Consider the following 144,179-nt stretch of genomic DNA (forward strand, 5'->3'; position numbering starts at 1 on the left):
ATAATATTTCTGAAATATAAAAGAAAAATAATTTAAAAACAACTAAAGAAAGAAATATAGTCATAATCCTAAAAGAAGTGAAACAGAAAGTGTTTCACCAGAAATGATGAGCTAAAATACTCAAACAGTTCTGAAACTTTTACCACTGATGAATAAGATCAATATTGATCAGGAGAAAAAAGAGTTAATTAAAAATCTATTTTTAAACTCCCAGAAGAAGCAAAACAAGGTTTAAACTAAATCTGATCTAATTCAAATTTGTAAATTTCAAACATAGACAAATTATATGTTTTTACAAACTACAGAAAAATTGTGATCTACTGGAAAAAGAATCAACCCCATTGGATCACTAGATCAAAAGTTATGATCAAAACAAGATTGGAACTTTCTCTGTTTTGGAATTAAAACTAAAATTGGAGAAATCTAGTTTGTGAACAGGGGGTCCACGTGGCGCGTTGTGGTTGGCTCGGGGGTGTGAGCTGCTGAGGCTAACTAGCGAACGACCGCAAATTAAAGAAAATCTCTCTGGCTAAATAATATGTGAAGAAAACCCGGTCGGTTTTATTTAAAAGACCGAAGGGGTATGTTGTTCTAATCCTACGCGTTCAATTAACATCCGACGGCTACGGGGTTAGGAGAGAAGGCTCACAGGGGGCAGGAGCTCCGGCGAGGCCGAGGCGGAGGGAGGTCGGGGGCGGCACTCCGGCGGTCTCCTCCTCCGTCGGTTAGTGGCGATGGAGAGGGAGCTCGTCCTCCGTCCTACGTCGGTTAGTGGCGACGGAGAGGGAGCTGCAGGGCACCGGGGAGCTTCGGCTCAAGCCGACTCCGGCGAGGGTGGCAGGCGGAGGCGGCGGGGCTCGGGCAGGGGAAAGGCGAGGGGAAACGGGGCGAGGAGGGGGGCTCGGGGCCGACCTTTATTTGGGAGAGGAGGGGGGCTCCAGAGGGAAGGAGATCGGGGCGAGGAGGGCAACTCCGGCGATGGCGGGGTGGCCGGCTAGGGAAAGGAAAGTGGAGGGAGGCGCAGGGAGAGAGAAGGAAGGAGGGGGTGTGCGCGGGATGGGGGGGAGCTGTGTGGGTGGGGTCGGCGTGGGGCGGGACCCAGGCGTCAGCGGGTGAGGGTAGGGGGCGGCTGGGTGCAGTTGGGTGCAGGGGATCCCGGGCTAGCGGGATCGGTGGGCCGGCTATAAAGCGCTCGGGGTGTGTTTCCTTTTAAAAAAAATATCCCCGTTTTATATTTTTTTAATAAAACAGAAACTAAAAGGAATAAAAAGGAAACAAAATAAAATAATTAATTTAGGGTATTATATACCAAATCGATCAGAAGAATATTTCCTAATTGATTATCATTTTTCCAAAACCAAATAAAACTTTTTTTAAAGATGTTTTTTTTCAGAAAAAACCCCTTATGCTATATCTTCTTTTGGCAAAATATTTTCCCCATAAACTTGGGTTTTTCTTGGCTCAAATAATTTCAAAAATGCCTCACATTGTGGAGGGTCATTTTCCTCCGCTCTTTCTTGCTTGCAAGAATTTTGTTGGGGCATTTCTTGGGGAAGAAAAATATAGAAGCAAGGGAAAATATTTTCAAAGGATTCAAATGCAAACTCCATTCAAATTCTTTATAGATCAAGAAGTCATGTCATCTTCTCTCTTTGCTTTTAAAAGATTGAATTTGAATTCATCGAAGAAGGGGAGATTCATTTTTATTCCCTCTCATTCAAAAGTTTTTGAAAAGTTTCAAATTTCACTCAAGTTTCAATCACTCAAGCAAACAAACAAACAATACAATAATTATATTAACATTCCAAAATTTGGGATGTTACAGTAGAACAAGTACTTAAGGCTCAAAATGACTTTCTCAATGAGTTGAATGACAATTCTGTTAGAGTTGTCACTAGAGGTGGTAGAATGACTAAGGAACCTTTGTATCCTGAGGGCCATCCTAAGAGACTTGAACAAGATTCTCGAGGAGTTAATACTGATGCACCTAGTCATCTTGGTAATAGGAAGAAAAAGAAAGATGATAGGAACTTGCATGCTAGCAAACCTGTTGCTGTTACACCCGAGAATCCAAATGATGTCTCTATTTCTGATGCCGAAACACAATGTGGTGATGAACATGAGCCTAGTGATAATATTGATAATGGTGTTCATGTTGATACTCAACCTAGTAATGATAAGGATGTGGAGATTGAAACTGCTGTTGATCTGGATAACCCACAACCTAAGAACAAGAGATATGATAAGAACAACTTTATTGCTAGGAAGCATGGTAAAGAAAGAGAACCATGGGTTCAGAAACCCATGCCCTTTCCTCCCAAACCATCCAAGAAAAAGGATGATGAGGATTTTGAGCGCTTTGTTGAAATGATTAGACCTGTCTTTTTGCAAATGCGTTTGACTGATATGCTTAAAATGTCTCCTTATGTTAAGTACATGAAAGATATTGTGACTAACAAAAGGAAGATACCTGAGGTTGAGATTTCCACCATGCTTTCTAATTACACCTTCAAGGGTGGGACTCCTAAGAAACTAGGTGATCCCGGAGTGCCTACTATACCTTGCTCCATTAAAGGAAATTACGTTAGAACTGCTTTATGCGATCTTGGAGCAGGTGTTAGTGTTATGCCTCTCTCTTTATATCGTAGACTTGAATTGGATAAGTTGAAACCTACTGAAATGTATTTGCAAATGGCCGACAAATCAACTGCTTTTCCTATCGGCATTTGCGAGGATGTGCGTGTTGTGGTTGCTAACGTTACTAGCTTAACGGACTTTGTTATTCTTGATATTCCCGAGGATGATGCCATGGCGGTCATCCTTGGAAGACCCTTTTTAAACACTAGAGGGGTTGTTATTGATTGCAACAAAGGCAATGTAACTTTCCATGTTAATGGTAATGAGCACATGGTGCACATTCCGAAGGAACAATATCGAGTTCATTGCATCAATGCTATTGAAAAATCTTCCTCGATTATTATTGGAGGCTTTGCATGCCCTATACCTACTGTCAAGATGAAGTATGATTTACTTGTTGGGGATATGCACATCTCCGTTGAGGTAATCTAGTGATTATTCGAAAATTCTCCATGTTTATGTGATTCAAAAAAAGTTTGTCAAGGAAACTTGATCAACCTCATTGACGGATTTCTTTTGATGACCATGAGATGGATGAATCTAGGAGTCATAACCTTCTATTCCCAACTTTTACTTTCTGTTGTTTAGAAGAAAAATGATAAATTTAGCTTTATTTTCCTGTTTTTCACGTTTTCCGTTCTATAGAAAAGTGACCCAAAAATAAAAGTTCTCCAAATGCCCTGAAATTCAAGTATGATTTTTTCTGGAATATTTGAAAATTTCTGAGATAGAAAGCTAGTCAAGGGGATGCACCAGTGGGCCACAAACCCACGAGTCGCACCCCTAGGTCGCGCGTGGCAGGCTTGTGGGTCCCACGTGGCCCCCTCCACTTATTCCAGCTCCCATCTCCTTTGCCTACCTCCAGAAAAAATCATCCACAGCTCAAACCCGTGTTCTTGCTCTTTGTGCTGGATTTTTTGATCTCCTTGTGCAAAGCCCCATGCACCAAACTGTTTTGGGGAATTATTCCTTGGTATGTGACTCCTCCATTGGTCTAATTACTTTTTGTTCTAGTGCTTTATTCGTTGCATATTTTTGCTGCCTTGGTGACCTTGTTCTTGAGCTTTGCATGTTAATTTTAGTTGGTCCCAAGTAGTTTTGATGCATGTTATGGCCTCTAGACACTTGTAGGAGTAGTTTCTATGAGTTTTGTTGAGCCTTGTTCACTTTTCTTTTGAGTCACTAAAAATTTCAAAAAAAGAAGATGTTCAGGAAAAACTTTCATGGTGGTTCCTCAAGCAAAATGGGTCCCCATCTCGCGATTCGGGAGCCTGATCCTTATCAGCCGAGGAACGCACAGGTATAACCATGTGAATAGCCTTCCGATGAATTCATGATTGATGCAGGTTTCAAGGACGAGTTTGATACATTTGTTCACAACGCCGGGCTCGAAGAATTCATCTCCAATAAATGTGAACAGTATACTACACTCACTACCTCTTTTGTTCGTAGATTCAAATTTTCAGTTGGTCGTGACACATCCATACTGTTTGATCTTTATGACAAATCGTATACCATGGATTTAGAGGATTTTAATATAATTTGCAAGATACCTAATTGGGGTAGTCCCAATGACCCTCCTAAATCTTAGGTTAGAGATTTTATTTCTAGTATAACCGTTGGAGAAACTAGAGATATTACGCAGGCTACCATGGGGAGCATTCATTTTCCTGCCTTACATTATTTTGCCCTCTTCATAGGTAGATGCATTAATGGCTAACATGAGCATTGTCACCTGTGCACACCTGACCTTAGTATTCTTAAGAGCGCAGTAACGAGTAATAGAAGTTTCAACATGGGAGCTATAATTGCAAGGAGGCTAAATAATAATGCTAATGAAGGGGATTTCTTTGGTGGGATCTATGCCACTCGCATAGCAAATTTTCTTGGAATACTCATTCGCACTGGAGATCCCCCACTCCATACAACTTTCCTTGATCGCGCCGCTATGATACGTTATCAGTTCCTTGAGAGGGATAATGAATCCCTCCTATACCGGTTTATATTTAACTGACAACGTGTTTTCCATATTACCCTTCCTGCTCCTGCCTTCTTTGACTTTCAGGGAAAACGGAGATATTACATAACCAGAGGAGAGGCAGAGGAGTATGAGAGGGAGGCGAAGGTTGCTCGGCTCCGTGAGGCAGCTATTCAGGCGGTAGCTCCCGCGTTCCCGTACAACCCCCATTATGATTTTGGATATCGCCCAGACCAGCCGTGGGAGTAGACCAACTTAGGCCAAAAGCCTAAGCTTGGGGGTGTACGTGTTTCTCACCAACATTATATTCTTGCTCACACATTCACTTTGATAGTCGGTGTTCACACTTTGCCATTGTATTGTCCATGCTAGTTTATTTCTTTTTCTCGCTTTCTTCTTGTGTGTTTGTTTGAATTTGAGAAAAACAAAAAAAAATAGTTGTAAGTTTACTTTCCAGCTTGCTTAGTGGTAATTAAAAAAAACCAAAAAGATTTCCCGTTCTTCTTTTGCTTGTTGGGAGCTTTCCCGTGTAAATAGTTTTCTTTTTCTTTTGGTCAAGGTAGAAGACCATGATTAAAATGTTTAGTGGCTCTCATGTGCATTATTGTTTATCCGTCAGAGAGTCCATATTACTTTGTCTTCTCCTCTGAGTTTGCTTGCAGATTCCAGCTTAGTCCAATGCACGAACACTCTCATTATTATTCACATCATTCGGTCATGCAAGTGAAAGGCAATAATGACGATATATGATGAAGTGACTGAGCATGGAAAAGCTGGTATGAACTCGACCTATTTTGTTTTTGTAAATATGACTAGCTCATTGTTCCTAATTCAGCATTGTTATGAGAGAAATATGTTTGCAATGACAACTTAGAGATCAAAGTTTCTGATGCCATGCTTAATTAGCTATGAGTTTATAATGGTTTGTCTTCCATGCCAACATGAATTTCAAGATGATTATGATGTAGTATGATAGGATGGTATCCTCCTTTGAATGATTCAAGTGGCTTGACTTGGCACATGTTCATGCATGTAGATGAAACAAAATCAACATAGCCTCTATGATATTCATGTTTATGGTGATTTATATCCTACTCGTGCTTGCACTCAACATTGGTTAATTTCAATGCATATTAATGACTGTTGTCGCTCTCTAGTTGGTCGCTTCCCAGTCTTTTGCTAGTCTTCACTTGTACTAAGCGGGAATACTGCTTGTGCACCCACTTACATAAACCCAAAGTTGTTCCATATGAGTCCACCATACCTACCTATATGCGGTATCTACCTGTCGTTCCAAGTAAATTTGCATGTGCCACTCTCTAAATCTTCAAATAATAATCTGTTTTGTATGCCCGAACCGCTCATGTGATGACAAGGGGCGGTCAGTATCTTCCATGCTAGGCATGTTATCCTCGATACATGTTTATTCACTATCACTCATGAGGAAGGGGCCGGTAATCGGAATGCCCAGTTCCATGCTCAAATCGAAAATATAATTGCAAACAAAACTCCCCCTGGATTGTTGTTGGTATGGACGGCACTCGAGGATTCGGTTAGTCGTGAGTGTGATTGATTGGTGGTGGGGGAGTGATACGTCTCCAACGTATCTATAATTTTGATGGTTTCATGCTACTATCTTGTCAAACTTTGGATGTTTTGTATGCCTTTTATATCTTTTTTTGGGACTAACTTATTAACTCAGTGCCAAGGGCCAGTTCCTGTTTTTCCATGTTTTTGACCCTTTTTAGAGGACGATTTTAAACGGAGTCCAAACGGAACGAAACTTCCAAAAATATTTTTTCCGAAACAGAAGACAATCGGGGAACTTGAGAACCAAGGCAGAGGGTCACTTTTGATAACCCACAAGTATAGGGGATCAATTGTAGCCTTTCTCGATAAGTAAGAGTGTCGAACCCAACGAGGAGCTAAAGGTAGGACAAATATTCCCTCAAGTTCTATCGACCACCGATACAACTCTACGCACACTTTACGTTCCCTTTACCTAGAACAAGTATGAAACTAGAAGTACTTTGTAGGAGTGATAGGATAGGCTTGCAAGAAAGTAAAGAACACGTAAATAAAACTAGGGGCTGGTTAGATAAAGAAAAAACTACGAATGTCTAACAAGTGTGGAAAAGTGGTGGTAGGAGTTGCGGAATTGTCCCTAAGCAATTGACTACGTTACTAGATCGATAGCAAGTATCATGTGGGAGAGGCCTCTGCTAGCATGTCATCCCTTACTTGGAATTCTATGCACTTATGATTTGAACTATTAGCAAGCGTTCGCAACTACTAACGTTCATTAAGGTAAAACCCAACCATAGAAACAAGATATATTGGTCCCCCTTGAATCCCATATGCATCAATTTCTATGCTAGGTTTGAAGCTTCTGTCACTCTAGCCTGCCGATACATAGTCCTATCAACATACAACAAACCCTATAGTGTGATCCACGCGCGCGATCATATGATGGGCACCAAAGGACAACAACATAACCACAAGCAAATTAAACCAATCATAGCAATTCATCAATCACCGATAGGACAACGATAATCTACTCAGACATCATAGGATAGCAACACATCATTGGATAATAATATGTAGCATAAAGCACCATGTTCAAGTAGAGGGTATAGCGGGTTGCGGAAGAGTGAACCGCTGAATATAGATGGGGGAAGATGAAGGATATGTTGGTGAAGATGACGTAGGTGTTGGTGTAGATTGCTGTCACACGATGATGTCCCGGGCGGCGTTCCGGCGTCGCCGGGAGAGAGGGAGAGAGAGCCCCCCTCCTTCTTCTTCTTCCTTGACCTCCTCCCTAGATGGGAGAAGGGTTTCCCTCTGTTCCATGGTCTCCATGGCGGCGGAGGGGTGAGAGCCCCTCCGAAATTGGATCTCTCTCTCTGTCCTTCTGTTTCTGCGCTCCCAGATTCTGCGTTTCACCGTTTCTTAAATTCACGGAGATCCGTAACTCCGATTGGGCTGAAATTTTAACACGATTTTCTTCCGGATATTATCTTTCTTGCGGAGAAAGAAGGGCTCCAACCGACTTAAGGAGTGGCCACAAGCCCCCTGCCGTGGGCCCACCCCCTCGCCGCGGCGACAGGGCTTGTGGGCACTCCGTGCATCGCCTCGCGTTGATTCTTCTTCCCAAAAATTATAAATATTCCAAAAAAAATCCCCGTAAGTTTTTATTATGTTTGGACTTCGTTTGGTATGGATATTCGACGAAACAAAAAACATGCAACAAACAGGAACTGGCACTGGCACTGGGCACTGGATCAATATGTTAGTCCCAAAAATAGTATAAAAAGTTGCCAAAAGTATATGAAAGTTGTAGAATATTGGCATGAAACAATCAAAAATTATAGATACGACGGAGACGTATCAGTCACCAGGGACCCCACAAGCCCCCTAGCCGCGGCTAGGGGGGCCAGCGCCTCCCAGGCTTGTGGGCTCCCTGGGCCTCCTCTGCCCTAGGTATTTCGCCTATATATTCCCTAAAATCCCAGAAAAAATCAGGAGATCATCGAAAGTACTTTTCCGTCGCCCCAAGCTTCTGTCTCCGCAAGATCCCAACTGGGGCACGTTCGGGTGCCCTGTCGGAGGGGGGATTCGGATACGGAGGGCTTCTTCATCAACACCATGACCTCTCCGATGATGCGTGAGTAGTTCACCATAGACCTACGGGTCCATAGCTAGTAGCTAGATGGCTTCTTCTCTCTCTTGGATCTTCAATACAAATTCTCCATGATCTTCATGGAGATCTATCCGATGTAATCTTCTTTGCGCTGTTTTGTAGAGATCCGATGAATTGTGGATTTATGATCGGATTATATATGAATCTTATTTGAGTTTCTTCTGATCTCTTATATGCATGATTTCATATCCTTGTAATTCTCTTCCAGCTTGATCTATGATTCTGGCAATGGGAGAAGTGCTTAGTTTTGGGTTTATACCGCGCGGTGACCTCACCCAGTGATAGAAGGGGTAGCGAGGCATGCATCATTTTGTTGCCATCAAGGGTAAAAAGATGGGGTTTTCATCATTGGTTTGATTTTATCCCTCTACATCATGTCATCTTGCTTAAGGCGTTACTCTGTTCGTCATGAACTCATTACACTAGATGCATGCTGGAAAGCGGTAGGTGTGTGGAGTAATAGTAGTAGATGTAGAAAATATCGGTCTACTTGTCTCGGACATGATGCCTATATGTATGATCATTGCCTTAGATATCGTCATGACTTTTCGGAGTTCTATCAATTGCTCAACATTAATTTTTTCACACACTGTAATATTTGCTATTTTGAGAGAAGCCTCTAGTGAACACTATGGCCCCCGGGTCTACTTCACACCATATTTTCAGCCTTGCTCTTTTACTTCGTTGCACTTTCCGCCTTCACATATCACTTTGCAATCAATCTTGAAGGGATTGACAACCCCTTTATAGCGTTGGGTGCAAGCTGTTTTGTGTTTGTGCAGGTACTCTGGACATGACGCGATTCTCCTACTGAATTGATACCTTGGTTTTCAAACTGAGGGAAATATTTACTGCTCCTGTGCTGCATCGCCCGTTCCTCTTCAAGGGAAAAACCAATGCAAGCTCAAGAGACGACAGAAAGTTTCTGTCGCCGTAGCAGGGAGTCAAAACTTTAATTTTCTGTTTGGGAACTGCCTATAATATGTGCAGCATGGAAGATGGTGAAAACTCTTGGTTATCGCATTGACAATGAAAGCATGCCACCCAAAATTATTTATCTCTGTTTTAAAAAGCTTGAGCTCTGGCACCTCTACGAATCAATGCTTCCCTCTGCGAAGGGCCTATGTATTTACGTTTCTGTTGAGTCATCCTCTTCTTATTAAAAGGCGCCAGTTAGAGAGCACCTCCGTCATTTTTATTCTTTGCTATTAATTGATATTGAGTATGACTGTGATTGGATCTTCTTTGCCATGAATTACAATGTTCAGTCAGCCCTTGGTCTTTGAAGGTGCTCTGCATTTATGTTTTGCGGTCTCAGAAAGAGCTAGCGGGATACCCTCTGTTCATATTGTATCATGATTGTTTTGATTGAAGTGTTGACGTTTGAAACTTATTATTATTGCTTGCTAGTTGATTATGCCATTGATATGAGTACACCATGAGACCTAAATGTCATTGCTTATGTGTGGTTAGCTTATGATCTTGGTGAAAATCCGAGAATGAGTTAGACATAATTACAACAACAAGATCAAACAGAGTTCGTAAAAGTTTTTCTTTTCTCTCTTTTAGTTTGTCAACTGAATTGCTTGAGGACAAGCAAGGCTTTAAGCTTGGGGGAGTTGATACGCCTCCATCGTATCTACTTTTGCAAACTCTTTTGCCCTTGTTTTGGACTCCAATTTGCATGATTTGAATGGAACTAACCCGGACTAACACTGTTTTCAGCAGAATTGCCATGGTATTGTTTTTGCGCAGAAATAAAAGTTCTCGGAATGACCTGGAAACTTACGAGGATTTTTTGTGGAATATATAAAAAATACTAGCACAAGAATTACCTGAAGACACGGAGCCAGGCGCCCTCAAGCCCAGGATGCGCCCCCCAGGGCGCCCCTCGCAGGCTTGTGGAGCCCACGTAGCTCCACAGCCTCCAATTCCAACTCTATAAAGTCTCGCTCGCCCAAGAAAAATTAAAGGAGAAGATTTCATCGCGTTTCATGACACGGAGCCGCCGCCAGCACCCGTTCTTCCTCGGGAGGGCAGATCTGGAGTCCGTTCTGGGCTCCGGAGAGGGGATATCGACGCCGTCGTCATCACCAACCATCCTTCATCACCAATTCTATGATGCTCTTCATCGTTCGTGAGTAATCTCATCGTAGGCTTGCTGGACGGTGATGGGTTGGATGAGATCTATCATGTAATCGAATTAGTTTTGATGGGGTTTGATCCCTAGTATCCACTACGTTCTAAGATTGATGTTGCTACTACTTTGCTATGATCAATGCTTGCCACTAGGGCCCGAGTGCCATGATTTCAGATCTGAACCTATTATGTTTTCGTCAATATATGTGTGTTCTTGATCCTATCTTGCAAGTTGTAGTCACCTATTATGTGTTATGACCCGGCAACCTCGGAGTGACAATAGCCGGAACCACTCCCGGAGATGACCATAGTATGAGGAGTTCATGTATTCACTCTGTGCTAATGCTTTGTTCCGGTTCTCTATTAAAAGGAGACCTTAATATCCCTTAGTTTCCATTAGGACCCCGCTGCCACGGGAGGGCTGGACAAGAGATGTCATGCAAGTTCTTTTCCATAAGCACGTATGAGTAAATACGGAATACATGCCTACATTACATTGACGAACTGGAGCTACTTACATATCACCCTATGTTATAACTATTACATGATGAATGTCATCCGACATAATTATCCATCACCAATCCAATTCCTACGATCTTTTCCTATACTGGTCCTTGCTAAGTTACTTTACCGCTACTGCTATCACTACTGCTACTGTTACTGCTGCTACCGTTACTATCAGACTAATTTGCTACTAAAACTTTGCTGCAGATACTAAGTCTTTGACGTGTGGTTGAATTGACAACTCAACTGCTAATACTCTAGAATATTCTTTGGCTCCCCTTGTGTCGAAGCAATAAATTTGGGTTGAGTACTCTACCCTCGAAAACTGTTGCGATCCCCTATACTTGTGGGTTATCAGTATGTGTTGTGTGAAAGTCCTATTAGGCGTCTCGATCTATCCCTATAGATCTTAATGCCTAATATGTAAGCAACCCCCTAGGTCCTTCATTGAATAATATTTGTTCAAGTAATCTTTTATGCTCTCTAAAAACTCCACATTGTTTCCAATCAGCAATATGTCATCCACATATAATATTAGAAACGCTACAGAGCTCCCACTCACTTTCTTGTTAATACAAGATTCTACAACAACTTGTATAAACGAAAATGCTTTTATTACCTCATCAAAGCTCTTATTCCAACTCCAAGATGCTTGCACGAGTCCATAAATGTATCATTGGAGCTTGCACACTTTGTTAGCATTATTCGGATCGACAAAACCTTCGGGTTGCATCATATACAACTCTTCCTTAAGAAAACCGTTAAGGAACGCCGTTCTGACATCCATATGCCAGATTTCATAATCGAAAAATGCAGCTATTGCTAACATGATTCAGACGGACTTAAGCATCGCTACCGGTGAGAACGTCTGATCGTAGTCAACTCCTTGAACTTGTGAAAAACCCTTTGCCACAAGTCGAGCTTTATAAACGGTCACATTACCGTCTGCGTCCGTCTTCTTCTTCAAGATCCATTTGTTCTGAATAGCCTTGCGACCTTCAGGTAATACTTACAAAGTACACATTTTATTTTCATACATAGATCCTATCTCGGACTTCATGGCCTCCAACCATTTGTTGGAATCTGGGCCCACCATTGCTTCTTCATAATTTGCAGGTTCATTGTTTTCTAACAACATGATAGATAAGACATGATTACCATACCACTCAGGAGTAGTACGTGATCTTGTCGACCTGCGAGGTCCGATAGTAACTTGATCCGAAGTTTCATGATCATCAACATTAGCTTCCTCCTCAACCGGTGTCGCCTCGATAGAGGTTTCCCCCTACCCCGCGCAACCATCTAGAGGGAGTAGAGGTTCTACAACCTCATCAATTTCTATCTTCCACCCACTCAATTCTTTCGAGAGAAACTCCTTCGCAAGAAAAGCTCCATTCTTAGCAACAAACACTTTGCCCTCAGATCTGAGATAGAAGGTGTACCCAACTGTCTCCTTTGGGTAACCTATGAAGACGCACTTTTCCGCTTTGGGTTCCAGCTTTTCAGGTTGAAGCTTTTTGACATAAGCATCGCATCCCCAAACTTTAAGAAACAACAACTTTGGCCTCTTGCCATACCATAGATCATATGGTGTCGTCTCAACGGATTTTGACGGTGACCTATTGTAGCGACCCGACTCAAGACGAGTCAAGCCTCTGGTGTTTCCGTACCATCCCAAGATCATGCTGGTACACACTCAGTACATAATGTATATACTCAAGAGTTCAATCACACAGCTTTATTAATCGAAATCTCATAAAGAGTACTTTATTACAATAAAGGATTACAATAAAGTGGTTGAAGGCCATCTCAAGAGATATCTAACGAAGACTAGCGGAAGCATCAGGTAGACGAGTCCATTCGACTCCAAGGGCATGTCGCTGAGCGTAGATCGTAGCCTCACTCCTGGTCGGAAAAGTACTCTACAACATGATACGTTGCAGCCGTGTAGGTCAGCATATTGAATATGCCGGCAATTCATGAAAGAGAGGAGTAAAATAATAATCAACTATCTCTACATGCATATTTGGCCGGTGGGGCTAAGTTTTGCATAAAGCCAGTTTTATCCTACAAACAGAGGGGTTGGAAGCAAAATATTACTACATTGTTTGTTGTTAACGAGATGGTTCCGCCAACCAATTCTCGTACCCGAATAGTTGTTAACACCCACATCGTTATTAAGTTGTGTCGAGAGTTCAGGGGAAATTCAATGCCTTCGGCTCAAGTTGTCCATGACCGTGGACACGGCTAATCGATTAGGTTTGAGTACTCTGCAGAGTTTTGCACACGTTCCCCACAAGATTTGATCGCCTCCGGGTTTGTCCTCGCACTTCAGGGTGTTTGAAGACCGGATGATCAAAACATGGTCTTTCAACGGGTCCCTCTGAATCCCTGCCGGTGCCCATCCAATCCTACCGTTCTTCTACATCTGCTAGCACCGCCTGTCCAGAGTCGCCCCGTTGTCCAACCAAGCCAGAGCCCATAATGACTTGTAGCTGTGCAGGTAAGCCTTGAGTCTTGAAGTCTCCGTCCGTCTCTTCGAGCCTGGGTGAAGCTTTCCGCAGGATGACATGGTCGTCCCCAGCATCCCGGGCATCCACTAGGTTCTCCAGGGAGCCGATCAACCGTCCTTCACCCAGTGTTGCTTGCGTCCGAGGTCTTGAAAATCTTGTCTTAGCCGGTCTTGATTATTTAATCAACCTCGCATCACTCGTGATATACACTCAACCAAAAACCCGTCTACTCAAGCATAGCATTAACAAATTGTCGTCTCGGGGCCAAGTATCGGGGTTGTTGTGTGCCTACCACATGATACTACAATTTATACTAAAGTTTCCAAGTACCTAGGCAGCATGCAATTGGGCAAAGAAGGTGATCTACCATGCATCGAAAACATAGGAAAATAACATGATCAAAATGACTTGCCTTGATGATAGTTGTCTTGCTCGAGCGCTTCTAAGTAACACGCTTCGCACTCCGGATGATCTACCGATACAAACACAAAGCACACCATAAGCACTTCAATCAAGCAACAAGTAAAAAAAATACATCACAAGTAAGGATTTGCGAAAGCCTAAGTAAAAGATTTCAACACGCGTTACTAAGGCAGAAACTTGTTTCTGTTGAAAACACCAGTAAAAATACTTTAAAAATTTTGAAACTTCTACCACAGTAATATTTAATCACTAAGAAGCAGTAGCAAAAATAATCAACTCAAAATCATTTTTTAAACTCCTGGAATAGGCAAAACAAGGTTTAAACTAAATCTGATCTAACTTATATTTGAAATTTCAAACATAGACAAATTATATGTTTTTAAAAACTAAAGAAAAATTGGAGTCTACTGGAACAATAATCAATGTCATTGGACTTCGGGATCAAAAGTTGTGGCCAAAACAAAACATAAACTTTCTGTTTTTGCAATTTAGGCAGAAAAACTGAAGTTAACTAGTAAACTAGCAGGGGGTACACGTGGCATGTTGCTATAAGCCGAGGGGGGGTGTTTGTTGCAAGGTTTGGAGCAAACGGCCGAGGGCTAGTAAAACTTGCTGGTTAAATGAATAAGTGAATTATAAAACCGCCGGTTTTCTACTCTAAACCGAAGGGTTATTCTAGGATCTAATCTAAACCACACATCTAAGATCTAACAGCTACAAAAGAAAAAAAGAAAGAACAGAGAGGGGAGAGAACTACCATGGCTGGGGGAGACTACTCCGGCGAGGTGGCGTCGCCGGCGAGGGTGAGGAGCTCTAGGGCGATGGAGGAGACGGGGCGGTGGCGGTGGCAGTCCTTCGGCGAGGGGAGGGGCTCGGGCGGCGGTCCGTCGAGGAAGGGGTGGGAACGGGGTCGGCCGGGGTGGGGGGGGTACTTATAGGCCTGGGGAGGGGAGAGGAAAGGAAGGGAGAGAGGGAAATCGGCAGGGGATCCCGAGTCCTAGGGGGCTCGGTTTCGGTCTCGGGCAACAGCTTTGGAAGGAGGAAGAAGAAGGTGGCCGCGGGGTGGGAACGGCTCGAGCAGTGGACCCATCGGTCATAGAGAGAGAGAGGGGGCGGGGTAGGGAAAGGTCGGCCGAGATCTAAGGCCTTCGGGATCCCGGGTGCCAGGGGATTCGGCCCACGACTATAGTGCGCCCGGCAGCGGTTTCTAAAAAAAATACTTTCCTAATTTTAACCTTTTTCCGAAACAGAAAACAAAAGCGAATAAAGAGGAAGTAAATCAAAATAGTAATATAGGGTATTATATACCAAAAAATCATAAAAATATCCTCTACCCGAATAACATTTTTCCAAAGCAAAAATAAAAACTTTAAAAAAATGTTTTTTTTCAGAAATTCCTCAAAATGCTTTATTTTCTTTTTGTAAATATTTTTGCAATAAACTTTGTATTTTCTTGGCTCAAATATTTCAGAAATTTCCCGCACTTTGGAGGGTCATTTTCCTCCTCTCTCTCTCTTGCGTGCAAGAGAGTATTTCTCCGGGCATTTCTCGTGCGAGGAAAAATGGAAATGCAAATCAAAAAGACGAAGGAATTCACGTGCTAAATTTTATTTCAATCAATATGCATAGATGCTTAGCTACAATGTAAAACATTCCCAATTAGGAAAATTGGGATGTTACAAACCTACCCACCTTAAGATGAATCTCGCCCTCGAGATTCGGGTTGGCTAGAAAACATGTGTGGGTGGTCTCGACGAAGATCCTCTTCTCGTTCCCAGGTGGCTTCTTCCTCGGTGTGGTGGCTCCACAACACCTTGCAGAACTTGATGATCTTGCTGCGGGTAACTCTGTTGGCAGTCTCGAGAATCCTGATGGGTTTCTCCTCATACGTCAGATCACTGTCAAGCTGTATGGCCTCTAGGGGCACTGTATCTCTCAACGGAACATCGACCATCTCAGCGTGGCATTTCTTCAACTGGGAAACATGGAAGACATCATGAACTCCGGACAATCCTTCCGGCAGTTCGAGTTTGTATGCTACTTCGCCTCTACGTTCAAGAATTTTGTAGGGGCCAATGAAACGAGGTGCTAATTTTCCTTTCACACCGAATCTCTTGATTCCTCGAAGTGGAGACACCCGAAGATATGCTCGGTCTCCCACTTCGTACGTTACTTCCTTGCGTTTGTTGTCAGCATAACTCTTCTGCCTGGACTGAGCTATCTTGAGTCGGTCACGAATTAGCTTGACCTTCTCTTCAGAATCTCGGATAAGGTCGGGACCAAAAAGTTGTCGGTCTCCAACTCCATCCCACATCAACGGTGTTCTGCACCTCCTTCCGTATAGAGCTTCGAAAGGGGCCATCTTCAAACTGGTCTGGTAGCTGTTGTTGTATGAGAACTCGGCATAAGGTAAATTTTCATCCCAACTAGACCCATAGTATAGTGCGCAAGCTCTCAACATGTCCTCCAGAATTTGATTGACTCTCTCGGTCTGTCCATCTATCTGCGGGTGAAAAGTTGTACTGAACTCCAATCTCGTTCCCAAGGTTTCATGCAGTTGGTGCCAAAACTTTGATGTGAACTGAGTCCCTCTATCTGACACAGTGCTCTTCGGTACTTCGTGCAGACATACGATCCTAGTCATATATATCTTGGCCAGCTTGGCACTCGTGTAAGTAGTCTTCACCGGAATGAAGTGAGCTACCTTGGTCAAACGATCGACCACAACCCAAATAGAATCATAGCCAGAAAGGGTCCGAGGTAATCCTGTGATGAAGTCCATACCAAGCTTTTCCCATTTCCACTCGGGTATCGGCAGAGGTTGGAGAAAACCTGCTGGCTTCTGATGCTCGGCTTTTACTCGCTGACAAACATCGCATATTGCTACGAACTCGGCAATGTCTTTCTTCAATCCTGTCCACCAGAAACTTTCTTTCAGATCCAGATACATCTTGGTGTTGCCGGGGTGTATCGAGTACGGGGAATCATGGGCCTCCTGAAGTATCAACTTCCTGAGTTCGGGATCATTGGGCACATAGATGCGATCCTCAAACCATAAAGTTCCGTGTCCATCCTCACGAAAACCTTTAGCCTTCCCTTCTTCCATTTTCTGCTTAATCTCAGCTATCTCCTTGTCTGATTTCTGTGCTTCGCGGATCCTTTCGGTCAAGGTGGACTGAATTTCCAGTGTGGCAACAAATCCTCTTGGAATTATTTCCAATTTGAGCTCTCCGAGGTCATCGACTAACTCCTTGGGTAATCCTCCAGCTGTGAGCGTGTTCACATAACTCTTGCGGCTCAACGCATCGGCTACAACATTTGCCTTGCCTGGGTGATAATGCAATCTCATGTCATAGTCCTTGATCAACTCTAGCCATCGCCTCTGTCTGAGGTTCAACTCCTTCTGCGTGAAGATATATTTCAGGCTCTTGTGATCAGTGTAAACATCACAACTATTTCCGATCAGGAAATGTCTCCAGGTCTTGAGAGCGTGCACTACGGCTGCTAGTGCCAAGTCATGTGTGGCATAATTCAACTCATGAGGTCTGAGCTGTCTGGATGCATAGGCTACAACTTTGCCTTCTTGCATGAGCACTCCTCCGAGTCCTTGACGAGAAGCGTCACAGTAAACCTGAAAATCCTTCCGAATGTTCGGCAATATCAGCACTGGGGCTGTAACAAGACGTTTCTTCAGCTCTTGAAAACTGGTTTCACATTCCTCAGTCCAAATATACTTGGATTCCTTCTTCAACAACTCTGTCATGGGCTTGGTAATCTTTGAGAAATTCTCAATGAAGCTCCGGTAATATCCGGCAAGTCCGAGGAAACTACGGATCTCCTTGACTGAAGTGGGTGCTACCCATTCGGTGACTGCTGCGACCTTGGCAGGGTCCATTGCTATTCCTTCTCCTGAGATGACGTGTCCGAGGAATCCGACTTCCTTCAACCAAAACTCACATTTGCTAAACTTTGCGTATAGCTTATGCTCTCGAAGCTTCTCCAGAACTAGGCGCAGATGTTCCTTGTGTTCCTCTTCGTTCTTGGAGAATACCAGTATGTCATCGATGAACACCACGACAAACTTATCCAAGTATTCCATATATACCTTGTTCATTAGATTCATAAAATATGCCGGAGCATTAGTCAGTCCAAATGACATGACCGTGTACTCATACAAGCCGTACCGAGTGGTGAAGGCTGTCTTGGGTATATCCTGTTCACGAATTTTCAACTGATGATACCCGGATCGAAGATCGATCTTTGAGAATACGCGAGCTCCCACTAACTGATCAAAAGATCATTGATCATCGGCAAGGGGTACTTGTTCTTGATGGTCACATCGTTCAATGCACGATAATCGACAACCATTCTCAAGGACTTGTCCTTCTTTTCAACCAAGAGCACTGGGGCTCCCCAAGGTGAAGAACTTGGGCGAATATACCCTTTGTCCAATAACTCCTTAATTTGCTTCTTGATTTCTATCAAGTCATTTGCGGGCATCCGATAGGGTCTCTTGGATATCGGGGCTGTTCCGGGTAATAGCTCAATCAAGAACTCAATCTCTCTATCGGGTGGCATGCCCGGCAATTCCTCCGGAAATACATCTGGGTACTCCTGTACAATCGGTACTTCCTCCTGGACTACTCCCGTGAGAGAGTTTACTCGCTTACTCTGTGTCGGGCGCTGAGACACGTACTTAATCCGCTTCTCCTCGGGGGTGGTGAGCAAAATAGACTTAAGGGCACAATCGATATTCCCTTCATACTTGGCCAACCAATCCATGCCTAGGATTACATCCAATCCCTCGGACTCTAATACGATGAGGTCGGTGGGAAAATTATGGTTCCCGATGTTGAGACTCAAAGCATGGCATCCTATCCCGGCTGTCATCATGCCTCCTGGGGAACTGACCTTAATAGGCTGGCTGAGGGTTTTAGTTGGCAAACTATACTTTTCCACAACTACCCTTGATATGAATGAATGTGTTGCACCAGAATCAAAAAGTACCAATACTGGATGTGAATTTAGCAAAAACTTACCAACCACAGTATCGGGGTGATCATAGACCTCTTCAACATCAATGTGGTTCACCTGAGCTCGAGGAAAAGGATTGGGCTTCTTTGCTGCAGAGTTGCCGGTGCCGTTTCCATTTCCTTGCTTGTTCTGGGGACATTCAGTGGCATAGTGTCCCGTCTTCTGACACTTGAAGCAAGTGATATGAGTCAGATCCTTCTGAGCTGGAGCTGAATGCTGCTGAGTGCCAGTACCGCCATTCTTGAAGTTGCTGTTGTTGCGGTGGTTCCCATTTCCTCCATGGTTGTGCACCGGGTGGTTATGCTGAACGTGTCCTCCAAACTTACCGGATCCAATCCCGGTATTCCCTGGATAGGGGGTGTAGCGAGGCTTCTGCTGAGTGCTGGAGTTGAACTTTCCAACCCCATACTTTCACTTGCGGTTCTCCATCTGCTGGTGTTTCCCCTCCAAGAAGAGGGCCTTATCAACCAGCTCCTGGTAGTTGTTGAAGGTGGCTACCATCAAGTGAATGCTTAGCTCATCATTGAGTCCTTCCAAGAACTTTTCCTGCTTGGCCGCATCATCGGCCACATCTCCAGGTGCATAACGGGCGAGCATGCTGAATTCATCAACGTACTGGGCCACAGAGCGATTCCCCTGGCGTAAGTTGCGAAACTCACGCTTCTTCAGACTCATTGCACCAGCTGAGACATGTGCGGTGCGGAAGGCTTGCTTGAATTGCTCCCAAGTGACTCCAGCAATGGGGTAAGTGGTGGTGTAGTTCTCCCACCAAGCAGCTGCGGGGCCTTCAAGTTGATGCGCGGCAAAACGCACCTTCTCAGCTTCAGAACAACGAGCAGGATAAGTTCACGCTCCATCTTGCGGAGCCAATCATCTGCCACAATGGGCTCAATGCTGCTGGAGAAAGTTGGAGGGTTCAACCTCAAGAAACGGGTGAGATTGTCGGCCTGGGGTGGGTGACGGTTGTTGTTATTGTTCTGGTTCTGGATGATCAGCTGCATCAGGGTGTTTTGTTGCTGGATCAACTGGGTGAGTTCCGGCGGGAAGTTGGACTCGGGGGCGCGTCTCGGAGGCATCTGATGTTTGTAGAGGGGTGAGATTAGCATAGAGCGATGGTCTAAGAGTAATTACACTGCCCATATGAATGCAACACACAAGTATCACACCACACATTTTATTCAATACCATCACAAAGGTTCACACGGGGATACAAATTCGATAATCCTAAACATCGGCCTAAAACGTATAACGATAAAGTAAATTTGGTGGTCTAGTCTAAGTGTCCTCCTCAAAAAAGCATGGTGCTGGGTCCTTCGGTGGAGCTTTCTTCATAGTCCTCGTCGTTGCTGCTCAAGGGGGCTACGTCTCCTTCGGGATGAAGGTTCTCACCCATGTCCAGTTCCTCCTCCAGGTATGCAACTCGAGTCTTCAGTTTCTCGATCCGCTCCAGAAAGTCCTTCGCCTCCAGTTCATGTTCATAGTGGGCTTCCCGGGCTGCTTCTTCGAGTTCAAGCTTGCGGAGTGACAGTTGCTTGATCTTCCTAGCGTCCTTGATCACACGATGCTCCAGAGTCCCGTTGTGCTTCTCCAAGGTCTGGGCATAAGACAAGAGAGCGTCCTTGGTCTTGCTTGAGATGATTTCTCCGTCTTCGCTTCTCCGGGATACGGTGAGTAGGTCTGGAGAAATAGGGCAGCCTTTGTATTCTTCCTTGATACGTTCGAGTGCATAATGGATCGCCATGTCCCTTCCGAGAATCCAGTTGGGTGCGATGAACTTGAAATCCATCGGCTCAGTGCGCGGCTGGAATGTCCTTCCGGGAATGTGCACCTCGATCCTGTAGCGTGAATCCTCCGGGTAAGACGAAGTTGGCTTCCCTGTGATAGTCGGCAGAGCAATCCTCAAATCCTTGGTGATATGCACCAGCTCCTTTCCGAACGGCATAGTGGCATCGGGCTGGCAAAACTCCGTGAACTTAACAAGGATGAAGGTGGCCATCTAAACATTGGAAAATCGGAGAGAAATCAGAAATGATCAGAAGAGGAAATAGGAGATTTATAAACATAAGAGAAAATAGTTTTCTTCCTAAGGCTTTTCCATTCCTAGAGGTTACGTCCTAAGGTCAGCGTGTGCTCTGAATACCATTTCTGTAGCGACCCGACTCAAGACGAGTCAAGCCTCTGGTGTTTCCGTACCATCCCAAGATCATGCTGGTACACACTCAGTACATAATGTATATATTCAAGAGTTCAATCACACAGCTTTATTAATCGAAATCTCATAAAGAGTACTTTATTACGATAAAGTATTACAATAAAGTGGCTGGAGGCCATCTCATGAGATATCTAACGAAGACTAGCGGAAGCATCAGGTAGAAGAGTCCATCCGACTCCAAGGGCATGTCGCTGAGCGTAGATCGTAGCCTCACTCCTGGTCGGAAAAGTACTCTGCAACATGATACGTTGCAGCCGTGTAGGTCAGCATATTGAATATGCCGGCAAGTCATGAAAGAGAGGAGTAAAATAATAATCAACTATCTCTACATGCATATTTGGCCGGTGGGGCTAATTTTGCATAAAGCCAGTTTTATCCTACAACAAGAGGGGTTGGAAGCAAAATATTACTACATTGTTTGTTGTTAACGAGATGGTTCCGCCAACCAATTCTCGTACCCGAATAGTTGTTAACACCCACATCATTATTAAGTTGTGTCGAGAGTTCAGGGGAAATTCAATGCCTTCGGCTCAAGTTGTCCATGACCGTGGACACGGCTAATCGATTAGGTTTGAGTACTCTGCAGAGTTTTGCACACGTTCCCCACAAGATTTGATCGCCTCCGGGTTTGTCCTCGCACTTCAGGGTGTTTGAAGACTGGATGATCAAAACATGGTCTTTCAACGGGTCCCTTTGAATCCCTGTCGGTGCCCATCCAATCCTACCGTTCTTCTACATCTGCTAGCACCGCCTGTCCAGAGTCGCCGCGTTGTCCAACCAAGCCAGAGCCCATAATGACTTGTGGCTGTGCAGGTAAGCCTTGAGTCTTGAAGTCTCCGCCCATCTCTTCGAACCTGGGTGAAGCTTTCCGCAGGATGACATGGCCGTCCTCAGCATCCCGAGCATCCACTGGGTTCTCCAGGGAGCCGATCAACCGTCCTTCACCCAAAGTTGCATTGCGTCCGAGGTCTTGAAGATCTTGTCTTAGCCGGTCTTGATTATTTAATCAACCTCGCATCACTCGTGATATACACTCAACCGAAAACCCGTCTACTCAAGCATAGCATTAACAAATTGTCGTCCCGGGGCCAAGTATCGGGGTTGTTGTGTGCCTACCACATGATACTACAGTTTATACTAAATTTTCCAAGTACCTAGGCAGCATGCAATTCGGCAAAGAAGGTGATCTACCATGCATCAAAAACATAGGAAAATAATATGATCAAAATGACTTGCCTTGATGATAGTTGTCTTGCTCGAGCGCTTCTAAGTAACACGCTTCGCACTCCGGATGATCTACCGGTACAAACACAAAGCACACCATAAGCACTTCAATCAACCAACAAGTAAAAAAATACATCACAAGTAAGGATTTGCTAAAGCCTAAGTAAAAGAGTTCAACATGCGTTACTAAGGCAGAAACTTGTTTCTGTTGAAAACACCAGTAAAAGTTCTTTAAATTTTTTTGAAACTTCTACCACAGTAAGATTTAATCACTAAGAAGCAGTATAAAAAAGAATCAACTTAAAATCATTTTTTAAACTCCTGGAATAGGCAAAACAAGGTTTAAACTAAATCTGATCTAACTTATATTTGCAAATTTCAAACATAGACAAATTATATGTTTTTAAAAACTACAGAAAAATTGGAGTCTACTGGAACAAGAATCAATGTCATTGGACTTCGGGATCCAAAGTTGTGGCCAAAACAAAGGAGAAACTTTCTGTTTTTGCAATTTAGACAGAAAAACTGAAGTTAACTAGTAAACTAGCAGGGGGTACACGTGGCATGTTGCTATGGGCCGAGGGGGGTGTTTGTTGCAAGGTTTGGAGCAAACGGCCGAGGGCTAGTAAATCTTGCTGGTTAAATGAATAAGTGAATTATAAAACCGCCGGTTTTCTACTCTAAACCGAAGGGTTATTCTAGGATCTAATCTAAACCACACATCTAAGATCTAACGGTTACAAAAGAAAAAAAGAAAGAACAGAGAGGGGAGAGAACTACCGTGGCTGGGGGAGACTACTCCGGCGACGTGGCGTCGCCGGCGAGGGTGAGGAACTCCGGGGCGGTGGAGGAGACGGGGCGGCGGCGGTGGCAGTCCTCCGGCGAGGGGAGGGGCTCGGGGGGGGCGGAGAGGGGCGCTGCTCCAGAAGGGGCCGAAGTGTGCAGGAGCTTCGGCAGCTCCGGCGGGCTGCGGCAGGGGGCGGCTCGGGCGGCGGTCCGTCGAGGAAGGGGTGGGAACGGGGTCCGCCGGCGTGGGGGGTACTTATAGGCCTGGGAGGGGAGAGGAAAGGAAGGGAGAGAGGGAAATCGGCAGGGGATCCCGAGTCCTGGGGGGCTTGGTTTCGGTCTCGGGCAGCAGCTTTGGAAGGAGGAAGAAGAAGGTGGCCGCGGGGTGGGAATGGCTCGGCCAGTGGGCCCATCGGTCATAGAGAGAGAGGGGGCGGGGAAGGGAAAGGTCGGCCGAGATCTAAGGCCTTCGGGATCCCGGGTTCCACGGGATTCGGCCCACGACTATAGTGCGCCCGACAGCGGTTTCTAAAAAAAATACTTTCCTAATTTTAACCTTTTTCCGAAACAGAAAACAAAAGCGAATAAAGAGGAAGTAAATCAAAATAGTAATATAGGGTATTATATACCAACAAATCAGAAAAATATCCTCTACCCGAATAACATTTTTCCAAAGCAAAAATAAAAACTTAAAAAAATGTTTTTTTCAGAAATTCCCCAAAATGCTTTATTTTCTTTTTGTAAATATTTTTGAAATAAACTTTGTATTTTCTTGGCTCAAATATTTCAGAAATTTCCCGCACTTTGGAGGGTCATTTTCCTCCGCTCTCTCTCTCTTGCGTGCAAGAGAGTATTTCTCCGGGCATTTCTCGTGCGAGGAAAAATGGAAATGCAAATCAAAAAGACGAACGAATTCACGTGCTAAATTTTATTTCAATCAATATGCATAGATGCTTAGCTACTATGTAAAACATTCCCAATTAGGAAAATTGGGATGTTACACCTATTTAAAGTGAATGCAGCTGTCTCTAATGCATAACCCCAAAACGATAACAACAAATCAGTAAGAGACATCATAGATCGCACCATATCTAACAAAGTACGATTACGACGTTCGGACACACCATTACGCTGTGGTGTTCCAGGCGGTGTTAACTGTGAAATGATTCCACATTGTCTTAAGTGAGCACCAAACTCGAAAGTCAGATATTCGCCCCCTCGATCAGAACGTAGGAACTTGATTTTCTTGTTACGATGATTTTCAACTTCACTCTGAAATTGCTTGAACTTCTCAAACGTTTCAAACTTGTGCTTCATCAAGTAGATATATCCATACCTACTCAAATCATTAGTGAAGGTGAGAAAATAACAATATCTGCCGCGCGCCTCCACACTCGTTGGACCGCACACATCAGTATGTATGATCTCCAACAAGTCACTTGCACGCTCCATTGTTCTGGAGAACGGAGTCTTCGTCATCTTGCCCATGAGGCATGGTTCGCATGTGTCAAGCGATTCAGAATCAAGTGACTCTAAAAGCCCATCAGTATGGAGTTCCTTCATGTGCTTTACTCCAATATGACCTAAGCGGCAGTGCCACAAAAAGCGGCGCTATCACTGTTAACTCTACATCTTTTGGTCTCAATGTTATGTATATGTGTGTCATCACAATCAAGATTCAACATAAACAAACCTCTCACATTGGGTGCATGACCATAAAAGATATTACTCATAAAAATAGAACAACCATTATTCTCTAACTTAAATGAGAACTGTCTCGCAATAAACAAGATCCAGATATAATGTTCATGCTTAACGCAGGCACTAAATAACAATTATTTAAGTTCATGACTAATCCTGATGGTAACTGAAGTGAGACTGTGCCGACGGCGATTGCATCAACCTTGGAATCATTTCCCACAAGCATCTTCACTTCATCCTTTGCCAGCCTTCGTTTATTCCGCAGTTCCTCCTTCCAGTTGCAAATATGAGCAATAGAATCGGTATCAAATACACAGGCACTACTACGAGAGTTGGTTAAGTACACATCAGTAACATGTATATCACATATACCTGGTTTTACGTTGGTCGTCTTCTTATCAGCCAAATACTTGGGGCAGTTGCGCTTCCAGTGACCCATCCCCTTGCAATAATAGCACTTTGTTTCCGCCTTAGGTCCAACCTTGGGTTTCTTCGTCGGATTGGCAACAGTTTTGCCGCTCTTCTTGGAGTTACCCTTCTTGCCTTTGCCGTTTCTCTTGAAACCAGTGGTCTTATTGACCATCAACACTTGATGCTCTTTCTCGAGTTGTGACTCTACGACTTTCAGCATCGCGAATAACTCACCGGGTGACTTGTTCATCCCTTGCATGTTATAGTTCAACACAAAGCTCTTATAGCTAGGTGGCAGTGATTAAAGAATTCTGTCAGTGATAGCCTCTTGCGGGAGTTCAATCCCCAGCTCAGCTAGACGGTTTGAGTACCCACACATTTTGAGCACATGTTCACTCACACACGAATTCTCGTCCATCTTGCAAGCATAGAATTTATCAGAGGTTTCATACCTCTCGATCCGGGAATTCTTCTGAAAGATAAACTTCAACTCCTGGAACATCTCATATGCTCCATGACGCTCAAAGCGCCGTTGAAGTCCCGGTTCCAAGCCATACGAGAGTGCACATTGAACTATTGAGTAGTCCTCCTTATGTGATTGCCAAGTGTTCAGAACATCTTGGTCAGACGTAGCGGGTGGTTCATCTCCTAGCGCAGCATCAAGGACATAATTCTTTTTGCCAGCTTGTAGGATGAGCCTAAGATTACATGCCCAGTCTACAAAGTTGCTTCCATCATCTTTCAACTTCGCTTTCTCTAGGAACATATTGAGATTCAGGGTTGCTACTGCGTGAGCCATTGATCTACAACATAAAATATTGCAAAGTGTACTTAGACTATGTTCAAGATAATTAGAGTTTAACTAATCAAATTACTAATAAACTCCCACTCAAATAGATATCCCTCTAGTTACTTGAGTGTGACATGATCCAAATTCACTAACTCAAGTCCGATCATCACGTGAGTTGAGTATAGTTTTAGTGGTAAACATCTCTATGTTAATCATATCAACTATACGATTCAAGCTTGACCTTTCGGTCTCTTGTGTTCCGAGGCCATGTCTGCACATGCTAGTCTCGTCAGGTTTAACCCGAGTGTTCCGCCTGTGCAACTGTTTTGCACCCGTTTTACGTGAACATTGAGTCTATCACACCCGATCATCACGTGGTGTCTCAAAACGACAAACTATCGCAACGGTGCACAGTCAAGGAGAACACAATTTTATCTTCAAATTTTAGTGAGGGGTCACCTTATAATGCTACCGTCGTTCTAAGCAAGATAAGGCGCATAAAAGGATTAACATCACATGCAATTCATAAGTGACATGATATGGCCATGATCTAGTGCTTCTTGATATCCATCACCAAAGCACCGGCATGATCTTCTTGTCACCGGCGACACACCATGATCTCCATCATCGTGCCGGCATCGAGGTTGTCGTGCTATCTATGCTATTACTACTAAAGCTACAACCTAGCAATATAGTACACGCATCTGCAAACACAAATGTTAGTTTAAAGACAACCCTATGGCTCCTACCGGTTGCCGTAGCATCGACGTGCAAGTTGATATTAACTATTACAACATGATCATCTCATACATCCAATATATGACATCATGTCTTTGGCCATATCACATCACAAGCATACCCTGCAAAAACAAGTTAGACGTCCTCTAATTTGTTATTGCATGTTTTTACATGGCTGCTATGGGTATCTAGTATGATCGCATCTTACTTACGCAAAAACCACAATGGAGATGTGCAAATTGCTATTTAACCTCTCTCCAAGGACCGCCTCGGTCAAATCCAATTCAACTAAAGTTGAAGAAACAGTCACCCGCCAGTCATCTTTATGCAACGAGTTGCATGTTGGTTGATCAAACCAGTCTCTCGTAAGCATACGAGTAATGTCGGTCCAGGCCCCTTCAATCCAACAATACCACCAAATCGAGAAAAGACTAAGGAGGGCAGCAAATCGAACATCAACACCCAGAAAAACTTTTGTGTTCTACTCGAGATTACATCTATGCATGAACCTAGCTCATGATACCACTGTTGGGGAACATTGCATGGGAAACAAAAAATTTCCTACGCACACGAAGACCTATCATGATGAGGTTCATCTACTAGAGGGAGATCGGATCCAGATACCCTTGTAGATTACTAAGCAGGAAGCGTTAAGAAACGCGGTTGATGTAGTTCTACAGCTCCGTGATTCAAATCACTATCATCTCACGATTCGTCCCAATCTAGCACCAAACGGACGTCACCTCCGTGTTCAGCACACATACCGCTCGATGACGATCTCCGCCTTCTTGATCCAGCAAGAGATACGGTGAATTAGATGAGTTCTCCAGCAGCGTGATGACGCGCTGGTGATGGTGATGATCTATTCCTGCAGGGCTCCGCCTGAGCTCCGCAGAAATCCGATCTAGAGGAAGAACTACGAGGTATAGGTTTGAGTTGCACGTGGCAAAGTTGTGTCTCAGAAACCCTAAAACCACCAGTATATATAGGAGGAGGGGAGGTGCTAGCATTGGATCTCAAGAGAGCCCCAAGGGCGCCGGCTGAAGAGAGGATGAGGACTCCCACTCCAATTTGGTTTGGGAAGGAGGAGTCCTCCTCTTCCTTCCCACCTATATCTCCCTTTTTTTGTTTTTCATTGGTTTTCATCTTGTGGCGCCATAGTCCACTTGCGCTGGCCTCTCCAGCCCACTAAGGGCTGGTGCGCCACCCTAGGATTATTGGGATCACTACCGGGAGGGTGGCCCCTCCCGGTAAAAACCCGGAACCCATTCATCACTCCCGGTACACTCCCGGTAATGCCCGAAATCTTTCCGGTGACCAAATGAAAGCATCCTATATATCAATCTTCATTTACGGACTATTCCGGAAACACTCATGGCGTCCATGATCTCATCCAGGACTCCAAACAACCTTTTGTCACCAACACCTATAATTCAACTATACAAAAACGTCATCGAACCTTAAGCATGCAGATCCTGCGGGTTCGAGAACTATGCAGAGATGACCTGAGACACTCCTCGGTAAATATCCAATAGCGGGACCTGGATGTCCATATTGGATCCTACGTATTCTACGAAGATCTTATCGGTTGAATCTCTGTGCCAAGGATTCATAGAATCCCGTATAACATTCCCTTTGTCCTTCTGTATGTTACTTGCCCGATATTTGATCGTCGGTATCTCTATGCCTATTTCAATCTCATTACCGACAAGTCTCTTTACTCATTCCATAATACAAGATCCCTTGACTTACACTTGAGTCACATTGCTTGCAAGGCTTATATGTGATGTTGTATTACCAAGTGGGCCCCGAGATACCTCTCCGTCACACGGAGTGACAAATCCGAGTCTTGATCCATGCTAACTCAACGGACACCTTCGGAGATACCTATAGAGCATATTTATAGTCACCCAGTAACGTTGTGACGTTTGATACACACAAGGTATTCCTCCTGTGTCAGTGAGTTACATGATCTCATAGTCATAGGAATGAATACTTGACTCGTAGAAAACAATAGCAACAAAATGACACGATCACATGCTACGTTCATAGTTTGGGTCTCGTCCATCACATAATTCTCCTAATTATGTGTTCCATTTATCAAGTGAAGACACTTGCATATGGTCAGAAAACCTTAACCATCCTTGATCAACTGGCTAACCAACTAGAGACTTACTAGGGACATTGTTTTGTCTATATATCCACACATGTATCGATGCTTTCATTCAATACAATTATAGCATGGATAATAAACGATAATCTTGAAACAAGAAATATAATAATAACTATTTTATCATTGCCTTGATGGCATATTTCCAACAGTTACTTGCTCGAGATTCGATCGTTGGCATCTCCGTATTTCCAACAGCTCTTGTGAACAATGGTGGTCTTTAGAGTCTGCCGATGTATGGGTTTTTAACGTAGATATAGGTCCTTGATGGTACCTATATATGTCCAAAGACTATATTGGCCATGGTTCTGTTTATCCGAACAATAAGCTATATTTGTTGGTCCCTGCAGCTGCCCATGGTATCTTGAGCGAAAAGTTGTGTTTTTGAGGTACATACTTTGGTGAAGGTAAGGTGTTGCTGTGAGTACCGTATCCGTATTTAGTTGCCGTGTTATGTGATTGCGATGGGGCACGAGCGCGTTTATGCTCCTTGATGGATAACTTTGGCCTGAGATTCATATCACCGGCCTGCACTTCGGCTGCTAAAGCTGTAGTGTGTTCCTTAGTCCGAAGAGATCGTTCAGTGTTACCATTGACTGTAATAACACAGTTAGGTCCCGACATCTTCAGCTTGAGGTAGGCATAATGGGGGGCGACATTAAAGCGAGCGAATTTCATATGACCGAGGAGTGCATGGTACCCGCTGCTAAAGGGGACAATGTCGAAGATCAAATCTTTGCTACAAAGGTTTTTGGGTGAGATGAACACTACTTCTAGGGTTATCGTGCCCAAACAGCGAGCCTCGACACCAGGAATTACTCCTTTGAATGTGGTTTTGTTGGGTTTGTTTCTTGATGGATAAATGCCCATTTTCCGCACTCTATCCTCGTAAATGGGATTAATGCTACTGCCTCCATCCATGAGGACTCATGTGAGATGGACCCGTCAATGATGGGATCGAGTATCAAAGCCGTTGACCCCCCATGCCGAATACTGGTAGGGTGGCCTGAGCGATCATAGGTGATCGGGCATGCCCACCATGGATTCTACTTTAGGGCTACTTGCTCTGTAGAATATACGTCCCGAAGTGCACGCTTCCTCTCCTTCTTGGGAAAGTGGGTGACGTAGATCATGTCACCGTTTTTACTTTAGGGGGAGACTACTTTTGGTCCCCGTTGTTCGAGCGACGAGGTTCTTCATCATACTCGCTGCATGGGCTTTTGGTCTGGCCTTCGTCCATGCTTTTTCTAGATCCCTTGATCACCCAACAGTTACGGTTGGTGTGAGTAGCGGGCTTGTTTTGAGTGTCGTGTATCTGACAAGGCCCCTCGAGTATTTTTTTCCAACGCGGTCGGCCCATCCCGGTTTCCTTTGAAAGGTTTCTTCTTGGGTCCAGGCATCGAGTTGCTGAATGTGGCATTGAATGTTGTCTCATCGGCCTCACCACTATTGTGTCGACGCTTATTCTTTTTGCGTCATGGAATTCCTATACTATCCTGGACCATAGAAGTGTCGGGGTTTGAGGGCGGGTTACTCCATCAAGCCAACCAAGTATCCTCACCTATGCAATGGCGGGTCATGAGGGAAGTGAGGGCGGCTATTGTCCTCGGTCTTTCCTGTCCAAGCGGAATGAATTCTTCTTGGGTCCATGCTACCTCTTGAGCTTGCGTTGGTTTTTCCCTTGAAGAGGAAAGGGTGATGCAGCACAGTAGCAGTAAGTATTTCCCTCAGTTTGAGAACCAAGGTATCAATCTAGTAGGAGTATCAAGGAAAGTCTCCAAAGTACCTGCGCAAAAACAAACAAACTTGCACCCAACGCTATAAAGGGGTTGTCAATACCTTCACGATTAATTGCAAGGTGAGATGTGAAGGCGGAAAGTGCAACAAAGTGAAAGTGTAGAGCTGAAATATGATGTGAAGTAGACGCGGGGGCCATAATGTTCAGTAGAGGCTTCTCTCATGATAGCAAATATTACGGTGGGTGAACGAATTACTGTCAAGCAATTGATAGAACCGCGCAAAGTCGTGACGATATCTAAGGCAATGATCATACATATAGGCATCACGTCCGAGATAAGTAGACCGATACTTTCTACATCTACTACTATTACTTCACACATCGACCGCTATGCACCATGCATCTAGTGTATTGAGTTCGTAACAAACAGAGTAACGCCTTAAGCAAGATGACATGATGTAGAGGGATAAATTCATGCAATAGATATAAACCCCATCTTTTTACACTTGATGGGAACAACACGATGCGTGCCTCGCTACCCCTTCTGTCACTGGGTGAGGACACCGCACGGTATGAACCCAAAACCAAGCACTTCTCCCATTGCAAGAATTATAGATCAAGTTGGTCAAACGAAACCCACAACTCGAAGAGAATTACAAGGATACGAAACCATGCATATAAGAGATCAAAGGAAACTCAAATAACATTCATAGATAATCTGATCAGAAATCCACAATTCATCGGATCTCGACAAACACACCGCAAAATAAGATTGTCGGATAGATCTCCATGAAGATCATGGAGAACTTTGTATTGAAGATCCAGGAGAGAGAAGAAGTCATCTAGTTGCTTGCTATGGACCCGAAGGTCTGTGGTGAACTACTCACGCATCATCGGAGAGGCAATGGTGTTGATGAAGAAGCCCTCCGTGTCCGAATCCCCCCTCCGGCAGGGCACAAGAACGTGCCCCAGATGGGATCTTGCGGAGACAGAGGCTTGCGGCGGCGGAAAAGTATTTATGTGGCTCTCTCCTGTGGTTTCAGATTTTTAGGGAATTTATAGGCGGAAGAAATAGGGCAGGGGAGCCACAGGGGGCCCACAAGCCTGCTACCCCCCCCCCCAGGTCGGGCCTGGGTGGCTTGTGACCTCCTCCGAGGTCCCCTGCCTTGTTTCTCAAGTTTCCTGCGTGTCTTCTGTTATGGAAAAAATCATTCCGCGGGTTTTATTCCGTTTGGACTCCGTTTAATATTCTCCTCTAAAAAAGGTCAAAAACACCGAAAAAACAAGAACTGGCACTTGGCACTGAGTTAATAGGTTAGTCCCAAAAAAGATATAAAATAGCATATTCATGCATACAAATCATCCAAAGATGACAAGATAATAGCAAGGAACCATCAAAAATTATAGATACGTTGGAGACGTATCAGTCCACACGTGGAGTTGCTGAATCCGACATTGACCATCGTGTCATTGGCCTTACCATTGTTGTGCTGACGCTTATTATTGTTGCATCGTGGATTTCCTTTACTATCCCGAACCATAGAAGTGTGAGGGTTTGAGGGAGGGTTACTCCATGGAGCCAACCAAGTATGCTCTCCCGTGCAATGGCGGGTCATGAGGGAAGTGAGGGCGGAAATAGTCCTTGGTATTTCCTGTCCAAGCGGAAGGAAGCTAATGCCTCATCATCCGAACAATCTATAATCTAGTTTTTCTTGGTGAGGACTATGTTCTAGAATCGCCGAGATGACTCATCGGGCTGCTGGATTATGTGTCTTAAGTCATAGGACCCGGGTGGCCGAACAGAAGTACCTTGAAAGTTGTCTCAAAAGGCATATTCAAGATCCTCCCAATTCCCAATGGAGTTTTCCAGGAGGTTGTTTAACGTGTTCCTAACCGACCCTTTGAGGTTAAGTGGTAAGTATTTGATGCCATTGAGATCATCTCCGCGGGCCATGTGAATGTGGAGGAGGAAATATTCGATCCATATGGTCGGATCTGTTGTCCCGTCGTACTGCTGGATATTTACAGGTTTAAACCCTTCGGGGAACTGATGCCGCATCACTTCATTTGTGAATCACATTGGGTGATAGGCTTCCCTTATCCGAGTTGTGTCATGCTGGAGATCGGATGAGGTCCTACCGTGCTGCTTATCCCAAACTCCATCATTCTGATTAGGTCAAGCTTGGTATCTGTCTTGTCTCACGAGAGTGCGATTTCTCGATCCGTAAATGGATCTAGTTTGTTGTGCTTGAGACCTGATAATCTGCCTCAGGTCATATCAGTCTTTGGGTTGAACCGCTTCCTTTTTCTTGTCTCGTCCTCGAGGAGGATAGTCTGGTTGATCGCCTTGTGTGGGTCTAGGGGGTGCGGGCTCCAAGGCCTCGTCTTTGAACTATGAAAACAAGCGTCGACGCGGGTAACTTCTGGTTTTCCTGTGTAGCTCCTATATGTACCCTTCTTCGGCGGCCAAGACTTTAGTCCACCTTTCATAATTGTTGTCTTCGGAATCACCGAGATTTTCAGGTTGGTCCGTATCCATGTATCCTGGTAGGCCGGGGTCGTATTAGAGGTCGTCAGGTTTTGGGGATTTGGCTGGATTTTTCGTATCCTTTGGGTTTGAATTATCCTCGATGCCTGCGTTGCTCTCCTTGCCCTTACGAGCTTTAGGCTTTTTGTGCTGGCGACGGCGCTTAACGGGCTCGTTGCCGCTATTTTTACCGGGGTGTCATTGTCACTTTTCCCTGGGGTGCCCTCGTCCCTAGGGGTGTCCACCATGTACACGTCATACGTGGAGGTAGCTGTCCACCGTCCCCTTATGGGAGTAGTAGGCTCTGGCATAATCGTGTCCATATCTTCGGTTCTTGAGAAGAGAAGTCTAACAGATCGGTTAGATCTTTGATAGTGGCAACGAAGTGGGTGGTGGGTGGGGAATAAAGTTCCGTGCACCTAGTTCCGGGGCTGAAAGGATCTTAGATCGACTCGTCTGAATCGTAAGCGACTTGGACTTGGGCCATTGTCTCATTTGACCACGAGAGATTTGCTCGACTAATCCTCTGAGCCCCGGCAGAGACGCACTCCAGAGCTTCAACGCAGGAACTATGTTCGAGCGGGATTACCCTCGGGCCCCCGAACACCATGGCCAGATCTTGCCTCGAGTCCAGATCAAGGTTAGAATCAATTTCGGACTCAAGGTTGGGAAGAGGGCCCTAAGTAAAGGCTTCAAAATTTTCGAGCTCTTTGGCCAAGGCTGAAAATTCAGAGAGGACCATGTCACCCTAGGTGTTGGCAATGAATTCAAACTCACCGAACTTAGATTCCTGACCCGGGGTGAGCACGCCAATATAGTGATGAACCGCCTTGACGTGCAGGTGGCACTGCTAAAAGCAGGAGATTGGTCGGAGATGAATATATCCACGGCCTTGACGTTGTTGCTGGTGACCAAGCGAGCCATCGATCCTTTTTACGATCTCACAGTGGATCTCTCAATGAAACACCAATGTTTGTGTCAAAACCGGCTGATCTCGAGTAGGGGGTCCGAACTGTGGATCTAGGATCGATGGGTAACAAGATACGAAGGAGATGATGTTTTACCCAGGTTCAGGTCCTCATGATGGAGGTAAAATCCTACGTCCTGCTCTTGTTGTTATTGGTGCAATAGTACAGAGTACAGAGTTGATCTACTGCGAGATTGAATGTTGTGGTCTAAACCCTAATCGTAATAACTTTAATGTGTCCTACGAACTATGGCCCTCTTGCTTATATAGATGTCAAGGGTACTAGGGTTACAAAATGTTTGAAATATGCCTTAGAGGCAATAATAAAGTAGTTATTATTATATTTCCTAGTTCATGATAATTGTCTATTATTGATTGTAATCTCTGGCGATGGCTAGACGAATGCTGATGACAACAAACCTTCCCCTGCAACGGCACCAGAAGAATGCTGCTATCACTCCCCGGCAACAAAACTAGAAGAATGTTGTTGATGGCCCACCAGTGCGTGGGTTCGCAACAGTTTTCGAGGGTAGAGTATTCGACCCAAATTTGTTGATTCGCCTATAGGAGGTGAGAGGATACTCTCAAGTATTAGCAGCTGAATATGTCAGATTCAACCACACCTGAAAGATTAGTATCTGCAAGCAAAGTATTAGTAGCAAAGTAGTATGATAACAACGGCGTCACAAACGATCTGTTGACGGTAGACTATTCCTAACGATTGTATCAATGGCGCCAAGTTGTCTCCTTGACGAAAATTGTCAGTTCCCGTCAACGATCAGCGGATCAAGATTGTAGCAGGTAGCAGCAGTGTAACGAGCAATAGCAGCAGCAAGGAACAGCAGTAGTGACAGCAGTAGCAAGTAGCAACAGTAGCAAGCGACAGTAATAGCAACAGTAGCAGCAGCAGCAGCAGCAGAGCAAAACAAGTAAGAGCAGTAGCAACAGTAGTAGCAGCAGCAGCAGAGCAAGACAAGTAACAGCAGTAGGACAAACTCGTAGGCAATGGGTCGGTGATTTGTTTGGATGATATTCATCATGCAACAGCTATAACACGGAGAGATATGTGGCTAGCTCCCGTTTGTCAATGTGATGTAGGCATGCATTCCGTGTGTCGTCATACGTGCTTAGGGAAAAGAACTTGCATGACATCTATTGTCCATCCCTCCCGTGGCAGCGGGGTCCAAAAGGAAACTACGGGATATTAAGGTTGTCCTTTTAATAAAGAACCAACCCACGCATTAGCACTTGGTGAACACATGAACTCCTCAAACTATGGTCATCACCGGGAGTGGTTCCGGTTATTGTCACTCCGGGGTTGCCGGATCATAACACATAGTAGGTAACTACAACTTGCAAGATCGGATCTAAAAACACATATATTGGTGACAACATAATAATTTCAGATTAGAAATCATGACACTCGGGCCCTAGTGACATGCATTAAGCATGGCAAAGTAGTAGCAACATCAATCTCAGAACATAGTGGATACTAGGGATCAATCCTCATCAAAACTAACTCGATTACATGATAGACCTCATCCTACTCATCACCGCCCAGCGTGCCTACGAATAGATTACTCACGAAAGACGAAGAGCTTCATGGAATTGGAGAGGGAAGAAGCTTGATGATGACGATGGCGACGATTTCTCGTCTCCGGAGCCCAAGACGGACTCCAGATGAAGAACAGGTGGTGGCGGCGCCTCCGTATCGAAAAGGCGACGAAAACTTCTATTTTTTATTTTTTCTGGGACGAAAGGGATCTTATAGACCTGAGATTGGGGGCGGCAGAGCCGTGTGGGCCCCACAAGCCAGCCCACCGCCACCAGGGGGTGGTGGCGGAGCCAGGGCTTGCGGCCCACTGGCCCAACCCCTGAGGTGGAACTTGGCGCAGATATTTTCCTTATTTTCCAAAACTGCTCCTCGTAAATTTTCAGGACGTTTGGAGAACTTTGATTTCTGCACAAAAATAACACCAAGGCAATTCTACTAAAAATAGCGTCAGTCCAATTTAGTTCCATTCAAATCATGCAAATTAGAGTCCAAAACAAGGGCAAAAGAGTTTGGAAGAGTAGATACGATGGAGATGTATCAACTCCCCCAAGCTTAAAACCTTGCTTGTCCTCAAGCAACTCAGTTGACAAAGTGAGAGATAAAAAAAAACTTTGACAAACTCTATTTGATCTTGTTGTTGCAACTATGTCTAACTCATAACCAGAATTTCAGCAAGATCACAAGTTAACCACATAAGCAAATGACACAAAGGTCTCACGGTAAACTAATATCAATGGCATAATCAGCTAATGAGCAAATAATAATGAGTTTCAAATACCAACACTTCAATCAAAACGAGCATGAAGCAATATGAATAGGTGGTATCTCGCTAGATCTTTTTGAGACCGCAAAACATAAATGCAGAGCACTTTCAAAGATCAAGGGCTGACTAAACATTGTAATTCATAGCAATGAAGATCCAGTCATAGTCATACTCAATATCAATCAAAAGCAAAGCATAAAAATGATAGAGGTGCTCTCTAATTGGTGCTTATTTAAGAGGAGGATGACTCGACAGGAAAATAAATAGACATGCCCTTCGCAGAGGGAAGCATTGATTTGCAGAGGTACCAGAGCTCAAGCTTTGAAAACAGAGATAATAATTTGGGGTGGCATGCTTTCATTGTCAACGCAATGACCAAGAGTTCTCAATATCTTCCATGCTACTCATGCTATAGGCGGTTCCCAAACAGAAAAGTAAAGTTTTAACTCCCCCACCACCAATCAATCACACTCCACGGCTAGCCGAATCCTCGGGTACCGTCCATACTAACATCAATCTGGGGGGAGTCTTGTTTTACAGTTATGATTTCGATTTAAGCGTGGAACTGGGCATTCCAATTACCGGCCCCTTTCTCATGAATGACTGTGAATAAACACATGTCGAGGATAACACTCCTAGCATGGAAGATACCAATAGCCCTCTGTCATCGCATGAGCGGTTCGGGCATGCAAAACAGATTATTTCTTGAAGGTTTAGAGAATGGCACATGCAAATTTACTTGGAACGGCAGGTAGATACCGCAAATAGGTAGGTATGGTGGACTCTCATGGAAAAACTTTTGGGTTTATGGAAGTGGATGCACAAGCAGTATTCCGCTTAGTACAAGTGAAGGCTAGCAAAAGACTGGGAAGCGACCAACTAGAGAGCGACAACAGCCATCAAGATGCAATGAGTTTGACTAACATTGAATGCAAGCATGAACACGAACATCATAGAGGCTATGTTGATTTTGTTTCAACTACATGCATGAACATGCGCCAAGTAAAGCAAGTTGAAACATTCAAAGGAGAATACCATCCTATCATACTACATCATAGTCATCTCAAAATCTATGTCGGCATTCAAGACAAACCATTATCAGCTCTCAGCTAAATAAGCATGGCATCAGAAACTATGATCTCTAAGTTGTCATTGCAAACATGGTTCTCTCACAACAAAGCTAAATCTGGGTCGACAAGCTAGTCATATTTACAAAAACAAAATAGATAGAGTTCATACCAGCTTTTCAGTCTCAGTTACTTCATCATATATCATCATTGTTGCCTTTCATTTGCATGATCGAACGATGAAAACGATAATAAGCGCATTGGACTAAGCTGAATCTGCAGGCAAACACAAAGGAGAAGAAAAAATAATATGTCTCTTTGAAAGCTAACCAGGTAAGCATGCAAGAACCAATAAACATTGTAACCAATATCTTCTACCTTGACACAAAGAAAAAGAAAACTATTTACATGGGAAAACTCCCAACAAGCAAAAGAAGAAAGAAAAATCTTTTTGGGTTTTCTCAAAAGGACACAAAACAAGAAAACAAGAAAACGAAAATAAACTAGCATGGATAATACAGTGGCAAAGTGTAAACACCGGCTAACAAAGTGAAAGCATAAGCATGAATGTAAAGTCGGTGAGAACACGTACTCCCCCAAGCTTAGGCTTTTGGCCTAGCTTGGTCTACTCCTAAGGTGGGAAATAACCAGCTCCGGGATACTCCGGAGCAGATGGTGGATGCCACTGCTGTGTGAGCTCCTTTGGCTCCCACTAATAAAATGGCGCCTGGTACTCGACTGGCGGCTCGGGCACGGGCGCCTGTGGTTGGGCCAAGCCCCAATATGCGTAGATGTCTGCGGGGATAATAGTGTACCTTCCTGCATGAAGATCAAACAAAGAAGGAGCAGGAGAAGTAATAGTCTCTCGAGTACCCTGACTAAACACCAAGTTATAAATCATCCGTCTACTAGCATCTCTATCCAGAAACTCATGGCGAACCATGATGTCATAATCCAGATATCTCTCATGGAGAAGCATCTCTCCTTCCCCTCCCAGTCTAATGGGTATCTCAAAGTGTCTGGCAAGACGGGTAGCATAGATACCTCCATAGACAACACCTTTAGAACAGTTCAGGTTCAACCGTTGAGCTACTATAGCGCCCAGGCTATAAGTCTTATCGTTATAAAGGCCTTCGCGCAAAACCGCAAGGTCTGGAGAACTAAGTGATCCAGCCTCCCCACGGCCAATCAAATATTTTCCCACAAATAGTGAGAAGTACCGAAGCACAGGAAAATGTATGCTAGCAATTCTAGCGCGAGACACTCCTCTCTCCTCTCCAACAGCAATAGAACCAATGAAATCCTCCAAGTCCCGTGGACGAGGGTCACGGATATCCCCAACATAAGGTAATTTGCATACATTGCAAAAGTCCTGCAGCGTCATGCACTGGGGGACATCGTAAATCATGAACTCAACCATGGGAGGATTCTTCCTCGGATAAAAGTCGAAGCTTTGAATGAAAATATTAGTGAGGAGGAGGTATTGTGGGCACTTATCTTGAATGAACGCAGTAAGACCTGTGTTCTCCACCAAGTAATAAAAGTCTTCATAAAGTCCGGCGGCGCGCAAAAATTCATCACTTGGCCACTCGCACGCTCGAACTTTTGTGACTCGAGGGACTACGTACTTGGGGTGGTTCTTCTCATCCCCCTTGGAGTCACAGCTTGAAGAGCCTCTCAAAAACCTCCTCATCTATTCCTTTTTCTAGCTCTGAAAAATTCTGAATTTTTTAGAGACTTTGAAAGAAAAGTTAATGAAGATTAACCCAACTTGTAGCAACTACTCCTACTAGTGCCTAGAGACTGTATCACGCGCTAAAACTACTAGGGACCGGCTAAAACCAACCTTTCTAGCTCAAGAACAAGGTCACCAAGGTAGCAAGAATTTGCGAAGGACAAAGCACTAGAGCAAAAACTAATTGGACCAATGGAGGAGTCACTTACCAAGGAGTAATTTCCCCAAAACAGTTCAGAGAATGGTGCTTTGAGCAAGGAGATCGAAAATCACAGCCAAATGAGCAAGAACACGGGTTTGAGCTGCGAAACAAATTTTTTTGGAGGTGGAAGAAGAGGCTGGCAGCTGGAATGAGTGGAGGGGGTGCCTGTGGGCCCCACAAGCTTGCACCCCGCCACCAGGGGGGTAGGTAGCGGTGGCAGGGCTTGTGGCCCACTGGTCAGGTCCCCAGGCCAGCTCTCACGCCTAGAAATTTTCAAAAATTCCAGAAAAAATCATACTAAATTTTCAGGACCGTCGGAGAACTTTTATTTTCGAGGTATTTTTCTCAGGGACGGTAAAACAGAAAACAGGAAAAACTAAACTAATTCTATCATTTTTCTTTTAAGCAAAAGAAAAGGAAAATTTAAAACAGAGGTATGTGACTCTTTGATTCATCCGTTTCATGGTCTTCGAAAGAAATCCGTCAATGGGATTGATCAAGTCCTTATGACAAAACTTTCTCGAATCGCAAGAGAGAACGGAGAATTTTCGAATAGCCACTAAGTCACCTCAATGGGGATATGTATCTCCCCAACAAGCAAATCATACTTCATCTTGACACGACGAATAGGGCATTCAAAGCTCCCAATGAGAATCGATGAAGTCTTTTCGATAGCATTGATTCAATGTACTGGATATCGTTTCTTCGAAAAGTGCACTGTGTGCTCACTACCGTTGACATGGAAAGTGACATTGCCTTGGTTGCAATCTATAACAGCCCCTGCCGTGTTTAAAATGGGTCTTCCGAGGGTGACAGCCATGGCATCGTCCTCGGGAATATCCAAGATAACAAAGTTTGTTAAGATAGTGGTGTTAGCAACCACAACAGGCACATCCTCGCAAATGCCGATAGGGAAAGCAGTTGATTTGTCGGCCATTTGCAGAGAAATTTCAGTGGGTGTCAACTTATTCAATTCAAGTCTACGATAAAGAGAAAGCGGCATCACACTAACACCGGCTCCAAGGTCACATAAGGCAGATCTTACATAGTTTCCTTTAATTGAGCAAGGTATAGTGGGCACTCCGGGATCACCAAGTTTCTTAGGAGTTCCACCTTTAAAAGTGTAGTTGGCAAGCATGGTGGAGATCTCAAGATCTGGTATCCTCCGTTTATTAGTCACGATATCTTTCATGTACTTGGCATACGGAGACATCTTGAGCATATCAGTTAACCGCATCTGCAGAAAGACGGGTCTTATCATCTCAACGAAGCGCTCAAAATCCTCATCATCCTTTTTCGTGGATGGCTTAGGAGGAAAGGGCATAGGTCTCTGAACCCATGGCTCTCTTTCTTTACCATGCTTCCTAGCAGTGAAGTCATTCTTGTCGTATCTCTTAGGTTGTGGATTATCGGGATTAACCGTAGGTTCAATCTCCACATCCTCGTCATGGCTAGGTTGAGCATTATTATGAACATCACTATCCATATTGTCACCATGTTCATGTTCATCACCTGATTGTGTTTCTGCATCAGACGCAGAAATATCATTAGGTTCTTCAGGTGTGACAGTATTTGGTGAACTGGCGTGCAGGTTTCTATCATCCTTCTTTTTCTCCTTAGCATGACTGGGTGTATCAGCATTGATTCCTTGAGAATCTTGATCAATTCTCTTAGGATGACCTTCAGGATACAAAGGTTCCTGAGTCATTTTGCCTCCTCTAGTAATGACTCTGACAGAGTTGTTATTTAATTCATTGAGCAGGTCATTCTGAGCTTTAAGTACTTGTTCTACCTAAGTAGTAATCATAGAGGCATGTTTACTCAGAAGCTTCAGATCATTGACATTTCTGTCTACACAAGCACTTAAATGGCTAAGCATACGAGTACTTTGTTCCAAATGTCTGCTAACGTAATCATTGAAACTCTGTTGTTTGGCAACAAAGTTGTCAAATTCATCAAAGCATAGGCTAGCAGGTTTATCAAAAGGAATATCACTCTCATCAAACCTACGCAGAGAATTCACTTCCTCTACCTGTATCGGGTTATCGAGACATTGGATCTCTTCGATAGGTGGTAGATTTTTGACATCTTCGGATCTAATGCCTTTCTCTTGCATAGATTTCTTGGCTTCTTGCATATCTTCGGGACTGAGGAATAGAGTACCTCTTTTCTTAGGAGTTGGCTTAGGAGGTGGTTTGGGAATAGTCCAAGCATTATCGTTGATCAAGAGGTTATTTAGTAGGATCTCAGCTTGTTCTACAGTTCGTTCCCTAAAAACACAACCAACACAACTATCTAGGTGGTCTCTAGAGGCATCGGTAAGTCCGTTATAGAGGATATCAAGTATCTCGTTCTTCTTAAGAGGGTGATCAGGCAAAGCATTTTGTAGCTGGGCGAGCCTCCCCCAAGCTTGTGGAAGACTCTCTTCTTGGAGTTGAGCAAAGTTGTATATTTCCTGCAAGGCGGCTTGCTTCTTATGGGCAGGGAAATATTTCTCACAGAAGTAATAGACCATCTCCTGGGGACTACTCACACATCTAGGAGCAAGAGAGGTGAACCAGGCTTTAGCGTCATCCTTTAGAGAGAAAGGAAACAGCTTAAGGATATAGTAGTGGCGGATCTTCTCCTCATTAGTGAAAAGGTTGGCTATTTCGGATAGTTTGGCAAGATGGGCTATGACCGTCTCAGACTCATAACCGTCAAAAGGATCAGATTCGACTAGAGAGATTATCTCAGGGTCGACAGAGAATTCATAATCCTTATCGGTGACAAAGATAGGCGAAGTGGCAAACTTCGGGTCATTTTTCATCCTAGCTTCCCGAGATTTTTCCTTCCACTTGAGAAGTAATTTCTCAGCGTCATAGGCATCCTTACACGCAAGAAAATCCTCAGCTATCTCTCCCTCCATAACGTAACCCTCAGATATATCGGGCAATTCATATCTAGGAGAGCTAGATCTAGCAGGAGCAAAAGCAGGTTCTATCTCAATAGTATCGACAGTTTCAGAAGCATCACGAGCATTGGCAGTAACTCTTGCAATATGAGCATCAAGGAACACTCCTAGTGGAACATCAGGCAAAGGAGTATCTCTAGCAGTATCAAGCATAGCATCATCAGGCAAAATAGCATCTCTAGCATCATCAGGCAAAGCAGTATCAAGCATAGCATCTCTAGCAGTATCAATATCATCAAGCATAGTATCAAGCATAGCATCTCTAGCAGTAGCATCATAAGCATCATCAAGCACAGGCGACATATCAAGATTTCTAGCAGGAGGTGATGTCGCAAACTTACTCATAACTGAAGGTGAATCAAGTACAGAGCTAGATGGCAATTCCTTACCTCCCCTCGTAGTTGAGGGCAAGACTTTGGTCTTCGTATCCTTCAGATTCTTCATAGTGATCAGCAGATATAAATCCCAAGTAACTCAGAGAATATAGCAATACCTCCCCGGCAACGGCGCAAGAAAAATGCTGATTGCAATCTCTGGCGATGGCTAGACGAATGCTGATGACAACAAACCTTCCCCTGCAACGGCACCAGAAGAATGCTGCTAGCACTCCCCGACAAAGAAACTAGAAGAATGTTGTTGATGGCCCACCAGCGCGTGGGTTCGCAGCAGTTTTCGAGGGTAGAGTATTCGACCCAAATTTGTTGATTCGCCTATAGGAGGTGAGAGGATACTCTCAAGTATTAGCAGTTGAATATGTCAGATTCAACCACACCTGAAAGATTAGTATCTGCAAGCAAAGTATCAGTAGCAAAGTAGTATGATAACAACAATGTCAGAAACGATCTGTTGACGGCAGACTATTCCTAACGATTATATCAATGGCGCCAAGTTGCTTCGTTGACGGAAATTGTCAGTTCCCGTCAACGATCAGCGAATCTAGATTGTAGCAGGTAGTAGCAATGTAATGAGCAATAGTAGCGGCAAGGAACAACAGTAGTGACAGTAGTAGCAAGCAGCAACAGTACCAAGTGATAGTAATAGCAACAGTAGTAGCAGCAGGAGAGCAAAACAAGTAACAGCAGTAGCAATAGTAGTAGCAGCAGCAGCAGAGCAAGACAAGTAACAACAGTAGGACAAACTCGTAGGCAATGGGTCGGTGATTTGTTTGGATGATATTCATCATGCAACAACTATAACACGGAGAGATATGTGGCTAGCTCCCGTTCGTCAATGTGATGTAGGCATGCATTCCGTGTGTCGTCATACGTGCTTAGGGAAAAGAACTTGCATGACATCTATTGTCCATCCCTCCCGTGGCAGCGGGGTCCAAAAGGAAACTATGGGATATTAAGGTTCTCCTTTTAATAAAGAACCGTACCAACGCATTAGCACTTGGTGAACACATAAACTCCTCAAACTATGGTCATCACCGAGAGTGGTTCCGGTTATTGTCACTCCGGGGTTGCCAGATCATAACACAAAGTAGGTAACTACAACTTTCAAGATCGCATCTAAAACACACATATATTGGTGACAACATACTAATTTCAGATCTCACATCATGGCACTCGGGCCCTAGTGACAAGCATTAAGCATGGCAAAGTAGTAGCAACATCAATCTCAGAACATAGTGGATACTAGGGATTAATCCCCATCAAAACTAACTCGATTACATGATAGATCTCTGATGTCTACTACGCAACCTTCGCCTTGTAGACGTTGTTGGGCCTCCAAGCGCAGAGGTTTGTAGGACAATAGCAATTTTCCCTCAAGTGGGTGACCTAAGTTTATCAATCCGCGGGAGGCGTAGGATGAAGATGGTCTCTCTCAAGCAACCCTGCAACCAAATAACAAAGAGTCTCTTGTGTCCCCAACACACCCAATACAATGGTAAGTTGTATAGGTGCACTAGTTCGGCGAACAGATGGTGAAACAAGTGCAATATGGATGGTAGATATAGGTTTTTGTAATCTGAAATAACAAAAACAGAAAGTCAACAAATGGTAAAAGTGAGCACGGAGGGTATTGCAATGCGTGGAAACAAGGCCTAGGGTTCATACTTTCACTAGCGAAGTTCTCTCAACAATGATAACACAATTCGATCATATAAGTAGCCCTCAACATGCAACAAAGAGTCACTCCAAAGTCACTAATAGCGGGGAACAAACGAAGAGATTATTGTCGGGTACGAAACCACCACAAAGTTATTCTTTCTGATCGATCCATTCAAGAGTCTGTAGTAAAATAACATGAAGCTATTCTTTCCGTTCGATCCATCATAGAGTTCGTACTAGAATAACACCTTAAGATACATATCAACCAAGACCCTAATGTCACCTAGATACTCCATTGTCACCTCAAGTATCCGTGGGCATGATTATACGATATGCATCACATAATCTCAGAATCATCTATTCAACCAACACATAGAACTCCAAAGAGTGCCCCAAAGTTTCTACCAGAGAGTCAAAACGTGTGCCAACCCCTGTGCATAGGTTCCCAATGTCACGAACCTGCAAGTTGATCACCAAAACATACATCAAGTACTCACATGAATCCACGTGTGCCAACCCATATGCATAGGTTCCCAATTGTCACAAACCCAAAGTTGATCACTGCAGATAGACACGTGCAAGACATACATCAAGTGTTCTCAAAGACTCAATCCGATAAGATAACTCCAAAGGGGAAACTCAACTCATTACAAGAGGGAGACGGGGAAGAACATCATAAGATCCAACTATAGTAGCAAAGCCCATGGTACATCGAGATCAAGACATCTCAAGAACATGAGAGAGAGAGAGAGATCAAACACATAGCTACTGGTACATACCCTCAGCCCCGAGGGAGAACTACCCCCTCCTCGTCATGGAGATCGCCGGGATGATGAAGATGGCCACCGGAGATGGATTCCCCCTCCGGCAGGGTGCCAGAACGTGCTCCAGATTGGTTTTTGGTGGCTATAGAGGCTTGCGGCGGCGGAACTCCCGATCTAGGTTTCTTTCTGGGGGTTCTGAATTTATAGAAATTTATGGCGGTGGAATTGCGTCAGTTAGGCCCACGAGGAGGTCACAAGCCTGTGCGCCACCACCGGGGTTGGTGGTGGCGTGAGGGCTTGTGACTCCCTCGTGGCCAATCTGGCCTTCTCCCAAAGCTTCGGGGGTCTCTTTTGGTCCCAAACAAATCATCGTAAAGTTTCATTCCATTTGGACTCCGTCTAAAAATGGGCCAAAAACACGGAAAAAACAGAAACTGGCACTTGGCACTGAGTTAATAGGTTAGTCCCAAAAAAGATATAAAATAGCATATTCATGCATATAAAACATCCAAAGTTGACAAGATAATAGCATGGAACCATCAAAAATTATAGATACGTTGGAGACGTATCAAGCATCCCCAAGCTTAACTCATGCTCGTCCTCGAGTAGGGAAGTGATAAAGAATGAATTTTTGATGTTGCATGCTACCTAGCATAGTTGTACTTTGTAACTTCTCTCACGTGACATGAATGTTCAGATCCGTTAGATTCAAAACAATAGTTTGCTATTGATGTGGAGATAATAATACTTCAAGCAAACTAGCAAGGTAATCATGAACTTTCAAAATAACAAGGCCAAAAGAAAGTTACCCCTACAAAAGCATATAGTCTGGCTATGCTCTATCATCATTGCACAACGAATTTAGATCATGCACAACCCCGGTATTGGCCAAGTAATTGTTTCACAACTTTTACTTTCTCAAACCTTTTCAACTCTCACGCAATACATGAGCGTGAGCCATGGTTTTAGCACTATAAGTGGTGTGGAGTGTGGTGGAGGTTGCAAGACAAAAAAGGAGAAGATGGTCACATTGACTAGGCATATCAATGAGCTATGGAGATGCTCATCAATAGATATCAACGTGAATGAGTAGGGATTGCCATACAAATGATGCACTAGAGCTAAGAGTATGTGAAAGCTCTTAAAGAAAACTAGTGGGTGTGCATCCAACTTGCTTGCTCACGAAGACCTAACGCAATTTTGAGGAAGCCCATCATTGGAATATGCAAGCCAAGTTATATAATGAAAATTTCCCACTAGCTATATGATGGTGACAAAACGAGAGACTCTCAATCATGAAGATCATGGTGCTTAATATGCACAAGTGCGGAAAAGTGGTAGCATTGTCCCTTCTCTCTTTTTCTCTCAATTTTTTGTGGGCTATTTGGTCTCTCTTTTTTTGGTGGGCATCTTTGGCCTCTTTTATTTCCTCACATGGGACAATGCTCCTTTAATGATGATCATCACACTTACAACTCAAAACTTAGAGCAACGATGACTCTATATGGAATGCCTTCGGTAGCGTACCGTGACAATGATCTAGCATGGCATAGACATTAATGGAAACATCATGCTAGCTATCTTATGATGATGCAATGGCGATGTAGACATGGTGGCACATGTCATGGTGGTAGTTGCATGGAAATATATCTTGGAATGACTTTGAAAAAACCATAGTAGGTAGGTATGGTGGCTGTTTTGAGGGAGGCTAATGGTGGGTTTTGTGCACCGGTGAAAGTTGCACGACACTAAGAAGATAGTGATGGTGGAAGGTGAAAGTGCATCTAAACCATGGACTCAACATTAGTCATGAAGAACTCATATACTTGTTGCAAAAGTTTTATTAGTAATCGAAACAAAGCATTTAACGCATACTCCTAGGAGAAGGGTTGGTAGGTATAAACCATCGCGCGATCCCGACCGCCACGCAAAGGATGACAATCAATAGGCTAATCATGCTCAGACTTCATCACATAGCGGTTCACCATACGTGCATGCTACGGGAATCACTAACTTCAACACAAGTATTTCTAGATCCACAACACCTTAGTAGCATGACTTCAATATTACCAAAACCACAACTCAAAACTAATTGAGATGAATCAAACTTCTCCTAACTATTCAATGCACATGAAGGTGGAAGTTTTCGTATCCCTTTGGATAACTACCCCTTTTGAGACCACTTTCAAAGCATAGATCAACTACCAAGCTAAGCACCGCTGTGCTCTAAAAGATATAAGTGAAGCGCATAGAGCAAAAGTATCTAGCTCAAAAGATATAAGTGAAGCACATGTGTCGGGGATATACCCCGCAGTGTAACCCGACTTGGAGTATGACCCCCCAAAGGACTTGGCAATGCACCGGAGACTCAGCAGTGACCTGGCAGGCGACTCATACTTGTCCCCACAGGCGACTTAGATAAATGACGAAGGCCCAAGGCCCAGCGTGCACCCTGGCATAAGGCGACTCATAGACAGGCCAGGAGGGCCGACTCACAAGAGAAGGCCTAAGAAGAGGAAAGACTCCCACAAGAAGAAAACAAGACCCTGATTAGGATTCAAGAGAGACTAGTCCTATTCCTACTTCTAGTAGAACTCTACATGTAAACCTACCCCTTCCACCTATATAAGGAGGGATAAGGCGCAACAAGAGGGACAGAAGACATAGCCTAGGTCTAGACAAGACAGATCATGAGATAGACAGATTAGACACCCACGAGATTAGAGGTGGTGAATCTGCACCCTTGTAATCAAGATCATCATCTCTATCAATGAAACACAAGCAGGACGTAGGCTTTTACCTCCATCGGAGAGGCCGAACCTGGGTAAACTCGCGTCTCTTGATTCCGACCAACCCCTTCAAGCCGCCACATGGTTGCGATGGCCTCACACCTAAGTTCTCTCACGAGGACATCTACCGTGAAAAAACCACGACAATTGGCACCCACCGTGGGGCCGATCGTACGATAGTATTGTGTTCTTGGAAGGAACTTTTTCAAGGATCGAGGAGGTGTGAGATACAAGATCTAGTTTGAGAAAAAAAATAGGATCGCGTGCGACGGCGCGCGTCTCTCGATAACTCATCGAATCCGACCGAAGCAATGGATATTGATCCGATCCGACGCAATTGTGCAACATGATCCAAACCGAGTAAACAGTTCTTCTACAGCATCAAGTCCCGAGACATATCAGCGTCGCTCTAGCTACTTTGAGATAAAAGGGTCGTGTGTGATCCGGCTACCGGACGCGTTGTGATGATCCGTCGAGTCCAAGACTAAAGCTTTGGTGGCGACAGTTTATGTTGATCTGCAAGTTACAGTCTTACACAAAGACGGACAGAAAAATCCTGTTGCTGTCGTTTCTGTCGAGGGATCCGCTAGCGGGCTGCAGAGTCTCAATATGAAGGCCAAATCAGTCACGGACAACCTAGCGTGTCAAACACATCAAAAATTATATGGACTAGAGCTTGCTAAAGATCAAAGTCCCGGTGTTTTACATCTAGCATTAAGAAAGATATTATGGGGAGATAAAAAGGAGCAGAGGTCCCCCACATGGCCCTGTCGGCCATCACATGGAATAAACAAAATTCCTAAATAGATAGATGGAGCAGCGAAAATTGCTTTTGGAGGCCGAGCTTCATGAAGCCCTTTAAATTTAAAACTCAAATTTTATGAAAATTCATATTTTTATATTTCAAAAAATTCTGAAAAAAAATACAGGGATAAGTGAAGGTGTAACACACATGTGTGTAAATTTTCAGAAAAAAATACATTAAAATGAGGGCTGTGCAAAAAAGACAAATCTGAGGCTTTTTTACACATGACACTATCATCATTTCATGTCATGAATTTGTCTTTTTTGTGTAGATCGTATTTTAAGGTATTTCATCCTAAATTTTTGCACACATACGCATAACATCCTTCTTTACTTCCATATTTTTTTCAGATTTTTTTGAAACCGAAAAGTTTGAATTTTGAATTATTCAAAAATTTCGGCCTCAATGGAGGCCGAGCTCCAAACGTCCGCTCTCGATGGAGCAGCATCTACATCGGTCCAAGCTACACCCTGAATAATTGATTGTGTGAGCACTTACGGGGAGGAAGGAGCGAGCCAGCAAATCTCCAACTTCGCACGCAATCACCGTCAAGACATAGGAAGATATATTCTCACAACAAAAATTATGGCAGCAGGCGTATATCAACAAGTATGTGTTTTCTGAGGTGACCAACACGGGTCAGATACAGCCATCGTGTGAAGGAGAAGATCACCAGTGTTGACTCAGAGAAGAGATTATATCCAAAGAAAAATAAAAGACACGGAGGTAGATTCGCCTTGAGTTGGTCACGGCTGCCTCACCCGCCCCGGCATCTCCTTGCCATCGCCGCGGTTCACCTCGACCCGGCCAGCTTCGCCTTGCCGCGCGTGCTCCAGCTCCGACCCGCGCGCGCTTCAACCCGCCGGACCAGCCTGTGTCATGGCCTCGCGTTCGAGCCGCCGCACTCCGTGGCCTAGTCGTCCACACACCACATCCGTCCACCACGAAAGAACCAGCCAGAGACCCATCACGCATCAGGAGGAGAAAAAGATCCATCAGCCAGTCTTTCAACGCAGCTCCGTCAAGCCGGCGGCACAGTGGAATGCATTGTTCTTGTTTTTGTCGACAGCGTCCTCGGCGGCGCCGGCCTCGAGCAGTGCCTACGCGCACTTGAGCTTGCCATAGCGGTACGCGAAGTGCAGGTCCGGCCCAATCCCGATGCTTTCTGGAGAGACAGCGTTACACGGAGGCAGAGTTGAATCTTGAAACAATCCGTGAAGACCGCGTCAAATACAAGGGATCATCGTGTAGTACTCCACTAGTGCTACTTCAAGGGAAGCCTAATTCCTACGCAAATACGAGGAGGCTATCAAGAGATTACTTCAAGAATAAAGGAAGGAGAAGTTACGAAGCAAGCTGCGAGCCGGAAAGATATGTGACAACGAATTAAGTCGCCGCCGTCGCGGCCCTGCGTGAAGCCGACTCACCTGACCCGCCGCCTGCCGCCGCCATGACTCGCCTCGCCCGCGTCGCCTCACCTTGAGCCGGCTCGCCCCGTCGCGCCTGCCGCGGCTGTTGTAACTCACGTCATCATGCTCTGCCGCCGCCGTCATGACTCGCCTCGTCACGCCTACCGCCATCGCCGTGGCTCGTCATGCCACCGTTGCATTGCCTTGAGCCGGCTCACCCCGTCGCGCTTGCCGCCGCTGTCGTGGCTCGCCTTGCCTTGAGCCGGCTGCGCACATAGTACTACACCAGACTGCGAAGGGTTGTTGTTGCTATGTTACATAGTACTCCTCCTAGTACTACTTCTCATGTGAAGGTGGAGCTCAAGAGTTTCTTCATCACATCAAGACAAAAGGAAGATAGAAAAAGTACGACTCGTACATTTTATTCCGTCTACCACCGGAAGCCATTCAGGAAATACACAACGTCCCCTAATCCAGGTGATATCCATCCTGTCTATTTTTCATACATGTTAATTCATTCAAAACAATTACTTTTGGCTTGTAATATTTTATTGTGCAGGACAATTGTTCATTAAAAAAACGGCGTCACATCACGAGTACGAAGCTCGTGTCAATCAACACCCTGGGCGACTCAGTACTCGCGTTGTCCTACAACGTCATGGGCGACTCACCAGCTGTGTCGATTTACAATGACGCGGCCAACTCTCATGTGTGCGCGATCAAAGGCGATTTACAATGACGCGGTCAACTCTCACGTCCGCGCAAACAAAGCCGGCTTACAATGACGTGGCCAACTCTCACGTCCGCGTGAACCAAGACGGCTTATAAATGACGCGGCCAACTCTCATGTTCGCACGACCAAGGCGGCTTACAATGCCGCGACCGATTCTCGAGTCCGTGCCAAATCACTTGACAGCTCTCACATTCAACTCAACTTGTCGGTGCAATGCTGGCCTATGCAAGGCGCCCAGTAGATGTGCGCAAGCCACCATCCCCGTGGTCCAGACGACATCAACCTGCCGGTGCAATGCTCGCCTGTACGAGCCGCCTAACAGAAGGACGCAAGTCGCCACCCTCACGGCCCGGACAACATCAACTTGCCGGTGCAGTGGCTTTATATCTCGGAGATGGAGCAAGTACCAGTATCTTTTCTCTGCCGGTTTATGCCACAATAAAGTATGGAGACTCTCAAGCCGCCTCCTTGAGTGGACTTAAGACTCGGGGGCTACATGGACATGGCTCGACAGGCTCAACTGGGATGAATAATTCAAGAGCCCCGGGTCATTACAGAAAAATTGAGCCGACGAAATCATTATCTTGGGTGGCGCTTGAGCTTTCTGACTCGCCCTATCCTCTCGCGACCGTATGAGCCGACGAAATCATTATCTTGGGTGGCGCTTGAGCTTTCTGACTCGCCCTATCCTGTCGCGACCGTATGAGCCGACGAAATCATTATCTTGGGTGGCGCTTGAGCTTTCTGACTCGCCCTATCCTGTCGCGACCTTATGAGCCGACGAAATCATTATCTTGGGTGGCGCTTGAATTTTCTGACTCGCCCTATCCTGTCGCGACCGTATGAGCCGACGAAATCATTATCTTGGGTGGCGCTTGAGCTTTCTGACTCGCCCCATCCTGTCGCGATCGTATGAGCTGACGAAATCTTGGGTGGCGCTTGAGCTTTCTGACTCGCCCCATCCTGTCGCGACCTTATGAGCCGACGAAACCATCATTTAGGGTGCGCGCTTGAGCTTTCTGACTCGCCCCATCCTGTCGCGACTTTATGAGCCGACGAAACCATCATTTAGGGTGCGCGCTTGAGCTTTCTAACTCGCCCCATCCTGTCGCGACCTTATGAGCCGACGAAACCATCATTTAGGGTGCGCGCTTGAGCTTTCGGACTCGCCCCATCCTGTCGCGACCTTATGAGCCGACGAAACCATCATCTAGGGTGCGCGCTTGAGCTATTCTGACTCGTCCCATCCTGTCGCGACCTTATGAGCCGACGAAATCATTCTTGGGTGGCGTTTGAGGTTTCTGACTCGCCCCATCCTGTCGCGACCTGATGAGCCGACGAAATTACTATTTTTTACCTTCGTGGCACTGCCACAAGGTTTTTCAGGCTTTTTTCAGTCTCGCTTCAAAATATCTTGGGCTGATTGCTATTTATTATCACCCATTACTCACTGAGGTGCTAGCCACCGCGACTCACTGAGCCGGCTTATTTAAAATAGCTTGATGCCATACTTATCATATCATATACATGCATCATATTGCATTACATCATACATCATAGATACATATCATGTCGGTCTTCAAACCGGGTCAAAGCATAAATTCTTGCAGGTGCAAATAAATCTTTGAATAGCCAATTTGGCTGGATTTTTATCATGGTTTATCATAACCAGTGTTAAATGATTGGGGTTTTTTAAAGCCAGCTTGGAAGAATTGACTATTGTCAAAGAGCCGCCCTATCACATATAATGCCGAGTCATCTAATTGACCGGCCCTTGGATTTCTTCAACTTGTGTTCTGTAGTAAACTACAACACTTATGGATTTCTCCGATATATGGATTTCTCAAGGATATATTTGCCGGGTTACATTGCAACCACGATCAAGGATTTATTTTATCACAAAGGCAACATCAGCTCACAGAGTGGATATGATTTTATTCTACAATGGAAGGAATAGCCCCGAGTCGCTGCAGGCACGCAACCCGACACTTGGGGGCTACATTATTCAGATCAAGATTACATCAAAGTATGCAAGTCCCATGTCGCTGCAAGCATGCACCATGACACTTGGGGGCTAATGCAATCCGCTTTTCAAATCATCACATTATCAACAGACCCGGCTACCTCAAGGAGATAAGCCGGCCTTGGAAGGCTACATACCGCTCTTTATTCCAGAGAAGAACATGGAAGTCCCGAGTCGCCGCAAGCAATCGACCCGTCACTTGGGGGTTACACTATTCAGATCATAATTTCTAAAGTCCCAAGTTACTGCAGGCCCATCACACACTGATGACCTGGCCCTTGGGGGCTACAGGTAATATGGATATATCAAAAAATTGAAGAGCACATTTCATTCTGTCATGGAGGTGAAGTATTGGGAGACCGGTTCAGCATATTTTTATCTAGTTGAAGCACTGAAAGACCGGCTCAACATCACACGGATTTGTCAATTGGAGTTCAGTTGTTTGACGGGGCACTACTAATAATGATGACCCGCCATTGTCAATCATGACCCGCCATTGTCAATCATAACCCGCCGAAGCAACAGAAGCTAGTTCAACATTGTGTGGATTTCTTATTTCCCAAATTTTCATCAAGCCAAAGCATTGGAGGCCGACTCAATGGCATATGTATTTTATTACAAAGGACACGTACCAACAAGATGATTGTGAAGACGGCTCGAAGAAACCCGGATTTTTCAAGGAACCACTTCAGTAAATCAAGCCGGCCAGAGGAGCAAGCCGGTCCCTTAACTTATTTATTATTCTTATTTCAGGAGCTTACCATGAATAAATTCAAGCTAACCTTGGGGGCTAATGTCGGGGATATACCCCGCAGTATAACCCGACTTGGAGTATGTCCCGCCAAAGGACTTGGCAATTCACCGGAGACTTGACAGTGACCTGGCAGGCGACTCATACTTGTCCCCACAGGCGACTTAGATAAATGACGAAGGCCCAAGGCCCAGCGTGCACCCTGGCATAAGGAGACTCATGGACAGGCCAGGAGGGCCGACTCACAAGAGAAGGCCCAAGAAGAGGAAATACTCCCACAAGAAGGAAACAAGACCCGGATTATGATTCAAGAGAGACTAGTCCTATTCCTACTCCTAGTAGGACTCTACATGTAAACCTACCCCTTCCACCTATATAAGGAGGGGTAAGGCGCCCCAAGAGGGACAGGAGACACAGCTTAGGTCTAGACAAGACCGATCATGAGATAGACAGATTAGACACCCACGAGATTAGAAGTGGCGAATCTGCACCCTTGTAATGAAGATCATCATCTCCATCAATGGAGAACAAGCAGGACATAGGCTTTTACCTCCATCGGAGGGGCCGAACCTGGGTAAACTCGCGTCTCTCGATTCCGACCAACCCCTTCAAGCCGCCACATGGTTGCGATGGCCTCACACCTAAGTTCTCTCACGAGGACATCTGCCGTGAAAAAACCACGACAGTTGGCGCCCACCGTGGGGCCGATCGTACGATAGTATTGTGTTCTTGGAAGGAACTTTTTCAAGGATCGTATATCTCGGTTACTTCAAAAATTCTGAAAAATTACGAAAGTCTGACGAAATTCCATAGCAATCAGCAGCAAATAAATCAACTCAAAAGCTCTTACAGAATAAAAGAGAAAATTCTTTTCGTGAGCAGAAAGTTTCTGTCTTTTTCCAGCATGATCAAACAATGATCACCAAGACTAATCATAACGGTTTTGCTTGGCACAAACACAAAAGACACAATCATAAAAGAATTATGATGGTGTGGAGAAAACAAAACAGGAAGCAAAAAAGCAAAGAAAATTTTATTCATTGGGTTGCCTCCCAACAAGCGCTATCGTTTAACGCCCTTAGGTAGGCCTTGATTTCAATGAAGCTCACATAAAAGGTAAGGATTGAAACACAACGAGAGCATCATGGAGCAAATGGCTAGCACATTTAAGTCTAACCCACTTCCTATGCATAGGGATTTTGTGATCAAACAATTTATTGGAGCAAGAATCAACTAGCATAGGAAGGAAAAACAAGAATAGCTTCAAAAATTTCAACATATGGAGAGGAAGCTTGATACTATTGCAATAAGTAGAAGCATATGATCCTCTCTCATAGTAATTTTCCGTAGCTTCATGAATGAATTCAACAATATAACCAGCACCTACAAGCATAAGAATTTTAGTACTCTCCACATAAGGAAATCTATTCTCAAGAATACTAGTGGGAGTATCGTAAAAGACTTGAGCACTACAAGTTGTGTCCACAATTAAAAAGCAAGGTTTAGAAAAGGGGTTCTCAAGAGTATGACAAGTTTTATCATCCCTATTCTTTAAAGCATAAGTATCCTCACAATAATCATCATAGATAGGGGGCATGCTTTCATCAAAATAATTTTGATCATTCAAAGTGGAAGAACTAAAAAGATCATCTTCATCAAATATAGCATCCCCAAGCTTGTGGCTTTGCGCATCATTAGCACCATGGGTATTCATAGAATTCATGCTAACAACATTGCAATCATGCTCATCATTCACATATTCTATGCCAAGCATTCTATGTAATTCTTCTTTCAACACTTGAGCACAATTTTCCTTCCCATCATGCTCACAAAAGACATTGAAAAGATGGAGAATATAAGGCATCCTCAATTCCATTTTTTTGTAATTACAAGAAACAAAAAGATTTGATTGCAAGATCTAAAGATATACCTTCAAGCGCTAACATCCCCGGCAACGGCGCTAGAAAAGAGCTTGATGTCTACTATGCAACCTTCTCCTTGTAGATGTTGTTGGGCCTCCAAGCACACAGGTTTGTAGGACAGTAGCAATTTTCCCTCAAGTGGGTGACCTAAGGTTTATCAATCCGCAGGAGGCGTAGGATGAAGATGGTCTCTCTCACGCAACCCTGCAACCAAATAACAAAGAGTCTCTTGTGTCCCCAACACACCCAATGTAATGGTAAGTTGTATAGGTGCACTAGTTCGGCGAAGAGATGGTGAAACAAGTGCAATATGGATGGTAGATATAGGTTTTTGTAATCTGAAATTACAAAAACAGCAAGGTAAAAAATGGTAAAAGTGAGCACAAACGGTATTGCAATGCGTGGAAACAAGGCCTAGGGTTCATACTTTCACTAGCGAAGTTCTCTCAAGAATGATAACATAATTGGATCATATAAGTAGCCCTCAGCATGCACCAAAGAGTCACTCCAAAGTCACTAATAGCGGGGAAAAAACGAACAGATTATTGTCGGGTACGAAACCACCACAAAGTTATTCTTTCAGATCGATCTATTCAAGAGTTCGTAGTAAAATAACACGAAGCTATTCTTTCCGTTCGATCCATCAGAGAGTTCGTACTAGAATAACACCTTAAGATACATATCAACCAAGACCCTAATGTCACCTAGATACTCCATTCTCACCTCAAGTATCTGTGGGCATGATTATACGATATGCATCTCATAATCTCAGAATCATCTATTCAACCTACACATAGAACTTCAAAGAGTGCCCCAAAGTTTCTACCAGAGAGTCAAAACATGTGCCAACCCATGTGCATAAGTTCCCAATGTCACGAACCCGCAAGTTGATCACCAAAACATACATCAAGTACTCACATTAATCCACGTATGCCAACCCATATGCATAGGTTCCCAATTTTCACAAACCCGCAAGTTGATCACAGCAGATACACATGTGCAAGATATACATCAAGTGTTCTCAAAGACTCAATCCGATAAGATATCTCCAAAGGGGAACTCAATTCATTACAAGAGGGAGAGGGGGAAGAACATCATAAGATCTAACTATAGTTGCAAAGCCCATGGTACATCGAGATCAAGACATCTCAAGAACACGAGAGAGAGAGATCAAACACATAGCTACTGGTACATACCCTCAGCCCCGAGGGAGAACTACTCCCTCCTCGTCATGGAGATCGTCGGGATGATGAAGATGGCCACTGGAGATGGATTCCCCCTCCGACAGGGTGCCAGAACGGGCTCCAGATTGGTTTTTGGTGGCTACAGAGGCTTGCGACGGTGGAACTCCCAATCTAGGTTTCTTTCTGGGGGTTTCTGAATTTATAGGAATTTATGGCGGTGGAATTGCGTCAGTTGGGCCCACGAGGAGGTCACAAGCCTGTGCGCCACCACCGGGGGGGTGGTGGCGGCGTGAGGGCTTGTGACTCCCTCGTGGCCCATCTGGCATTCTCCCAAAGCTTTGGTGGTCTCTTTTGGTCCAAAAAAATCATAGTAAAGTTTCATTCCATTTGGACTCCGTCTGAAAATGGGCCAAAACACGGAAAAAATAGAAACTGGCACTTGGCACTCAGTTAATAGGTTAGTCCCAAAAAAATATAAAATAGCATATTCATGCATATAAAACATCCAAAGTTGACAAAGATAATAGCATGGAACCATCAAAAATTACAGATACGTTGGAGACGTATCAATCTCATCCTACTCATCACCGCCCAGCGAGCCTATGAATAGATTACTCACGAACGACGAAGAGCTTCATGGAATTGGAGAGGGACGAAGTTTGATGATGACGATGGCGATGATTTACCCTCTCCGGAGCCCAAGACGGACTCCAGATCTGCCCTCCAGATGAAGAACAGGTGGTGGCAGCGCCTCCGTATCAAAAACGCGACGAAAACTTCTCTTTTTTATTTTTTCTAGGATGAAAGGGATCTTATAGACCTGAGACTGGGGGCGGCAGAGCCGTGTGGGCCCCACAAGCCTGCCCACCGCCACCAGGGGGTGGTGGCGGAGCCAGGGCTTGTGGCCCACTGGCCCACCCCCTGAGGTGGAACTTGGCGCAGATATTTTTCTTATTTTCCAAAACTGCTCCCCGTAAATTTTCAGGACGTTTGGAGAACTTTGATTTCTGCACAAAAATAACACCAAGGCAATTCTGCTGAAAACAGCGTCAGTCCAGGTTAGTTCCATTCAAATCATGCAAATTAGAGTCCAAAACAAGGGCAAAAAAGTTTGGAAAAGTAGATATGATGGAGACGTATCAATTATTCATGCTATAATTGTATTAATCGGAAACTATAATACATGTGTGAATATATAGATCACAATGTATTCCTAGTGAGCCTCTAGTTGGCTAGCTCATTGATCAATAGATGATCATGGTTTCCTGATCATGGACATTGGATGTCATTGATAATGGGATCACTTCATTGGGGAATGATGTGATGGACAAGACCCAATCCTAAGCATAGCACTAGATCGTCTTGTTCGTTTGCTAAAGCTTACCTAATGTCAAGTATCATTTCCTTAGACCATGAGATTGTGCAACTGTCGGATACGGTAGGAGTGCTTTGGGTGTATCTAACGTCACAACATAACTGGGTGATTATAAAGGTGCACTACATGTATATCCGAAAGTGTGTGTTGGGTTGTATGGATCGAGACTGGGATTTGTCACTCCGTGTGACGGAGAGGTATCTCTGGGCCCACTCGGTAATCCATCATCATATTGAGCTCAGTCTGACTAACGAGTTAGTCATAGGATGATGTGTTACGGAACGAGTAAAGAGACTTGCCGGTAACGAGATTGAACAAGGTAATAGGGATACCACCAATCGAATCTCGGACAAGTATCATACCGGCAGACAAACGGAATTGCATACGGGATTGATTGAATCCCCGACATAGTGGTTCATCCGATGAGATCATCGTAGAACATGCGAGAACTCATAGATATCCAGACCCCGCTGTTGGTTATTGACTGGAGAGGTGCCTCGGTGATGTCTGCATGTGTACCGAACCCGTAGGGTCTACACACTTAAGGTTCGATGATGCTAGGGTTATAGGGAAATAGTGTACGTGGTTACCGAAGGTTGTTCGGAGTCCCGGATGAGCCCGGACGTCGCGAGGAGTTCCGGAATGGTCCGGAGGTAAAGACTGATATATAGGAAGCGAGGATTTGGTCACCGGAAATGTTTTGGGCAACATCGGCAATGCATCGGGACCACCGGAAGGGTTCCGGGGGTCCACTGGCAAGGGCCACCAGCCCCAAGTTGCTACATGGGCTAAGAGTGGGTGGGAACCAGCCCATATATGGGTTGGTGCGCCTCCACAACCATCCCAAGGCACACAAGGGATGGTGAGAGGGGAAACCCTAGGTGTGGGAGGCCACCTTGCGCCTCAAAGGCCCACCCTAGGGCCCTCCACCCTTGGCCGCTGCCCTCCTTGGCCTCTAGGGCTGTCGCACCCTTTAGAGTGGGAAACCCTAAAGGGTGGGCATGTCCTCCCTCTCCTCCTATATATAGTGGTAGTTTAGGGCAGATTTGAACAACAATTGCCTCTCTCTTGGCACAGCCCTACAACTCCTCCTCCTCGTCCTCCATAGTGCTTAGCGAAGCCCTGCCAGAGTACCATGTAGCTCCATTGTCATCACGATGTTGTGCTGCCGGAGCTCTCCCTCAACCTCTCCTCCTCATTGCTGGATCAAGGCGTTGCAGACATCACTGGGCTGCACATGTGTTGAACGCGGAGGCACCGACGTTCGGTTCATAGATCGGAATCCACCGCGATCTGAATCGCTGCGAGTGCTACTCCATCAACCGCGTGCTAGCAACGCTTCCGCTTAGTGATCTTCAAAGGTATGAAGATGCTCTGCCCCTTTTCTCTTTGCTGGTTTCTCCATAGATAGATCCTTGCATGACGTAGGAATTTTTTAGAAATTACTACGTTCCCCAACAGTGGCATCCGAGCCAAGGTTTTGTGCATAGATTCTATGCACGAGTAGAACACAAAAGTTGTGGACTATGATTTTGTCAATTGCTTGTCGTTACTAGTCTTATCTTGATTCGGCGGCATCGTGGGATGAAGTTGTCCGAACCGACTTTACACGTACTCTTAGTGAGACTGGTTCCACCGACCGACATGCACTTGTTGCATAAGGTGGCTAGCGGGTGTCTGTCTCTCCCACTTTAGTCGGATCGGATTCGATGAAGACGATCCTTATGAAGGGTAAATAGCATTGGCATATCAATTTTGTGGCAGTCACGTAGGTAAGAAGCGTTCTTGCTAGAAACCCTAATCAGCCACGTAAAACTTGCAGCAACAATTAGAGGACGTCTAACTTGTTTTTGCAGGGTGTGCTATGTGATGTGATATGGCCAAAATGATGTGATGTTACATATGTGATGTATGAGATTGGTCATGTTCTTGTAATAGGATTCACGACTTGCATGTCGATGAGTATGACAACCGGCAGGAGCCATAGGAGTTGTCTTAATTTATTGTATGAGATGCAATGACATGTTGATTATTTTGCTTTATCGCTAACGGTTAGCTGTAGTAGTAGAAGTAATAGTTGGCGTGACGACTTCACGGATACACAATGATGGAGATGGTGTCATGCCGGTGACGATGATGATCATGGTGCCCCGAAGATGGTGATCAAAGGAGCAAGATGATATTGGCCATATCATGTCACTATATGATTGCATGTGATGTTTATCATGTTTTACATCTTATTGGTTAGAACGACGGTAGCAAAGATAAGATGATCCCTCATTAAAATTTCGAGATATGTATTCCCCTAAGTGTGCACCGTTGCGAAGGATCGTTGTCTCAAAGCACCACGTGATGATCGGGTGTGATAGATTCTAATGTTCGCATACAACGGGTGTAAGCCAGTTTACACATGCAAAACACTTAGGTTGACTCGACGAGCCTAGCATGTACAGACATGGCCTCGAATACGGGAGACCGAAAGGTCGAACATGAGTCGTATGGTTGATACGATCAACATGGATATGATCACCATTGATGACTAGGCCATCTCACGTGTTGATCGGACACGGGCTAGTCGACGTGGATCATGTAACACTTGGATGACTAGAGGGATGTCGATCTAAGTGGGATTTCATTAGTAATTTGATTAGATGAACTTAATTATCATGAACTTAGTTTAAAATTGTCTTTACAAATATTGTAGAACCAATGGCCAATGCAAATGGCCCATTCAACTTCAATGCGTTCCTAGAGAAAACCAAGCTGAAAGACGATGGGAGCAACTATGCGGACTGGGCTCGTAACTTAAAGCTCATCCTCATGGCTTCCAACAAGGCATATGTCCTTAATGCACCTCTAGGTGATCCTCCTGTTACTGTGGCGACCCAGGATGTTAGGAACACATGGCAGCCGAGGAGTGATGACTACTCTCTGGTTCAGTGCGGCATGCTTTATAGTTTAGAACTGGGGCTCCAAAGGCGTTTTGAGCATCACAGAGCATATGAGATGTTCGAGGAGCTGAAACTTGTTTTTCAAGCTCATGCCCGGGTCGAGAAATATGAAGTCTCTGACAAGTTCTTTAGCTGTAAGATGGAGGAGAATAGTTATGTCAGTGAGCACATACTCAGAATGTCTGGGTTGCTCAACCGCTTGACTCAGCTGGGAGTTGAACTTTCGGATGATGCGGTCATTGACAGAATCCTCGAGTCGCTTCCACCTAGATATAAAGGCTTTGTGATGAATTACAACATGCAAGGGATCGAAAAGACTATTCCCGAGTTGTATTCAATGCTGAAATCTGCGGAGGTAGAAATCAAGAAAGAACATCAAGTGTTGATGGTCAATAAGACCACCAGTTTCAAGAAGGGCAAGGGCAACAAAAGCTTCAAGAAAGACGGCAAAGCAGTTGTCGCGCCCGGTAAGCCAATTGTCGGGAAGAAGTCAAAGAAAGGACCCAGTCCTGAGACTGAGTACTATTACTGCAAGGGAATCGGTCACTGGAAGCGGAATTTCCCCAAGTACTTAGCGGACAAGAAGGTTGGCAACGTCAAAGGTATATGTGATATACTTGTTATTGATGTGTATCTTACTAGCGCTCGTAGTAGCTCCTAGGTATTTGATACTATTGTTGTTGCTCACATTTGCAACTCTAAGCAGGAACTACGGAACAAGCGTAGGCTGGCTAAGGACGAGGTGACGATGCGCGTCAGGAATGGTTCCAAGGTCGATGTGATCGCCCTCGGCACACTACCTCTACATCGACCTTCGAGATTAGTTATAAACCGTAATAATTGTTACTTAGTAGAAGCCTTAAGCATGAACATTGTATCGGGATCTCGCTTGATGCAATATGGCTACTCATTTAAATATGATAATAATGGTTGTTCTATTTATATGAGTGGTATGTTTTATGGTCATGCCCCTCTTGTAAATGGTTTATTCCTAATGAATCTCAATTGTGATGATACACATATTCATAGTGTGAGTACCAAAAGATGAAAGGTTGATAATGATAGTACCACATACTTGTGGAACTGTCGCCTTGGTCATATCGTTGTTAAGCGCATGAAGAAACTCCATACAGATGGACTTTTGGAGTCACTTGATTTTGAATCATTTGACACATGCGAATCGTGCCTCATGGGAAAGATGACCAAGATTCTGTTCTCTAGAACAATGGAGCGAGCAACCAACTTATTGGAAATAATACATACTGATGTATGCGGTCCAATGAGCGTTAAACTCGTGGTGGCTATCATTATGTTCTCACCCTCACTGGTGATTTGAGTAGATATGCGTATGTCTACTTAATGAAGCACAAGTCTGAAACTTCCGAAAAGTTCAAGGAATTTCAGAGTGAGGTGGGGAATCAACGTGACAAGAAAATAAAGTTTGTACGATCTGATCATGGAGGAGAATATTTGAGTCATGAGTTTGGCACACACCTAAGGAAATGTGGAATTGTTTCACAACTCACGTCGCCTGGCACACCACAACGTAATGGTGTGTCTGAACACCGAAATCACACTTTATTGGATATGGTGCGATCTATGATGTCTCTTTCCAATTTACCGCTATCATTTTGGGGATATGCATTGGAAACCTCCGCATTCACTTTAAATAGGGCACCGTTTAAATCCGTTGAGACGACACCGTATGAATTATGGTTTGGCAAGAAACCTAAGCTGTTGTTTCTTAAAGTTTGGGGCTGTGATGCTTATGTGAATAAACTTCAACCAGAGAAGCTTGAACCCAAAGAGGAAAAATGCGTCTTCATAGGATACCCTAAAGAAACTATTGGGTACACATTCTATCTTAGATCCGAAGGCAAAATATTTGTAGCCAAGAACGGATCCTTTCTAGAAAAAGAGTTTATCTCGAAAGAAGTAAGTGGGAGGAAAATAGAACTTGATGAGGTAATTGTACCTCCTCTCGAACCAGAGAGTAGCGCGACGCAAGAAAATGTTTCTGAGGTGCCTGCACCTGCTAGAGATGAAGTTAATGATGATGATCATGACACTTCACATCAATATGTTATTGAACCTCGAAGGTCAACAAGGGTGCGTTCCGCACCAGATTGGTACGGTAACCCTGTCATGGAAATCATGTTGTTGGACAATAGTGAACCTTCAAACTATGAAGAAGTGATGGCCGGCCCAGATTCCAGCAAATGGCTTGAGGCCATGAAATCCGAGATAGAATCCATGTATGAGAACAAAGTATGGACATTGGTGGACTTGCTCGTTGATCGGCGATCCATAGAAAATAAATGGATTTTTAAGAAGAAGACTGGCGTGGATGGTAATGTGGACATCTATAAGGCTCGACTTGTGATGACCCACAAGTATAGGGGATCAATCGTAGTCCTTTCTGTTGGAATTATGCCCTAGAGGCAATAATAAATATAGTTATTATTATAATTCCTGTATCAAGATAATTGTTTATTATCCGTGCTATAATTGTATTGAATGAAGACTCATTTACATGTGTGGATACATAGACAAAACACTGTCCCTAGCAAGCCTCTAGTTGGCTAGCCAGTTGATATAAGATAGTCAGTGTCTTCTGATTATGAACAAGGTGTTGTTGCTTGATAACTCGATCACGTCATTAGGAGAATCACGTGATGGACTAGACCCAAACTAATAGACGTAGCATGTTGATCGTGTCATTTTGTTGCTACTGTTTTCTGCGTGCCAAGTATTTGTTCCTATGACCATGAGATCATATAACTCACTAGCACGAGAGGAATACTTTGTGTGTATCAAACGTCGCAACGTAACTGGGTGACTATAAATATGCTCTACAGGTATCTCCGAAGGTGTTCGTTGAGTTAGTATGGATCAAGACTGGGATTTGTCACTCCGTCTGACGGAGAGGTATCTCGGGGCCCACTCGGTAATACAACATCACACAAAAGCCTTGCAAGCAATGTGACTTAGTGTAAGTTGCGGGATCTTGTATTACGGAACGAGTAAAGAGACTTGCCAGTAAACGAGATTGAAATAGGTATGCGGATACTGACGATCGAATCTCGGGCAAGTAACATACCGAAGGACAAAGGGAATGACATACGGGATTATATGAATCCTTGGCACTGAGGTTCAAACGATAAGATCTTCGTAGAATATGTAGGATCCAATATGGGCATCCAGGTCCCGCTATTGGATATTGACCGAGGTGTCTCTCGGGTCATGTCTACATAGTTCTCGAACCCGCAGGGTCTGCACACTTAAGGTTCGACGTTGTTTTATGCGTATTTGAGTTATATGGTTGGTTACCGAATGTTGTTCGGAGTCCCGGATAAGATCACGGTCATCACGAGGGTTTCCGGAATGGTCCGGAAACGAAGATTGATATATAGAATGACCTCATTTGATTACCGGAAGGTTTTCGGAGTTACCGGGAATGTACCGGGAATGACGAATGGGTTCCGGGAGTTCACCGAGGGGGGCAACCCACCCCGGGGAAGCCCATAGGCCTTGAGGGTGGCGCACCAGCCCTTAGTGGGATGGTGGGACAGCCCAAAAGGGCCCTATGTGCATTGGAAGAAAAATCAAAGAAAAAAGAAAAAAAAAGGAGGAGGTGGGAAAGGAAAGAAGGACTCCACCCACCAAACCAAGTAGGACTCGGTTTGGGGGGAGTCCTTCCCCCTTTGGCTCGTCCGACCCCCTTGGGGCTCCTTGAGCCCCAAGGCAAGGTCCCCCCTCTCCCACCTATATATACGGAGGTTTTAGGGCTGATTTTAGACGACTTTTCCACGGCAGCCCGACCACATACCTCCACGTTTTTTCCTCTAGATCGCGTTTCTGCGGAGTTCGGGCGGAGCCCTGCTAAGACAAGGTCATCACCAACCTCCGGAGCGTCTTCACGCTGCCGGAGAACTCTTCTACCTCTCCGTCTCTCTTGCTGGATCAAGAAGGCCGAGATCATCGTCGAGCTGTACGTGTGCTGAACGCGGAGGTGCCGTCCTTTCGGCACTAGATCGTGGGACTGATCGCGGGATAGTTCGCGGGGCGGATCGAGGGACGTGAGGACGTTCCACTACATCAACCGCGTTCACTAACGCTTCTGATGTACGGTCTACAAGGGTACGTAGATCACTCATCCCCTCTCGTAGATGGACATCACCATGATAGGTTTTCGTGCGCGTAGGAAAATTTTTCTTTCCCATGCGACGTTCCCCAACAGTGGTATCAGAGCCAGGTTCATGCGTAGATGTCTTCTCGAGTAGAACACAAAAGTTTTTGTGGGTGGTGATGTGCGTTTTGCTGCCCTCCTTAGTCTTTTCTTGATTCCACGGTATTGTTGGATTGAAGCGGCTTGGACCGACATTACTCGTACGCTTACGAGAGACTGGTTTCATCGCTACGAGTAACCCCGTTGCTCAAAGATGACTGGCAAGTGCCAGTTTCTCCAACTTTAGTTGAATCGGATTTGACCGAGGAGGTCCTTGGATGAGGTTAAATAGCAACTCTTATATCTCCATTGTGGTGTTTGCGTAAGTAAGATGCGATCCTACTACATACCCATGGTCACCACGTAAAACATGCAACAACAAAATTAGAGGACGTCTAACTTGTTTTTGCAAGGTATGCTTGTGATGTGATATGGCCAACGATGTGATGTGATATATTGGATGTATGAGATGATCATGTTGAAATAGATAATATCGACTTGCACGTCGATGGTACGGCAACCGGCAGGAGCCATAGGGTTGTCTTCATACTAATGTTTGTGCTTGCAGATGCGTTTACTATTTTTGCTAGGATGTAGCTTTAGTAGTAATAGCATGAGTAGCACGACAACCCCGATGGCGACACGTTGATGGAGATCATGGTGTGGCCCCGGTGACAAGAAGATCGTGTCGGTGCTTTGGTAATGGAGATCAAGGAGCATGTGATGATGGCAATATCATGTCACTTATGAATTGCATGTGATGTTAATCCTTTTATGCACCTTATTTTGCTTAGAACGACGGTAGCATTATGAGGTGATCTCTCACTAAAATTTCAAGACGAAATTGTGTTCTCCCCGACTGTGCACCGTTGCTACAGTTCGTCGTTTCGAGACACTACGTGATGATCAGGTGTGATAGACTCAACGTTCACATGCAACGGGTGCAAAACAGTTGCGCATGCGGAACACTCGGGTTAAGCTTGACGAGCCTAGCATGTGCAGACATGGCCTTGGAACACATGAGACCGAAAGGTCGATCATGAATCATATAGATGATATGATTAGCATAGGGATGCTTACCACTGAAACTATGCTCAACTCACGTGATGATCGGACTTGAGCTAGTGTAAGTGGATCATGAACCACTCAAATGACTAGAGAGATGTACTTTTTGAGTGGGAGTTTAGCGAATAATTTGATTAAGTTAAACTCTAATTATCTTGAACATAGTCTAAGTCCACTTTGAATATATTTGTGTTGTAGATCATGGCTCACGCGACAGTCACCCCGAATTTTAATACGTTCCTAGAGAAAGCTAAGTTGAAAGATGATGGAAGCAACTTTGTAGACTGGGCTCGTAATCTTAAGCTAATATTACAAGCTGGGAAGAAGGATTATGTCCTTAATGCTGCGCTAGGAGATGAACCACCCGCTACGGCTGATCAGGATGTTAAGAACGCTTGGTTAGCACGTAAGGAGGACTACTCAGTAGTTCAATGTGCAGTCTTGTATGGCTTAGAACCGGGACTTCAACGTCGCTTTGAGCGTCATGGAGCATTTGAGATGTTCCAGGAGTTGAAGTTTATCTTTCAGAAGAATGCCCGGATCGAGAGGTATGAGACCTCCGATAAATTCTATGCTTGCAAGATGGAGGAGAACTCGTCTGTCAGTGAACATGTGCTCAAAATGTCTGGGTACTCAAACCGTCTAGCTGAGCTGGGGATTGAACTCCCGCAAGAGGCTATCACTGATAGAATCCTTCAATCACTTCCGCCAAGCTATAAAGGCTTTGTGTTGAACTACAACATGCAAGGGATGAACAAGTCACCCGGCGAGTTGTTTGCGATGCTGAAAGTCGCAGACTCTGAACTCCGTAAAGAACATCAAGTGTTGATGGTGAATAAGACCACTAGTTTCAAGAGAAACGGCAAAGGCAAGAAGGGTAATTCAAAGAAGAGCGGAAAGCCTGTTGCCAATCCGACGAAGAAACCCAAAGCTGGACCTAAGCCTGAAACAGAGTGTTACTATTGCAAGGGTATGGGTCACTGGAAGCGCAATTGCCCCAAGTATCTGGCAGATAAGAAGGCGGCCAAAGAAAAATCAGGTATATTTGATATACATGTTATTGATGTGTACTTAACCGGCTCTCGTAGTAGTGCCTGGGTATTCGATACCGGTTCTGTTGCTCATATTTGCAACTCGAAACAGGAACTGCGGAATAGACGAAGGCTGGCGAAAGATGAAGTGACGATGCGCGTAGGAAATAGTTCCAAGGTTGATGCAATCGCCGTCAGCACAGTTTCACTTCAGTTACCATGAGGATTAGTTATGAACTTGAATCATTGTTATTTAGTGTCTGCGTTGAGCATGAACATTATATCTGGATCTTGTTTATGGCGAGACGGTTACTCTTTTAAGTCAGAGAATAATGGTTGTTCTATTTCTATGAGTAACATCTTTTATGGTCATGCACCCAATGTGAGAGGATTGTTCATATTGAATCTTGATAGCGATACACACATACATAACATTGAGACCAAAAGAGTAAGAGCTAACAATGATAGCGCCATATTTTTGTGGCACTGCCGCTTAGGTCATATTGGTGTAAAGCGCATGAAGAAACTCCATGCCGATGGACTTTTGGAGTCACTTGACTTTGATTCACTTGACGCGTGCGAACCATGCCTCATGGGCAAGATGACTAAAACTCCGTTCTCCGGAACAATGGAGCGTGCAAGTGACTTGTTGGAAATCATACATACCTATGTGTGTGGTCCGATGAGCGTAGAGGCACGCGGCGGATATCGTTATTTTCTCACCTTCACTGACAATTTGAGTAGATATGGTTATGTCTACTTAATGAAGCACAAGTGTGAAACATTTGACAAGTTCAAGAAATTTTAGAGTGAGGTTGAAAATCATCGTAACAAGAAGATCAAGTTCCTACGGTCTGATCGTGGGGGTGAATATCTGAGTTTCGAGTTTGGTGCTCACTTAAGACAATGTGGAATTGTTTCACAGTTAACACCGCCTGGAACACCACAGCGTAATGGTGTGTCTGAACGTCGTAATCTTACTTTATTAGAGATGGTGCGATCTATGATGTCTCTTACCGATTTGCCGTTATCGTTTTGGGGTTATGCATTAGAAACAGTTGCATTCACTTTAAATAGGGCACCATCAAAATCCGTTGAGACGACACCATATGAACTGTGGTATGGCAAAAGGCCAAAGTTGTCGTTTCTTAAAGTTCGGGGATGTGATGCTTATGTCAAAAAGCTTCAGCCTGAAAAGCTGGAACCCAAAGCGGAAAAGTGCGTCTTCATAGGTTACCCAAAAGAGACAGTTGGGTACACCTTCTATCTCAAATCCGAGGGCAAAGTGTTTGTTGCTAAAAACGGTGCGTTTCTCGAGAAGGAGTTTCTCTCGAGAGAATTGAGTGGGAGGAAGATAGAACTTGATGAGGTTGTCGAACCTCCCATCCCTCTGGATGGTGGCGCAGGGCAAGGGGAAACCTCTGTCGTTGCGACACCGGTTGAGGAGGAAGTTAATGATGAAATCATGAAACTCCGGTTCAAGTTTCTATCGAACCACGCAGGTCGACGAGACCACGTGCTGCTCCAGAGTGGTACGGTAATCCCGTCTTATCAATCATGTTGTTGGACAACAATGAACCTGCAAATTATGAAGAAGCAATGGTGGGCCCAGATTCCAACAAATGGCTAGAAGCCATGAAGTCCGAGATAGGATCCATGTATGAGAACAAAGTGTGGACTTTGGAGGTACTGCCTGAGGGCCGCATGGCCATTCAGAACAAATGGATCTTTAAGAGGAAGACGGACGCTGACGGCAATGTGACCGTTTATAAAGCTCGACTTGTGGCAAAGGGTTTTTCACAAGTTCAAGGAGTTAACTACGATGAGACATTCTCGCCCGTAGCGATGCTTAAGTCCATCAGAATCATGTTAGCAATAGCTGCATTTTTCGATTATGAAATCCTTAAGGAAGAATTGTATATGATGCAACCCAAAGGTTTTGTCGATCCTAAGAATGCTAACAAGGTGTGCAAGCTCCAGCGATCCATTTATGGACTGGTGCAAGCATCTCGGAGTTGGAACAAACGCTTTGATGAGGTGATCAAAGCATTTGGGTTTATACAAGTGGTTGGAGAATCCTGTATTTACAAGAAAGTGAGTGGGAGCTCTGTGGCGTTTCTAATATTATATGTGGATGACATATTGTTGATTGGAAACAACGTAGAGTTTTTCGAGAGCATAAAGGATTACTTGAATAAAAGTTTCTCTATGAAGGACCTAGGAGAAGCTGCTTACATTCTAGGCATTAAGATCTATAGGGATAGATCGAAACGCCTGATAGGACTTTCACAAAGCACATACCTTGATAAAGTTTTGAAGAGGTTCAAAATGGAACAGTCCAAGAAGGGGTTCTTGCCAGTTTTACAACGTACGAGATTGAGTAAGACTCAGTGCCCAGCAACTGATGAGGATAGAGAGCATATGCGCTCCGTCCCCTATGCTTCAGCCATAGGCTCTATCATGTATGCAATGTTGTGCACTATACCGGACGTTAGCCTGGCCATAAGTATGGCAGGTAGGTTCCAGAGTAATCCAGGAGTGGATCACTGGACGGCGGTCAAGAATATCCTAAAGTTCCTGAAAAGGACTAAGGAGATGTTTCTCGTGTATGGAGGTGACGAAGAGCTCGCCGTAAAAGGTTACGTCGATGCAAGCTTTGACACAGATCCGGACGACTCTAAGTCGCAAACCGGATACGTATTTATTCTTAATGGGGGTGCGGTAAGCTGGTGCAGTTCCAAGCAAAGTGTCGTAGCAGATTCTACATGTGAAGCGGAGTACATGGCTGCCTCGGAGGCGGCTAAGGAGGGTGTCTGGATGAAGCAGTTCATGACGGATCTTGGAGTGGTGCCAAGCGCACTGAATCCAATAACCTTGTTCTGTGACAACACAGGTGCCATTGCCTTAGCAAAGGAACCACGGTTTCACAAGAAGTCCAGACACATCAAACGACGCTTCAACCTCATCCGCGACTACGTCGAAGGAGAGGACGTAAATATATGCAAAGTGCACACGGATCTGAATGTAGCAGACCCGCTGACTAAACCTCTTCCACGGCCAAAGCATGATCAACACCAGAACTGTATGGGTGTTAGATTTATTACAATGTAATTCGCATAATGATGTGAGGGCTAGATTATTGACTCTAGTGCAAGTGGGAGACTGTTGGAATTATGCCCTAGAGGCAATAATAAATATAGTTATTATTATAATTCCAATATCAAGATAATTGTTTATTATCCATGCTATAATTGTATTGAATGAAGACTCATTTACATGTGTGGATACATAGACAAAACACTGTCCCTAGCAAGCCTCTAGTTGGCTAGCCAGTTGATCAAAGATAGTCAGTGCCTTCTGATTATGAACAAGGTGTTGTTGCTTGATAACTGGATCACGTCATTAGGAGAATCACGTGATGGACTAGACCCAAACTAATAGACGTAGCATGTTGATCGTGTCATTTTGTTGCTACTGTTTTCTGTGTGTCAAGTATTTGTTCCTATGACCATGAGATCATATAACTCACTAACACCGGAGGAATACTTTGTGTGTATCAAACGTCGCAACGTAACTGGGTGACTATAAAGATGCTCTACAGGTATCTCCGAAGGTGTTCGTTGAGTTAGTATGGATCAAGACTGGGATTTGTCACTCCGTGTGACGGAGAGGTATCTCGGGGCCCACTTGGTAATACAACATCACACACAAGCCTTGCAAGCAATGTGACTTAGTGTAAGTTGCGGGATCTTGTATTACGGAACGAGTAAAGAGACTTGCCGGTAAATGAGATTGAAATAGGTATGCGGATACTGACGATCGAATCTCGGGCAAGTAACATACCGAAGGACAAAGGGAATGACATACGGGATTATATGAATCCTTGGCACTGAGGTTCAAACGATAAGATCTTCGTAGAATATGTAGGATCCAATATGGGCATCCAGGTCCCGCTATTGGATATTGACCGAGGAGTCTCTCGGGTCATGTCTACATAGTTCTCGAACCCGCAGGGTCTGCACACTTAAGGTTCGACGTTGTTTTATGCGTATTTGAGTTATATGGTTGGTTACCGAATGTTGTTCGGAGTCCCGGATGAGATCACGGACAGCCCAAAAGGGCCCTATGCGCATTGGAAGAAAAATCAAAGAGAAAATAAAAAAAGGAGGAGGTGGGAAAGGGAAGAAGGACTCCACCCACCAAACTAAGTAGGACTCAGTTTGGGGGGGGGAGTCCTTCCCCCCTTTGGCTCGGCCGACCCCCTTGGGGCTCCTTGAGCCCCAAGGCAAGGTCCCCCCCTCTCCCAACTATATATACGGAGGTTTTAGGCCTGATTTGAGACGACTTTTCCACGGCAGCCCGACCACATACCTCCACGGTTTTTCCTCTAGATCGTGTTTCTGCGGAGCTCGGGCGGAGCCCTACTGAGACAAGGCCATCACCAACCTCCGGAGCGCCGTCACGCTGCCGGGGAACTCTTCTACCTCTCTGTCTCTCTTGCTGGATCAAGAAGGCCGAGATCATTGTCGAGCTGTACATGTGCTGAACGCGGAGGTGCCGTCCGTTCGGCACTAGATTGTGGGACTGATCGCGGGATAGTTCGCGGGGCGGATCGAGGGATGTGAGGACGTTCCACTACATCAACCGCGTTCACTAACGCTTCTGCTGTACGGTCTACAAGGGTATGTAGATCACTCATCCCCTCTCGTAGATGGACATCACCATGATAGGTTTTCGTGCGCGTAGGATATTTTTTTCTTTCCCATGCGACGTTCCCCAACACTTTCGGTAAGTAAGAGTGTCGAACCCAACGAGGAGCGGAAGGCTCTGATAAACGGTTTTCAGCAAGGTAATAACTGCAAGCACTGAAAGTAGCGGTAACAAGTGATGATGTAGCGAGGTGAAACGTAGCAAGCGAAAAGTAACAACTAAGAAGTAGTAGCAGCGGTGCAGCAAGTGGCCTAATCCCTTTTGTAGCAAGGGACAAGCCTGAACAAAGTCTTATAGGAGAAAAAACGCTCCCGAAGACACACGGGAATTTCTGTCATGCTAGTTTCATCATGTTCATGTGATTCGCGTTCGTTACTTTGATAGTTTGATATGTGGGTGGACCGGCACTTGGGTACTGCCCTTACTTGGACAAGCATCCAACTTATGATTAACCCCTCTCGCAAGCATCTGTAACTATGAAAGAAGAATTAAGACAACGTCTAACCATAGCATTAAACTAGTGGATCCGAATCAGCCCCTTACGAAGCAACGCATAGACTGGGGTTTAAGCTTCTGTCACTCCAGCAACCCATCATCTACTTACTACTCCCCAATGCCTTCCTCTAGGCCCAAGTATGGTGAAGTGTTATGTAGTCGACGTTCACATAACACCACTAGAGGAAAAGACAACATACAGCATATCAAAATACCGAACGAATACCAAATTCACATGACTATCATTAGCATGACTTATCCCATGTCCTCAAGAACAAAAGTAACTACTCACAAAGCATAATCATAGTCATGATCAGAGGTGTAATGAATAGCATCAAGGATCTGAACATAAACTCTTCCACCAAGTAATCCAACTAGCATCAACTACAAAGAGTAATCAACACTACTAGCAACCTTACAAGTACCAATCGGAGTTGCGAGATGGAGATTGGTTACAAGAGATGAACTAGGGATTGGAGAGGAGATGGTGTTGACGAAGATGTTGATGAAGATGCCTCCCCTCCGACGAGAGGAGTGTTGGTGATGACGATGGCAACAATTTCCCCCTCCGGGAGGGAAGTTTCCCCAGCAGGATCGTCCTGCCGGAGCTCTAGATTGGATCTGCTCAAGTTCCGCCTCGTGGCGGCGGCGAAACCACAAAAAAGCTCCCTCTTGATTTTCTCTGTAACGAAACCCTTCATATAGCAAAAGAGGGGGGCCAGTGGGCCGTCAGGGAGCCCACAAGCCCTGTAGCCGCCACCAGGGGGTGGCGGTTACTAGGCTTGTGGGGCCCTGGTAGCTCCCTCTGGTACTTATTTTGCCCAGTATTTTTTATATATTCCCAAAAAAATCCACGTAAATTTTCAGCGCATTTGGAGTTGTGGAGAATAGAGGACTCAGATTTGCTCCTTTTCCAGTCTAGAATTCCAGCTGCGTGAATTCTCCCTCTTCAAATAAACCTTGCAAAATAAGAGAGAAAGGCAAAAATATGGTACCACAAAGTAATATAACAGCCCATAAAGCGATAAATATCAACATGAAAGCATGATGCAAAATGGACGTATCAACTCCCCCAAGCTTAGACCTTGCTTGTCCTCAAGCGAAAACCAAGTTCCATAAACATGTCCACATGTTTAGGGACGAAGGTGTCGATAAAACATAATACGGACATGAGAACATCATGATCACACATAGAACAACAATACATCATAAAGATTCTTATGGGAAAGTAACAATTCCTTCACAAAGCAAAGTATGAAGCAAAAAACCTTACCGAGAAGTAACTAACAACATGTTGGGGAACGTCGCATGGGAAACAAAAAAAATTCCTACGCGCACGAAGACCTATCATGGTGATGTCCATCTACGAGAGGGGATGAGTGATCTACGTACCCTTGTAGACCGTACAGCAGAAGCGTTTAGAGAACGCGGTTGATGTAGTGGAACGTCCTCACGTCCCTCGATCCGCCCCACGAACAATCCCGCGATCAGTCCCACGATCTAGTACCGAACGGACGGCACCTCCGCGTTCAGCACACGTACAGCTCGACGATGATCTCGGCCTTCTTGATCCAGCAAGAGAGACGGAGAGGTAGAAGAGTTCTCCGGCAGCGTGACGGCGCTCCGGAGGTTGGTGATGACCTTGTCTCAGCAGGGCTCCGCCCGAGCTCGGCAGAAACGCGATCTAGAGGAAAAACCGTGGAGGTATGTGGTCGGGCTGCCGTGGAAAAGTCGTCTCAAATCATCCCTAAAACCTCCGTATATATAGGTGGGAGGGAGGGGGCTTGCCTTGGGGCTCAAGGAGCCCCAAGGGGGTCGGCCGAGTCCAAGGGGGAGGACTCACCCCCCCCCCCCCCAAACCGAGTTGGACTAGGTTTGGTGGGAGGGAGTCCCCCTTCCTTCCCACCTCCTCCTTTTTTTTTCTTTCTCTCTTGATTTTCTTCTCCTTGGCGCATAGGGCACTTGTGGGCTGTCCCACCAGCCCACTAAGGGCTGGTATGTCTCCCCCAAGGCCTATGGGCTTCCCCGGGGTGGGTTGCCCCCCCCCCCCGGTGAACTCCCGGAACCCATTCGTCATTCCCGGTACATTCCCGGTAACTCCGAAAACCATCCGGTAATCAAATGAGGTCATCCTATATAACAATCTTCGTTTCCGGACCATTCCGGAAACCCTCGTGACGTCCGTGATCTCATCCGGGACTCCGAACAACATTCGGTAACCAACCATATAACTCAAATACGCATAAAACAACGTCGAACCTTAAGTGTGCAGACCCTGCGGGTTCGAGAACTATGTAGACATGTCCCGAGAGACTCCTCGGTCAATATCCAATAGCGGGACCTGGATGCCCATATTGGATCCTACATATTCTACGAAGATCTTATCGTTTGAACCTCAGTGCCAAGGATTCGTATAATCCCGTATGTCATTCCCTTTGTCCTTCGGTATGTTACTTGCCCGAGATTCGATCGTCAGTATCCGCATACCTATTTCAATCTCGTTTACCGGCAAGTCTCTTTACTCGTTCCGTAATACAAGATCCCGCAACTTACACTAAGTTACATTGCTTGCAAGGCTTGTGTGTGATGTTGTATTACCGAGTGGGCCCCGAGATACCTCTCCGTCACACGGAGTGACAAATCCCAGTCTTGATCCATACTAACTCAACTAACACCTTCGGAGATACCTGTAGAGCATCTTTATAGTCACCCAGTTACGTTGCAATGTTTGATACACACAAAGCATTCCTCCGGTGTCAGTGAGTTATATGATCTCATGGTCATAGGAATAAATACTTGACACGCAGAAAACAGTAGCAACAAAATGACACGATCAACATGCTACGTCTATTAGTTTGGGTCTAGTCCATCACGTGATTCTCCCAATGACGTGATCCAGTTATCAAGCAACAACACCTTGTTCATACTCAGAAGACACTGACTATCATCGATCAACTGGCTAGCCAACTAGAGGCATGCTAGGGACGGTGTTTTGTCTATGTATCCACACATGTAAATGAGTCTTCATTCAATACAATTATAGCATGGATAATAAACTATTATCTTGATATAGGAATTATAATAATAACTATATTTATTATTGCCTCTAGGGCATAATTCCAACACAACAGTCCAAAGTCATTGAAGCAATTGCAATTTATCATAACATCAGAAAGAGTCAAATAAGAGCTTGTAAGGCAAACCCACATACTCAGTCATCTCTTTTATTTTCCACAATTGTTACAACTCACGTGGTACTCATGGTACCAAAGTTTGAGCTGGACACAGAGGAAGATAGGGGCTTATAGTTTTGCCTCCTAACTATTTACCTCAAGGGTAAAGTCAACAATAATAAAGCATAAGTACTCAACTCCAAGTTGATATATGAATATAGATCTTTCCCAAGCATGTGACGGTAGCCAAGACAAAGGCAAAAATAGGGAGTTGGTGAAGATCACCATGACTCTTATAAGGGCAAAAAGTAAAGGTGCAAGATAGGCCCTTCGCAGAGGGAAGCAGAGGTTGTCATGCGCTTTTGAGGTTTGGATGCGTGTCCTCTTAGTGCGGAGGAACGTCACTTTATATTGCCTCCTGTGATACAGAACTTTATTATGCAGTCTGTCGCTTTTATGTCTTCCTCATCACAGGTTTGTACAAAGCTTATTTTCCACACACTAATAGATCATACATATTAGAGAGCAATTTTTATTGCTTGCACCGATGACAACTTACTTGAGGGATCTTTTTCAATCCATAGGTAGGTATGGTGGACTCTTATGGCAAAACTGGGTTGAAGGTTTATGGATGCACAAGTAGTATCTCTACTTGGTGCGGGAGTTTTGTCTATATGAGGTGGAAGCAATCGTCACATGCTAAGGGATCTCTAATCATATAACATTGTTTGGAACCAAGCAAACACAATTCATTATGTTGTCTTCCTTGTCCAACATCTACTCCTAAGCATGTAATAGTTTGGTGAGTGCTAACAATTGTAAAAAGTGTCTAAGATGATATATTTATATGTGAACCTCTCTTTCCTTATTACTTCTTATTAATTGCAACAATGACTGAGGTCTATGTTGATTTATTCTCAACAAGTTTCAATCATCATACGTGTCATATGTGAAGCTATCACTTTCCATAAGATCATCTCATGATCTTTCATGCTATCATTCTTTTCATACTTTTGATCATGACACAAAGCAAAGCCCTTGACTAAGATACTCCTTATTATACAGCTCGCAATCTCGAATACATCGGGGGAGACACAAGGCAAAAGACTCAAACTAAACTCTAAAGACTTATTCCACTAGGAGAAGAAATAAAAACAGAAAAAGAAAGAACTAAAACAAAGGTAAAAGCAGAATATATAAAGGTGATACGATACCAGGGCAACTCCCCCAAGCTTGGCAGAAGCCAAGGGGATTGCCCATACCAATGCTTAGTTGTCTTCCTTTGGTGGTGATGGTGGTGGAGTTGTTGAAGCAGTCTTGAGCTTTTCTAATTTCCACTTGAGCAAAAAGTTCTGCTCCCTCAGATCGTCATTTTCCTCCTCAAGCTTCAACACTCTATGGCAAAGTTCCTGCTTACTCTCCTGCAAGAAACGAGAAGGGATAAACAAGGTCTTAGGCTTCTTCCTTTGGTCAGGGAGGCTTGACTTCTTGAACTCCACATGAGTGCGTCCAGGTTGAGGTAGAGGAGCCTCCCCTTCATCGGAACTCGTTTGTTCCTTCCCCTTGGGCTCATAGTCCTCTTCCTCGTCAGTGGTCCAGCCATATGGTTCCAAGTCCCCATTAATCCTGGAGTTAGCACGATCATCGGCCACATAGATCTCTTCTCCTAAATCTTCAGAAGACATCTTGACCAAAATCTGCAGCAGACAACAGGCTCGAAACAAAAACAGAGGAAAACTGCGCGATACGGAGATCAAAACCCTCGGGCTTATATATAATGATTTTTTTCTGGACCAGAAGGAGTGCTCCGCAAGAAAACAGAGTCTGGGAGGCACACGAGGTGCCCACAAGCCCTGTAGCCGCCGCTAGGGGGGTAGGTGGCGGCTACCAAGCTTGTGGCCGCCTCGTGCGCTCTCCGGTCTGCTTTTTATTTTTATAATTTTCCAAAAATTCCAAAACGGAGGAAATTTCCTATTGGAAAAGCTTCGGAGTCCAATTACTTACCGAAACAGATACCTCTTCGTTTTCAGGGCCTGAAACAGGCTGATAAACATCCCTTATGTACTCCTATGGAGTTATGATATTGATTATATTGGTCTCAACATTTATGGGAGTACCGGAGATATAATGCTTGATTCTTTGCCCATTTACCACTCTAGGAAAATTTCCTTCCGTGTTATTGATTTTGATGGCACCGGAACGATATACTTCCTCGATAACGTAAGGACCTTCCCATTTAGAGAGAAGCTTGCCTGCGAAGAATTTTAAGCGAGAATTGTACACCAGGACATAATCACCTACATTGAACTCTCGTTTCTGTATTCGTTTATCGTGCCATCTCTTAACCTTTTCCGTGAACAACTTGGCATTCTCATATGCATGGGCCCTCCATTCATCTAATGAGCTGATATCAAACAACCGCTTCTCACCGGCAAGTTTGAAATGGAAGTTGAGCGCTTTGATTGCCCAATAAGCTTTGTGTTCCAGCTCAAGAGGTAAATGACAGGCCTTACCATAAACCATTTTTTACGGCGACATGCCCATGGGATTCTTATAAGCAGTCCTATAAGCCCATAGTGCATCGTCAAGTTTGCTAGACCAATTCTTTCGAGATCTATTGACAGTCTTTTGTAGGATCAATTTGATCTCCCTATTACTCAACTCCAATTGACCACTAGACTGAGGATGATAAGGAGATGCAACTCTATGGTTGACATCATACTTAGCGAGCATCTTGCGGAAAACACCATGAATGAAGTGTGAACCGCCATCAGTCATCAAATATCTAGGGACTCCAAATCTTGGGAAAATGACTTCTTTAAGCATCTTAATAGAGGTGTGGTGATCAGCATTTTTAGTGGGGATAGCTTCTACCCACTTAGTGATGTAATCCACAGCAACTAAGATGTGAGTGTACCCATTGGAACTCGGGAAGGGTCCCATGTAATCAAAGCCCCAGACATCGAACGGTTCAATGACAAGTGAATAGTTCATAGGCATTTCCTGACGCTTGTTGATGTTCCCTATTCTTTGGCATTCATCACAAGACAAGACAAACTTACAGTCATCCTTGAAGAGAGTGGGCCAATAGAAACCTGATTGCAATACCTTATGAGCAGTTCTATCTGCAGCATGGTGTCCTCCGTAGGCTTCGGAATGACACTTCTGCAGGATCTGCCCCTGTTCATATTCAGGCACACAACGTCTAATAACACCATCTACTCCTTCCTTATAAAGGTGAGGATCATCCCAAAAGTAGTGTCTCAAATCAAAGAAGAATTTCTTCTTTTGCTGATAGGTGAAACTGGGTGGTATGTATTTGGCTACGATATAATTTGCGTAATCAGCATACCACGGTGCACTATGTGAAGTACGGATGACATTTAATTGCTCATCAGGAAAGCTGTCATCAATAGGTCGTGGGTCATCAAGGACACTCTCTAGCCTGGACAAGTTATCTGCTACAGGGTTATCAGCACCCTTTCGGTCAACGACGTGCAAATCAAATTCCTGTAGCAGGAGAACCCATCTGATCAGCCTATGCTTAGTGTCCTTCTCCATAAGGTACTTAATAGCAACATGATCAGAGTGAATAGTGACTTTGGAGTCAACTATATAATAGATCTGAACTTTTCACATGCAAACACGACTGCTAAAAACTCCTTTTCCGTAGTGGCATAGTTTCTTTGGGCACTGTCTAGAGTTTTACTAGCGTAGTGAATAACATTCAACTTCTTGTCAACTCTTTGTCCTAAAACAGCACCAACAGCATAATCACTAGCGTCGCACATGATTTCAAAGGGCAAGTTCCAGTCAGGTGGTTGAACAATAGGTGCGGTTATCAAGGCCTTCTCAAGTATTTCGAAAGCTTCCGCACAATCCTCATCAAAAACAAAAGGAACATCCTTCTGCAAGAGGTTGGTAAGAGGCCTAGAAATCTTAGAGAAGTCTTTAATGAACCTTCTATAGAAACCAGCATGACCTAGGAAACTCCATATACCTATGATATCTGTGGGGCAAGGCATTTTCTCAATTGCATCAACCTTAGCCTTATCAACTTCAATGCCTCTTTCAGAAATTTTATGTCCTAAGACGATGCCTTCATTAACCATAAAGTGCACTTCTCCCAATTCAAGACGAGGTTGGTATCTTTGCATCTCTGTAAGACTCGATCAAGGTTGTTGAGGCAATCATCAAAGGAAGACCCGTAAACGGAGAAGTCATCCATGAAAACCTCGACAATCTTTTCACAAAAGTCAGAGAATATAGCCATCATACATCTTTGAAAGGTGGCAGGTGCATTGCATAAGCCAAAAGGCATACGTCTATAAGCAAAGGTACCGAAGGGGCAGGTGAAAGTGGTTTTCTCCTGATCAGATTGTGCAACAGGTATTTGCGAGAAACCTGAATAACCGTCTAGAAAACAGAAGTGTGTGTGTTTGGATAGCCTTTCTAGGATTTGATCAATAAACGACAAAGGATAATGGTCTTTCCTGGTTGCCTCGTTCAGTTTCTGAAAGTCTATTACCATCCTATAGCCAGTAATAATCCTTTGTGGGATTAATTCATTCTTATCATTAGGAACGAGGGTGATACCTCCCTTCTTAGGTACGCAATGTACTGGACTTACCCAATCACTATGAGCAACAGGATAAATGATTCCTGCTTCCAGAAGCTTTAATATTTCTTTTCTAACGACCTCTTTCATCTTAGGATTTAATCTCCTTTGATGATCAGCAACTGGTTTAGAATCAGGATCGGTTTTAATCTTGTGCTGACATAGAGTGGGACTAATACCCTTAAGATCATCAAGAGTATATCCAATAGCCGCACGGTGCTTCCTCAAAGTTTTTAGTAACTTGTTATCTCCGTGATTCGAGAGGAGAGCACTAATAATAACAGGATATATCTCCTTCTCATCAAGATAGGCATACTTGAGAGTATCAGGCAACTGTTTAAGCTCGAACACAGGATCACCCTTCAGTGGGGGAGGATCCCCAAGCAGTTCAACAGGCAGATTATTCTTGAGAATAGGATATTGTTGTAAGACAATTTTATGTATCTCATCTCTTTCCTCCATATGCATATCATTTTCATGCTAAGCAGATATTTCTCTAAAGGATTTGTAGGAGGTACGGCAATAGAGGCAAGAGCAATGATTTCATCCCTACCAGACGACTCTTTTTCATGGGGTTGTCTTCCAAACTTGGAGAAGTTAAATTCATGATACACACCTTTAAAACTAACTCTGACAGTCTGCTTAATGCAATCAATGTGAGCATTGATAGTGTTGAGAAAGGGTCTACCGAATATGATGGGACAAAAGCTATCTTGTGCAGTACCAAGGACGAGGAAATCAGTAGGATACTTCGTCTTACCACACAGGACTTCTACGTCTCTCACAATTCCCAGAGGGCAGATAGTGTCTCTATTAGCTAGCGTAATAGTGACATCAATGGGTTCTAGCTTAGCAGGTGCAATCTCATCTTTGATTTCATCATATAGGGAACGGGGTATTGCACTAACACTAGCTCCCATATCACATAAACCATGGTAACAGTGATCTCCTATCTTGACAGAAACAACGGGCAGGCCAACTACAGGTCCGTATTTGTCTTTCGCGTGAGGTTTAGCAATTCTAGCGGAGTCCTCACAGAATTTGATAACATGCCCATCTATGTTTTCAGCTAAGAGATCTTTGATAATAGCAACACTAGGTTCAACTCTAATATCCTCAAGGGGTGCAAGTGGTCTAATGTAACCCCTACGTATCATAGTTGGAGCTTTAGAATAATCCTTTTTCCTAGCTGGGTGAGGTGGTTTCTCAGCGTAGGCACAAGGAACAACAGGATCACTAAAAGCAGTGACTTTCTTCTCAACTAGATTGGTTTTGACTATGTTGCTTTCTACAGGAGGATGATACTTAAACCACTTCTCTTTGGCAAGATCAACATGAGCAGCAAAAGATTCACATAGAGAAGCTACTATCTCAGAGTCAAGTCCATACTTAGCGCTAAAATATCTACAAGGGTTTGTCTCAACAAAAGATTTAACGCAATCAAACTCGAAATTCATACCTGACTCCTTACCTTCTTCCAGCTCCCAATCTTTAGAGTTACGTTTGATTCTTTCCAATAAATTCCACTTGTGGTCAATATCCTTCTTCATAAAAGAACCGGTACAAGAAGTGTCAAGCATGGTACGATCTTCATGAGAAAGCCGAGCATAAAAGTTTTGAGTGATAATTTCTCTCGAGATCTCATGATTGGGGCATGAATATAGCATTGATTTAAGCCTCCCCCAAGCTTGAGCTATGCTTTCCCTGTCACGAGGCCAAAAGTTCTAAATATAATTCCGATCACGATGTGCTAAATGCATAGGACAGAACTTTTGATGAAATTCCAATTTCAACCGATTGTAGTCCCATGATCCAGTATCATCACATAGCCTATACCATGTCAACGCCTTATCCTTCAAAGATAAAGGAAAGACTTTCTTCTTTACCTCATCCTCAGGCAAACCTGCAAGCTTAAATAAACCACAAACTTCATCTACATAGATCAGATGCAAGTCTGGATGTGAAGATCCATCTCCTGTAAAAGGATTAGCCAGCAGTTTCTCAAGCATACCTGAAGGAATTTAATAAAAGATATTTTCAGTAGGTACCTCAGGTTGAGGAACAACTCCTCGTGCTTCCGTTCATGGTGAAGATACCCCGAACAAACTCCTCAAAGGAACAGTTTCCATAGTGACAAGTGACAATAAATTTCAGCACAGTATATAAATGTTTCCTTACCAAATTCCACTTACCAAAGGCACTTCACTCCCCGGCAACGGCGCCAGAAAAGAGTCTTGATGACCCACAAGTATACGGGATCAATCGTAGTCCTTTCGATAAGTAAGAGTGTCGAACCCAACGAGGAGCGGAAGGCTCTAATAAACGGTTTTCAGCAAGGTAATAACTGCAAGCACTGAAAGTAGCGGTAACAAGTGATGATGTAGCGAGGTGAAACGTAGCAAGCGAAAAGTAACAAGTAACAAGTAGTAGCAACGGTGCAGAAAGTGGCCCAATCCCTTTTGTAGCAAGGGACAAGCTTGAACAAAGTCTTATAGGAGGAAAAACGCTCCCGAGGACACACGGGAATTTCTGTCATGCTAGTTTCATCATGTTCATGTGATTCGCGTTCGTTACTTTGATAGTTTGATATGTGGGTGGACCGGCGCTTGGGTACTGCCCTTACTTGGACAAGCATCCCACTTATGATTAACCCATCTCGCAAGCATCTGCAACTATGAAAGAAGAATTAAGACAACGTCTAACCATAGCATTAAACTAGTGGATCCAAATCAGCCCCTTACGAAGCAACGCATAGACTAGGGTTTAAGCTTCTGTCACTCCAGCAACACATCATCTACTTACTACTCCCCAATGCCTTCCTCTAGGCCCAAGTTTGGTGAAGTGTTATGTAGTCAACGTTCACATAACACCACTAGAGGAAAAGACAACATACAACATATCAAAATACCGAATGAATACCGAATTCACATGACTATTATTAGCATGACTTATCCCATGTCCTTAGGAACAAAAGTAACTACTCACAAAGCATAATCATAATCATGATCAGAGGTGTAATGAATAGCATCAAGGATCTGAAAACTCTTCCACCAAGTAATCCAACTAGCATCAACTACAAAGAGTAATCAACACTACTAGCAACCTTACAAGTACCAATCGGAGCCGCGAGACGGAGATTGGTTACAAGAGATGAACTAGGGATTGGAGAGGAGATGGTGCTGATGAAGATGTTGATTAAGATGCCTCCCCTCCGATGAGAGGAGTGTTGGTGATGACGATGGCGACGATTTCCCCCTCTGGGAGGGAAGTTTCCCCAGCAGGATCGTCCTGCCGGAGCTCTAGATTGGATCTGCTCAAGTTCCGCCTCGTGGCGGCGGCGAAACCACGAAAAGGCTCCCTCTTGATTTTTTTTCTGGAACGAAACCCTTCATATAGCAAAAGAGGGGGGGCAGTGGGCCGTCAGGGAGCCCACAAGCCCTGTAGCCGCCACCAGGGGGTGGCGGCTACCAGGCTTGTGGGGCCCTGGTAGCTCCCCTCTGGTACTTCTTTCGCCCAGTATTTTTTTATATTCCCAAAAAATTCCACGTAAATTTTCAGGGCATTTGGAGTTGTGGAGAATAGAGGACTCAGATTTTCTCCTTTTCCTGTCCAGAATTCCAGCTGGCTGAATTCTCCCTCTTCAAATAAACCTTGCAAAATAAGAGAGAAAAGGCATAAATATGGTACCACAAAGTAATATAACAGCCCATAAAGCGATAAATATAAACATGAAAGCATGATGCAAAATGGACGTATCAACTTGTCACTAATGGTTATCGACAAGTTCAAGGGATTGACGATGATGCGACCTTCTCACCCGTAGCGATGCTAAAGTCGGTCCGAATCATGTTAGCAATTGCCGCGTTTTATGATTACGAAATCTGGCAAATGGACGTCAAAATGGCATTCCTAAACGGCTTTCTTAAGGAGGAATTGTGTATGATACAGCCAGAAGGTTTTGTCGATCCTAGCAATGCTAACAAGGTATGCAAGCTCCAGTGCTCCATCTATGGGATGGTGCAAGCATCTCAGAGTTGGAACATTCGCTTTGATGAGGTGATCAAAGCGTTTGGGTTTGTATAGACTTATGGAGAAGCCTCTATTTACAAGAAAGTGAGTGGGAGCTCTGTAGCATTTCTCATATTATATGTGGATGACATATTGTTGATGGGAAATGATATAGAACTACTGGAAAGCATCAAGGCCTATTTGAATAACAGTTTTTCAATGAAGGACCTTGGAGAAGCTGCTTACATATTAGGCATCAAGATCTATAGAGATAGATCGAGACGCCTCATAGGTCTTTCACAAAGCACATACCTTGACAAGATATTGAAGAAGTTCAATATGGATAAGGCTAAGAAGGGGTTCTTGCCAGTATTACAAGGTGTGAGGTTGAGTACGACTCAATGACCGACCACGGCAGAAGATATAGAGAAGATGAGTACCGTCCCCTATGCTTCAGCCATAGGCTCTATTATGTATGCCATGTTGTGTACCAGACCTGATGTGAACCTTGCCATAAGTTTGGTAGATAGCTACCAGAGTGATCCAGGAGTGGATCACTGGACAGCGGTCAAGAACATCCTGAAGTACCTGAAAAGGACTAAATATATGTTTTTCGTTTATGGAGGTGCCGAAGAGCTCGTCGTAAAGGGTTACGTCGATGCTAGCTTCGACACATATCCAGATGACTCAAAGTCACAAACCGGATACGTGCCATTTTGAATAATGGGGCAGTTAGCTGGTGCAGTTGCAAGCAAAGCGTCGTTGTGGCATCTACATGTGAAGTGGAGTACATAGCTTCTTCGGAAGCAGCACATGAAGGAGTTCATCACCGACCTAGGAGTGATTCCATATGCGTCGGGCCTGATGACTCTGTTCTGTGACAACACTGGAGCTATTGCCATTGCAAAGGAGCCCAGGTTTCACAAGAAGACCAAGCACATAAAGCGCCGCTTCAACTCCATTCGTGGATACATCCAGGATGGAGATATAGATATTTGTAAAGTACACACGGATCTGAATGTCGTAGACCCGTTGACTAAACCTCTTCCACGAGCGAAACATGATCAGCACCAGAACTCTATGGGTGTTCGATTCATCACAACGTAACTAGATTATTGACTCTAGTGCAAAACATGCCCTAGAGGCAATAATAAAGTAGTTATTATTATATTTCCTAGTTCATGATAATTGTCTATTATTCATGCTATAATTGTATTAACTGGAAACCGTAATACATATGTGAATATATAGATCACAATGTGTCCCTAGTGAGCCTCTAGTTGGCTAGCTCGTTGATCAATAGATGATCATGGTTTCCTGATCATGGACATTAGATATCATTGATAACGGGATCACATCATTGGGGAATGATGTGATGGACAAGACCCAATCCTAAGCATAGCACTAGATCGTGTTATTCGTTTGCTAAATCTTTTCTAATGTCAAGTATCATTTCCTTAGACCATGAGATTGTGTAAGTCCCGGATACCGTAGGAGTTCTTTGGGTGTATCAAACGTCACAACATAACTGGGTGATTATAAAGGTGCACTACATGTATCTCCGAAAGTGTGTGTTGGGTTGTATGGATCGAGACTGGGATTTGTCACTCCGTGTGACGGAGAGGTATCTCTGGGCCCACTAGGTAATCCATCATCATATTGAGCTTGGTGTGACTAAAGAGTTAGTCACAGGATGATGTGTTACGGAACGAGTAAACAGACTTGCCAGTAACGAGATTGAACAAAGTATAGTGATACCGACGATCGAATCTCGGGCAAGTATCATACTGGTAGACAAAGGGAATTACATACGGGATTGATTTAATCCCCGACATCGTGGTTCATCCAATGAGATCATCGTGGAACATGCGGGAACCAACATGGATATTCAGACCCCGCCGTTTGGTATTGACCGGAGAGGTGTCACGGTCATGTCTGCATGTGTCCCGAACCCATAGGGTCTACATACTTAAGGTTCGATGATGCTAGGGTTATAGGGAAATAGTGTAAGTGGTTACCGAAGGTTGTTTGGAGTCCCAAATGAGATCCCGGATGTCACGAGGAGTTCTGGAATGGTCCGGAGGTAATGATTGCTATACAGGAAGTGAGGATTTGGTCACCGGAAATGTTTCGGGCGACACCGGCAATGTACCGGGACCAGCGGAAGGGTTCCGGGGGTCCACCAAGAAGGGCCACCAGCCCCAAGTTGCTACATGGGCTAAGAGTGTGTGGGAACCAGCCCATATATGGGATGGTGCGCCTCCACAATCAGCCCAAGGCGCACAAGGGGTGGAGAGAGGGGAAACCCTAGGCGTGGGAGGCCACCTTGGGCCTGAAAGGACCACCCTAGGGCCCTCCACCCTTGGTCGCCGCCCTCCTTGGCCTCTAGGGATGTGGCACCCTTTAGGGTGTGAAACCCTAAAGGGTGGGAACCTCCTCCCTCTCCTCCTATATATAGTGGTGGTTTTGCCCATATTTGAGACAACAATTGCCTCTCTCTCGGCGCAGCCCTGCACCTCCTCCTCCTCGTCCTCCATAGTGCTTAGAGAAACCCTGCCGGAGTACCACGTACCTCCATCATCACCATGCCGTGGTGCTGCTGGAGCTCTCACTCAACCTCTCCTCCCTCCTTGTTGGATCAAGGCATTGGAGACGTCACCGAGTTGCAAGTGTGTTGAACGCGGAGGCATCGACATTCGGTGCATAGAACGGAATCCACCTGGATCTGAATCGTTGCGAGTACGACTCCATCAACCGCGTTCTAGCAACGCTTCTGCTTAGCGATCTTCAAAGGTATGAAGATGCTCTACCCCTTTGCTCATTGTTGGTTTCTCCATAGATAGATCCTTGCATGGCGTAGGAATTTTTTTGAAATTACTACGTTCCCCAACACAAAAGGTCGGTTACAATAGAGAAGGAATATATCGATTATTACATGGCCTTGGATCGTGCGCCAAGTCTTCGGAAGAGTCCAGCTAGAGTCTGATACTTCTATTGACGGTCGAACAGGCCCGGGAGTACCGCCCATGGGAATAGGGTGACAGCCCAACGAATCCCTCACTTGGCTCGGTAGCTTCGTAGTCACCCTCATTGGCAACCATTCCTTTGCCTGGAGCACAAACCTTTTTGTTCATGTCCTAGAGTCATTTTCAGTCTAACTCGGATTTCTCGACTAAAACTTCAGTCTGATCTTGTTTTGCCTCTCCAGGTTGCATATGACCATGAATTGAGAAAATATATGTATCAAAATCGATTGGCTCTACGAGACGAAACTTTTTAATGTTGTAAGTTTTTCCATTAGAGACCGTATTGAGGGTCGAACAACTCGCGCAACCCATCACACAGTTGTGAGATCCCTCACGCCACATTTCGCCTTGTGCTAGGGCCGGATTTAGATGACTACAACTTTTGCAGACGACCTCAGATTGAGACGATTTTTATATCATAATCGATCGTTTCGACGAGACAAAGACAATCCTTAGGAACACTTTCTCATCTGAGGTCGTCTTGGGGCCTCAATCGGCCGAATATCACTCGGGAAGCAAAATTCTCGCATTTTGAATACAATTTCGCCCTTAAGATGAGATTGGACAACGATAACCTAGTCATCAAAATTGTTCCGTTCAGCATTTCAAAACTTCTTCCTTTTGAACACCTTTTTGTTTGAATCCATCTCAATAATGTTTTCTTCCATGTCAAAATTTGGTGTCAACACACACCCCCTGGTTTATCGGCGAAGCTTGTGTGCCAAAAATCTACTTGTTTAGAGTTTGTTCTAAGGGCGATGTCAACACTCTATCGAACATTTTGCATATGATTAGGGCGATAACTATATATCAGCCAATTATATGTGCTTAGGACGATACTTATATATCAGACGTGTTCACTCTTAGGGCGATAATACTAACATATGCCATCTTATTTCTTAGGGCGACAATTGTGTATCGGCCCTTTAGATTAGCAACAAGAGTGTAGCTAATCGAACGTATGATGTTTGGTAATACCCTTTCATGATGTATGAAATTATATTACCTTCATGGATTAAAATAAGCCCATGAAGGGTAGTCAACCATACCTGATGACGAATTCCATGGCATAGGCATTAATGGCATAGTTGAGGAATATGGATATTGTTTGAACCGAAGATTTTGACGCGCAAACCTTCGCCTTGGTTGTTTGGAGCTTTCACTCTTCTCCTTCTTCACCTTGGTTGCACTTTCGGCAATGGAAGCTTTCACATAATTCTTATTTTGAATACTCCCTTTGGGAACCCATGCCATGTTCCTATTTTCAAGTTCTTGTGCGCTAACAATTTGTAATTTATTATTTTGCCAATATGATAAGCCGAGTGGGCACACCCACTGTGATTTTGTTTGAAGCAATGACAATCCTGTTTCATCTTGTGCACTCTCAAATTCTTCTTTTTAGATTTGGCACTTGGTTCACTTGCCTCATTTCCTTTATTAGCTAATGTCAACATTTTAATTGGCTCCTTTTTCATTTGAGATCAGATCTGAAATAGAACTCTATGACCATCTCTTTTAACGCGGTACACTTGCTTGACCACCTCTTTCTTCTTCCTTGTGCTCTCGACTGATTCTTTATAATTGAAATGGTCTTTGACATGTGATTGTTCATCAAATGTTGATCTTTTTAAAGTTGCATAATGTTGGAGAGATGGTTTAACATAAGATGGAGAACATGCCCTTGCATCATACATGTCCCATGATAGATATTGATCGGCATGAGCATAGGGAGGTATCCATGGAATTGTCACTGGCGGCCAAAAATATAGATATGAATATGATGCATTGAAATTTGTCCTTTGCCAATACGAGTCCTCACATTTTTGCCTTGGGGTGATCTTGATGCTTTTGAATTACTTGGTCGTTAAGTACTCTTTCCCTCACTTATCTTCTTATATTTTTTCAATAGCTGCATGAAAGTGACTTTCCGCCTTTTATCTTTGTGCTTGTCTCGTCCTTTGCTTTCTTTGGTTGTGCTCGCATTGATCTTTGGATTATCTTGTTGCCCCCAGTACTTGATGTCTTGGTCGTAACTTTCATGCAATTTTCACCCTCAAGAATATTATCATTGTGCACTTGAACAACTTCCTTACTTGAAAGCTTGATCCCACTATCCATAGTTTTTACCTTCTCTTGTTTAAATGGATCAACTTGAAGCTGCCGATGCAAAAATCATTTGCCATCAGGACCAATCAGAATAGATTGGTCATCCCTTGGTGTTTCGACAAATTTTAAACATCCTTTATCAATGGCCGATTTAACTATTTGTTGAAAGATGTTGCGATTCTCAAAGTTATGCTTGGACGAATCATGCAACTTACAATACATTCGTCCTTGGATTGATTGCTTCACATGGTGATCAAAAATTCTAATGTAATTTTTTTCAATAACAAATCAAATATTCGATCACACATGCTTGAATTTAAGGTATACTTTTTGTTTTCCAGCCGATCTTGGTGTGCAAACAGCTTTGGAGGTAAGCAAACGAATGGTTCAGACTTGGAATCTCCTCATTCATCTATGCATTGATTTCTGCACTCTATCTTCGATGTCTTTGGAGAATATATTATGTTAGCATCGATTTTCTCAAGAGAATTCAATCTTGGTATTAAATTTCTGAAATAAAATAGTTAGAACATACATGTCTCAATTGAGACCATGTGTAAGCAAAGTATGAAACAAACAAAGCTACCCACTTGGATATAAGTTTCAAGTAAAGAAATCTAGAAAGCTTTGGCTCAATAATAAGTTACTATCGATCTCCTTAAATAGCACAATGTGTTGATAGATATGATTTGCAACGGTTTTATTGCTAACATATAAACTACCCTTCTTAATTGGTCTTTCGAGATTTCTTATGAGAATGTTTCTAATAGATGTATCAACAATAAAGTTGCGACCAAATCGGAAAATAGGTAAATCACTTGCTAGAAATACCTCTTCAAATATGTCACGAGAGCATGATGGTTGTGTGATATGAACAATAGCTTACTCCACTTTTGGATAAGTCTCGAGCGCATTATCGTCTTCCTTTAACATAATAAATTTGGCATATGTATTTGATTCGGATTTTTCAATAAAGGAATTATGTTTTGTTTAATTGATTCGGTACATGTAATGTTTGATTCGGCCTTTTCAAGAACCGAATTAATTTTGTTATCTGAATGACCACTCTTTCGTTCTTTTATTCGCAAGGCTGCTTTTTCTTGTCTAACCTTAGCAAACATTGCAGCTAGACTATCTTTAAGTTTTTTTGTGCAATTTCAGCCTAGTCTTTATCGGATTGCCCCCCAATACTTTAGAATCTTTCGGCAATGATAAGTTACCGAAATTCTGAAATTACGGAGGGTCAACATTATATGCTACGGTATTAGGTGAAGACACATCTGCTCTAGTGGAATTTTAACTTATTCACCCATTAGCATGAAGGTGCAGAGCCGAATTATGAATATCTACAATTGCGTATGGCGCCAAAGAATAAGTAGCACGGGGTGTAGCATATGATGTGTGAGGGTAATTGGCCAAGTAACTAGTAGTACCATGGCCAGTACCCCTATCCACCAGCATGTTTGCATCAACATATTGCAAGTTAGTTGCCGATGAATAAAAAGGTGAAACACTTTGTTGCATGCTATTGAAAGTTCCTACATGGGGTGTTTCAACTTGATTAACCAAACTCATCATGTTGTTCACCGGCATATAGATTTGTGGGGTTGCCGACGCATGGTAGTTGGGATACATATGTTGCATGCTACTAATATTACATGAAGTTGAAGCATGGAGATTATTTTGAATCAGCTGTTGCACATAATTAGATGCATGATGGATAAAACTAGGGCCGGCCAATACATTATGCTCATTAAACAATCTAGCAACAACATATGCATTATTTGCATCCACATAAGTAAATTGGGTATTCATATTACCATTGTAAATTGCAAACCCTAGATGACGACCTCCTCGTGGCAAGAACGTGTTGAAGACCGTTCAAAGCTTCGTCCCTACACTACGGGAATTAGTAAGTTTGACGTCGGGCAATAACACACGGCAAAGGCATGTATACAAATGGCAAATATTTTGCCGTCTACCAGCAGACGGCAAAGCATGACGACATCCTATGAATGGGGAAAGGCGATCTTTTCCGTCAGCTTTGCGTCGGGCAGACGGCAAAGGCTTTGCCGTCAGCCAGTATATGTCTTTGTCGTCATCCTCATGTACTCCAAATGGCAAAGAAAAGCATCTTTGCCGTCAGGAAAACTCATGCTTTGTCGTCTCACGATTACATTATAGACGGCAAAGAAACGCAACCTTTGCTGTCAGCTTACTAATTTACAGATGACAATGTTTTTTTAATTAAAAAATCACAGGACACCTGAAGAACAAAACATTTTCCATAACAACTTATATAGATCGATTTATGCAAAATTTGGTACAATCGATTTGTAGGACACTTGACCATCAAATATTTGCTGCTACAACTTTCTTTGTAAATCAATTTACAAAACAGATCTGAACATCAACATTTTTCAGAATCGTTTACAAATTTCAGGTACACAGAAAGAGGCAGTCAGGGGCATTGAATCATTTGCGTTGGGCTCAGGGGCTGCTCCCTGCGACGGTCGGTGGTGAGAGATGCGATGTCGGACAGTGGTGCGGGTAGAGCCGGGCTCTGACAGGTGGACATGGGCACAGACGGCTGGCGGGCCACGGACGGCCGCGTGAGGGTTGCTCCAGCTGATGGGGGGTCGGGGCCTCCGGCCGCACGACCGGCTGCTCGGGGCGACGGTTGAGGGCCGAGGCCGGCAGCGCCATGGCCGGCCACGTGAGGGTGCTCGGGGCGACGGGGGAGGGCCAGGGCCGGCGGTGCCATGGCTTGCCGTGTGTCGCTACTTGGGGCAACGGGGAAGGGCCGGGCCGGCGGCGCCATGGCCGGCCGCGCAAGGTGCTCGGGGATACGGGGATGGCCAGTGGCATAGCGGTGGTCGGGGCGGCGAGTGGAGGAGCGAGAGCGGCAGCTGGTGGGGCGAACGACGGCGACAGACAGTGGCGGCGGGAGACAGTCGGTCGTGCAGCTACACGAGAAAGAGAGAAAGGTAGGCACGAGAGAGAGAGAGAGAGAGAGAGAGAGAGAGAGATAGAGAGAGAGAGAGAGATGAGGGGATAAGATGTACATGGTGAGGAAGGATCTGGTGAGTGGTGGGGACGAGCTTCGCGCTGGGTGAATCCATCTGTGCGATGGGCGTCTCAAATGTTTCCAAGTCATCAATCCATGTGTTCGATTCACATAGTGTGCTTTCTCTTTGCCGTGTGTGAAACAAAATACAGACGGCAAAGAGCTTATTTTGCCATGTGCAGAAAAAACACTCACGGGAAAGATTCTTTGTCGTATCTGAAAACAAACACTGACGGAAAAGATTGTTTGCCGTGTGTCATTTTTTATTGCAGACGACAAAGTGATCTCTTTGCCGTGTGTTTTCATTTTTGCAGACAACAAAGTTTATTTTACCTTCACTTTTTCTTTGTCGTGTGCTGATGACGGCAAACCCTTTCTTTGCCGTCTGCCCGACCAAAAGGTGACGGCAAAGACGCTCCCTGACGGCTAATTAGTTATTTCCCATAGTGCTAGCGGAGTCGCCAAAAGGTGTGCTGACACACAAACACGTCATCGTGTTCCCCCGATGTCAGGGCTGGTGCACCACATATCACGTCGAAGGAGACACATCCGAAAGCGCGGTACGCAAGAAATTCAGCGGATGCTTTTGAGGACGTGAAACCCCACACGCCCAGGAGGGACCCTGTTAGGGCGCGCGGCGGCTATGGGCTGCACTAGGTCGGCCTGACCACCCCTAGGAGCTCGTGGATTCGCCGCCCTCCAATCTTGAAGAAATACGAAGAATGGGAAGAAGATACAAGGGAGAGGGATAGAAAGTAGATGAACACGAAAAAGTAGTAGATTGATTTGTTTAATTGTTTGTTGTTCCAATCGGCCGTCACCTCCATTATATATAAGAGGCGGCTGGACTTCCCGTACAAGTAAAGGATTCATCTAGGCTTTCCTCACAAGAAAATTACATTAGTTCACGTCCTAGAGTCCTAATTTCAGTCTAACTTGGATTTCCTGACTGAAACTTCATCATGATCTTGTTTTGCCTCTCCAGGTTGCATATGACCTCGGATTCAGACAATATATGTATCAGAATTGAACGGCTCAACGAGATGAAACTTTTTCGTGTTGTAAGTTTTTCCATTAGATGTTGTCTTGAGGGACGAACAGCTCGTGCGACCCATCACACAATTATGTGATCCCTCGCGCCACATTTCACCTTGTGGTAGGGCCGGATCCAGATGACTACAAATTGTGCATGCGACCCCGGATTGAGACAATTTTTCTATCAGAATCAATTATTTCGATGAGAGGAAGACAATTCGTGAAGGACACTTTCTCATATGAGGTCGTCTTGGGGCTCAATCGGCCGAATATCACTTGGAAAACAAAATTCTGACATTTTGAATACAATTTCGGTCCTTTAGATGAGATCGGACAACGATAACCTAGTCATCAAAATTGTTCCATTCAACATTGTAGAACTTCTTTCTTTTGAATACCTTTTCATTTGAATCCATCTCAATAATGTTTTCTTTCATGTCAAAATCTGATGTCAACAGCTGAAGGAGCTACATACCCACCTCTACTGTTACTTTTTTTGTAAGGAAAGGCACACATTGTTGCCGTGTACCTCATCTCTTGGAGGTACTCCGGCAACTTACAGTCGCGTTGTCCATGCCCTAGGAAACCACAGTACCCACAAAAGTGTGTCACTCTCTCATACTTCACCTCTAAAAAGAAGAACTCATTTTTTGGTTTATCCTCAGATTTGATCCTAAAGCGAAGGGGCTCATCCACATCATGGTTGACACGTACTCTAATGGATTCCTTTTCCATACTAGTAAGCTTGCACGTGCAACGCACGTTTCGATTTCCATCAAATAATTTTCAGAATAATTGTGTAACATTTACATATGTTTTCATCCTACATACTTCATTACCAATCATATTGCCCAGCTGGAAAATAACTATGTCCATGGATAAATGGAATATATGCAAAAATATTTAAGATGAATGAATTCATATACCCTAGACATGAAGTTAATGTCCTATGTAACTATGAACTTTTTAAATAATAACATCGTTATGACATTACCGCCCAAAAAAAGTTATGACATTAATTGATCATGTAAATATATAAAAATTCTGAAGTATACGAAATATTTATAAGTATATATATATGATATATTACTAATCAAACTTGATATATGTAACAATAATTTGCAAAAAAATATAATCAAAAATTTGCAATGTTTTTTCGAACAAAGGAACCAAATTTGCAAAAAAGATGGTGAGTGCTTGCCATGTCGATGAAGTCCCACAACCCCAATGAAAGACTGAAGATATATACTAAGTAAAATATCTACAAATCACTATGTAAATTAATATTCCAAGTTTTCACTTAATCCAAATGAACATTGTATTTATGTAATGATGGGGTTATAGTCCCAGGATAGGGTCATAGGCCTGCCCTATAGGTCCTACCCAAGGACTATCCTTCATAGAGGACGAGGCCCTTGGACACTTCCGACTGAACTAAGGACTCCCCCATCATCCAGTCAGTGACGAGCACTCAGAGCATATTTAACGTACCGACTGGATTCCACTGTGTACATCGTAACCTCCCAGGAGGGCAACGGTTATACGTTTTCATACACCATTATTAACATTTAAGGCTTACGTTACCTGTAACGTAGGCATTTGTTCGCCACTATTCCACCCCTGTCCACCGGGCCAGTATGAAGGGCAGATCACTCTATATAAGCTGCCCTTCCCCACTGGTGCGGGGGTTGGCTTTTACTGTAATCCTATATTCCACTCGACACTAAGCTCCCAAGAGCACTGAGACGTAGGGCTTTTACCTCCACCGTAGAGGGGGCTGAACTCATACATCCTCGCCGTAGCTAAGGCTCTGCCCATCCTTTCGTAACCTACACTTCTACTGTCAGACTTATACCTACGACAGTTGGCGCCCACCGTGGGGCAGGCGTCTAAGCGACTTCCGGCGAGTTTGCGATTTCATCTTTTCATCATGTCGTCCATTTGATATCTGTGCATGGGTCACGAGATCCTCTTTGGCGCACTCTCCTTCATCATCGACGATTCGGCATGGCTTCGGAATACGCCCCTCGACGTCGAGGCGCTCCCCAGTCACGGGGCTACGCACTTCCGTGCCGGTTCCCGCGGCATCCTTCTTCTCCAGCCACCAGCCACGGTGTCGATCCTCGCCCCCGTCACGCGTCGCAACAAGCGATCCTGTCGCCCCTGGCTGAAGCGTTGGGTGCGACACGCCCAGGCGCGACAGAGCGCGTCCTCTCAAGTGGCGGTGCTCGAATCGGTTGTGGTCGCGCCACCATCCGAGTGCTTGGACTCAGTTTCGACTAAGCTACCTTCTGAGTACCTGGGTCACGGGCCTGCAGCCGAAGTTCTCATGGCCAATTCCCATGAAAGTCCCCTCCGGACTGGTCGGAACGAGCATGAGGTTGGAGAATCATCCGACGCTCTTCATCAACACCATCGTTCTGTAAGTCGACGCACTCGCCAGAGAGACATCGAGGTGTTCCACACACCCGTCCTCAACCTGGCTGCGGCTGCCAGGATAGCCGATTCTCTCCAGCCGGCTGATTTGGAGGCTGGCAGAGGGATCGAGCAGATCCGTGCCCTGTTGCATACGGCGCAGCAGCAAAATTCGGCGGTCTATCAGTCGCACAACAGGATCCACAACAGTTTTGTTCACGTGAACACGCATCGGTCGGTTTTCAGCCCCGACTCTCATCAGCGCCGCAGAGGGGGCAGCCGTTCCAGGAATCCCGAAGATCGTCGCCGTTCACGCACCCCTCCGCGGGGTGGGCCCTATGGACCTCGGCATCACGATGATCGTCGTTCAGTCCGCGACGCGCATAATCCGAGGCCCGACGCAAGAGGGTACATCGCCCAGAAGAAGGTCGACACGAGTCGAGCCCACCGTGATAGTCACTATAGAGACCGTCCAAGTGGAAGCAAGATCGTCGTCTCGGGCCCCGAGTGCTTCAGTCGGGCCATCCGTTCAGGTGACATCCCTCCCAACTTCCGATGGGCGACGGGAATCAGCAAGTTCACGGGAGAGTCCAAGCCAGAAACGTGGTTGGACGACTACAGAGTGGCGGTCCAGATCGGTGGCGGAGATGACCAGGTCGCCATGAAACATCTCCCCCTGATGCTCGACGACTCGGCGCGAGCTTGGCTGAACCAGTTGGCTCCGTCAAGCATCTACAGCTGGGAAGATCTGTCACGAGTCTTCATCAGGACCTTCGAGGGCACGTGCAAACGCCCTGCTAGTCTTGTGGAGCTCCAGCACTGTGTCCAAAAGCAGAACGAGCCCTTGCGCGATTTCATCTAGCGCTGGACGACCCTCTACCACACGGTGGAGAACGTCACAGAGCATCAAGCAGTCTGCGCCTTCAAGGCAGGCGTGCGGTACAGGGATCTGTACCTGAAATTCGGTCGGACAGGCGACATCTCCATGAGCAGGATGATGGAGATAGCCGCACGCTATGCAAATGGCGAAGAGGAGGACCGCATACGTAGCGGCAAGCATAAGTCAGTCGCCGATGGAGATGGGAACAGCAGTCGGAAGCAGAAGCAGAAGGCTCAATCCACTCCGCAGGCAGAGGCAGCAGCCGTTACAAATGCCAAGTTCAAAGGCAAGGGGGACGGCTCAGTACACCTCCAAGAAGAGGCAGTCAGGAAATTCCATCCTGGATCAGCCGTGTCCAATCCACACGAAGATGGACGAGGAAGGCAACGCCATATTCCCGAAGCATACCACTCGGCAGTGTCGTCTCCTGATCCAAGGATTCGGTGAAGGGCAACCGAGTGAAAAGGACACCGAGCAGGATGATGAGGACAAGGAGGATCCGTTCCCCCAAGTCCATGCAATGTTGATGATTTTTGCTGATGTGGAAAGCAAAAGTCGACTGAAGCTAGTGAACAGCGAGGTGAACATGGCAACCCCAGCCACCCCACGTTCCTCAGATGGTCACAGACTGTGATCACCTTTGATCAGTCGGACCATCCAGCACACGTGCCCACCCCAGGGAGGCAAGCTCTGGTCATTGACCCGGTGGTGGAAGGAGTCCGACTGCGCAAGGTCGTCATGGACGGTGGCAGCGGTTTGAACATCATGTACACCGACACTCTCAAGGGAATGGGCATTCTGATGTCCAAGCTTAGCGAGAGCAGTATGCAGTTCCACGGAGTCGTCCCGGGACGAAAGGCCAAGTCACTCGGCCAGATCGCGTTGGATGTCGTCTTCGGCTCTGACAAGAACTTCCGCAAGGAGAAGCTGACATTCGAGGTGGTGGATTTCCAGAGTGCATACCATGCGAATCTGGGTCGTCCGGCGTATGCGCGTTTCATGGCCCGTCCATGTTACGTGTATTTGAAGACGAAGATGCCAGGCCCCAAAGGTGTGATCACGGTTACAGGCAATCGGCAGCGAGCCGAGGAGTGTTTGCAGCAGGGGTCGAGGATTGCCGATCAGCAGATGGCTATTCTCGAGCTGGATGAGTACAAGAATACCGTCGACACCGCTGACCTGATGCGTTCAAAGAAGCCAGCTTCCGAGTCCGTGTTCCAGTCAGCGGGCGACACGAAGAAAGTCAGCATCCACCCGGCAGACGACACCGGCGCCCCGACGAACATCTCCACCACCCTTGATCCAAAACAGGAAGCCGAGCTCATCCAATTCCTCCGAGAGGACTGGGACATTTTCGCATGGAAGCCCGCTAACATGCCAGGTGTACCTAGGGAGTTGGCTGAGCACCGACTGCATGTGGATCCTGCTTCTCGGCCCGTCCGAGAACGCCTGCGTCGGTCCGCCGCGCACAAGAGGAAGGTAATCGCAGACGAAGTGGCTAAACTTTTGGCAGCCAACTTCATTCGCGAGGTGCACCACTCCGAGTGGCTCGCTAATGTGGTCATGGTGCCCAAGAAGGACAAGTCTCTCCATATGTGCATCGATTTCAAGCATCTCAATAAGGTCTGTCCGAAAGATCACTTCCCGCTCCCCCGCATCGATCAAATTGTCGATTCGACTGCGGGTTGTGAGTGTTTATCCTTCCTTGATGCCTATTCGGGCTATCATCAGATCCGTCTGTATGGTTCGGATGAATTAAAAACAGCCTTCATCACCCCATTCGGGTGTTTCTGCTACATCACTATGCCATTCGGTTTGAACAACGTAGGAGCAACTTTTATGCGCATGATCCAAAAATGCCTCCTTGACCAGATCGGTCGAAATGTGGAGGCATATATGGACGATACCGTAGTCAAGTCACGCAAAGGTTCCGACCTGCTGACTGACTTGGCAGAAACATTCGCCAACCTACGTAGGTACGATATCAAGCTCAACCCAGCCAAGTGTTCATTCGGTGTTCCCAACGGGAAGTTACTCGGTTTCTTCATTTCCGAACGAGGGATCGATGTCAACCCCGAAAAGATCGGGACTATTGTCTGAATGGAACGGCCGGTAAGAATACATGATGTTCAAAGGCTCACAGGTTGCCTAGTGGCTCTGAGCAGGTTTATCGCTCAACTCGGAGAGAAGGCGTTACCTCTGTACCGACTTATAAAGAAATCAGATACCTTCGAGTGGACAGACGAAGCCCAAATTGCATTCGACGACCTCAAAGCCCTACTTTCCACCCAGCCGATTCTTACTGCCCCGCTCAGTAAAGAACCCCTTCTTCTGTACATCGCGGCTACAAATCAAGTCGTCAGCACCGTTCTGACAGTCGAACGCGAAGAAGAAGGCAAAGCGTACAAGGTTCAGCGGCCAGTATATTATGTCTCCGAAGTCCTGACTCCTTCCAAGCAGAGGTATCCCCATTATCAGAAGCTTATTTATGGGATCTACATGACTACAAAGAAGGTGGCTCATTACTTCCAAGACCACTCGGTGTCTGTCATATCTGATGCTCCGTTGTTGGAAATTCTTCACAATCGGGATGCATCGGGCCGAGTGGCAAAGTGGGCAGTGGAGATGCTATACCGCGACATCAAGTTCGAAGCCAAGAAAGCTATAAAGTCTGAAGCTCTGGCTGACTTCATAGCAGAATGGGTAGAACAACAGCAACCGACTCACATCTACTCGGCTCATTGGACTATGTTCTTCGATGGGTCCAAGATGTTGAATGGCTCCGGCGCTGGCGTAGTGATCATATCCCCAAAGGGGGATAAACTCAAGTATGTGTTGCAGATACATTTCGATTCCTCCAACAACGAAGCAGAGTACGAACCTCTCCTTTACGGGTTGCGCATGGCCATCACACTCGGCGTCCGTCGCCTGATGATCTATGGCGACTCAGATCTGGTGGTTAATCAAGTAATGAAGGAGTGGGATGTAAGGAACACCACCATGACTGCATACTGCAACGTAGTAAGGAAGCTCGAGAAGAAGTTTGAAGGTCTGGAACTTCACCATGTTCCCCGACTGAAAAACCAAGCAGCAGATGAATTGGCAAAACTTGGATCCACTCGGAGACCAGTCTCGAGTGATGTCTGCCTCGAGCACCTACATCTCCCCTCGGTGAAGGAAGAATCCTTTACAGAGGAGCCAGTACAACCAAAGAGGTCGATAGATCCGACTGAAGTCGAGGTCCCCGCTGTGGCTGATTTGATCATGGAGATTCTTGTTGTCATCCCTGAGTGGACTGTGTCGTTCATTGCGTACAACATGAGGCAAGAGTTATCAGAAGACGAAGTCCAAGCTAGGCAGATCGTCCGCAGATCGAAGTCCTTCACCGTCATTGATGGCCAGTTGTACAGAGAAAGTGTTTCGGGCGTCCTTCAGCGGTGTATCTCCCCTGAGGAGGGACAGTTAATCTTGGAAGAAATTCACTCGGGAACCTGCGGTCATCATGCCTCCTCAAGGGCAATCGTCGCCAAAGCATTCAGAGCTGGTTTCTTCTAGTTGCACGCGAATGAAATGACAAAAGATATGGTCAACCGTTGCGAAGGCTGCCAGTTCTATTCCAACAAGTCCCACAAGCCAACGTCTATGCTGAAGACAATTCCTCTTGTTTGGCCATTCGCCATGTGGGGATTAGATACAGTCGGACCATTCAGAACAGCCCAAGGAGGATTCACTCATCTGCTGGTAGCAGTCGACAAGTTTACCAAGTGGATCGAAGCCAAGCCCATCAAGAAGCTCGACGCCCTTATGGCCATCAAGTTTATCAGAGACATCATCGCCAGATTCGGGGTTCCGCACAGCATAATCACCGACAATGGCACGAACTTTGACTCGGACAGATTCAAAGGTTTTTGCAAAGGCCAAGGTATCTGAGTGGATTTTGCATCCGTGGCGCACCCCCAAACAAACGGGCAAGCAGAGCGGGCGAATGGACTTATTCTTCAAGGGTTGAAGGCTCGACTCCTGCGAGAATTTGGACATGCCGCCGGCGCGTGGGTCACCGAGCTGCCTTCGGTGTTGTGGGGTCTCCGCACAACTCCGAATAGATCTACAGGGCGATCCCCGTTCTTCCTCGTTTATGGAGCAGAGGCAGTCCTTCCGAGTGATTTGCTTCACAACTCTCCACGAGTCGAACTCTTCTCCGAAGCCGAAGTAGAGCAAGCCAGGCAAGACGGAGTGGATCTTCTAGAAGAAGAGCGCAAGATGGCACTGACTCGCTCAACAATTTATCAACAAGATCTGCGGCGATTTCATGCGCGGCACGTCAGGAGTCGCACATTCCAAGCAGGCGACCTGGTGCTTCGAGTGGAACAGCAGAGACCACACAAGTTGGCTCCCGCCTGGGAAGGACCCTTCATCGTCTCTAAGGTGCTGAGCAACGGAGCATATTGACTCTACAACCTCGACAGGGAAACGGACAAGACGCGAGCATGGAATGGAGATCTCCTAAAGCGCTTCTACACATAACCGCCGACAGGAGCAATGTAAAGAGCAAGTATCATTGAAGTAATACAAAGCAGATTGATTTCTTGCCGATTCAAAATTCTTCCGCGTTTGGAGACTCCGGTCTAAAAGAAAAAAATTCGCTCCGAGTGTGCACTAAAAGTTGCACTCGGGGACTTAGCTGCGACCCAGAATCTCCTAAGTACAAACTCGCTCCGAGTATGCACTAAAAGTCGCACTCGGGGACTTAGTTGCAACCCAGAATCACCTAAGTAAAAAACTCGCTCCGAGTGTGCACTAAAAGTCGCACTCGAGGACTTAGCTGCGACCCAGAATCACCGAAGTAAAAAACTCACTCTGAGTGTGCACTAAAAGTCGCACTCGGGGACTTAGCTCCGACACAGAATCGCCTAAGTACAAACTCACTCTGAGTGTGCACTAAAAGTCGCACTCGGAGACTTAGCTTCGTCCCAGAGTCGCCTAAGTACAAACTCGCTCCGAGTGTGCACTAAAAGTCGCACTCGGGGACTTAGCTGCGACCCAGAATCGCCTAAGTACAAACTCACTCCGAGTGTGCACTAAAAGTCGCACTCGGAGACTTAGCTGCGACCCAGAGTCACCTAAGTACAAACTCGCACTGAGTGTGCACTAAAAGTCGCACTCAAGGACTTAGCTGCGACCCAGAATCGCCTAAGTACAAACTCGCTCCGAGTGTGCACTAAAAGTCGCACTCGGGGACTGAGCTGCGACCCAGAATCACCTAAGTACAAACTCGCTCCGAGTGTGCACTAAAAGTCGCACTCGGGGACTTAGTTGCGACCCAGAATCGCCTAAGTACAAACTCGCTCCGAGTGTGCACTAAAAGTTGCACTCGGGGACTTAGCTACGACCCCGAATTTCCTTAGTACAAACTCGCTCCGAGTGTGCACTAAAAGTCGCACTCGGGGACTTAGCTGCGACCCAGAATCGCCTAAGTACAAACTCGCTCCGAGTGTGCACTAAAAGTCGCACTCGGGGACTTAGCTGCGACCCAGAATCGCCTAAGTACAAACTCGCTCCGAGTGTGCACTAAAAGTCGCACTCGGGGACTTAGCTGCGACCCAGAATCGCCTAAGTACAAACTCGCTCCGAGTGTGCACTAAAAGTCGCACTCGGGGACTTAGTTGCGAGCCAGAGTCGCCTAAGTACAAACTCGCTCCGAGTGCGCGCTAAAAGACATGCTCGGGGACTTAGCCGCGATCCAGAGTCGCCTAAGTAAAAAAGCTTCCTCCAAGTGTATACTCGAGATCCACTTGGAGGCTTAGCAGACCCTCATTGAGGCTCATGTGGATGTGAAGACAACTGACAACTACATGAGTAACAACTCACTCCGAGTGCGCACGAAAAGTCACACTCGGGGACTTAGCTGCGACTCAGAGTCGCCTAAGTAAAAAAGCTTCCTCATGTTTGCCATTGGCTTCACCAAGAAACGCCAAACAAAAACCACGAGCCAAAATCGTGTCAAAAAAAACTTGGCAAAAGAAGAGCAAAATATTCGATTCGAATTCAAAGTTGGATTTACGAATAGTCGGCTCGGTGTGAATCAAGCTTATCCACACCGAACCACAAATGTGACGGCCAACAGCAGTGGCCAAAGTTTGATACAGATACCACTCGGCATACCGAGGTAAATGTGCGTTCACCATCAAGTTTTTTTCAAGCGTCACCGGGACTTGCAGGCTACACAAAGGTGTCAAGGTTGACTCCGTCTGCAATGTGAGTAGCTGTGTCCAGGAAGGTCTCCATGAAATCTTCGAATCGAAGCTTCTTGGTGTTGGAAACCTGCAACGTCTTCAGATTTTCTTCGCGAGCTTCCTTGCAGTGCACTCGGACCAGAGATAGCGCCACGTCCGCACCACAACGAGTGGCAGACTTCTTCCAGCCGAGTCATCAACCCATCTATTTCTTGCCGAGAATCGTATTCACGCCACAGCTCCTTGTCGATCCGGCCGATGACTTCTCTCAGGCGGCCAATGAAAGGTCCCACCCTGCTAAGGCGAATATGCGCTCGGAGCAAGTCCCGGTTGGCTTCGTCGCCGAGTGGAACGTTCGGAACAACCGACAGTTCAATGTCGGCTGCTTCAGCCTCAACATCCAGACAGAAGTCTGCAAAGGACAAGCAGAAAGTAAGCGCAGAGTGGACTCCAAAGTCAAGAAGCGCTCGGCAAAAACTTACCACCAAGCAGTGCAACTATCTTCCTTGCCCAGTCGCTGACGTACTTCTCCTGCGCCATGCACCGAGTGTTCATGAACTTCAGCTCGCCCATCCATTCGGATCTTTGACTCTTCAATTTTTCAACTTCGGCTAGCAATGCCTTGTTGGTCTCCAGAGACTCCTCCAAAGACTTCTCTCGGTCAGCAAGAGCCCCTTTCACACCAGCCAGGTCATTCACAGCTGCCTCCAAGTCCGCAGCAAGTTGAATCTTCTCAGCCTTCAGAGCATTGTACGGACACCCCATTTCGCAAGTCTTCTGCCAAATAAGCACAAAGGGAAGATCAGACACATTCAACCAGGAAAACAATGAAAGCTCAAAGTTCTTCAGACCCCTGCCGATGCAAGCAATCGACAGCGGTCTCGGGGACTACACCCAGTGGGTTCACTAAGAGTGACCCCACTGGCATGAAGCTCGAACAGGTCGGCCCTATTGAGCTACATGACAAACAGACAAATCTATGAGACTACTATTACCCGACCTGAGTAACACTACTCTTGGGGACTACACCCAGTGGGTGCACTCGGAGTGCCCCCACTGGTACCATTCGGGCAGATCAGCTCTAATCTATTCAGGTCACGGAAAATACATATAAAGACAACTGCCGGTGCAAGCACTCGACAGAAGTCTCGGGGACTACACCCACTGGGTTCACTCGGAGTGAACCCACTGCAAAATCATCCTACTGTATCCGAGTATATCACTGAAACCCCCAGTGGGTGACAAGAGGAAAGTAAACACTTACTAGCGCACTTACTCGGATATCGTCCCGGACCTCCAAGTTTTTCTTGTACAAAGACGCGATGGAGTCATACGCCCCCTTGGCATCACCCACCATCAGCTCCACCTGCACCATGGCGTCCTTGGCGGCCCCCACCTGGTCTTCCGGGAGATGTCGGGCATCATATTGAACGGTTGACGGACCCGGCGCAACAGAAGACTCCCTGGGCATCCCGAGCTCAGCTCCAATCGGTCCCGCCGTGAGGGGCACCGTCTCAGTCGGCGCCACCGTCTCGGTCGGTGGCACGGTCATGTTGGGAGCAGCAGTAGATGGGACAACCTCAAGGACAGGCACCAAAGATAGCTCCGACCCCCTTTGGTCGTCGTCCTCCAGATGGATCACCTCCGAAGGAAGCTCGACTGAACAAAATGAAATTACAGAAAAAGGTCAAGATCAAAGACAGCACTCGCGAATCAATAATACAAACTCTCGGAGTCGTGACAACGTACCTTGTTGGGACGTGGCGGCGTTATCCGTGTCCATGGGGTCATCGTCCTGGCGCGGCAGAGAGGTGGCGGAGGTAGCGGCTCTGTTGAGTGAAATCCACTCGACAAGTAAGCATGAGTTCAATCAGATACTGAAGGAAGATAGAAGACCAAGACACTTACGCTGAGGCAACTCGAACAACGATCCTCATCCGAGGCAAAGCTTTCCGAGGCTTAGGCCCACTGGGTTTGGCCACCTTAGACGGCTGGTCCATGGGCTCGGCAGCCGCGTCCCTGGTCCTCTTCACACTCCGAGCACTCAGAGCCACGGGAGGGGCTGGCGGAGCACTCGCGGCCGCCGGAGGAGCCGGCGGAGCAGTAGGATCTTGACGGCGCTTAGTTCGGTGCTCTGGCGGTGGAGGTGGCGAGCTCTGCTCCCCTTCCTCCTCCTCCTCCTCCTCTTCCGACTCCTCCTCTGTCTCCCCACTGTCGGAGACGTACTCGTCGCTATCCGCGCTGCTCTCCTCTTCCTCGGCTAGATTCCCGCTCGAGACAGCAGAATACCAGTTAGTGCACTCGTGCACAAAACACAGTCGGCAACGTCAGTCAGCAGGACAAGAAAAGTAATAAATCTAAGAAGATTAAAAGCACTCGACAAGATGCGCTTACCTCATTCGGAGGAGGATTGTCGGCGCGGAAGGGCTTCACCCGCCGGGCTCCTTCGGGGTTATCACACGCGCATGTGATGCCGCGGACCCACGCCCTCACACTCTCCTCGGTCACGCACACTGGATGAGACCGAGTGGAGTCCGAAGGCCCCGCGTAGTGCCACATGGCGTGGTGTCGGCCTGCAGCGGCTGGATGCGCCGACCCAGAAAAGTCTCCAGCAGGTCCGTGCCGGTGACTCCCTTGCGGACAACGGCTATGAGCGCGTCAACCAAAGGATGAATCTGGATCCTTTCCCCCTTAGAGAGCGCAAGCTTCCTAGGAGGGCCCGGACGGTCTAGGCTAAAAGGTGGCAACCCGCTCGAGGCATTTGGACAAGCAATGTCATGGCAATAGAACCAGGTCGATTGCCAGTTCCTAACTGACTCGGACAACTGGAGGGGGGGTAGCTACTCTTTGTTTTCTTCTGGAAACCTAAACCCCCGCAGAGCTGGAGGAGATGGGTCTTATCGTCCGACTGGCTAAGCTTTTTGACGGTTTGGGATCTAGCGGAGAAGACGTACTTAAAGAGCCCCAGTGAGGGGGACATCCAATAAAGCACTCGCAAAGGGTGACAAATGCAGCAAGGTGGGCTATTGCGTTTGGAGGAAAATGATGGAGCTGCGCCCGAAGTAGGTCATGATACCTCGGAAGAAGGGGTGGGGAGGCAAGGAGAAGCCCCTGAACGCATGGTTGAGCAGCAGAACGCGCTCCCCCTCCTTCGGCGCCGGCTCCGTCTCGCCTTCCGGCAGCCGCCAGGACTTGTTGACGATCATGCCATGCTCCACCAACTCCAGCAAGTCGTCCTCCGTCACCGAGGTGGGGAGGAAATCCCCCTGGATCCAACCCGCCGGCAGCGCCCGCTGCCGCCGCTGGGTAGGAGCCGCCCCCTTCTTCTTCTTCTTCTGCGACTCAAGTTTGCTGGTCCGCCCCTTCATCATGGAGAAGGTGATGGATCCGCGGAGGAGGAGTGGAAGGAGGAAGCTTGGGGCGTGCAGGGAGCTGCGGGAGAAGCGGGATTAATGCGAGGAAGATGAGCAGCGCAACAGAGAATCCCGCCGGAGAGGCTTCAATAAGCTTCCGACTGGGTCACTAATAGGTGGACCCGAAATCTTATCCCCCCAACCGGCTGCTGCGATGTTAGTGGAGAAGATAAAGGCGCAGTAATCGAGGCGGCGAAACCTACTCGATGGCAATGTCGTCATCCCCGCTGAGCGTGCGGCAAGCGAAATTTGAGGATCTCGGAAAATACGGCGCTGTCAGTTTGACCAGTCACATCGAAAGATTCCGCGGAAGCACTCGGTCTCTGGCGGTTCGTTTCACCAATACCTTCACTCGGATCATAGGTTGAAAGGACAAAATGGATCGAGGCAAACAACGCCAAAGTCACCTGCCAAAGTCACCTCCATACCAGTCGGATCCATACTCCGGACATCACTTCATCGTTCCAACCCCGATCCATTCGGGGACTAATGATGGGGTTATAGTCCCAGGATAGGGTCATAGGCCTGCCCTATAGGTCCTACCCAAGGACTACCCTTCATAGAGGACGAGGCGCTTGGACACTTCCGACTGAACTAAGGACTCCCCCATCATCCAGTCGGTGACGAGCACTCAGAGCATATTTAACGTACCGACTGGATTCCACTGTGTACATCATAACCTCCCAGGAGGGCAACGGTTATACGTTTTCATACACCATTATTAACATTTAAGGCTTACGTTATCTGTAACGTAGGCATTTGTTCGCCACTATTCCACCCCTGTCCACCGGGCCATTGTGAAGGGCGGCACACTCTGTATAAGCTGCCCTTCCCCATTGGTACGGGGGTTGGCTTTTACTGTAATCCTATATTCCACTCAACACTAAGCTCCCAAGAGCACTGAGACGTAGGGCTTTTACCTCCACCGTAGAGGGGCCTGAACTCATACATTCTTGCCGTAGCTAAGGCTCTGCCTATCCTTTCGTACCCTACACTTCTACTGTCAGACTTATACCCATGACATGTAACTCTTAGATTAAATTTGCGCATGCATGCAAGTATAACTAATGAATGAGAACTTCACTCTACAAACTGGACATAAGAGATGATATGTTGATTAATACAATCAGCAATGACATTGCAAACAAGGTGCCACATTCATTTAGCTTACAAGGTTTTCACGCATGTTAGGCAAAAGTCCGTGCTCCCAAATATGTTCATGATTTTTCAAAATTATTCTCGGTTTCAAAATTTATTCACAAGATTTAAAAATGATTGTGCTTTAAAACTTTATCTCCGTTTTGAAAATTATTCCAAATTGTTCGCGCTTCTAAATTTGTTCGAGGCTTTTCAAAATATTTTTTTGTTTCAAAATTTTACTCTTAAGATTCAAAAAAAATTCGTATTTTAAAAAATTGTTTGCGCTTCCAAATTTGCTCAGGATTTTTAAAACTTGTTCTGGATTTAAAAAAACATTCTTAAGATTCAAAAAATGATTGTGATTTTAAAAAACGTGCTTTCAAATTTGTTCGGGTTTTTTCCAAATTGTTCTCCTTTCCAAATTTTTGTTCTCGAGACTCAAAAAATGCTCTTCCTTTTAAAAATTGTCCAGGCTTCCAAATTTGCTCACGATTTTTCAAAATTGTTCTCAGTTTTAAAATTTGTTCTCAAGTTTCAAAAACATTTCATGCTTTAAAAATTTCTTCGTGCTTTAAAATTTGTTCTCCGTTTTAAAAATTGTTTAGAATTGTTCGTGCTTCCAAATTTGTTTGGGGTTTTTCAAAATTGTTCTCCATTTTAAAATTTTATTCTCAAAATTCAAAAAAAATCATGCTTTAAAAAACAGTTTGCGATTCCAAATTTGTGCAGAATTTTTCAAAATTGATCTTGATTTAAAATTTGTTCTCAAGATTCAAAAAATGTCGGTGCTTTAAAAAATTGTTCATGTTTTTTCCAAATTGTTCTCTATACAAAATTTTGTTCTCAAGATTCAAAAAATGTTCATGCTTTCAAAAATTGTTGTGCTTCCCAATTTGTTCATGAATTTTCAAAATTGATCTCTGTTTCAAAATTGGTTCTCAAGATTCAAAAAATGTTCGTCCTTTAAAAATTTGTTCGTGCTTACAAATTTGTTCTCCGTTTTAAAACCAAATTATTCTCGCTTCTAAATTTGTTCGGGGCTTTTCAAAATTCTTCTCCATTCAAAAAAAATATTCTTAAGATTCACAAACTGTTCGTTCTTTAAAAACTGTTCGCGCTTCCAAATTTGTTAAGAATTTTTCAAAAAATTTCTCTATTTAAAAAGATTCTCAAGATTCAAAAAATGTTTGTGCTTTAAAAAATATCGTGCTTGCAAATTTGTTCAGGGTTTTTTCTAAATCGTTCTCCTTTTCAAAATTTTGTCTCAAGATTCAAAAAATGACCGTGCTTTAAAAAATTGTCAGTGCTTCAAAATTTGTTCACATATTTTTTTTTAAATCTTGATTTCAAAATTTGTTCTCAAGATTCAAAAATGCTTGTGCTTTCAAATTTGTTCCCTATTTCAAAAATGGTTCACGCTTCCAAATTTGTTTAGGGTTTTTCAAAATTGTTCTCTGTTTCAAAATTTTATTCTCAAGATCCAAAAAATGCATGTGCTTTAAAAAACTCTCCGCGCTTCCAAATTTGTTCACGATTTTCAAAATTGTTCTTGGTTTTAAAATTTCTTCTCAAGATTCAAAAAATGTTTGTGCTTTAAAAAATTATTTGCGCTTCCAAATTTGTTCGGGTTTTTCAAAATTGTTAATTTGGTTCTCATGATTAAAAAAATGTTTGTGCTTTAAATGATCATGTGCATGTGCGCTAGCCCAAACCTTTGAATGACCGACCTCGAGAACCGTAGAGTGAAGGGGCACTTGGCAAAGAGCTGAATGCCCGTCTCGTGCTCTCCCGTCTCTTGCTCTCTCTTGCAAAGTGGACAGAGTGCACAGTTCGACCAGTTTCAAGTTCAACAAATATGCCAATTCCTCCTATTGTTTCTACTAACAAGGAGTTAGTCGCTCCATTCTGCGAGTAAGTTGCATGAAGATTCAGAAATCCCGACCTGACTCCACTTTGACTCCTTTCTTTGATATAGCTTGTGGCGGTTCCAGCACTTACTCCATGTGCCCTTAAATATTTGAGGCTAGTGTTGACTCTGAAGATCTGAACAATGAAGAACTAGTTTACTACTGTATAACTTCCAGTATCTTAAAATGACAACGCGTTACACTTTTGTCATACTTTTATTGATGCTCAGATGGTGTCTGTTAGCATTCGTCCTAAATATTCTCTAAAAAATTGTAGTTCTAGATATAGCACTAAAGGAACGGGAGTTTTGCTACTGTTTATATAGTTAAAAGAATGGTGTGCTGTATTTTCTCAAATGTATTTCTGAATGAATATGTCCTATATTTTCTCAAATGTATTTCTGAATGAATACGTCCTATATTTTCTCAAATGTATTTCGTGGCCAGTATTCAAAAGTCCATCTCCCCTTAAAGTCAACAGAATCATAGAATCATATCTCTAGGAAAAAATCAATGATTTGACCGCAGACATCCACATGAGTATATATGTGCTTAAGTATATTCTTGAGACGTCTTGGCGTGATCCTCCAATTTACCATATGACCTTTGTGTTTGCAGCTTTCCTATTTCTTCTGGCGTCAGCCAGTATAACTCACTATTTTTTTGCTAAGAATTCAGCAGGATTGGAAAGAACCAGATCATATTCACATTAACATCACCTGAAATTTGGATTTTTTGTTGTGCAGATTGCCAGGATGATACAACCAAATCTTGAGAAGCTAATCCCGTAACTGAAATTTGGTAAGTTCAAGTCCTACTGTATGAGAATTAACGATGGCCAATATTACAGAACAGAGAACAGTTATCTACAAGAAGAGGCAAGCATATTCTTTGTTTGATCTCAAATTCAGATATGAAGCAGAGAGAGTAGTTGAGCACCTTTAACAGAAATTTCTAACGACACAATCCCACCCAATAGCTTATATGCTAGAGAATGTAGACATATATGAGATGGTTTAGGCTTTTGCAATAAATTTGAACCTATCGCATCGAGCTGGATGATCCCGACAATTTCCTTGTTTTGCACTTCTGAAGAACACGCCTTGCATATAAAGCTTCTCCCCATTTCCCAGCAGCAGCATAAACGTCTGATATCAAGACATGGCAGCTGATAACCCACAAGTATAGGGGATCACAACAGTTTTCGAGGGTAGAGTATTCAACCCAAATTTGTTGATTCGACACAATGGGAAGCAAAAGAATATTCTCGAGTATTAGTAGTTGAGTTGTCAATTCAACCACACCTGAAAGACTTAGTATCTGCAGCAAAGTTTCAGTAGCAAAGTAGTGTGATAGCAACAGTAGCAACGGTAACAGTAGCAGTAGTGACAGCAGTAGCGGTAACAGTAGCAGCAGTGACAGCAGTAGCGGTAACAGTAGCAGCAGTGACAACAGTAGTGGCAAAGTAACGTAGCAAGACCAGTAGGAAAAACTCATAGGCATTGGATCGGTGATGGATAATTATGTCGGATGACATTCATCATGCAATAGTTATAACATGGGGAGATATGTAACTAGCTCCAGTTCGTCAATGTAATGTAGGCATGCATTCCGTATATAGTCATACGTGCTGATGGAAAAGAACTTGCATGACATATATTGTCCATCCCTCCCGTGGCAGCGGGGTCCTAATGGAAACTACGGAATATTAAGGTTCTCCTTTTAATAGAGAGCCGGAACAAAGCATTAGCACTTAGTGAATACATGAACTCCTCATACTATGGTCATCTCCGGAAGTGGTTCCAGCTATTGTCACTCCGGGGTTGCCGGGTCATAACACATAGTAGGTGACTACAACTTGCAAGATAGGATCAAGAACACACAAATATTGATGAAAACTTAATAGGTTCAGATCTGAAATCATGGCACTCGGGCCCTAGTGACAAGCATTAAGCATAGCAAAGTAGTAGCAACATCAATCTCAGAACATAGTGGATACAAGGGATCAATCCCCATCAAAACTAACTCGATTACATGATAGATCTCATCCAACCCATCACCGTCCAGCAAGCCTACGATGAGATTACTCACGAACGACGAAGAGCATCATGGAATTGGCGATGAAGGAAGGTTGGTGATGACGACGGCGACGATCTCCCCTCTCCGGAACCCAGAACAGACTCCAGATCTGCCCTCTAGAGGAAGAACAGGTGGTGGTGGCGCCTCAGTATCGTAAAACGCGATGAACTCTCTTCCCTGATTTTTTTTCCTGTGCAAAAGGGACTAAATAGAGCTGGAGTTGGAGGCGGCGGATCCCCGAGAGCCCCACAAGCCTGCCACGCGCGGCCAGGGGGGGCGCGCCTCCTGGGCTTGTGGGCTCCTCGCTCCACGTCTCTGGTTGATTCTTGCGCTAGTATTTTTTATATATTCCACACAAAATCCTCGTAAATTTCCAGGTCATTCCGAGAACTTTTATTTCTGTGCAAAAACAACACCATGGCAATTTTGCTGAAAACAGCATTAGTCCGGGTTAGTTCCATTCAAATCATGCAAATTAGAGTCCAAAACAAGGGCAAACGAGTTTGGAAAAGTAGATACGATGGAGACGTATCAACTCCCCCAAGCTTAAAGCCTTGCTTGTCCTCAAGCAAGTCAGTTGACAAAATGAGAGAGATAAAAGAAAAACTTTTACAAACTCTGTTTGATCTTGTTGTTGTAATTATGTCTAACTCATATTCAGATTTTCAGCAAGATCATAAGCTAACCACATAAGCAATGACATTTAGGTCTCATGGTAAACTCATATCAATGGCATAATCAACTAGCGAGCAATAATAATAAGTTTCAAATGTCAACACTTCAATCAAAACAATCATGAAGCAATATGAACAGATGGTGTATCGCTAGCTCTTTCTGGGACTGCAAAACATAAATGCAGAGCACCTTCAAAGACCAAGGGCTGACTAAACATTGTAATTCATGGCAAAGAAGATCCAGTCACAGTCATAATCAATATCAATTAATAGCAAAGCATAGAAATGACGGAGGTGCTCTCTAATTGGTGCCTTTAAAAGAAGAGGATGACTCAACAGAAACATAAATAGATAGGCCCTTCGCAGAGGGAAGCATTGATTTGCACAGGTGCTAGAGCTCAAGCTTTTAAAACAGAGACAAATAATTTTGGGTGGCATGCTTTCATTGTCAACGCGATGACCAAGAGTTTTCACCATCTTCCATGCTACACATACTATAGGCGGTTCCCAAACAGAAAAGTAAAGTTTTGACTCCCCCACCACCGATCAATCGCACTCCACGACTAGCCGAATACTCGGGTGCCGTCCATACCAACAACAATCCAGGGGGGTTTGTTTGCAATTATCTTTTCGATTTGAGCATGGAACTGGGCATTCCAATTACCGGCCCCTTTCTCGTGAGGGATAGTGAATAAACATGTATCGAGGATAACACGCCTAGCATGGAAGATAATGATCGCCCCTAGCATACAAAAGAGATTATTACTTGAAGATTTAGAGAGTGGCACATGCAAATTTACTTGGAACGGTAGGTAGATACCGCATATAGGTAGGTATGGTGGACTCATATGGAACAACTTTGGGTTTATGGAAGTGGATGCACAAGCAGTATTCCCGCTTAGTACAAGTGAAGGCTAGCAAAAGACTGGGAAGCGACCAACTAGAGAGCGACAACAGTCATCAATACGCATTGAAATTAACCAACATTGAGTGCAAGCAAGAGTAGGACATAAATCACCATAAACATGAATATAATAGAGGCTATGTTGATTTTGTTTCAACTACATGCATAAACATGTGCCAAGTCAAGCCACTTGAATCACTCAAAAGGAGATACTGATACGTCTCCAACGTATCTATAATTTTTGATGGTTTCATGCTATTATCTTGTCAAACTTTGGATGTTTTGCATGCCTTTTATATATTTTTCGGGACTAACTTATTAACTCAGTGCCAAGTGCCAGTTCCTGTTTTTTCCATGTTTGTGACCCCTTTCGGAGTAGGATTTTGAACGGAGTCCAAACGGAATGAAACTGCCAAAAATATTTTTTCCGGAACAGAAAAAGACCGGGGAGCCGGAGAATCAGGGTAGGGGGCCACCGGGGACCCCACAAGCCCTCATGGCGCGGCCAGGGGGCGCCCCCCTGGCTTGTGGGCTCCCTAAGGCTTCTTTGCCCTAGGTTTTGCGCCTATATATTCTCTAAAATTCCATAAAAAATCAGGAGATCATCGAAAGTACTTTTCCGCCGCCGCAAGCTTCTGTCTCCACAAGATCCCCTCTGGGGCACGTTCTGATGCCCTGCCGGAGAAGGGATTCGGATACGGAGGGCTTCTTCATCAACATCATGACCTCTCCGATGATGCGTGAGTAGTTCACCATAGACCTACGGGTCCATAGCTAGTAACTAGATGGCTTCTTCTCTCTCTTGGATCTTCAATACAAAGTTCTCCATGATCATCATGGAGATCTATCCGATGTAATCTTCTTTTGCGGTGTGTTTGTCGAGATCCGATGAATTGTGTATTTATGACCAGATTATCTATGAATCTTATTTGAGTTTCTTCTGATCTCTCTTATGCATGATTTCATATCCTTGTAATTCTCTTCGAGTTGTGGGTTTTGTTTGGCCAACTAGATCTATGATTCTTGCAATGGGATAAGTGCTTCGTTTTGGGTTCATACCGTGCGGTGACCTCACCTAGTGACAGAAGGGGTAGCGAGGCACGCATCATGTTGTTGCCATCAAGGGTAAAAAGATGGGGTTTTCATCATTGGTTTGAGTTTATCCCTCTACATCATGTCATCTTGCTTAAGGCGTTACTCTGTTCGTCATGAACTCAATACACTAGATGCATGCTGGGTAGCGGTCGATGTGTGGAGTAATAGTAGTAGATGCAGAAAGTATCGGTCTACTTGTCTCGGACGTGATGCCTATATGTATGATCATTGCCTTAGATATCTTCATGACTTTGCGCGGTTCTATCAATTGCTCGACAGTAATTTGTTCACCCACCGTGATATTTGCTATTTTGAGAGAAGCCTCTAGTGAACACTATGGCCCCCGGGTCTACTCCACACCATATTTTCAGCCTTACACTTTTTACTTCGTTGCACTATCCGCCTTCAGATCTCACTTTGCAATCAATCTTGAAGGGATTGAAAACCCCTTTAAAGCGTTGGGTGCAAGCTCTTTTGTGTTTGCGCACGTACTCTGGACTTGACGAGATTCTCCTACTGGATTGATACCTTGGTTCTCAAACTGAGGGAAATACTTACTGCTCCTGTGCTGCATCACCCTTTCCTCTTCAAGGGAAAAACCAACGCAAGCCCAGTCTCCGTCAACGTGTCAATTTCTGGCGTTGTTGTGTGTTGCCGTAGCAGAAGGATTTCTGGCGCCGTTGCCAGGGAGGATCAAGTCAAGAACTCATCCAAGTAGGTGTCGCAAACTCATCTCTTGCATTTATTTTGTTTGCCAGTTGCCTCTCGTTTTCCTCTCCCCCACTTCACCAATTTTCCTTTTTCGTTTGCCTTTTCGTTTGCCTTTTTCGTTCACCTTTTCGTTTGCCCTTTTCTCTTGCTTGGTTTCTATTCGTCTATGTGGGATAGTCTACCTATCCTCATGGCTAGATACACCACTTCGAACGATACTCCTGAGAGCAGAGTTCTCAATTTCAAACAAACTGAGGAAGAAAACTTAAAGGACACTTGGTATAGGATTTGCAATGCTCAGAGTAGATCTACTCATAAGCAATCCACTACCATCCTGCTTGGCAGTTTTTATGTGGGTGTTTCTCCTTGGAATAGGTATATTCTTGACACCATCGTAGGTGGAAATTTCTTGGGTAGCCATACCGTTGATTCTTATGGTGCTGTAATAAATTTGGTAGGCTCACCCCCACTCATGGTTAATTGAACTACCTTAACTCTGGAACATGTGATGCGTAGGCTGGACGTCATTGAAAATAAACTTGCTACGATAGAACTCATTGAGAATTTGGATAAAAAGATCCACAATCAAATCACTCAGTACGGATCCAAGGTGGAAATGGTTTTGAAAAATTTAAAGGAGAAGGAACCCACAGTTAACGAAAAGCTAGGTCATGATTCCGCTAGGATTGGCAAACTAGAGGACGTTATAACAAACTTGGGTTCCGCTTTTGTCGCTGTATAGAACACTCCAGACTTTGCCCACAATAAGGTCACCAAGTCTGTTTTTGTTCCCAAAAATAGTGGTGAATCATCTAGCAAGAAAGATGAAAACCTTAAGATGATAAGTGATCACGCCACTTATGGTTTGAGCACAAAGACGACGATACGTGATTCTATCGCTTTTATGCCTAGCTAAGGGCGTTAAACAATAGCGCTTGTTGGGAGGAAACCCAATGAATTTATCTTTTTATTTCTGTTTTGTTGTGTCCACACCATCATAATTCTGTTGTGATTGTGTTTTTTGTGTTTCTTTTTGTGTTTGAGCCAAGCAAAACCTTTATGACTAATCTTGGTGATGGTTGTTTGATCCTGCTGGAAAAAGATAGAAACTTTTCGCTCACGAGATGATTTTTCATTTTTATTCAGAAAGAATTTTTTAGTTGATTCTTTTTTATGCTTGTTGATATGCCTTTTCCCAGGCAGTCGTAATTTTTCAGAACTTTTGAGGTACCAGAAGTATAGGAAGTATACAGATTGCTACAGACTAGTCTGTTTTTGACAGATTCTGTTTTTGTTGAGTTGGTTGCTTGTTTTGTTGAAACTATGGTTAGTATCGGGGCACTAGCCATGGAAAAGTGAGAATACAGTAGCCCAACACTAATATAGATAGATTGCTACAATACCAAAAGAGGTGGTAGTTTGTTTTCCAGTGCTAATGTTATCACGAGTTTTTGTTTAAGTTTTGTGTTGTGAAGTTTTCAAGTTTTGGGTGATGTTCTCATGGACGATGAGATAAGGAGTGGAAAGAGCTCAATCTTGGGGATGCCCAAGGCATCCCAAGCCAAATTCAAGGACACCAAAAAGCCTAAGCTTGGGGATGCCCCGGGAAGGCATCCCCTCTTTCGTCTTCAATCCATCGGTAACATTACTTGGAGCTATATTTTTATTCACCACATGATATGTGTTTTGCTTGGAGCGTCTTGTATCGTAGGAGTCTTTTATTTTTGTTGTGTCACAATCATCCTTGCTGCACACCTTTTTGAGAGAGATAGACATGCACTCATCGTGATTTTGCTAGAATGCTCACAGTGCTTCACTTATATCTTTTGAGCTAGATAATTTTTCTCTATGTGCTTCACTTATATCTTTTAGAGCACGGCGGTGCGTGACTTGGTAGTTGGCTTATGCTATGAAAGTAGTCCCAAAGGTGATAGGTACCCAAAGAGGATACAAAAACCTCCATCTTCATGTGCATTGAGTAGAAAGAGAAGTCTTGATTCCTCACAATTAGTTTTGTGACGTGGATGTGGTAATAATAAGAGCTATGTTAGTAGGGTGTTGTGAATCTAGAAATACTTGTGTTGAAGTTAGTGATTCTCGTAGCATGCACGTATGGTGAACCGCTATGTTAGGAAGTTAGAGAATAATTGATCTATTGATTGTCATCCTTTGTGTTGAGGTCGGGATCGCGCGATGGTTAACACCTACCAACCCTTCCCCTAGGAGTATGCGTTTAGCAGTTTGTTTCAATTACTAATAAAAACTTTCGCAACAAGTATGTGAGTTCTTCATGACTAATGTGAGTCCATGGTATAGATGCACTTTCACCCTTCACCTTTGCTAGCCTCTTTAGTGCCGCGCAACTTTCGCCGGTGCACAAACCCACCATATGCCTTCCTCAAAACAGCCACCATAGCTACCTACTATGGCATTTTCATAGCCATTCCGAGATATATTGCCATGCAACTTCCACCGTTCCGTCTCATGACTTGTGTCGTCACTCTCATATTTCCATTGCATGATCGTAAGATAGCTAGCGAGATGTTTTCAACGTCATATGCCATGCTAGATCCTTGCACATCCCGGTACACTGCCGGAGGCATTTCCTATAGAGTCATCATCATTGTGATTTTTGAGCTATGAGTAAATAAAAGTGTGATGATCATCATTATTAGAGCATTGTCCCATGTGAGGAAAAAAAGAGGCCAAAGAGCCCAAAAAGAAAAAAAGAGAGAAAAGAAAAAAAGAAGCCTAAGAGCCCAAATAAAAAAAAGAGAAAAGAGAGAAAAAGAGAGAAGGGACAATGCTACTATCTTTTTCCACACTTGTGCTTCATAATACCACCATGTTCTTCATGATTGAGAGCTTCTTGCTTTGTCACTACCATATGCTAGTGGGAATTTTTCATTATATAACTTGGCTCGTATATTCCAATGATGGGCTTCCTCAAAATTGCCCTAGGTCTTCGTGAGCAAGCAAGTTGGATGCACACCCACTAGTTCTCCTTTTGAGCTTTCACATACTTATAGCTCTAGTGCATCTCTTGTATGGCAATCCCTACTCATTCACATTGATATCTATTAATCGGCATGTCCATAGCCTTTTGATACGCCGAGTCAATGTGACCATCTCCTCCTTTTTGTCTCACAACCATCACTACACTCTATTCCACCTATAGTGCTATATCCATGGCTCGCGCTCATGTATTGCGTGATAGTTATAAAAAGTTTGAGAAAGTAAGAGTGCGAAAACAACTACTTGGCCAATTCCAGGGTTGTGCGTGATTTACATTAGTTGTGTGAGGATGATGGAGCATAGCCAGACTATATGATTTTGTAGGGATAACTTTCCTTGGCCTTGTTATTTTGGAAGTTCGTGATTACTTTGCTAGTTTGCTTGAAGTATTATTGTTTTCATGTCAATAGCAAACTATTGTTTCAAATCTTACGGATCTGAACATTCATGTCACGTGAAAGAAGTTGCAAAGGACAACTATGCTAGGTAGCATTCCACATCAAAAATTCATTCTTTATCACTTCCCTACTCGAGGACGAGCAGAAGTTAAGCTTGGGGATGCTTGATACGTCTCCAACGTATCTATAATTTTTGATGGTTTCATGCTATTATCTTGTCAAACTTTGGATGTTTTGCATGCCTTTTATATATTTTTTGGGACTAACTTATTAACTCAGTGCCAAGTGCCAGTTCCTGTTTTTTCCATGTTTTGACCCCTTTCAGCGGAGGATTTTGAACGGAGTCCAAACGGAATGAAACTGCCAAAAATATTTTTTCCGGAACAGAAAAAGATCGGGGAGCCGGAGAATCAGGGCAGGGGCCACCAGGGACCCCACAAGCCCTCATGGCGCGGCCAGGGGGGCCCGCGGCCCCGTGGCTTGTGGGCTCCCTGAGGCTCCTTTGCCCTAGGTTTTGCGCCTATATATTCTCTAACATTCCATAAAAAAATCAGAAGATCATCGAAAGTACTTTTCCGCCGCCGCAAGCTTCTGTCTCCGCAAGATCCCATCTAGGGCACGTTCTGGTGCCCTGCCGGAGGGGGGATTCGGATACAGAGGGCTTCTTCCTGAACACCATGACCTCTCCTATGATGCATGAGTAGTTCACCATAAACCTACGGGTCCATAGCTAGTAACTAGATGGCTTCTTCTCTCTCTTGGATCTTCAATACAAAGTTCTCCATGATCTTCATGGAGATCTATCCGATGTAATCTTCTTTTGCGGTGTGTTTGTCGAGATCCGATGAATTGTGGATTTATGGTCAGATTATCTATGAATCTTATTTGAGTTTCTTCTGATCTCTCTTATGCATGATTTCATATCCTTATAATTCTATTCGAGTTGTGGTTTTTGTTTGGCCAACTAGATCTATGATTCTTGCAATGGGAGAAGTGCTTCGTTTTGGGTTCATACCGTGCAGTGACCTCACCCAGTGACAGAAGGGGTAGCGAGGCACGCATCATGTTGTTGCCATCAAGGGTAAAAAGATGGGGTTTTCATCATTGGTTTGAGTTTATCCCTCTACATCATGTCATCTTTCTTAAGGCGTTACTCTATTCGTCATGAACTCAATACACTAGATGCATGCTGGATAGCGGTCGATGTGTGGAGTAATAGTAGTACATGCAGAAAGTACCGGTCTACTTGTCTCGGACGTGATGCCTATATGTATGATCATTGCCTTAGATATCTTCATGACTTTGCGCGGTTCTATCAATTGCTCGACAGTAATTTGTTCACCCACCGTCATATTTGCTATTTTGAGAGAAGCCTTTAGTGAACACTATGGCCCCCGGGTCTACTCCACACCATATTTTTAGCCTTACACTTTTTACTTCGTTGCACTTTCCGCCTTCAGATCTCACTTTGCAATCAATCTTGAAGGGATTGACAACCCCTTTAAAGCGTTGGGTGCAAGCTCTTTTGTGTTTGCGCAGGTACTCTGGACTTGACGAGATTCTCCTACTGGATTGATACCTTGGTTCTCAAACTGAGAGAAATACTTACTGCTCCTGTGCTGCATCACCCTTTCCTCTTCAAGGGAAAAACCCACGCAAGCCCAGTCTCCGTCAACGTGTCAATTTCTGGCGCCGTTGTCTGTTGCCGTAGCAGATACCATCCTATCATACTACATCATAATCATCTTGAAATTCATGTTGGCATCCAAGACAAACCGTTATAAGCTCCTAGTTAATTAAGCATGGCATGAGAAACTATGATCTCTAAGTTATCATTGCAAACAGGTTTCTCTCACAACAAAGCTGAATTAGGAACGATGAGCTAGTCATATTTACAAAAACAAAATAGATCGAGTTCATACCAGCTTTTCCAGGCTCAGTCACTTCATCATATATCATCATTATTGCCTTTCACTTGCACGACCAAATGATGTGAATAATAATGAGAGTGCTCGTGCATTGGACTAAGTTGGAATCTGCAAGCAAACGCAGAGGAGAAGACAAAGTAATATGGCTCTTTGAAGGATAAATATATATGCATGTGAGAGCCACTAAACATTTTAACCATGGTCTTCAACCTTGACCGAAATAAAAAGAAAACTATTTACACGGGAAAGCTCCCAACAAGCAAAAGAAGAAAGGGAAATATTTTTGGGTTTTCTTTTTGAACACCACTAAGCAAGCTTACAACTAATTTTTTTTGTTTTTCTCAATATAAACAAACACACGAGAAGAAAGCGAGAAAAAGAAATAAACTAGCATAGATGATACAGTGGCAAAGTGTGAACACCGACTATCAAAGTGAATGTGTGAGCAAGAATATAAAGTCGGTGAGAAACACGTACTCCCCCAAGCTTAGGCTTTTGGCCTAAGTTGGTCCACTCCCACGGCTAGTCTGGGCGATATCCAAAATCATAACGAGGGTTGTACGGGAACGCGGCAACTACCGCATGTATATCTGCCTCACGGAGGCGAGCAGCCTTCGCCTCCCTCTCATACTCCTCTGCCTCTCCACTGGTTATGTAATATCTCCGTTTTACCTGAAAGTCAAAGAAGGCAGGAGCAGGAAGGGTAATATGGAAAACACGTCGTCGGTTAAATATTAACTAGTATAGGAGGGATTCATTGATGGGGTTATAGTCCTAGGGTAGGGTCATAGGCCTGTCATGTAGGTCCTACCCAAGGACTACCCCTCATAAGGGACAAGGCCCTTAGTCAGTTCCGACTGAACTAAGGACTTCCCATCATCCAGCCGGTAACGGACCCTCCACCATCCAGTTGGAGGTGAGCATTCGGAGTATATCAAACTAACCGACTGGATTCCAGTCTGTGCATCGTAACCCCCCAGGAGGGAAACGGTCATACGTTTCCATGTGCCTTTATTAGCATTTAAGACATACGTTACCTGTAACGTAGGCATTTATTCGCCACTACTCCACCCCTGTGCACCGAACCGTTGTGCAGGGCAGCGCACTCTATATAAGCCGCCCTCACCCATTGGTGCAGGGGTTAGCAATTCACTGTATTCCATATTCCACTCGACAACAAGCTCCCAGAGCACTGAGATGTAGGGCTATTACCTCCACCGCAGAGGGGCCTGAACTCATACAACCTCGCCGTAGCTAAGGCTCTACCCATCCTTTCGTACCCTACACATCTACTGTCAGACTTATACCCACGACAGTTGGCGCCCACCGTGGGGAAGGCGTCTAAGCGACTTCCGGCGAGTTTGCTACTACATCTTTTCGTCAGGTCGTCCGGCGGAGATTCGAGCATGGGTCACGAGATCCTCTTCGGCGCTCTCTCCTTCATTGTCGACGATTCGGCGTGGCTTCGGGACGCACCTCTCGACGTCGAGGCGCTTCCCCGTTGCGGAGCTACGCACTTCCGTGCCGGCGCCCGCGGCATTCTTCTTCTCCAGCAGTCGGCTCCGGTGTCAGCCTACGCCGTCGTCGCGCGCCGCAACAAGCGGTCCCACCGTCCGCGGCTCCAGCGTTGGGTGCAACATGCCCAGGCGCGCCAGAACGCGTCTTCGCAAGTGGCGGTCCTAGAGTCGGTTGTGGTTGCCCCGCCGTCCCATCGCTCGGACTCGGTTCCGACTGAGATCCCTTCCGAGTACTTGGGTCGCGGGCCTGTAGCAGAAGTACACATGGCCAACTCCCATGAAAGTCCCCGCCAAGCTGGCCGGAACGAGCATGAGATCGGCGAAACATCCGTCGCTCGCTGTCCACCTCGCCGTTCTGCCAGTCGGCACACTCGGCAGAGAAACGTGGAGTTGTTCCGCACGCCCATCCTCAACTTGGCTGCCGCTGCCAAGATAGTTGATTCCCTTCAGCCGACTGATTCAGAGGCTGGGAGGGGGATGGAGCAAATCTGCGCCCTGCTGCACACGGCGTAGCAGCAAAACTCAGCGGTCTCCCAGTCGCACAACAGGATCCACAATAGTACTATTCATGTGAACACGCATCGGTCAGTTCATAGCGCTGGTTCTCATCAGCGACGCAGGGGAGGCAGCCGTTCCATAAATCTCGAAGATCGTCGACGTTCACGCACCCCTCCGTGGGGTGGGCCCTACGGGCCCTGACATCATGATGATCGGCGTTCAGTCGGTGACACTTACGATCCAAGGCCCGACGCGAGAGGGCATATCGCCCAGCGGAGGGTCGACAGGGGCCGAGCCCACCGCGATGGTCACGATATTGACCGTCCGAGTGGAAGCAGGACCATCGTTTATGGTCCCGAGTGTTTCAGTCGAGCCATCCATTCGGCTGATATCCCTCCCAACTTCCGGTTGGCGACGGGGATCAGCAAGTTTACACGAGAATCCAAGCCAGAAACGTGGCTGGATGATTACCGAGTGGCAGTCCAGATCGGAGGAGGGGACGACCACGTCGTCATGAAGCACCTCCCTCTGATGCTCGACGGCTCGGCGCGAGCGTGGCTGAACCAGTTGGCCCCCTCAAGCATCTACAGCTGGGCAGATCTGGCCCGAGTGTTCATCAGGACTTTCGAAGGGACGTGCAAGCGCCCTGCTGGCCTTGTGGAGCTCCAGCACTGTGTCCAGAAGCAGAATGAGCCCCTGCGCGATTTCATTCAGCGTTGGACGACCCTCTACCACACGGTGGAGAACGTCATAGAGCATCAAGCAGTTTGCGCCTTCAAGGCACGCGTGCGGTACAGGGATCTGTACCTGAAGTTCGGCCGAACAGGCGACATCTCCATGAGCAAGATGATGGAGATAGCGGCACGCTATGCAAATGGCGAAGAAGAGGACCGCATCCAAAGTGGCAAACCCAAAACAGTCGCCAATGGAGATGGGAGTAACACTCGGAAGCAGAAGCAAAAAGCTCCGTCCACTCCGCAGGCAGAAGTTGCAGCTGTTACCAACGCCAAGTTCAAGGGCAAGGGGAAGGCTCAGTTCACCCCCAAGAAGAAGCAGTTCAACAACCCCATCCTGGACCAGCCATGTCCGATCCACACGAAGATGGATGAAGAGGGCAACGCCATATATGCGAAGCATACCACTCGGCAATGTCGCCTCCTGATTCAGTGGTTCGGCGAAGGGCAACCGAGTGAAAAAGGCAATGAATAGGATGAGGAGGATAAGGAGGATCCGTTCCCCCAAGTCCATGCAACACTGATGATTTTTGCTGACGTTGAGAGCAAGAGTCGACTGAAGCTGGTGAATAGGGAGGTGAACATGGCCACCCCTACCAACCCCAAGTTCCTCAAATGGTCTCAGACTGCGATCACCTTTGACCAGTCGGATCATCCAGCACACATACCCACCCCAGGGAGACAGGCTCTGGTCGTCGACTCGGTGGTGGAAGGAGTCCGACTGCGCAAAGTCCTCATGAACGGCGGCAGTGGCTTGAACATCATGTACGCCGACACTCTCAAGGGGATGAGAATTCCGTTGTCCAAACTCAGCGAGAGCAGCATGCAGTTCCATGGAGTCGTCCCTGGACGAAAGGCCAAGTCACTCGGCCAGATCGCCTTGGACGTCGTTTTCGGCTCCGACAAGAAATTCCGCAAGGAAAAGCTGACGTTCGAGGTGGTGGACTTCCAGAGCGCGTACCACGCAATTCTGGGCCGCCCGGCGTATGCACGTTTCATGGCCCGTCCATGTTACGTGTACCTGAAGCTAAAGATGCTAGGCCCGAAAGGCGTGATCACTATCACAGGCAATCGACAGCGGGCCAAAGAGTGTCTGCAGCAGGGGTCAAGGATCGCCGATCAGCAGATGGCTGTCCTCGAGCTTGACGAGTACAAGAAAACAGTCGACCCCGCTGACTTGATGCGTGCGAAGAAGCCAGCTTCGGAGTCTGCATTCCAGTCGGCGGGAGAGACGAAGAAGTTCAGCATCCACCCAATAGACGACACTGCTGCCTCGACAAACATCTCCACCACCCTCGATCCTAAATAGGAAGCCGAGCTCACCCAATTCCTCCGTGAGAACTAGGACATCTTTGCATGGAAGCCCTCTCACATGCCAGGTGTACCCAGGGAGTTGGCTGAGCACCGACTGCATGTGGATCCCACCGCTCGGCCTGTCCGAGAACGCCTGCGTCGGTCCGCCGCGCACAAGAGGAAGGCAATCGGAGAAGAAGTGGCCAAGCTTTTGGCAGCCAACTTCATTCGCGAGGTACACCACTCCGAGTGGCTCGCCAATGTTGTCATGGTGCCCAAGAAGGACAAGTCGCTCCGAATGTGCATCGACTTCAAGCATCTCAATAAGGTCTGCCCGAAAGACCATTTTCCGCTCCCCCGCATCGATCAAATTGTCGATTCGACGGCGGGTTGCGAGCGTTTGTCATTTCTTGATGCCTACTCGGGCTATCATCAGATCCGTCTGTATGGCCCCGATGAATTAAAAACAGCCTTCATCACCCCATTCGGGTTCTTCTGCTACATCACTATGCCATTCGGTTTGAAGAATGCAGGAGCTACCTTTATGCGCATGATCCAAAAATGCCTCCTCGACCAGATCGTTCGGAATGTGGAGGCGTATATGGATGATATCATAGTCAAGTCACACAAAGGTTCCGACCTGCTGACTGACTTGGCAGAAACATTCGCCAACCTTCGTAGGTACGATATCAAGCTCAACCCCGCCAAGTGTTCATTCGGCGTTCCCAGCGGAAAGTTACTCGGTTTCTTCGTTTCCGAACGAGGGATCGATGTCAACCCCGAAAAGATCGGGACCATCGTCTGAATGGAGAGGCCGGTCAGAATACACGATGTTCAACGGCTCACAGGTTGCCTAGCGGCTTTGAGCAGGTTTATCAGTCTACTCGGCGAGAAAGCACTCCCTCTGTACCGACTCATGAAGAAATCAGATACTTTCGAGTGGACAGATGAAGCCCAAGTTGCATTCGACGACCTCCAAGTCCTACTTTCCACCCAGCCGGTTCTTACTGCTCCTCTCAGTAAAGAGCCCCTTCTTCTGTATATCGCGGCTACAAATCAAGTCGCCAGCACTGTTCTTACAGTCGAACGAGAAGAAGGCAAAGCATACAAAGTTCTGCGGCCAGTGTATTACGTCTCCAAAGTCCTGACCCCTTCCAAGCAGAGGTATCCCCACTATCAAAAACTTATCTACGGGATTTACATGACTGCGAAGAAGGTGGCTCATTATTTCCAAGACCACTACGAGACTGTCAATTCTGATGCTCCGTTGTCGGAAATCCTCCACAATCGGGACGCATCGGGCCGAGTGGCGAAGTGGGCAATGGAGATCTTGTACTGTGATATCAAGTTCGAGGCCAAGAAAGCTATAAAGTCTCAAGCTCTGGCTGACTTCATAGCAGAATGGGTAGAACAACAGCAACCGACCCACATCTACTCGGCTCATTGGACAATGTTCTTCGATGGGTCCAAGATGTTGAATGGCTCCGGCGCTGGCGTTGTGATCGTATCGCCAAAGGGCGACAAACTCAAGTATGTGCTGCAGATACACTTTGATTCCTCCAACAATGAGGCAGAGTATGAAGCTCTCCTTTATGGACTGCGCATGGCCATCGCACTCGGCGTCCATCGCCTAATGGTCTATGGCGATTCGGATTTGGTGGTTAATCAAGTGATGAAAGAGTGGGACGTCACAAACCCCACCATGACCACATACTGCAATGCAGTGAGGAAGCTTGAGAAGAAGTTTGAAGGTCTAGAACTCCACCATGTTCCGCGACTGAAGAACCAAGCAGCTGATGAGTTGGCAAAACTCGGATCCACTCGGAGACCAGTCCCGAGTGACGTCTGCCTCGAGCACCTCCACCTTCCCTCAGTTAAAGAAGATCCTTTCACAGAGGAACCAGTACAACCAAAGAGCTCGACAGATCCGACTAAAGTTGACGTACCTGCTGTGGTTGATCTGATCATGGAAATTCTTGTTGTCATCCCCGATTGGACTGTGCCGATCATTGCACATATCCTAAGGCAGGAATTACCAGAAGACGAAGTCCAAGCGAGGCAGATAGTCCGCAGGTCAAAGTCGTTCACTGTCATTGATGGCCAGTTGTACAAGGAAAGCGTTCCAGGCATTCTTCAACGATGCATCTCCCCACAGGAGGGACAGTTAATCCTGGAAGAAATTCGCTCGGGAACCTGCGGTCATCACGCCTCTTCAAGAGCGATCGTCGCCAAAGCATTCAAAGCTGGCTTCTTCTGGCTACAGGCGAACGAAATGGCTAAAGATATGGTCGACCGATGTGAAGGCTGTCAGTTCTACTCCAACAAGTCCCACAAGCCAACATCTGCGTTGAAGACAATCCCTCTTGTTTGGCCATTTGCGGTATGGGGATTACATACAGTCGGTCCATTCAGGACAGGCCAAGGAGGATACACACATCTGTTGGTGGCAGTCGACAAGCTCACAAAATGGATTGAAGCCAAGCCCATCAAGAAGCTCGACGCCCTAACAGCCATCAAGTTTGTCAAGGACCTCATCTCCAGATTCGAGGTACCTCACAGCATAATCACGGACAACGGGACAAACTTTGACTCAGACAGATTCAAAGGTTTCTGTGCAAGCCAAGGTATCCGAGTGGATTTTGCATCTGTGGCGCATCCTCAAACAAACGGACAAGCAGAGCGAGCGAATGGACTTATTCTGCAAGGTTTGAAGCCCCGACTCCTGCGAGAGGTGGGACATGCCGCTGGCGTATGGGTCACCGAGCTACCTTCAGTGCTTTGGGGTCTCCGCACAACCCCGAATAGATCTACAAGGCGACCATCGTTCTTCCTCGTTTACGGAGCAGAAGCGGTCCTTCCGAGTGACTTGCTCCACAATGCTCCACGAGTCGAACTCCTCTCCGAAGCTGAAGCAGAACAAGCAAGGCAAGACGGAGTGGACCTTCTAGAGGAGGAGCGCGAGATGGCACTGACTCGCTCAACCATTTATCAGCAAGATTTGCGGCATTTTCACGCGCGACACGTCAGGAGTCGTACATTCCAAGCAGGCGACCTGGTGCTCCGAGTGGATCAGCAAAGACCTCACAAGTTGGCTCCCGCCTGGGAAGGACCCTTCATCATCTCCAAGGTGCTGAACAATGGAGCATACAGACTCTACAACATCGACAGGGAAACAGATGAGCCGCGAGCATGGAACGGAGATCTCCTGAAGCGCTTCTACACGTGACCGTCGACTGAAGCTATGTAAAGAACAAGTATTGGTGAAATAATACAAAGCAGATTGAGTTTTTGCAGATTCAAAATTCTTCCGTGGTCGCAGACTCTCGTCTCAAAAAAAAACTTAGTTGCGATCAAGAATCGCCTAAGTACTGACTTTCTCCGAGTGTGCACTAAACGTCGCACTCGGGGACTTAGCTGCGATCAAGAATCGCCTAAGTACAATCTTTCTCCGAGTGTGCACTAAACGTCGCACTCGGCGACTTAGCTGCGATCAAGAATTGCCTAAGTACTAACTTTCTCCGAGTGTGCACTAAACGTCGCACTCGGGGACTTAGCTGTGATCAAGAATCGCCTAAGTACTAACTTTCTCCGAGTGTGCACTAAACGTCCCACTCGGGGACTTAGCTGCGATCAAGAATCGCCTAAGTACTAACTTTCTCCGAGTATGCACTAAACGTCGCACTCGGGGACTTAGCTGCGTTCAAGAATCGCCTAAGTAATAACTTTCTCCGAGTGTGCACTAAACGTCGCACTCGGGGACTTAGCTGCGATCCAGAATCGCCTAAGTACAATCTTTCTCCGAGTGTGCACTAAACGTCGCACTCCGGGACTTAGCTGCGATCAAGAATCGCCTAAGTACTAACTTTCTCCGAGTGTGCACCAAACGTCGCACTCGGGGACTTAGCTGCGATCAAGAATCGCCTAAGTACTAACTTTCTCCGAGTGTGCACTAAATGTCGCACTCGGGGACTTAGCTGCGATCAAGAATCGCCTAAGTACTAACTTTCTCCGAGTGTGCACTAAAAGTCACACTCGGGGACTTAGCTACGATCAAGAATCGCCTAAGTACTAACTTTCTACGAGTATGCACTAAACGTCGCACTCGGGGACTTAGTTGCGATCAAGAATCGCCTAAGTAATAACTTTCTCCGAGTGTGCACTAAATGTCGCACTCGGGGACTTAGCTGCGATCCAGAATCGCCTAAGTACAATCTTTCTCCGAGTGTGCACTAAACGTCGCACTCGGGGACTTAGCTGCGATCAAGAATCGCCTAAGTACTAACTTTCTCCGAGTGTGCACTAAACGTCGCACTCGGGGACTTAGCTGCGATCAAGAATCGCCTAAGTACTAACTTTCTCCGAGTATGCACTAAACGTCGCACTCGGGGACTTAGCTGCGATCAAGAATCGCCTAAGTAATAACTTTCTCCGAGTGTGCACTAAACGTCGCACTCGGGGACTTAGCTGCGATCCAGAATCGCCTAAGTACAATCTTTCTCCGAGTGTACACTAAACGTCGTACTCGGGGACTTAGCTGCGATCAAGAATCGCCTAAGTACTAACTTTCTCCGAGTGTGCACCAAACGTCGCACTCGGGGACTTAGCTGCGATCAAGAATCGCCTAAGTACTAACTTTCTCCGAGTGTGCACTAAACGTCGCACTCGGGGACTTAGCTGCGATCAAGAATCGCCTAAGTACTAACTTTCTCCGAGTGTGCACTAAACGTCACACTCGGGGACTTAGCTACGATCAAGAATCGCCTAAGTACTAACTTTCTCGGAGTATGCACTAAACGTCGCACTCGGGGACTTAGCTGCGATCAAGAATCGCCTAAGTAATAACTTTCTCCGAGTGTGCACTAAACGTCGCACTCGGGGACTTAGCTGCGATCCAGAATCGCCTAAGTACAATATTTCTCCGAGTGTGCACTAAACGTCGCACTCGGGGACTTAGCTGCGATCAAGAATCGCCTAAGTACTAACTTTCTCCGAGTGTGCACTAAACGTCGCACTCGGGGACTTAGCTGCGATCAAGAATCGCCTAAGTACTAACTTTCTCCGAGTGTGCACTAAACGTCGCACTCGGGGACTTAGCTGCGATCAAGAATCGCCGAAGTACTAAATTTCTCCGAGTATGCACTAAACGTCGCACTCGGGGACTTAGCTGCGATCAAGAATCGCCTAAGTACAAATTTTCTCCGAGCGTGCACTAACCATCGCACTCGAGGACTTAACTACGATCAAGAATCGCTTAAATGAGAAAGCTTCCTTCGACTGTATCCTACAGATACACTCGCGGACTCAACAGGCTCTCAGTGAGACTCATGTCGATGTCAGGACCACTGACAATTACATGAGTAGCAGAACCTCATTGAGGCTCATGTAGATGTCAAGACCACTGACAATTACATGAGTAACGACCCGCTCCGAGTATGACCTAACAGTCGCACTCGAAGACTTAGCCGCGAGCAGGAATCGCCTAAGTACTCTATTGCCTTCGAGTGTATCCTGCAGATTCACTCAGAAACTCAGCAGACCCTCAGTGAGGCTCATGCAGATGTCAAGACAACTGACAATTACATGCTCCGCATGTTTTCCATTGGCTTCACCAATAAACGCCAAATAAAAACACGAGCCAAATTCGTATCAGCAACTCTTTGGCAACAGAAGAGAAAAAGGTTTGATTCAAATTCAAAGTTCACCTAAGGATAGTTGGCTCGGTGTAGATCAAGCTTATCCACACCGAACCAAGAATGTGACGGCCAACAGCAGTGGCCAAAGTTTCTTACAATCAACACTCGACATACCGAGGTAAAAGTTTCCTCAAGCATCGTCAAGACTGGTGATGGGACTGGCAGGCTCTACGAATGTATCGAGGTCGATCCCGTCGGCGATGCGGGTGGTGCTCTCAAGGAAGGTCTCCATGAAGTCTTCGAATCGAAGCTTTTTCGTGTTCGTGACCTGCAACGCCTTCAGCTTCTCTTCGCGCACCTCCTTGCAATGCACTCGGACCAGAGACAGGGCAACGTCCGCAGCACAGCGAGCCGCAGACTTCTTCCATGACTGCACTCGGTTCAGGACCTCCTCCAGCCGAGTCATCAAGCCTTCCATCTCGTGCCGAGACTCGTCTTCAAGCCAAAGCTCCTTGTTGATTCGGCCGACGACTTCTCTCAGTCGACCGATGAAAGGTCCAACTTTGCCAGCCGAATGTGCGCTCGGAGCAGATCTTGATTGGCGTCCTTGCCGAGTGGAATGTTCTCAAGCATCGACCGCTCAACGTCAGCTGCTTCAACCTCAGCGTCCATGCAAAAATCTGCAAAGACAGGACGACCAAACAGTCAACGCAGAATGAAATGCACGGTCCACAAGCACTCGGAAAAACAAGACTTACCACCCAGAAGCGTTATCATCTTCCGGACCCAATCACTGACGTAATTTTCCTGTGCTATGCACCGCCTGTTCAGCACCTTCACCTGCCCCATCAGCTCCGTCCTTTGTTTCCCCATTTTCTCCACCTCAGCAGCCAAAGCCTTGTTCGCCTCACGGGCCTACTCCAACGACTTTTCTCGTTCCGCCAGAACATCCTTCATACCAGCCATTGCAACCATTGCCGCATCCAGTTCACCAGCAAACTGAACCTTTTCAGCCCTAAGAGTCTCGTACGCTGTCCCCATCTCGCAAGTTTTCTGCCAGTCAGCGCCAAGAGACGGTCAGACAAATTCAACAATAAAAAATCTAAGTTTTTCGGACCCCTGCCGATGCAAGCAGTCGACAGCGGTCTCGGGGACAACACCCAGTGGGTTCACTAAGAGTGACCCCACTGGCATGAAACTCAAACAGGTCCGCCCTATTGAGCTACATGACAACACCTAAGCCTATGAGGCTACTACTACCCGACCTGAGTAAAATTACTCTCGGGGACTCATTCAGTAGGTGCACTCCGAGTGCCCCAACTGTTAGCATTCGAACAGATTAATTTTTGATCTGCTCAAGTCAACAAAAAATGTGTATAAAGACAACTGCCGGTGCAAGCACTCGACAGAAGTCTCGGGGACTACACCCACTGGGTTCACTAAGAGTGAACCCATTGCAAAAATCATACGATATCCGAGCACACCCAGTGGGTTACAAGAGAAAAGTAAATACTTACTAGCCCACTTACTCGGATATCGTCCCGTAGTTCCAAGCTTCGCTGGTACAGGGACGCGATGGAGTCGTACGCCTTCTTGGCCTCTCCCGCCATCAGCTCCGCATGCACCATGGCCCCCTTGGCAGCTCCCACCTGATCTTCTGGGAGGCGTTGGACGTTGTACTCGACAGTCGACGGGCCTAGCATCGTAGGAGGCTCCTTTGGCATCCCAAGGCCCGCTCCAGTCGGTCCAGCAGCGATCAGCGCCGTTTCAGTCGACGGCATCACCTCAGTCGGTGGCGCGTCCGTGGCGAGAGTGGTAACCGGCGGAACAGCCTCAAGGACAGGCACCACAGCTTGCTCAGACCTTCCCTGGTCGTCATCCTCCACAAAAATCACCCCTGAGAGAAACCCGACCGAACGGCGTGAGACCACAGAAAAAAGGCAAGACCAAAGACAGAATTGGTGACGCAATAATGTAGGCTCTCGGAGTCACTACGACGCACCTGGCTGGGATGTGGCAACGTTGTCCATGTCCATGGGGTCATCCCCCTGGCGTGTCGGAGAGGTGGCAGAGGTTGCAACTCTGTCGAGTAAAATACATTCGACCAATAAGCAGGAGTTCAATCAAGTACTGAAGGAAGATAGAAGGACAATGCACTTACGTTGAGGTGACGGGAACCGTGACCCTCATCCGCGGCAGAATTGGTGACGCAATAACGTAGGCTCTCGGAGTCACTACGACGCATCTGGCTGGGATGTGGCAACATTGTCCATGTCCATGGGGTCATCCCCTGGCGTGTCGGAGAGGTGGCAGAGGTTGCAACTCTGTCGAGTAAAATACATTCGACCAATAAGTAGGTGTTCAATCAAGTATTGAAGGAAGATAGAAGGACAATGAACTTACGTTGAGGTGACGGGAACCGTGACCCTCATCCGTGGCAAGGCCTTCCGAGGCTTAGATCCACTCGGTTTTGCTGCTTTGGAGGGTTGGCCCGTGGGCTCAGCAGCAGAATCCCTGATCCTCTTTGCGCTCCGAACGCTCGGAGCCACGGGAACGGCTGGCGAAGCACTCGGTGCCACAGGAGCAGCTGGAGGAGCTGGCGGTGCACTCGAGGACGCTGGAGGAGCCGAAGGAACCACCGGTTCATGACGGCGCTTTGTCCGAGGCTCTGGCTGCGGAGGCGGCGAGTTCTGCTCCTCATCTGCTTCTTCTTCTTCTTCTGCGGACTCCTCTTCAGTCTCCCCGCTGTTAGAGACGTACTCGCCGCTCTCCACGCTGCCCTCCTGGCTGCCCTCCTCCTCCTCGGCCGGATTCCCATTCGAGATGGGAGAAAACCAGTTAGTCCACTCCTGCACAAGATACAGTCGACGACATCAGACGTCAGACAATGATTCAAGAACGCAATAAATCTAAGACAGTTGTGTGCACTCGGCAAGTTGTACTCACTGTGTTTGGAGGAGGATTGTCCGCCCGGAAGGCCTTCACTCGCCGAGATCCTCTAGGGTTTTCGCAGGCACCGGTGATGTTGAGGACCCACGACGCCACCATCTCCCGGTCACGCACTCGACGTTGGTCCGAGTGGAGTCCTCAGGCCTTGTATAATGCCACATGGCGTGGTGTCGAGCTTGCAGAGGCTAGATACGCCGACCCAGGAAAACCTCCAGCAAATCTATGCCGGTGACTCCCTTTCGGACGACCTCTACAAGCGCGTCGACCAGAGGCTGGATCTCGATTTTCTCCGCCTTCGTGAGCGCGAGCTGCCTAGGAGGAGCCGGTCGGTCTAAGCTAAAAGGAGGGAGTCCAGTGGTAGCATTCGGGAAAGCAACGTCCTGGCAGTAGAACCATGTTGACTGCCAGTTCCTAACAGATTCACTCAAGTGCAGAGCAGGATAGCTACTTTTACTCTTCTTTTGGAAGCCTAAGCCTCCGCAGAGCTGGAGAAGGTGGGTTTTGTCATCCGACTGGCTAAGCCGTTTGATGGTCTGGGATCTAGCAGAGAAGATATGTTTGAAAAGCCCCTAATGGGGAGGACAGCCAATGAAACACTCGCACAACACAACGAAGGCAGAGGGATGAGCAATGGCATTCGGAGGAAAGTTGTGGAGCTGTGCCCCGAAGTGGTTCATGATACCTTTGAAGAAGGGGTGTGGAGGCAGAGAAAAACCTCGGTACACGTGGCTGAGGAGCAAGACGCGCTCCCCCTCCCGGGGCGCCGGCTCGGACTCGCCTTCCGCCGGCAACCTCCACGACTTGTGCGTGATCATCCCGTGCTCCACCAACTCCAGCAGATTCTCCTCCGTCACCGTGGAGGGGAGGAAATCCCCCTGGATCCACCCCGCCGGTAACGTTCGCTGCCACCGCTGAGCAGGAGCCGCCGCCTTCCCCTTCTTCTTCCTCGCCTCCAGCTTGCTAGTCTGCCCCTTGGTCATGGCGGAAGCTGCGGATCCGCGGGGGAGAAGGAGAAGGAAGGAGCTTGGGGTGCGCAGGAGGTGGCGAGAGGAGCGGAGCAGGCAAGTGCAAGATATCCGACGAGTGTAACGAAAAAACCCTCGCCGTTGAGGTTTAAGTAAGGTTCCGACTGGGTCACTGGCAAGTGGCCCCGAAATCTTATCCCCCAACCGGTCGCGGAGATATCAGTGGAGAAGATGAAGGCGCGGGGATCGAGGCGTCAGGTACAACTCGAGCACGATGTCGTCATCCCCGCTGAGCGCACGGTAACCGAAATTTGAGGATCCCGGAAAATCCGCCGCTGTCAGTTGACTGGTCACGTCAGAAGATACCACGGAAGCACTCGGTTTCCGACAGTTTGTTTCACAAATACTTCCACTCAGATCGTTGGTCAGAGAAGATAAAATGGATCGAGGCAAGCAACGCCAAAGTCACATCCGTACCAGTCGGATCCATACTTCAAGCATCGCTTCGTCGTTCCAACCCCAATCCATTCGGGGACTAATGATGGGGTTATAGTCCTAGGGTAGGGGCCTGTCATGTAGGTCCTACCCAAGGACTACCCCTCATAAGGGACAAGGCCCTTAGTCAGTTCCGACTGAACTAAGGACTTCCCATCATCCAGTCGGTAACGGACCCTCCACCATCCAGTCGGAGGTGGGCATTCGGAGTATATCAAACTAACCGACTGGATTCCAGTCTGTGCATCGTAACCCCCCAGGAGGGAAACGGTCGTACGTTTCCATGTGCCTTTATTAGCATTTAAGACATGCGTTACCTGTAATGTAGGCATTTATTCGCCACTACTCCACCCGTGTGCACCGAACCGTTGTGGAGGGCAGCGCACTCTATATAAGCCGCCCTCCCCCATTGGTGCAGGGGTTAGCAATTCACTGTATTCCATATTCCACTCGACAACAAGCTCCCAGAGCACTGAGACGTAGGGCTATTACCTCCACCGCAGAGGGGCCTGAACTCATACAACCTCACCGTAGCTAAGGCTCTGCCCATCCTTTCGTACCCTACACATCTACTGTCAGACTTATACCCACGACATTCATTATCCCTCTCAAGGAACTGATAACGTGTCATAGCGGCGTGATGAAGGAAAGTTGTATGGAGCGAGGGATCTATTTCGCGGATGGGTACTCCAAGAAAATTTTCTATGCAAGTGGCATAGATCCCACCAAAGAAATCCCCTTCATTAGCATTATCATTTAGCCTCCTCGCGATTATAGCTCCCATGTTGAAACTTCTATCACCCGTTACTGCGCTCTTAAGAATACTAAGGTCAGGTGCGCAGAGGTGACAATGCTCAATCTTGTCGTTAATGCATCTACCTATGAAGAGGGCAGAGTAATGCAAGGCAGGAAAATGAATGCTCCCCATGGTAGCCTGCGTAATGTCTCTAGTTTCTCCAACAGTTATACTAGAGATGAAGTCTCTAACCGAAGACTTAGGAGGATCATTGAGACTACCCCAATCAGGTATCTTGCAAATTCTATAAAAATCCTCTAAGTCCATGGTATACGATTTGTCATATAGATCAAACAGTGTGGATGTGTCACGACCAACTGAAAATTTGAATCTACGAACAAAAGAGGCAGTGGTGAAGTATATTGTTCGCATTTGTTGGAGATGAATTCTTCGAGCCCGGCGTTGTGAACAAATGTATCAAACTCGTCTTTGAAACCTACATCAATTATGAATTCATCGGAAGGCCATTCACATGTTTGTATCGGTGCGTCCCTTGGTTGATAAGGATCAGGCTCCCGAATCGGGAGACGGGGACCTCTTTTTCTTGAGGAACCACCATGATAGTTTCTCCTGAACATCTTCCTTTTCTGAAATTTTTAGTGACTCAAAGGAAAAGTGAACAAGGCTCAACAAAACTCATAGCAACTACTCCAACAAGTGCCTAGAGGCCATATCATGCATCAAAACTACTTGGGACCAGCTAAAATAAGCATGCAAAGCTCAAGAACAGGGTCACCAAGGCAGCAAAAATACGCAACGAATAAGGCACTAGAGCAAAAACTAATTGGACCAATGGAGGAGTCACATACTAAGGAACAATTCCCCCAAAAAATTTTGGTGAATGGGGCCTTGCACAAGGAGATTGAAAAACGCAGCAAGAAGAGCAAGAACACGGGTTTGAGTTGTCGAATGATTTTTTTTCTGGAGGTAGGAGAAGGAGATGGGAGCTGGAATAAGTGGAGGGGGCACGTGGGGCCCACAAGCCTGGTAGGCGCAGTTAGGGGGGTGCCCGCGCCTCCTGGGCTTGTGGCCCACTGGTGCATCCCCCTCACTAGCTCTTTGTCTCAGAATTTTTCAAAAATTCCAGAAAAATCATACTTGATTTTCAGGGCATTTGAAGAACTTTTATTTTCGGGACACTTTTCTAAGGGACGCAAAAAGCAGAAAACAGGAAAATAAAGCTAAATCTATCATTTTCCTTCTAAACAACTGAAAGTAAAAGTTTGGAACACAGGGTTGTGACTCCTAGATTCATCCATCTCATGGTCATCAAAAGAAATCCGCCAATGAGGTTGATCAAGTCTCCTTGACAAACTTTTTTTGAATCACATAAAACCGGAGAATTTTCGAATAATCACTAGGTTACCTCAACGGGGATGTGCATATCCCCAACAAGTAAATCATACTTCATCTTGACAGTAGGTATAGGGCATTCAAAGCTCCCAATAAGAATCGATGAAGTTTTCTCAATAGCATTGATGCAATGTACTCGATATTGTTTCTTCGGAAAGTGCACCGTGTGCTCATTACCATTAACATGGAAAGTGACATTGCCTTTGTTGCAATCAATAACAACCCCTGAAGTGTTTAAAAAGGGTCTTCCAAGGATGACCGCCATGGCATCGTTCTCGGGAATATCTAGAATAACAAAGTCTGTTAAGATAGTAACGTTAGCAACCACAACAGGCACATCCTCGCAAATGCCGATAGGAAAAGCAGTTGATTTGTCGGCCATTTGCAAGGAGATTTCAGTGGGTGTCAACTTATCCAATTCAAGTCTACGATAAAGAGAGAGAGGCATAACACTAACACCAGCTCCAAGGTCGCATAAAGCAGTTCTAACGTAGTTGCCTTTAACGGAGCAAGGTATAGTGGGCACTCCGGGATCACCTAGTTTCTTAGGAGTTCCACCCTTGAAGGTGTAATTGTCAAGCATGGTGGAAATCTCAACCTTAGGTATCTTCCTTTTATTGGTCACAATATATTTCATGTACTTAGCATAAGGAGACATTTTGAGCATACCTGTCAAACGCATTTGCAGAGAGACAGGTTTAATCATTTCAACAAAGCGCTCAAAATCCTCATCATCCTTTTTCTTGGATGGTTTGGGAGGAAAGGGCATGGGTTTCTGAACCCATGGTTCTCTTTCTTTAACATGCTTCCTAGCAATGAAGTCGTTCTTATCGTATCTCTTGTTCTTAGGTTGTGGGTTATCAAGATCAACACTGGGTTCAATCTCCACATCCTTATCATTACTAGGTTGAGCATCATCATGAACACCACTATTGATATTATCACTAGGCTCATGTTCATCACCAGATTGTGTTTCCGCATCAGAAATAGAGATATCATTTGGATTCTGAGGTGCAACAACAGCAGGTTTGCTAGCATGCAAGTTCCTATCATCTTTCTTTTTCTTCCTATCACTAGGATGACTAGGTGCATCAGTGCTAACTCCTTGAGAATCTTGCTCAATTCTCTTAGGATGGCCCTTAGGATACAAAGGTTCCTGGGTCATTCTACCGCCTCTAGTGACGACTCTAACAGAATTGTCATTCAACTCATTGAGCAAGTCATTTTGAGCCTTAAGTACTTGTTCTACTTGAGTAGTGACCATAGAGGCATGTTTACTCAAAAGCTTAAGATCATTGATATGTCTATCCACACAAGCACTTAAATGACTAAGCATAAGAGCATTCTGTTCCAATTGTTTGCTAACATAGTCATTGAAACTTTGTTGTTTGACAACAAAGTTATCAAACTCATCAAAGCATAAGCTAGCAGGTTTATCAAAAGGAATATCACTCTCATTGAATCTACGAAGAGAATTTACCTCTACTACCTGTGTCAGGTTATCAAGACCATGGATCTCTTCGATAGGTGGTAGATTCTTGACATCTTCAGATTTAATGCCTTTCTCTTGCATACATTTCTTAGCTTCTTGCATATCTTCAGGACTGAGGAATAGGATACCTCTTTTCTTTGGAGTTGGCTTCGGAGGTGGTTCGGGAATAGTCCAGGCATTCTCATTGCACAAGATATTATTCAATAGAATTTCAGCTAGTTCCACAGTTTGTTCCCTGAAAACACAACCAGCACAACTATCTAGGTGGTCCCTAGAAGCATCGGTTGGTCCATTATAGAAGATATCAAGTATCTCATTCTTCTCAAGAGGGTGATCAGGCAAAGCATTCAGTAGCTGGACAAGCCTCCCCCAAGCTTGTGGGAGACTCTCTTCTTCAACTTGCACAAAGTTATATATATCCTGCAAGGCAACTTGTTTCTTATGGGCAGGAAAATATTTCTCAGAGAAGTAGTAGATCATATCCTGGGGATTACGCACACAACCAGAAGCAAGAGAAGTAAACCAAGTCTTAGCGTCATCCTTTAGCGAGAAAGGAAACAGCTTAAGGATATAGTAATGGCGAATCTTTTCCTCACTCATGAATAGGGTGGCTATATCATTCAGCTTAGTAAGAAGTGCTACAACCATTTCAGAGTCATAACCATGAAAAGGATCAGATTCGACCAAAGTGATTAACTCAGGGTCGACAGAGAATTCATAATCCTTATCAGTCACAAAGATAGGCGAAGTAGCAAACTTAGGGTCGTATTTTATCCTAGCGTTCAGAGATTTTTCTTTCCACTTGCGCAGTAATTTCTCAAGATCATAGCTATCCTTACAAGCAAAAAAGTCCTCAGCTATCTCTCCCTCCATAACATAACCCTCAGGTATATCAGGCAATTCATATCTAGGAGAGCTAGTTCTAACAGGTGAAACAACAGGTTCTACTTCAATAATTTCAGGAGTCTCAGAAGTATCATCACATTCAGTAGCAACTCTAGCAATTTGTACATCAAGGAATGCACCTAGTGGCAAAGCAGTATCAAGCAAAGCATCATCACAAGTATCATGGATAGCAGAAGTAGCATCATCAAGCACAGGCGACACATCAAAATTTCTAGCAGGAGGTGGTGTCGCAAACTTACTCATAACTGAAGGTGAATCAAGTGCAGAGCTAGATGGTAGTTCCTTACCTCTCCTCGTAGTTGAGGGCAAGACTTTAGTTTTTGGATCTCTCGGATTCCTCATAGTGATCAACAGACGTAAATCACAAGTGACTCTGAGAATAGAGCTAGGCTTCCCCGGCAATGGTGCCAGAAAATAGTCTTGATAACCCACAAGTATAGGGGATCGCAACAGTTTTCGAGGGTAGAGTATTCAACCCAAATTTGTTGATTCGACACAAGGGGAAGCAAAAGAATATTCTCGAGTATTAGCAGTTGAGTTGTCAATTCAACCACACCTGAAAGACTTAGTATCTGCAACAAAGTTTCAGTAGCAAAGTAGTGTGATAGCAACAGTAGCAACGGTAACAGTAGCAGTAGTGACTGCAGTAGCGGTAACAGTAGCAGCAGTGACAGCAGTAGCGGTAACAGTAGCAGCAGTGACAGCAGTAGCGGCAAAGTAACGTAGCAAGAACTAGTAGGAAAAAATCATAGGCATTGGATCGGTGATGGATAATTATGCCGGATGACATTCATCATGCAACAGTTATAACATGGGGAGATATGTAACTAGCTCCAGTTCGTCAATGTAATGTAGGCATGCATTTCGTGAATAGTCATACGTGCTTATGGAAAAGAACTTGCACGACATCTATTGTCCATCCCTCCCGTGGTAGCGGGGTCCTAATGGAAACTACGGGATATTAAGGTTCTTCTTTTAATAGAGAACCGAAACAAAGCATTAGCACTTAGTGAATACATGAACTCCTCATACTATGGTCATCTCCGGGAGTGGTTCCAGCTATTGTCGCTCCGGGGTTGCTGGGTCATAACACATAGTAGGTGACTACAACTTGCAAGATAGAATCAAGAACACGCAAATATTGATGAAAACATAATAGGTTCAGATCTGAAATCATGGCACTCGGGCCCTAGAGACAAGCATTAAGCATAGCAAAGTAGTAGCAACATCAATCTCAGAACATAGTGGATACTAGGGATCAATCCCCATCAAAACTAACTCGATTACATGATAGATCTCATCCAACCCATCACCGTCCAGCAAGCCTACGATGAGATTACTCACGAACGATGAAGAGCATCATGGAATTGGCGATGAAGGAAGGTTGGTGATGACGACGGCGATGATCTCCCCTCTCCGGAGCCGAGAACGGACTCCAGATCTGCCCTCCAGAGGAAGAACAGGTGGTGGCGGCACCTCCTTATCGTAAAACGCAATGAACTCTCTTCCCTGATTTTTTTTTTCTGGGCGAAAGGGACTAAATAGAGCTGGAGTTGGTGGCGGCGGAGCCCCGAGGGCCCCACAAGCCTGCCTGGCGCAGACAGGGGGGCCCGCGCCTCCTGGCCTTGTGGGCTCCTCGCTCCACGTCTCCGGTTGATTCTTGCGCCAGTATTTTTTATATATTCCATAAAGAATCCTCGTAAATTTCCAGGTCATTCCGAGAACTTCTATTTCTGCGCAAAAACAACACCATGGCAATTCTGCTGAAAACAACGTTAGTTCGGGTTAGTTCCATTCAAATCAAGCAATTTAGAGTCCAAAACAAGGGCAAAAGAGTTTGGAAAAGTAGATACGATGGAGACACATCAACAGCGAGCCTGCTGTGTGTTGAGACCACTAATTTCACTATGGACTCTTTCAGCCACATCAAATCTCTTGTGCATTCCACAGGCACCTAGTAGTGCGCCCAAAATAATGACATCTGGGGCCATTGGCATGCTCCTTATCAGTTCCTCTGCCTCTTCAAGAAGCCCTGCCCGGCCTAACATGTCAACCATGCAGCCATAATGCTTTGCCTCTGGCTGCACTCCATAATAAGATGACATGATCTGAGAGAACCATCGACCCTCATCCACCAGCCCGCTGTGGGCACAAGCAATCAGCACACCAACAAACATGATGTCGTTCGGTTTCTCTCCCAACCTCTTCATCTGCTCAAACACACTGATGCAATCCTGAGCATCACCATTTACTGCCAACCCAGTGATGAGCGCATTCCATGCAGCGACATTCTTATGGTCCAAGGGGTGGAAGACTTTGGCAGCCATGTCGGTTCTCCCACACTTGGCATACATGTCAATGAGAGCAGCACCGAGATTGAACTCATTGTCGAGCACCAGCTTGTGCTTGTCAATGTAAGTGTGAGCCCACCTCCCTTCTTCCAGAGCTGTTAAATGTGCGCATGCTAAGAGCACACTCACCATGGTCACCTCATTAGGACGGGAACTGCTCTCGCTCTGCATATCCCCGAACAGCTCAAGGGTTTCCATGTAGCATCAAGCCTGTGCATATCCAGAAATCATGCACGTCCAGGAAACCACATCCTTCACCGGCACCATCAAATCATGTGAAAAGATGAACTGGATGTTTAGTCTGGTTGTTTAGTCTGCTGCAATGAAAAGATGAACTAGATTGTTAGAAATCATATTGAAAATGCACACACCAAATCCTAACAAAAATTACAAGGCTATTGAAAGTACACAAGACCCAGTATGACACAACATTCAACATGAGAAGTAAACATGCAGAGTTGATCCGACGAACATTAGAATAACAACATACACAAAATCTAGTTTCAGAACTGCAACATATGAACTTAACGGGGTTTCTAGTCGTACCACTTATAATTCAGTTTTTCGCACACGACGTATCAAATAAAAATGCATAAGCTTTGGAATTGCCCTTGACAGAGCATCAAGAAGGAATTTACCGGTGAGGTCTGCGATCAAGGCGTGGCTGGGCCATCCTATGGTGTTTCTCCTAGCTACAATCGTGCACCACAAGAGAGGCTGAATGGTGGAAGCGTGTGCTCACCAGATGGTTGGCAGGACGACCTTGGCACCCTTCCCCATGAGGAACTTGATGGACGGCACAGAGGCACAGATGCGGTTGTCGTCAGTGATGTTCTAGCCATCCTCCAGTACAATGTTCAGATTGTTACGAAGGAACACCTTCTTCCCCCTGAGGACCTTGTCACCCAGGGTGCCCAGGCTCCTCTTGGTCGCCAATTCCTCCTTGGTCTCCCCTTCCCTTGCACCAAATTAGACTATGTAAACAACAGAATAATCCGCAGAGGAACCAGATTCAGATGGTTGGACATTTACCAGGCATGAGATCTGTCAGGTTAATGGCAATTGAACATCACATTTCTTCCATTCGAAAGTAAGTTCATGAATCCTTGTGATGATTTTGTGGGTGTTCTCTATCACACTGAATTGAAAATCTGCAAAAAATAGAAAGGAACAAATTTTAAGCTATGTGTGTGTAACTGAAGAACCTCGTCTTACGGCAGAGGGATCACTTATCCGGTGTTGCAGCTGGAGCCGCCTCCTCAGCAGGAAGCTTCTCTGCGTCCTCCATGGCTTCCTGCCGCAAGTGGTGAAACACGGCGACGACGATAGGAAGGGGATCAACATCGCCAGAGCCTCGAGCCCTCGACACACTCCCTTGGGCTTGTGATTCCCATCGTAGTGGAGATCTTGAACCCGGCGCTTCTGGTTGCATTTGTCTCTTCTCTCATCGGACATCCGTGCATACCAACTCAGAGCACCCTTATTAATTTGATCCCGCTGATTCTCACTAGATGTTGACGGATATGCTCCCGTATTATGATTGTCCATCTGTAAATATAATCTTGTAACAAGAAACATGTAGGTATTGGATCCGATTCATGAATGAAAAAATAATCTATAGCTTTCAGAAACGACAGTAAAATATTATCTTTATATTTATGCTTTGTGATGTTTTCTATTGACGAAGCTTGAATTATTTACGAACAATATTACATACAGTCTAAGCAGGAGTACAACATTGGTAAGTAACCTTAAGATATATATGAATTACCGTTACGAACAATGTCGAAGCCACAAGTCCGTCCCTGATTTAAAACATCAATCCCCCATGTTTTGTCTTCTCAACAAAACTGAAAAGAACATTTGAAATCAATATCTGTGAGCGGAACAGCAGCACGTAAAAAACAGTTCAGACATAAGCTGACAACACTTCAGACAATTAGAGCACGTCCTTTTCGTTACTACTATTTCAGCATTTTTTGTGGTGGTATATTATCTTTTACTGCCATTTTTTGTGATGAGCGTATGAAGTATGACACGATTGGAGTTGAAGAAATGGAGGATGATAATTCCTTTGACAGAGATAGGTTCGAGGAGCAAGTACAAGATGAGTACGATGATGATATGGAAGAGGATAGAGATTACGATGACACCGATTGATGAGACCATCGAATGATTCCCTTCCCAGTTCATAGAATGTAGTATCAATTGTTAGCTGACAAACTTGCATTTATGCTAATACCAACTGTTAGCTGACAAACTTGCATTTATGTGTTCAGCTTGATGCTTTGTTGTATATGTTGCAGTAGTCATTATATTGCCATTTTTTAAGGATGTGCTTGATAAACCAAATGCTGGATATAGTCAAATTGTAGCTTAGAGGTCTGATATATTCAGATATTTCACACAGTGCCTGTTTAACTCGGAAATGATGTAGCATCCATCATTGTTACTCACACATTTGGCATTTTCATATGGGAACAATTTGTAGCCATCTTTCTCATGCATGTGTAGGTACTGTACTCAAAGCTTGAAGTTTTAGTTATACTTTTGGTTTGCAATATGATATGCCTTATTTGTATTTTCCATTTCCTATATAAGTTTATAGCATTTTGT

Source organism: Hordeum vulgare, chromosome 4H, assembly GCF_904849725.1.
Source record: "Hordeum vulgare subsp. vulgare chromosome 4H, MorexV3_pseudomolecules_assembly, whole genome shotgun sequence".
Lineage (NCBI taxonomy): Eukaryota > Viridiplantae > Streptophyta > Magnoliopsida > Poales > Poaceae > Hordeum > Hordeum vulgare.